We start from the raw sequence: 130,322 nt of genomic DNA on the forward strand, positions 1-130,322 counted from the left end.
TAATCTTTATCTATTTTGTGAATCATATACAAATCACAATTTGGTTAAGAATTCATAACAGATTCTAGTTAGACTTAACAATTGTGATGAAAATTATGCATTTGACCGTATTTCACAAAATATTCGTCACTTTTCTTTGAAATAAAATTCTGCTTCATCGACTAGTTAATCTTTACATTTAACACCATATTATGAAGTTTTGTACTATAAGCAGAACTAAACAGCATTTTAGACAGTTTTATTACATTATTGTCAGCACTCAATATTCGTTATTACTGGCCCAGCCTAGTTAATAACTTTTTGACAAAAGGCTGTGATAGAGATTAATTCTGAAACAGAACAATGATTTCATATACTGCAAGACCCCACAAAATGTGAAATTTACAGTTCATATTATTTTCATAGTTATAAGACAAAAACAGAGCCAATAAAGGTTTAAGAAAAAAGTAAACAGACAAAACTTGAAATAACTTATTTATTCATCATGAGAGAAATGCTATACAAGTTTTAATACTAGGAATGTGGGTGTCAAATTCACAACAAACATCACATTAGGGAAAAAAAATGGTACTTTGGTATTTAATTAACAAAAGTAATATACAATTTAACCAAACATTTATTATTGCAAAACTGTTATTGTTTTTTGCAATAAAATAAATATGGTTCATATGTTTTATTAATTTTATTAATTACAAGTTTAAGCAGACAAAGCTACAACTAATATGGATCTCTATATAAAAATACAATCATACGATAATCTCTCAGCCACCAATGTGACAAGGTTCATACTTATGTATCTATAGTTGGTTGTATGGTAAGCTCAAACCACTGCTCAGATATATAGTTTACAGTATTTACAACCATAACAACACCTCAACAAATTTTTCAAACAAATACACCAGTTATAAACAGGAAGTAATATTCAATCCTCACATCAAACTTTGGGGAATTTTAATAAACCAAAGGCAGTTGTTTTAATGTTTTTACCAGATCTAAAGAGAACAAAATTAATTTATTTTATTATGCCTCAGGGTACAAACTGAATTTAACACCATTGTTTAGAGTTACTGTAATAAGTTTAGAAAATCTAGTGAGAACTTCAATTTCTAAGAGTGATGAAAAAAAAAGAAAAAAAGGGGGAGGGTGAAAAGGTATTTTTAAATAATATACATTTTAATATCTTTACTAACAACTCCCATGAATGTAACACCTCACATTAGTACATATTTCAGAGTAGGATACACCAAGACTTTTATATTTTATTGTTAACAGTCCCTTATATTATGTTAATGTTATTACATTGCTTTGTTCACTCTTACCTAACCTTCCTAATATCTAACCTAGAGAACAACTAAGTATAGTTGTATATTTACAAACGTTTGAAGAAGACTGTACTAAAAATAAAAGTATTTGAAAAATATGTCAAAATGTTTCCAAATTCTTCAACCATTTTAGTTTTGCAATTCCATATTTAATACTAAGATGACTTGTTCAAGGAGAAAAACCAGCTAAAGATTATTTTATTCTGTAATAAAGGTGCTAAAAATGCACAGAGTTAAATGGAATGATGACTTTTATTCTAGATGAACAAACCATATTATTTTAATACTGATACTGTATCCACAAAAAAGGTTTTCAAGACACTGGACAGCTATTGGATGACTGGTGATTCAAGACTCACCATATGTAACTTAGTAAATTGTACAAGATATTTGTTTAATGAAATTTACCGAGTTTTAAAATGACAAAAATAAATCGTTCTGTTCTGCACAACAAACCACTATTTTGATTTAACCATGCTCAACTGGAAAAAAGGAACTGGCCAGTAGGAATAATAGTTAGTTCAAAACTTGCCAACAGAAGTGAGCAACAACTAAAAAACATTTCACGACTTTCGTTTTAACAAAAAGATGTTGCAACTTCACACCATTCCTACAATATTTTCAGCAACTGTTGTCTATGTCGGAAAGTTTTCACCTTATTATTGTATAAAAATATTAAAACTATTTTTTTTAGTTAAGTAAAAAGCTACACCACAGAAATGAAAACCCAATTTTTAGCATTATAAACCTGAGCCCTACCATTGACCTACTGAAAAGTATATTAATCCAATATTGAAACAGGGATATGGAATCTCAGTTATCAAACATTATTTTAAGCGAATGATAATGAAGTAAAAGCAATGGTATAATTAATTAGCCACTGTTCTGTTTTAGTGTATGAAAGTCCTAGAGCCTACAACACCTCATTCATAGTCAAGTAAAAAGGAAATTCCATAATTTTATCTTGCATCAAATACTTGAAGAAAATCAAAACAAATTACATTTAATGTTTATTAGAATGTAAATATTATTATACATTTTTAAATTAAAAACTGGAATTGCTAAGTACAATCAATCAAAATTGGTTGGTTCAAGTTTAAAAAAAAAAACCTCTAATACTTGAAAACTTTAAAGAAAATGAAAAATTTATAAAACTATGTTAAAATGGGGCTAAAATGGATTGGACTATTAACAAAATAAATTGATAATAAAATAATGCAAAAAAAACAAGAATAAAAACACAAGTCAATTAGGCACTACTGTAAACAAAGGAAAATATTAAGAAATACAAATTTCCAAAAATAAGTTGAAAAAAAAAAAGGAAAATCTATTTCTTCTTCATATTTTCTTTGAATGTTTACGTTTTTCTTTTTATTCCCCTTTTGGATGTTTAATATTTTGTCAGTTTAATTTGTTCACAACTCAAATCCCCCTTTTCACACTTTAGATAATCAGGAGAACCTATCTATGACATCTTAGTTGTCAAATTTATTATTCCTCTAAACCACATAGCTTCACTACTACATTAAATATGAATTTGTGTTATATATATTAACATTAAAGTTTTTACAATTTAATGGATGTTAAATTTAAAAAAAAATTACTAATTTGACAGTTCCAAACTCTTAAATGACAAGTGGAGTTCTATTGCGTTATATATCACCACAGTTTCTGAAAGAATAAGAAGTAGAAGATATTTTATGATCACACTATTTATCCTCTCTAAATGTATAGTAATGGTACAATATCAACAATTTCACAATAACTGTTCTCACCAATCTAAACTTTGAGACCACAACAGCTAGCTAAAGTTATCTACTGCTATTTGACAATCTTGTACTTCTGGTAAAACATATTTAATAATTGCATGTACAAATTTGTGACATTCTGATGTAACATCAAATCATGTCATACAGTTAAAGCCTGCATATTATAATCATTCTATTCGGTGCTGAAAAATATTCTTGATCAAACACAAACATTTAATGAAAGTTTAATTTTGGATTAAAGAAAAATGAAAATTCATAAACAGTAATGATAAAGACTTGATTCAAGGTACTATGAACAACAGAACTTGATGGTAACCCTTTTACTTACTCAAGAAGCTACCAATATTGTTTTAAATTCACAACCTAATTCTATAAATGCTGTTCAACTTTTACACTTGGGAGTGCCTTGTAATAGCCATACAAAAGCATACTAATAACATAAAAATAATAATAATTAACCACAATACAATCACATACAGGTACATCTATCTATATTTACAATTATAAAATTGCACTGCTAAAATTCTATGAGGCTTATCTCATCTATTATATTCTCAAAATACCTGGCAACTGAATATTGCAATGAAAAGAAACATCTTTCATAACAAAAAGGATGCCTCAAAATATAAAACTGATGAGTTATGATTCCTTCACTTGGTATGTACCATTTTCATAACTGGAACTGATTGAGAACAGACAGGTATACAGTTTTAATCACTCAACAAGTTTTCTTGCATTTATGGTATTATTTTCAGTCAGTTGGTTCAAGTATTTCATTTTTTGACAGAACTTTATCTTCTTTAAAAAATACATATAAAAATATTCATACATGTTTAATTATTGAGTTGTGAACTGTAATAAATACACCTTGAAAATGTCTTTTATCACTGACCAATCAGTTACTTGGATATACGGGTAAACGTAACTTCTCATAATATATATATGGTACACCCCACACAAGCGACATTACGCAAATTATTCCAAATAGGCTTAGAAAATCTCTTCTTTGAAAACCTTCATCAGTACAGAATAAATACATAACAACTTGAGCTCTTTAAATATGAAATAGTGAGCTTCGCAAATAAGTTAACTAATTTGAGATTATTTCATTATCTAATTCTCTGGGGGGGAAAAAAAAGGGTCCTTTTTCAAATAACTGATTCATCAAGATAAATATATGTTAGGCATTCTAATAAAAGTTTCCTTGTAGATTACAAGTATCAAAAATACTTTTAATAAATATTCTTACAGGACAAAAACAAAGAGTTCAGGTTTACACAACTAATTCAGATTTAAGAACAGACAAAAAAACAAGACCTGTATGTAATTTCATTTCCTCATGTAAGAATTGTTTAAGTTCCACTTTTTTTTTTTATTAAGGTATTTTCCAAGAATCAAGTTATTAGAAACATCCTTCTACAATACAGAAATTTAAAGTACTGAATTTTGAAACTGCACTCTGTTTGAATCTTCACATGTGTAATACAAATAGTACTTCACATCAATATTATAAGTGAGAAAATATTATAAATAAACTATGAAAAAATAAATTCTAATTGTATAATAACAAACTAACAGAAACTAACAACTTTCTTAAATCTGCTTCAAACTTACAAGAATAAAAAAAAAACTTTAATATTTTTTTTCCTGAAATATATATTTAGAATGGTACTAATGTTAGTATATTAAATTTTTTGGTCATTATATTAAACTCATAGTTCAAAACAAAAAGTACAAAATATGCTACAGCAGTTCAGTATATTAACCAATAGTTTCTGAACTGTCTGTGCACAAATGTGATAATATTTGCATCTGTAAAATAAAAAAAGAGTCAACACTAAGACATAGACTACTCCATGTTTATCTGATGATATGTATTTGGTAAATCAACAAATACATTAAAATTGTAAATGAATTTCATAAGCATGGTTAAAGTAACCAGTAAAATAGATGTCAAAGCTCAGGAAATGTAGATCTTTCAAGAAACGAGTGATTTAGCAATAACACAAAATCCACGTGGCATACAAGAAAATAACACAGGAGATTAATACACAAAAATGATTCCTTCCTGCATACAAGTTAGAAATATAATATACGAAAAGAAATATGTAAATAAAAAAGAATGACAAATTATAACAACAATAACTAAATATATTTATACTTGTAGTATGAAACAGGGTGTAAACAAGACAAACATAATACAACCCCTTCAACAATAAGTACCTGATGATGCAGTTCTATCAAAAGTTTTAATAAAAACTCCATACTGGTAACTGACATGTAAAAAAAATCTTAACATTATTTCAGCCCTCAAACTGGTAATTCTGTTATACAGTTGCAGTGTGCATAAATAAAAAACAGTTCCAATAAAACTGTAAAAATTCTTGAAAATATGTACAAAGTGTGACACTAAAATAGTTTACAATTCTTGTTTTATGAACCATCCAAATTATATGTTCATTGATTTAAAAAACATTCACAAAAAAACTCAACACATAGGTGGAAATTTATTCTTACTGAAAAAAACTGACATTAAAGTTCAGATATTTTTCACATAGATGCAACTACACCAGCATTTTGAAACTTCCAAAACCTGCTAAAATTAGTGCTTTTAAAAATTCATCATCGGTTCACACCAAGGCAATATTTTGTCATTATAATTAAAATATAAAGCAAGTTGATAAAAATGAAACATTTTACTTCAGTCACTGAAATACCACGTTTAAGCTCTACAGTGATGTCATCTAGCTTATAAAACACATTTTCAGAAACTTAATTTTTTTTGAGAGGGTTTTCATTTAGTTGATTTTCTATACTAAAGCAATTGTACAGCTAACCCTTTTATAAGATTAAACAGTCAACACATTTTTAAATGAAAACTTTATATAATTCACAACAATTGTTTGGAAGTTTGATACAAGACATTAAAATAAAGTACAAGTAATCGCTGTCAGCTTGTTAACAGGGCCAGTCAAAGGCAAAAGAAATGTAACATAATTTAAAGACAAGGGACATGACATGACAAAACTATACTTTAAAATAAACTCAAAGCTAGTCCTAATCATTTCAACTATTTATCAAGCTTTCCTTTAAATTAACGGCATCCAACAAGTTTGAATGCAAACCATTCCAAAAACCATCTACCCTGTTACAAAAATAAAGTTGTCTTGGCTGAAGATGACTCCCACCCTACCAACGTTTTTATTTGTGCCCCACAGTCCTACCATTTTTATCATTAAATACGAAAAAAGATGATGTATCAACACTATCAATTTTGTTAACAATCCGAAACACCTCAATCAGAGTCCATCAAACTCTTCCTTTTTAAGAGAAAGTAATTTCAGAGATTGTAGCCTGTTCTTGTATGATAACTATTACTTTCCAGGTATCATTTTAGTAGTCCTGCTTTGAACCTTCTTGCACAATTCAAATCTCTTCCAAAGTAAGAAGTCCAAAAGTAAATACAATACTTCAAATGTGGCCTAGCCAGTGACCTATACAATGAAATTATAATGCACTTAGACTTGTATTCAACATTATTGTAGATACAGACTAAAATATTGTTTCATACAACATTAGCAATAGCACACTGCTTGGATGGCTTAAGAGACATTAACCAGAGATCTGAGATATGTGGGTCATAAAAGAATCTTTGGGGCCCAAGAAACATCCTGGGATGCTTAGAAACTTGGTTTGTTTCATCCCACTAGAAATGTATTTATATAAAAACCTAAATAAGGATTTGGATAAGAATTTTAGTCACAAGAAGAATTAATGGGTTGAGTAGGTTAGAAGATGGTGAATGAGAGTACATAGTGAACAGGGTATGTGAGAGAGAAGGAAGCTGTCAAATGTCAAGAATCAACTGAGAGAGCCGAGAAAGAAAGGCCAGCAGACGTGAAGGTGGTAAACACACATAGAAGTTTACATCATGTGGTGATTATGTCTGTCAAGGCTGTGATGAGTGCAAGTCAGTAGAAAGAAAGATAGGTAAACAAAGTATGACGGTGTTAGAAATTAACAGATTTATATTTTAAAAAGAACTTAAAATTTTTGGATTTGAGAAAATTAGAAGATAAGTGATTAAATTAATAAAATAATCAAACAGTTATTTTTGGGGGTAGGGTGCAAGGACCAAGGCCAAAAGCCCAAGTAAACTTTAACATGGGAAGAAATCAGAGAAAACCCACTTTCACGTTCAAGCACTAAATATTCTACTTGACCAGTGGCCGAGTTAAAATGCTGAAAATAAAACATTAATGCAATAAGTCATCTAAGAAATAAGTTATTAATGGTAGGAGATGAAACTAGTATGAGGATAGATAAAATTAATTACAGTTTAAGGCATGCTGAGAATGTTCTTGGGTGAAGTATACATGAGCCATAAGGAGGATGTTGCAGCAGTTTTGGAAAATTCCATATTTTTTTTGTTTCTTGGGTGTGATTTTTGATAATATTTAGTAGCTAATTTAAAAACCCTATTTTTCAGAGTTGGTACATCAGTTCGTCTCTCAAGATACTCATGCAGGGTGTAGCGTAGTAAGCTGAATTAAACATACTACAAGATAAAGAGCTCAGCCTTATTTAATTGGAGGTCTAATGTAAGCTTTGTATATTATAATGAATGCTCTGTTGTGGTGTCCTTTGTTCACACCTCCAATGCTAGTGAAAATGATATGTAAATAGTTTGTCAACACGATTTGTTTTGTTAAAAGTGGGGCCTAAAAACATGATAGCATTTGTAAAGGCAATAAGAGTATCATAAAGTTGGAGTTGAAACACAGGAATTTTCTTAAGACGTTTTGCCAATGTTTCAATGAAAAGCAACAGTTTAAGATTTTATGGGGTTCAGCATGATTCTCCATTTGTTACACCAGCAAATAATGCAATTGAGTCTTGGACTTTTGCAGCTGCATGCACAGGCCTTGTGATGTGCTCCAGACAGCTATTTGTCAGCATAGTTGAGACACAGAAGTGTAGGAAAGAAAAAGGTTTATCTTTAACAAATAAGTATATGTTATAAGAGAATTAAAATGAAGCCTTGGGAATGCCATCATTAAGTTTAAAGGAGCTACAAGCAGAATTGTTAATTTTAATGGAAGTAGATAAATTGTACAGAACACTTGAAACAAGTTACTTTCCAATAATAATATGTATTACTTATGCATTGTGTCAGATAACAATGAATGCTCATTTGAGGACTAAAAAGGATGAAAATTGTAATGTTTTTGGTTAAACCCCTTAATAATGATTCACTGAAGCAAAGAAATGATCGATGACCTGTCTGGATTTGGAACTGGCATTTCAAGCATTGCTGATTATATTTTTAGATTCTAAAAAGTGTAGCAGTCTGTTTAGAAATGATTTTTTCCATTCATTTTGTCAATGACATTGACAATATTAACCAGAAGATAGTTACTGGGTGGGCATGAATCAGCAAGATTTTTTTTAAGGGTTTCCAAATCTCATGGTAATATCCTGCCATAAAAAATACATTATATACTGATATTAAAGTGAATCAGGATTTTTTGTTTTAGAATTGTTTTGATGATAACACTGTTTAAGCCATCTTTGCCAGTAGCTCTGCATTTGAGTACTCAAGTGCTAAGCTTGGTTTTGGTTATTGAGATCAGGCATGTGTAACAGTTGTTACTGTAAAAGTGTGTTAAGCTAGTGGTAGTAATGTATTCTCATGTGGTCTTGTGCCCTATGGTAAATTCTTTCTCATAAAAGCGAGCAAAAAGGTTAGATTTGTCTTTATCATTGTATACTATAGAGTTGTTATAATGTATGAAATTTATAAAGCTAGAGGGTCTTATGCTGCACACGTTTTTGAATTTGTTTTTTCCAAAATAGGGCTGGATTTGGGGATCATCTATTGAGTTACAGAGCACTACTTACAGAGCCATTTTAAAGGTGGAACCTATCAGCTACTATATTTTCAATTTCTGAACTTGTTTACTTTGGTAAGCTCACACTAATTGTGTGGATGTTTTGATGATAACACTGTTTAAGCCATCTTTGCCAGTAGCTCTGCATTTGAGTACTCAAGTGCTAAGCTTGGTTTTGGTTATTGAGATCAGGCATGTGTAACAGTTGTTACTGTAAAAGTGTGTTAAGCTAGTGGTAGTAATGTATTCTCATGTGGTCTTGTGCCCTATGGTAAATTCTTTCTCATAAAAGCGAGCAAAAAGGTTAGATTTGTCTTTATCATTGTATACTATAGAGTTGTTATAATGTATGAAATTTATAAAGCTAGAGGGTCTTATGCTGCACACGTTTTTGAATTTGTTTTTTCCAAAATAGGGCTGGATTTGGGGATCATCTATTGAGTTACAGAGCACTACTTACAGAGCCATTTTAAAGGTGGAACCTATCAGCTACTATATTTTCAATTTCTGAACTTGTTTACTTTGGTAAGCTCACACTAATTGTGTGGATGTTTACGAGCTTCATGTAAACCACACTGCTGTTTGGCTACTGACCAGTGAACAACTCATACATCACAAAACTCTCATCATTTGAATCAAATAATCTGTTGAAAAGATGCAAATTGAGTCCTCCCATAATGTCCTCAAATTAGATACTAACCATTAACTATTCTGCAGTTATATCTTACATTAATAAATGTTAGTAATATGCAAGTTCAAGCTACTCTTATTGGTTTTTTTGCTAATTTTAATATAGGTATAACTAACAATATAGTTGAATGCAATAATACATTGTTCCTGTTTTCATCAAGCAGCTAAGCCTGTTTTCTTGAAACAACTTTCAGTCTTTAATTTATAATGTAAACTGTGTTAACAGTTTTAAAGACTGAAGGAAGTTGTCAAATGCATCAAGATTCAAGTTACTCAGAGCTCAAAATAATAAAAATGAATGCTTGAACTAAGAGAACATTTGAAGACTTTACAGTGATCACTGTTAAAATATTTTTACACTAACACTAATACAGAAAATACAAACGTTTACAGTGTCAAAGAGATAAATACTTGATTCAGTCAAAATACATCTTTCAATGCTGTGTATAAAAGGGAATTACAAATACTGCTCCAAATAATTTTTAATATCTCATCACAGATATAATACTATAATTAGTTTTGAAACTGCAATAAAGGTACAAGATTTAAAATTTTGTTGTAAATAAAAGTTTTTGAAGTGAAATATGATGCCAATGTAACTGAATGCATTTGGGGGATGTAATTTCTCCATGAATAACATGAAATAAAGTTAAGTTCTGATCAAAGTAAGTTAACTAAAAATTAACCCAGTAATAAAAATATCTAATTAAACATTATGGCATTACATGTAATGATTCAATGGCATTGTTTTATCAGATGGGTATTGTTATCATGTCAATCTGGAGTTTGCAAGAGGAAGGGAAGAATGCACTTCCTTAAAAACTGCTTTCACTATTAAAATAGCTAAGACTGGCCCTGTTAGCTAAGCCACAAAGCTAACAAGGTGTACCATTAAAACATATTTGATCAGCCAAACATTTCTGTATAATAACATGCTTATAGATCCAAAACCAAACATGGATCCAAAAGGTAATTTGTATTAACATGTAAATAACTAGATTACTACATGAAATTACTAACCTCAGTGTTTAAACAACTGTTGCTCTTCTTACAACAGTCATAGCTTTTTCTTTGCACAATAAGATAATTTATGGGTGCTTATGAACATGAGAGAGAAATCTTGATTGCAAAACTTACCAAAACAAATTTAACAATCTCCCTGACTTACACTTGCAACAATCACGTCAGGCACTACTTAATGTTAGTTTACATTACACTATACAATAGTTCCTCTCTGTACTGTATATTATAGCAGTTTGAATCACGACAAGAGAACACAAGTTAGTAAAGACAGGTATCATTTACCTTCCTGTTTGTTACTACTACCAGAAGACTATCACCATACTGTGGTCTCTGTGTTACCCTGAGAGTCAGGACAGACAGTTGCTACTGTGATGTCAGATACACTCTCAGTCTCTGATGCAGAGGAGGAACTATGAGACAGGGCTGGTGAGCTGTACACATCTGTGATTGGTGGAAGGGGGCTCTAAGGAAAGAAGGAGAATCAGAGTTTCTTGTTAATCAATTTTTTATTCTAAGTTTTCAATTCAATCACACACACACGTTAACTTGGAGGTTCTGTTTAAATATCCCTTTGTCAAAATGATTTAATATAGCAATACAAACTCATATAAACTAATTAAAAGTAAAGCTAACTAGACAGGAATACAAATTAGCTGAAAGATGTCACAAAACTGGCGATAACAGAACTTATTATAAAAAAATGTAAAGAAATTGAGAGTCCTTTAATGTTTTAGGAATTTTTAAAGCAGTGTTTTTAATGCTTATATATGTTTTCACTTGTAATTCTCCGCCATCATATTTACATGTTATAGCAGTGCAACTCTTATAAACCTACAAAATATCAAAATTTCAAGCTTGACGTTACCACACTTTATACAGTACTTTCGTCAGATTTTAAAAGTTTTGTGTGAATCATAAATCATATTACTATTTTTGCATAACATTTTGTAAGAGAATTACATCCAAAGTATAATATCAACTTTTGAGTTTTTTTGTGAGAAGATAATATTCAAATCTTACTATCTCGTCAATTACCAGAATCACAGAGCAATTAAGCAAAACACTGTACACATTGGTATAAAAAAATCAACTAAAAATAGTATAGTTATTTCATACTCTTAAATTTAAATAAACAATAACTAACATGTCGAAGTTTTGGCAGTTGTATTTTCTCTCTAAAAGTTATGGAGGCAGAGCCTGTTCCACATATACTGTGGTGCTGAATAGTATCTGGAGTTACTGTGTGGTTGCCTTCCTTCTCCTGATCCATGTGATGAGGGATGTCTGGGTTGGAGGTGCTGGACAGGAGGTCATTAGTTGTACAGTGGCTACTTGAGTATTCACTAGTGTTCTCCTCCTCAGAGATGTTGCCTTCAGAACTAAGAGTTGACACAGACTGCCTGCTACTTTGTGTACGTATTCCAACTATCCTGTGAAAGAAATCATATTTATTTTCACAAACAGAGCTACCAATATTCTCTACAAACCATCTTGGATAGTTTCACTATATAAAGAATTTAAAAAAAAAAGCCATGAGATATCATAAACAGCAATTATATTAGTAAGCAAAATTCTGAAAAACTAAAGTAATTGTAAGCCTGATTAATTTAACACAGAACTACCTGTACAGGAAGTTAACTTGGCACAGGATTACCAACATGGTAAGCTAATTTGACAGTCTACAACTGTTTCATGGTACTGATTATCTATCCATACATAGTAAAAAAAATATTATTCACCTAACAAATATTTAAACTTAATGTAAAACTGTGTGGAAGCTCTATTCATCTGCATTGGCGAGCAATTATTTATGGATAGATTTTCACAAGTAAGTTTAAATCTGGTCAATCATCAAAAATGAGCCAAGTTCAATCTCCTGTAGACTTAACTAAAAACTAGGCATTATTTACGTTAACTAATTAACATATATAAAGTTTTATACACTTGGGTCTATAAAACTTTATAGACATTTTGAAATTTAGTATAGTTACTGGAGATGTTAACTTGCATATTTTTCAAAACATATAAACCAGTTCTTAAAACTATATATCTGATTATAGATTAGTCAAGAAGTTTCTTTTTATTTCGTTAGTAAGACTTAATTTTTGTATAATATTATACTATTCTTTTCTACCAATATACTGTTCAAATTATTAAGTATTTTATTTAGTAGTTCCTATGGGAAGAAAAAAAAATTTGATAATTTAATAGCTATGATACCATTACATCAACATTTGAAGGATTAACTAAATACTATACCATCAATAAAAGAAACTTTTTAATCATTGATTAACATTAAATCTATGATGCAAGAAAACAGATGCTTGTGGAAAAACCAAAATTAATCCTACTCAAATATATTTACAAGTTACTGTTTCCAACAAAACATTTTGAACAAAATTTCATTAAAAACTAATGAAGTGAACCTTTGATTTCTAAGAACACAATCATCACTATCATCAACTCCCCCTTCCTCTTCTGAACTTGTGTCATCATGTACCTGTAAAGAAAATAAAGAACTGAGTAATCTTGATGGTATAAATAAAAGTTCAGAGACACTGACATCTATATATTTAAGACAACAGTTTCCCTTACAACAGCTGCACGAGTGGCTGAAACATTGTTATAAAGTTTAAAAAATTCCCCCAAAAGCTAAACATCTGTATTTTTATCTAAAGTGTACAGGAAATTCGTTATCTTTACAATAAATTAAATGTATAACCACATATTTATTCTAAGACAGTACACAAATTTCATCTATGTGAATATGTGATATTGTACACTTAAAACAATATGATCATCTTTATTCATGTAAAATATTGCACTTTTATAACACACAAAGAGCAGAAATAAAAACTTAAGTCTGCACAGAGAATCAAGTTTAGTAAACAGGTATGTTACGATAAGACTAACGAGTATACAATAAGCACAGTTTAAAACTCGAAAAATTCCTAAAACTCAAATTGAGTGTGACCAAAATCTAAGTGTTTCTAGATATTTGCAACATTGACACCTATTGTTAAAATTTGAACAAATCTTAAAGATGACCTTGAAATAAATGTTTTTAACCTCTTTCATGAGAAGTTACCCAACAATCATAAATTATGATACACTATGAAATAAATTAGTTAAAAGGTATTCAAGCAATTAGTACTAAAGTATTGTCTTTTAAACTGAAATTTATAATAAGTACCTATATTATAACAATATTCTATCTGTTTCAAAAATGTGATTTTACTCAAGTTTTGTTCCATCCACAGTATCCTTTAAATTTTAGAGAAATATGGTGTTTAAGTTGCATATTTCCCTCTAATAATTAATTCACTGGATAATTAATATATATCCTTAGTTCATTAAAGCAATAACTTGATTAGTGCACTGAAATCTATTTCACAATCTTTTTGAAAATGAATGGAATGACCCTAAATAAATCTGGCCAGTTTTACTTATTACTATAATATTTTAAGACCAGTAAAAATTCTGTTTTACCAAAACTTCCCAATTCACATATTTTATATTATTAAATAATGCTATTCTAAGCCCAAATCAAAGGGTTCCCAAATTTTCAATTACAAAACCCTATGAGAAAATATTTTCATTTATTTTAAATACCGCCTTGTCTTGAACAATCAATTATTACACATTCACGAATCCAAGGTTTGAAACTTATAATGTAGCAAGTACTGTTAGTAATTCTTAATCTTATCTATGCTGATTTATTCAGTATATCAAGAGAAAACTTTAAAAGCATCCCAATTAAATGACAGTATCAATTTTGTTTTGAAACTGGATCTAAATATATTTAATATTTCACAACTCTGCAATTCAAATTTGAGCCATAAGCCTGTTTATTAGATTTTTATATGTTAAAACAATATTTGAAAGGTCTTCGTCAAGACATTTTCATCAACTGCATAAATAATAAAAGTAAAATACATTCAAGTACTAATAAATCAAATTAAAAACAAAACCAGAAATAAACACACATATTTAAGTTCAGAAAAATATGGAAAACTGTTAAGTCACAGGAAAACAAGAGTTTTGTAATAGTAACCAGTACACATAAGTTATACAAAGACAAAAGTTAACACGGAATTTAAAACTAATGCACCCCTAGTGATAAATACTCCTAAAAATTATGTTGAACACACAAGAATTTAAAAGAATGTTCATAACACTTATAAAAGATATTGTAATAAACACTCAATACTGTACAAAACAACACTGACACATATCACAGAAAAAAATACATTTTTAATCTCACTAGTCAGATAAAGAAATAGTTTCTGCTTAATTCCTTTGTCAAACAATCAATTTTTCAACCTTAACCACTAATATTATACAGTACACAAGTACAGTAAATCACAATATCATACAGTACACAAAAGGAGTATTATGTTTTTCTAATGAATAATTACCAATTTCAAACATTTCTTGAAAAAAACAAGATTTTAGTATAAACATCTAATGTTTTTGAAATGTTTGTGTCTGAAAATATAAATACATGCGGGTTCAGGCTGATTAAAAATATATAGGTTTTATAAATAATCTTTAAAGGAAAAAAAAAGCATTACTTTAAAAATATAGGTTTTAACAGGACTAACATTATTACCAATAGCACAAAGTAGGTGTCTTAACTCTGAACAAAAAGCCTGTACAGAGTTCTTAGAAATATTGGCTAAAAATTAAAAGTTGGAGATCTAAACCACACAATACTTTACATTTAATATTAATGCTACAACTGAAGAGCAGCTTCCAATTTATATATAATTCTATAAATGTATTTAACCCAAGCACTAGATTTAGGCCTAGATCTAAAATAAATCATAACATGTCCATACAACCTTGATTTGATATTTAGATTCACAAACACCACCATCCAAATCTAGATCTATCTATGCTCTAGGATAGGCTACTAAGCTCTAGGTCTCAGCCATAAGACAACTCGTACAAGCCCAATGTAGGAAAGCACTCAGACAAGAAGTTTGATGTGAAAATAATGAAAATTTGTTGTAAATGCCCATTGTATTTGAACAAAAAAAACTAACTTTGCAAAAATATACACTTACAAGTTTGTTTTGGTACTCACAGACCTTTTTGGTACCTATAACAAAACAAAATACTCACCCAGGTGGTGCTTCAAAGAAAAAGTGTCTAATTACCTTGTAAATAAGAAACTGATTGAATTACAAAGGCTCAAAGGATGATATCAACTAACTTTTATAAGTACAGATCATGTTTGTTTTGGCTATTCAGAAGTATGTTTGTTGATGTAGTTTTGTGCAACTTTGTACAAAGGTATTCCAGGGGTATCTAGGCTAACTGTTCCTCATTTTGAAGTGATACACTAAAGGGAAGAATGCAACAAGACAGCACCACCCACTGCCAACTCTTAGACTACTCTTTATCAATGAATAATTAAACTGAACTTTGCATCATAAAGCTCATTAGCTGAAACGGCAAGCATTTTCAGTAATGGGTTTCCTTCCTACAACCTGAAAGTTATGAGTCAAACACTAACAACCAGGCCATACATTGAACATAATTGATATAGAAATTATATTAGAGGTTCAAACTTGCAAATGATTTCACCAAAACTAACCCTTAATTTGACCCAAATGATAACCTACTGAACAAAATACAAAACATCATTTTAAACAGGTTATATTTTAACAGTTCATAAAGAAAATATACATTCTATAATTACAAATAAAACACCTAACTTTGCTTACAACCTTAAATAATTCATAGATGTCTAAATTAAAGAACAAATTACAAAATACAGATACCTAATTTAGGACATAACTCCACTGTGTGTGGACACATACATATAATTTGTTTTATTGTTATTGCTTAAAAAGGGAACACAGAAACAAGAGCATTACATACTTGAGAGTTTATATGAGGACCAAGAGACCACCTATGACCACTAGTAACAGGAGTGGGAACTGAAACAGCAGTGGGCGATTCATCACTATCACTGATTATTCGTTTTCGTCGTTGGCTTATCTTTGGACTTAGACCCTCCTGTACCAATGGAAATGAGGTGGTTGAGCCTCTTCCACTCGAATTGTTGGTTGTTCTAGGTTTATGTTCAGAACCAAGAGTATCTTCTCTTGTGTTCATATTACTATCATCATAATTTTCATGTGACCTTGAACATTTTTCAGAATTTTTTTGTGAGTCTGAGGGCTCTATAGAGTCTCCTTGCTCTTCAACTGAAGTTTCAACACTTCTGGAAAATTTTTTCACACATTTGGAACATTCAGTATCACTTAATGAAGAGTGACATTTCTTACAGAAGGCATTACAGTTGGTTTTATCACTATGACATTCAGATTCAATGTCATCATCTTCAACTGGCTGAGCTTGTAATACTAATGGTTTTGTTACATTAACATCAGGACTTGTCAAGTCAGTCTCACTTAGCAAATCCATTCCATCTGTCTGAACTTCACTATCTACCACACATGGTTGTTCTTTCCTTGGACTAGGCTTAGGAGAAGAATTATGACTCCCAGATCCTCCAAATTGGTATGTTCCTGAACCACCATAGCTGCCATTCGGCGATGACGAGCACGGTGAATCCGAGATTTTGCTGAAAAGTGACTGGATGGTGTGACAAAATTAGAAGCTACAGCACCTAGCTTCTGAGGACTTTCAGGGCTGTAAATAAAGTATATTCAGGTTATTAATTTATAATATTACTCCAAACACATGTAATCCAAAACTGTTGTCTACAAACTGCACCACTCACGTAAAGATTATCCTCAACTCTTAGTACCCAGTTATTTAAACTTTATCACATTTCTTAAAATTCACTCAATTATAAATTTTAAAAAGAATCACAACTTCACAATACTTTAAGGTTTAGTTACATTGGTATAGGCTTAGTATGAAAGTATCATCTCTATTATTTTATGTTTTCAATATTATTGCAATATTATTTTATGTTTATTTTATGCAATTCATGATGAAAAAGTTCTTAAATACAATGAACAATTTAGGTGCAATGAGTGATGGGCAAACAAAACTTGAAAGAATCATATTCAATAGCTAAATGCTTATAACATTAATTTGGTTGCAAAAAATGGTTAAAACTAAACAGAACATTTCTGATACTATGAAGTACTGTTTACAGAAGTTTATACTGAAGTTTCAGATTCTTTGTTAATCTTCAGTACAAGAAAGTAAGAGTTGAGGTGTTGGGTTAAGTACTAGATAACACTTCCAGAGTTTCCTTTATTAATGTTACCAGTGGCTTTCTAGTTGTATACTGTTTTACTGACTCCCCATTGTTTTTATTTTTCTAGCAACAAAATATGGTACATTGTTCCCCAACAATCTTGTTCCACTCCACTATCACAGAGAAACTTATTATTCTGCCAGTAAAGGGCTTCTCTTTAAAAAATGTTAACTTCCTCACACTGTGTTTTTACCCATATATACATACATCAGGTGAAAGTATTTCCATGCAGTTGCTTTGCTTTCTGTCTGAAGACTAACCAGACTGAAATTAATGCAGTACTATCTGCAACCTGATTTCAAATATTCTTTGCAACAACGTTTATTTACAGTTCATTGCTTTCAGTAATCCGGTGGAGAGGTTGCTTTATGGCATCTAGCTTTGTCCTTGTGCTGCTTATGAGTAGCTTGAATTTGAATTTTCTACCAGCTATCACATTATCTGTGATGTAGGAATAATCTATGGTTATGATGACAGTTGACTGTCCACAGTGGTTTTATACAGGTGATGAAGTGACTATTTCTGCATCACTCTCAATGGTCTTCTGTCTAAACAGATTTTCACAGATTCTAGTGGAACCAGATGTATTCTCCACATAGACAAATTATCTTACTGGTGACTGTGCAACACCTTTGTTCACCCATGACTGTCTTTTGAGGTGTCTCTTAGGAACACCCTCTGCTTGGTTGGTGTCTTTGGAATTGCCATCGAGCTGGAACGTCCCAACTGAAACGGGCAACAGTGAAAAATTTTCCTTATAAGCACAGTATTGTTGGTTATCTGCAGTACTAGTGATATAAAAACGTAGAAGGTTCTAATAATAAAAAATATTGGTTTTTCTAATGTTATTTCAAGAAAACTACATCTTTTGTATTTTGGAACCTTTCTGAAAAGCCAAAACCTGCAAGTACTGTAACTCATTCTCATCTTTAAGCAAAATTAATATGAATCAAATACTTCATAGTATATCCACTCATTAGTATTCTACATATGTCCAAATCATGCCAGAAGAGCAGAAACATAAAATAGAAATGCATTATTACCAAAATCAATATGAATTGTTAAGCCTATATAACTAAACTATGATTATCATTTGTGTGAATGATACAAAAAGACAGCATTTACTCTGAAAATATTTTGATTTATGAACTATAATTTGTGTAGGAGAAAAATTTTCTGGTTCTGTAACTTTAAATTGATGATAAACTATCCTCTAACTTACCATAAGACTGTCTCGTGTTTTTTGTTGTTTTCACATTTTGCACAAAGTTAATCAAGGGCTATCCATCCTAGCCACCCACAATTTAGAAGTGATAAACAAGAGGTAAAACAACTAGTCAACATTTCTCACTGCCAACTCTTGAGCTACCCTACTTGAACAGTGTAACCATGTTTGGTGATGGGAGATAAATCCACAACTTGAAGATTGCAAACTGAGCACCCTACACATCAGATCATGCTATATAGTTTGTATAAAACCTATATTTTAATTTTTAATATTTAAAATAATCATACTTATTTATACAAACCTGGTTTTTTCTGACTGTGACTTATAGCTTCGTTTCTTGCCAAGTCTTACATGGGCTTTCAGCAGTGGTCTTACTATATGCTTTTATGAGGCTTTAATCCCGAACACTGTTGTATAGCTTCTTCCTGCCTATAAGATAAAATAATGTCACTAATCAGCAAAATAAATTTTATTTGAAGAAATGAATAAGAATCTGAAGAAAAGTATATACAAGGAAACTTTTACAACCAGTAAAGACAAACAACTAAAGTTACAAACTTCAAATTTAGGTAACTTTATGGTTGATAGCACTGAACATGTAGAAATATAGTTATACAATACTTCAATTTTACATGCAACTAGTCCAATGGATACAAGTTTCACAACGTTTAATTCTTTAATCAAACAATCTAATCCATATTCAGTAATGTAAATTCCAATACTAGCTTGACCTTTAATAATTATTCTGAACAACTCTATATGTGTAGATTTGTAGGAAGTATTAAATGGAATTATTCATGGAGCAATATTTATTTTAGTGCTGTTATCTTATAATCTAATCATGTAGTCACTCTTCCACATACTATAAATTAGGCCTCACTTGACAACTTTTTTTTTTTTTTTTTAGTGATTTTCAATAAAATTTTGAATATACTATTGTCTTCAAACTATGTTAAGTTGTAGAAAACAGGAAAAAAATTCTGAGAGAATAAACTTTGTCACTCACCATAGGCTAATCTCCATAACTCCACAAATATAATTCTTCAAACAATATTTACTAATTATTACAATATAGTATTACAGCTTTAAAAATCACCAGTTGAATTGATAATGTGGAAATATAAAACTTCCAGTTTGACTTGTACATAAGTTTTCATGCAAAATCTTAAAATCTTTTTTCTATAAAATCAAATAAGGGAATTTAAAGACAGTGAAACAAAACTACTTCCAATCTTCCATAAACTATATACTAACGTTCAGATGATTTTAAGTTAAGCCCCCTTCTAAAATTACAGCTTTTGATTTCATCATATTAATATATAAACTGGTTGACTTACAAAACTTTTAAACATACTTAACATACATAGTTGTACTGTTGTGTACTGTTATTACTGTTGCACAGTAATAAAGGGCACCTAGTTGCTTTAGAAATGATTTAAGGCAACCTGTCTGAGAGAAGATGCCCAGAGAATAAGTGCTGCTTCATCTATCAACCAACTAGTCCAGAGAAGCAAGAAAGCTGTCTCTGTGAAGAACAGCCCATGTCATAAACATTACCACTGTCATATCCATCTGATCCATCATTAAGCAAATGGGGAAGTGAAACTTTTCTAGCAGGGCAATGCAAGACCACACTATTATGGCACAGCTTTAAGACAAACATTTGTGAAGTCTACATGAGCCTGTAGAACATCTGCAGGACTGGCTAACCTTTATTAGCTGTTTGTGGTTACACAGGAAGAGAGAGTACAAAATGTCCCACACCAATCTACTCAGAGTCTGATCAGGTCCTTGCATCAACAATGTATAGATTGTATTTATGCTTTAGGTGTTCACACCTGATACTAACCTTTGTTTGAAAGCGAGTAATAAAAACTTACCATGTTTCTTTGATCTGATGCTTTGTGAACATTTTTGATGACTTTGTTTCATATCTGTGTTTCAAATATGTGAATATATCCAATTAGACTCGAATGTTGCATTTCTTTTGTACATCAATATGTAACAAACTATTACAGACATGCACACAAAATGTACATACGATGGAACCTCTCTAAGTCTGCATTTCCATAAAATTGGACAATTTTCTGCACCCAATTTTTTAATTAAGTTTTCAACATATAAGAAAGGGACACCTTGGAATTCAAAAATCTCAGAAACATCAAGACACACTCACCCTTACCTACCCATATCTAGCAATTTATGAAATGAAACTTGTTAGTTTAAGATAGAAGATGTATTATACATGTAAGAGCAGAGTTATTTATGATATATATTTTATTACACCACCCATTTTATAATCAAAATTCCAGTTTGTTGTAGAAAGGTTAATCAACATGTCAACACATACATTAATGACGATTAGATAATGTATATGAAATCTGTGTACTAAATTTTTATATATGAAAGAAATAAAGTTTGTCCAGATGTTATACATTTTATACTAAATTGTGCCATTATTAGTACATTTGAAAAGGTGCTTGAAGACTTATTAAAACTTAAGAAAGATTATCTTATATTGCTACAATTAACAATAATTAGACAATCAGCAACATTTAGGCACTCAAGGGACATTTACACATTTATATTTCATTACAGGGAATACCCTCTATAAACTTGAAAACAAACTAAACTTTTGTTCAGTTTAGAACAGTAACATAGTATACACAAGTAAATAACAAGGAAAACTTTTCACGTGTAAAAGCCTTTAACTTTCATGCTATTACTAATAAAATAATGACATGAGATGACAAGTGAACACATGCTGGTACTGTATAAAGTCTAGGCTTACAGTTAAGCTCTTTAGTAGTCATGAGCCTATGCATAAAAAAATTAGAAGTATGAAATTCTTTCTACTATAATGTAATCATATAAAAAATGTCATTATAATTATTCTTTAACTGATTTCTCTCTCATACTATTTAAAGAAATACAGGTAATTTTCATTGCTAAGTAATTGTAAGTCTTTATAAATATTATATTTTCTGTAGAAGCAATAGATTTTTAGCACAGTTTGAAATACCAAAATAAAGATGGTTACAGATATGCACCATTAAATAAATAATCTTAAAAAAATGGCATTGTATTGAACTCCTAATGAAGCTTTCACAGTAGGGAAACAGATTTTAAATTCATTAAATTTAAATTAAGAGATAAATTAAACATTAATATAACCCATGTATTCGAGTTTACAAGAATTAAGTAATCCTACACAATACTTACTTCAAAAGTTCCCTTTCTCTCTGTTCTAGTTGCAATAAACAAGCTGCCAACTCCATATACAGGTTATTGGCACGTTCTAATTTACGTTCATAATGCTCACGAATGTCTTGAGCATGTCGTAATTCATCTCTTCTTCTTCGCACCAGATCTTTCTCCACAATAGAAACATGATTTCCTTCTTGCTTTATTTCATTCATGTACTGCTTTATCTCTTCCTTCCAAGAAGCCTGATCATAAAAAACATAAGTCTTACTCGTAAAACCTTTTACAAAATGTGCAAATGAGTAATCCCCGTTTCATCCTAACCTCCCTTTACATCAAAACACTTTTAGCTAATGGCAAACTGGGTACTTTTGGGAAGAAAGTTTTTCTAACTTACAGTTGTAAGAGAAATATTATTATAGTATAATGTATCTACATATATTAGTGAATCCTTTATATTAAATACTTTTCTAATTATCCTTTTCTAGCATAAAAGAATAGCCTAGCAGTGGTTAATAAAGGATTCTTATAAATTTAGCTGGATAACTTAAAACTAAGTGAAGTGATATAACAACATTCTCATTTAATTTCAGCCTAAGTATGAAATTATGTTCATTCTGCATGATATTTTTTTAATTAAAATCTAAACATACAATTATAATACTCAGGAAAGATGGCAAAGTGTTTACATCATCTTTGGAAAAGGAAGCATAACTTAATGGTCAAGACAAGAACATTCTGAAAAATATTTAAATGACTTTTCATGTGTAACAAAATAATCCTTAAATGAAAGAGATTAGCCTGTGATTGTAAACTTGCTTACACAAAACTATATCATCATTCAAGAAATTCAATATTTAACTAGAAAGTTATTTCTATTACTATTTGACAGAGCTGTCGCTACATGCTTAAAAGATTTGGGGCTCGGACCCATAGGCATGTGAATTTTCAGCATGATATTGGTTATGGTGTTCTACTCTGATTTATCAAGAAACTAACTGGAGATTTGTAACATTTTCAAACAGAACCAGAGCATGGGCTCCATGTGCCAGTACCTAGTGACTCCTAAGTTATTACAGGAAGAAAACTTCATGAGGTAAGCAGGCTTGACATGTTCCACTTGACCAGTATGGAACAGAAACCCACGTTTTATTCTTTTCCAAAAACCAATTCACTAAATTTCTGCTTTAGCAACATGGCTGACAGTGATTTAAGATGTTGCTGACTGAGTTTTCTAATAAGAGTTTTGAAACAGTTTCAAAACATTACTTATTTTGGTCAATTCAATTAAAATTGTACTTCCTAATTAAATACAATAATCTGAACCAGAATCAACAAAATTTTGGTTACACTACTACTTGAGATTGCATTAAGTGTATTTTCCAATATTACAGGTACAATCTGTCATTCATTTCTAATACTAGAATAAAGAGAACCTGTGGAACCAACAGAGATCCACACCAATGAAACGTTTGGAACTTCTTGTCAAGTGGACTGGACTGTTCAACTAAACAAGTAGAACTTTGTTCCATGGAGGTACAATTTAATCAAAGAAAATGGTCTAGATTTCTTTATGCTCACAAAATTTAAGATTTCTTGAAGTGAAATAAAAATATTTCAAAGCATTACTTACCTCTGAAATACTGAAATCTTTTCTTATTGAGCTTGCCTTAGTATATCAACAAACTATGAGACTCAAATGTTCTAAATGTCCTTTAAACAATGCAAAGCAAGTGTTACTTAATATTTCACTTTCTCATCTTTTGAACACCTTATTACACATGTATTAGTTCTTAAATAAGCTCTGATTTCCAATCATAATTTTGATTTTACTGAAAGTTTCAGCCACCATGAAACCCCAGTTATAGATAAGAAAGTACTGCAGATGTAAATACTTTTTGAAATTCATTTTAAGTTAACAAATATAAAATTCAGAAAGTCTTGCATCTGGAATACCAAAAGCCAAAATATTAACATTTAAAAGGAGATGAGAACTGGTAAACACGAACAAAATGGAAAATACTAAAATTACAAGATAAGATGATAATCTAGACTACACAAAAGGTAGCTAAATCAGAGTACAATTCACAACCAGAAAAATTATTCAGGGAACTGGAGTAAAGAAAGAATAAGTGGAGCCAATCAGTCGTATAAGAAGATTGGACCTAAATAACACTCAGGTATTTTCTCAATAGAGCATCTCTTTTGCCCATGATGCCCTGTAATAAATGCAGAGACTTCAGTATGAAAGTACTAATGATATATATCGCACTTATATTGGATAAGAACAACTCTCACCATTATGGAGTGTCTTATTTATTTGTTCAACATTCACCATTATAGTAGCCTGGGTTCTATAATATGAAGAAATGTCTTGTTTGGTTGAAGCTCATTTCTTAAGAAGTATGATTTATTGTTGATGCAATGATATGACCAAATGACGACCTCAGTGATGTTCATGTTAATCCCAAAGATTCTCAGTAGAGCTAACCGTGTTGATCAGTTTTTTTTCAAATAAGTTTTGAGAATCATCTTGAATGAATAATTTTGTCATGGTAGAAATGCATCATTTTTTGTTCAGATGTAAAAACTGTGCTGTCTGGATATGTTCTAAATATTGTATCTTCTCATAAAGAATTAAAGAACCCAATCTCTGCAAAGAGGATGTTACCCACATCAGTACCATGTCACTGACAATAGTAATACAAACATGGTTAAATACCTTATATGATTTTCTATATATTTTTACTATTTATACAGGAAAGTATAAAAAGCAGTTCATTAATCACATCAACACAGAATGGTCATTCATTCCTAAACGTTTGTGCTCTAAGCACTTCTGAATTTGTTTGGTATTCGAGAAAAGTGTATTTTGGTCTGGTTATCAGTAGCTTCCACAGTGGTAGGTTTTAAGACCAGCTCAGTCACATATCACTAGTGGATGTAGTCCAAGGACTGTAGCCCATCATTATCTGCATGAAAAAATTCCAGTGATTCACACATTGGGTAAATTAGTGAGTTCACAGTAAGAATCAAAGATCCAAGCAATCCTAAGGAGGAGTCAAACAACTTTATCAAAGTGTAACAGAAACATCAAAGGATAAATAAAAAGATTTAAAAATTTGATGATCCCCATTCAAATTTGGAAAAGAGACATTTAGAAAGAAAAGGTAATCCCATTTCTAATATCTGTAGTGTCATGCAAAGTGCACATGATGATGAGAAAGATACCCTCTGAAGCATCATCAGCCACAAGATAGCACCCTTTGTATGCTTCTAAAACACACACACACACACCCTCAAGCTTCAGTATAAAAAGTCAAATTTTGTTTAGAACAAACACTGAGAAAAATATCATACACAAGTTTCCCAGTTGGACAAATCCAGACAAACAGTCTAACATAAGGAGAGGCAATGATTTATTTTTACATAATCAAACAACTGCTCAACCTCAGTCATCTCCTAGAATCCAGTACAGAGGTGTTGGTTTGCCCAAGATAAAAGCAAAGGTTAAAGAACATATAAGTGCCTTGACTGTATGGATCCCTATAAAAATAGATTTTGCATTTTATTACCTTTCTTGCTTTGTATTGTTTTGAAAAACAAAAATATTTGCAATCCCAAAAATCCTGGAAATGGGTAATAACAAGTGTTGGAAAAATGTATAACAACTCCCAAGAAACACAAATGGCAAACAGAATCCTCAAATTGAAAGTACAATGATGTGATGATGATAAATATTAAAAATAATTCAGATTCATGTCCTTTTCATCTTGTAAGATGCCATCCACTAAAGGATAGAGAGAGAGAGATGAAAATAACCAAGTGAAGAATCTGAGGAGATGTAACCTTATATTCCTGCTTAAGATGGTTGGGAGCATAACGATAAACAAGATGAATTTGCTGCAAAAACTAATTTGTTAATGTGGATAGAGAAAATTTTGTAAAGCATGAGTCATTATAAGGTATAAACAATGATACTGGTTTCCTAAAAAAAAGATTCTGTTATTGAAATGTTAAAACAAAGAGTCCAGAAGAGGAATCAGAGTTAGTCAGAGAAGGTATCACGATAAGAGAAAACAGAAGTGCCACCTCCCACAGCCCATATATGATGACTTTGTTGGAATACAAGCATAAAGCCCTTCTGGATAAAAGTAAGATCCTCTGATAATTACACAACAAGTTACGTGACAGGTAAGTGAAGAATTATGGGTAAGTAATTTGTGCACTGGAAATTATAAATGACATTTGGAAATTTTGAATCATATGTTTTGTTGGTAGCAAAAGAACAAACTCAGTAAGAGTGGCTTTCAGTATTTCAAAAGACTTCCTGATTTGAGTTGCATTCTGAGCCAATATTTTGAGACCTTTTATAACTTTCAACCACTCTGTAAGATAACATAACTAACACAGTTCTGACTGAGGTAAATTTCACTATTTTAACAGCCACATTTTTACTAATGCTAGCAGTTTCATTAAATAAAACATTTTTTTTGTTTATCTGACCTGTGTTTTGAAGTATTTTTCCTTTGGTGTACTTAGGATTTCTACTGCTGCTATGTCAAGATGCATCAAGATGTGTCGAAATGATGGTCGATTTCTAGGCTTGGCACTCCTGTAACACATTCGTATTTGTTATAATGTTTCTAGTATTTCTGTTAATTCTTACATAGCGCTGTTGTATATTTGTTAAAATGTTTCAAGTATTTCTATTAATCCTTACTTAGATATGTTAGAAAAAATGTTTAACTCTCAAGGTATAAAGCACAAAAAACATGTTTTTTTCACAAAGTAAAATATTTTATGCCAAATGCACCCTATTGCTGAAATTGGTTTTCTCAAATATCTCTACTTACCAACACTGTTTCATGAGCAGTTTAAATCCTTCTGGACATGTTTTAGGAATGGGAAGATGAAGACTGTTGTTACCCACACCCCAGATGATAGCCGAAGAATCAACATCTTTATATGGAGTTTCACACGTCAGTAATTCCCATAAGACCACACCAAAAGACCTGAAGAACCACAGAGTTAATTATTTTCAACAAAGATTCTGTTTCCAATATTTAACTTGGTACATATATATAGAAATGATTTCATTTATAATCATGATTGGGTCTGATCTTTGTTTCCTATTAGGGTGTTAAATGCCAAATTTTATAATCAATTAGTAATACCTTACCAACCACTTGAAAATAATAAGTTTACAATGAGATTACACTTTAATATAATAATTTTCCAGCTTTAACATAGATTTAATATTTCTTTCAAATTTCTATACGAGCAGAACATACTTATGAGTGTAAAATAACTTAAGATGAGTATATTACGCAAATTTTGTTGCTAAGATTACTAAATGGACTGAAATCCTCCCTGAATACAAAAATAAAATGTCATTGAAGTTGATCTTATTTCATAAGAATGAAGTTCAAGTCTCATGCTGCTTATGGAATGGCTTCTCCCATCATTTGTCATGATTATACAATATTGTTGAATACCGTAATTATCACGGTAACAAAATTTTGGAAAGGATGGCAAGATCATTTTAGACAATACATTTTAACAAACTTTCTATAGATCCTCAATATTACATAATTTATAGCCTAAAAAGACCATAATGAGGCAGACCAAAAGTGCAATATTTCATTAATACCCTATAAGAAGCCATAACAGGTATGTGACCAAATGGTATTACCATGATATCAGTTTTTTTGTGCAATTTTTATGGGGAAAAGAAAACAGCAGCTGATTTTCAAATGTGGATTAAAGCTTATGAACTTTTGGTCTGTGTGCATACATCATATTTAAATAAGTGTTTATTATTTTGTTAAAGAGCGAGGAGATAAAGGCATTGCTGCAGATTGTCTTGTGGTGTGGCCTTGAACCTGTTGTTTCCAACTTCCTGGAAGATCAGTGAGGACTTTTTTCTCCATAAAGTGTTCTTTAGTGTCACGATAACCTAAAAATCTTATTATACATATATCCTTCCTTATAAAAGGTTGTAACACATTCCTTCAGTAATTAGTGTACTTGTGGTAGCATTGCATTGTTCAACAGTTGGGAATTCAGCACGAATCCAAATATAAGGTTTTAACAAATAATCTAAAAGACCAGTGCATTTATATGCTGTGAAAAGCCACTATATTAGCATATATAAATTACTAATATAAGACATAAAAAACTTATGTTCGAGATTCGAGTTCTGGTAAAAATTATTGTAAATACCAAACAATAAATGTTTCGAGGTTTAATGTATGTGTAACACAGAGATTAACTTGAAGATGACCTAAGAAGGTCAAAACATTGTTCTCTACTTTATTTTAACAAAAGTTTTAATACCTATACTAGCCATCTTGAGATACATTGTTACTTCAAATGGGTTTCTCGTCACCACAAACTACAAGCACTATTTTAACAATTTTCTTACCAAGTCAATTCCACTCATTATACAAGCTTAACATAATCCATTGCTAAAGGTAAAACCCACACAGATTTTAGAGAGACCAATATTTTCAATATTATCATTACATCAGAAACAGTTTGTGTTAATAAATCTTTTAATTTTTATGTTTAATAAGTCAGGATGATATTAAATTACATACCAACTAAACATAAGAAAAATGAATTAACCTATCCAATCAAATATTAATATAATTTTTTTTTTTTGTAAAGAGTAGTGCCTAGTACATTTTTATTACATTATATATACTATACACTGAAATGAATAATTTTTCAACATCTTAATTTGCTATAATTTTTTTAAAATTAAATTACTGAATGCATATAGATTACCTAAATATTTTTTATGCTAATAGTCATGTAAAAACTTTCAAATTCTTAATATCCATCACTCATAAGTTCATAACCTATATTTTACTTAACTAAAAAAATAATAATACTTACCATATGTCCACCTTTTCTGAACAGGGTTCATTTCGAATAATTTCTGGAGCCATCCAAGCTACTGTACCAGCAAATGACATTCTTGTGCTGATTTCATTCCACTGTCTACATGTTCCAAAATCTGAGATCTTCAGTGTACCATTAAGACTAATAAGAACACTATGAAATAGAATATTCAATATTACTCTCTCGCACATTCAGTTCTCATTCAAAACATTATCCCAGTTTTATTTTTTAAGAGAGAGTAAAAACATCACTTGACCTACACACAAATTTTATGTAATATAAATAGGTTAAAATTAATTTGCATTTTATAAGGAAAATGATACAAAAAAACTAATGTTTTACCTCAAAATGTGGATTTTGTTTAATTCTTCTCTTTTTAAGAAAGAATATTAAACACTGGTATATTATAGACGAATTATTTTCTCAGTTTGATCAAAATCTAGATTTCTATTAATCATCTATTCACCAAATTCAAGGAAAAACACTACTGACCTTTCAACAGTTTTAAAATGCTCTTTATGTTTTTATCTGTACCCCAAATAACTTTAAAATCAATTTAGTAATCAAAAGAAATTCAGACTTGCAAATATATCAGTTATATGTACTAGAAGGGTTAGATTGATTTACTTATTTTGGTGATTTTGGTTTTTCAATACCCAGAAAACAACTTTTTGTTGAAAAAAGAGAGCACATTTTGGTTCTCAAATCAACAGCTATCACAGAGAACTATAAAAGCTTTTAACTTAATAATAAAAATGGATATTTCCTAGAAAATATTTAACATTTCTAATTTTCTGAGGTTTCCATAGTTTTGAAATCAATTCTTTTCTCATTAGAAATGTTATGTTGAAAAATCAAAATACAATTGTTTGAGAAAGCTTTCTATATCTGTTTCTAACTGCTTTGACACATGTAGAAATAAGTTACTATTCAGCATAGTTTAATTTTAAAACTCTATATAAGATACAATAATATTAAAATATAATTTAAAATGACCACAAGAGGAAATATAATTATAGCTAAGTAATCACTTACTTTGGGGACTTCAGATCTCGATGAATGATTCTGTGTAAATGGAGATAATTCATTCCAGAAGCAATCTCCTTACCCCAATCAACCACTGTTGTAGGTGGAACCTCTTGGCCATTCCTCAATGCATCATAAAGCTGCCCATATGGACAGTACTCCATTATAATACAGAAACATGGAGCCTGTGTGCAAACTCCTCTGAAATTGTGGAAAAATAAGTATTTAAACAATGCAATGTTTTTAAAATATAGTAAAACCATATGCATTGAAATGTCTTTTTTTTTTAATTGATTAAACTGTATATATTTTACTTTATTATCTTAAAAACTACAGACATACAAATTAAATAACTTAATAACTGGTAATCAGTTTGTCAGTCATAAAAACTGGCTCAAAGTAATCAGTCAATCACTTTCAACAATAATTCATAAATTTACAACACTTCAACAACTGGAATATGAAAGAGAAATATTATGTAATTTTAGTTTGTATTTACTGTTTCTGAAGTCAGTCTTCTTAAAACTGAATAAAAACATTTTCTACACCTTTCAAGAATAACCACCAAAGTAGTTTAGAATTTCATGAACCATACCCATCCAAAAATATTTTAAATAAGCTAAATTTATCAATCAACTGTAAAATATGAGGTTGACACTAACTCTGTACTTCATAAGATATTGAACTGCCATACCAAAAGTAACTCAACAGTATCATTAATACATACACTTTGAAAACGTTCACATGATGAAACACTGATAAAAATTTCTGATCTTTATGAACCTATCATAAAAGACAAACCTGTGATTTCTACTTCAAGTGGATGCTTTTTACCAGATTTTATGTAACAAATGTTTTATCACATGGTTAGAAGATATGAAATATTTCTAATCACATATTAAGTATACATTTATTATTCCTTTTACACATCTTTACAAAAGTTTAAAATCTACTTTTGATCATGAAAGAAAAAAAAAAGACTTTCTTCTGCAGTTTTGAATATTTCAACAAAGTAAATCTTTCAATGTTAGGCTAAACCAGCTTTAAATGCAGATGACACCTAATAAAAAAATTATAAGAACTACAAAGTTTTAATTTTATTTAATGTTGATTTTTCTTTCCAAAGAATTGTAAGTTATTATAAAGTTACTTACTAACAAGTATTAAAAGTTTAATCCTTTAGCTCAACTGTGAAAGTGCTAGCCTCATATGTAACGTCTTGATTGAAATCTACAGCAAAAACTATACATATATATTCATGAGTTGGAAAAAATAAATTTACCATACTTACACCAGTGGCCAACCCATAACCTTGAAATTAGGCTCATGCATAGGCCTTGTTTATCGGAAAGGAAAAGTGCAATGGTTTGAGTTATTAGAAACGTGAGCTAATATCAAATACCAGAGTGATAACCATTTAAGTCAGCTGGTAGCACTTGTCTGGCATGTGACAGGTCTCAGGTTCAAACCCAATGCAAAGACATACAAGTACCATGATCAAATTAAACCACCACACCAGCATTGTGTTAAGAAGTTGGTTTGCTGAATCTTGCATCAACTCGTGTAAATGTCTTACAGTATACTAAATAATGCTTAGTATCAAAATTTAAATGAAATATTTTTCACAGATACCATTGTATTTGTATATTTGCACAAATAATACAACTGACAATGAATCTAACTCGCATTTCAGCACTGTATGACCAGCTTGAATACAAACAATCTTTCTTAAATATTTAAATCTGGCAAACCTTCTTATACTTCTCTCAAAATATACAAATTTATCTCATGTTTGAAACTACAGATGTTACATTTTCTTTCTAAAATATAAAATAACTTGGTTTATCAAAGTTACAATAATTAAAATCTGTGTTCTATCAATCTTCCGATAACTTGCCAAGTTATGCAAGTGGTTAGTCTCCATTGAATTTCATTTCAATTATTCAATTTCTGCCTTTAATCACATTAGAATTCTTTCACATGTTGAAGAACATTTCAAACTTAACTGGTCTAGAAACATGAATTTGCTTCTAAGTCAGACTTCATTTCAGTGAGAGCCCTGAATCAGTAAAACTTTAGTTTTTGTATAAATACTTAGTCTTATAAGTTCACTGTTCTTTATTCTGGTTACATAAAGCTGCATTTCTAGAATTTATTTTAGCTTTTCTTTTTCCAAATATTTCACTTTCTTTTCAGATCTGATTTTAAAGAGAATTTTGGAAAAGCACATGAATAAGTAATTTAATCACTCATAACTATGTTTGGTCATAAAAAAACTTAATAGTAATAAAAGGTTAACATTAACCAGTCTCCAGAGAAAAATAATGATTTAACATCCAAACTAAATATCAGTATTGTCCAATTTTAGTCCACGCTTCTTTCAGTGTCACTTAAGACAACTAGTAAATGTTTCACATACCTTTATTCTCTAAACAATATTTGAATGATTCTGTAAAGTACTTTTTGTATAACTTAAACAAAAAACAGTTGTTTATGGATGAAAAGTGCTTTTCCTTAATATCTCAAATTCAATGTGTAGCTAAGCTAGAAAAAACAACAGTAACTGTCATCACTTAATCCTTAAATTATTGTATTGTTTTACGAGGGCTGTTCAAAAAATATGCAGACTGTTTGAATTGCGCGACTCCAGTTGGTTCCAGGGGGTATCCGCTTGGTATCGCTAGGTTTGCACAGATCAGCTGATTACGACGCCATTTCCCGATTGTAGATATCTTCATTTGTGTATTAGCTACGTGGTTTTAAGTGAAGTGCGATTTTCTTGTTTGGCAGATTTCAGAATGAATGACCTGAAGGAGCAACGACTTGCTGTGAAATTTTGTGTTAAACTTGGAAAATCTGCGACTGAAACTTTTGCTATGCTTAACACGGCTTACGGTGATGTTGCTATGAAGCGTACGGCATGTTTCAAGTGGCATGAACATTTTAAGGATGGTTGACAGTCCATTGAAGATAATGAGCATCCTGGACGTCCTTCCACGTCAACTGACGACCCACACGCCGACAAAATCAACACCCTGGTGCGGGCAAATCGACATCTGACTGTCAGGGAGCTTGCTGAAGAGTGTGGGATATCAGTTGGATCTTGTTACGAGATTTTGACCGAAAAATTGAAGATGCACCACGTTGCTGTGAAATTTGTGCCTCAGAACTCATGAGATTTTGGCCAAACACTCGATCACTGTTCTTCCCCCCCCCCTACTCACCTGACCTTGCTCCTTGCGATTTTTTCTTGTTCCCCAAACTCAAAAGACCCTTGAAAGGAAGAAGATTTGAGACGATTCCCGAGATTAAGGCAAATGCGATGAAGGAGCTGGAGGACATTACAAAAGAAGCGTACCAGGACTGTTTCAACAAGTGGAAACACCGTTGGGATAAGTGTGTGCATTGGGGAAGAGAGTACTTTGAAGGGGTCCCAGACCTGTAACTTCTAAATAAAGTACATTTTGTTTTATGACGTCAGTCCGCGTATTTTTTGAACAGATCTCGTATAGTGTTAACTACCAGTACTGAATAAATGAGTTTTTTGCTTGTCTCAACATGCAGTATAAAGAAACGATAAAAAAATTTAGTGAAATTACTCATTTTTATGGTAAATATGTAAGTGGACACAAGTAATAATTAGCAGAATTAATTGTAGTATTAATGGTGGTTTTGTGCATACTTTGTTACTTGAAACATTATAACCAAGACATTCTTAAACCTACAAGTAATTTTGTGACATAGTTTAGGAAAATGTCCTCACAAAATCTATAGGATCATACAGACTTCACCAGAAATTCTGAGGTTAACTCACCCTTTTCTACTTTACAGATAAGTAGTATTAATATGAGAGTTTATTATTATTATTATTATTATTATTATTATATTAGTAACTTTAAAATTAAATAGTTTCTTAGTTATTTTGGACTGTACATCTCCACATTTTTTTAACATAACAATTAATGCTTCTGTAACATTAATTTTAAAGAGAACATCTTAAAACAATTAGACAAAAAATAATCTTCAAAGCGTAAAAAAGTTTGTTTCCTTTTTGAATTTCACACAAAGCTACACAAGGGCAATTTGCATTAGCCATCCCTAATTTAGCAGTGTAAGACTAGAAGAAAGTCAACTAGTTATTGCTATCTCCCACCAAATTTTGGGCTATTCTTTTACCAACAGATTTTGAGATTGACCATCACTTTCTAATGCCTCCATGGCTGAAAGGGTGAGCATGTTTTGTGTAATGGCTATTCAAACTTGTAACCTTCAGATTAAGAGTTAAGCACCCTAAACATCTGGCCATGCCAGGCCTGCATAAGAGAGACATGCATACATTTTGATATAGTAATATCAGGATTATGTTATAGTTATTTGCTAAATTTTTAATACTGTGATAAATACAAACACACATACTAACAATTATTCTGAGTATTATTTTGAATCTTAAATTATTTCTATACAAAGTTCAAAGTGACAGCTCAAAACAAATGTAACAGTAAACTTACTTGATTGATACAACATTGGGATGATTCAATTTTCTGAGATGTTTGATATCAGTTTCAGATTTGTCACGCACTTTCTTTACAGCAACCATTTCATTATTCAAATGACCCTTAAAAACTGCACCCTGAGCTCCACTACCCAACCACTGCAAGTCTCTGATATTTTCAAATGGAATTTCCCATTCATCTGTTTAAACAAATTAAAAAACCTTTAATACATTAAAAAACTTCACCTGGAATTTCATTTTTCTAATTAATTATCTTCCCAATTCGTACCTGATTATTATTTTTACGAAGACAAATAATACCGTTAAACTTTAAACAAATTCTGTTTGTCTCTCCATTCAAATCATCTACACAATAGATGAAATAAATAAATGAAATGTTCAGCTGCATGATTGTAGTCTTTATTTGTGGAGTAAAAATATTTAAAATTTTCATCTCATAAGACTTAAAATTTCAAACAAAACTACAAATCTGTGGTATTTGTGCATAACTGTTTTTTTTTTTTTTTTACTTCTAGTTTGTTTGTTTTGTTTTTGTGAATTTCATGCAAAGCTACACGAGGGCTATCTGCGCTAGCCATTCCTAATTTAGCAGTGTAAGACTAGAGGGAAGAGAACTAGTCATCACCACCCAATACTAACTCTTGGGCTACTCTTTTACCAAAGAAAAGTGGGATTTATCATCACATTATAATGCCCCCACAACTGAAAGAATGGGCATTTTTGGTGCAACATTAAACTGAACTCGCTACCCTCAGATTACGAGTCAAGTGCCTTGACTATCCAACCAAGACTTCTAGTTTAAAGTGTTAGAAAACAATGAATTGTAAAGTTACAGTACTAATGGTTTTCTTAAGCTGATGATGAATAATTATTAAATTATTATTAATTAATTACACTTTTAAAAGTCATTGGTGTTAGATCTATTATATTTTTTCACAAAACATTCTTTATTTAGTCCCCCAAGGGCTTTTCTTGTTTTTGGAAATCACTAAGGGACTGAATAAAGAATGTTGTGTTAAAAATATAATAGACTTAACCCTAACATCTTTTGACAAGTATAATTAATTATTTGAAATTGGTGGTGTCAAAATTGCCACCTTAACCACATCTTTCTCCCTTTTTTCATGTTTATATACTGAAATAGTGATAGATAAAAAAAATGGAGTAATTTCTCACCTCTACTTTCACTGTTACCAGATTTTCCAAGAATACTCCAAACTGGTTTCAAACATCCTAGTAGACCCTCAAACCATCCAGATGATCGACTACTTCTATCATGAAAATCAATACCACCATCTTTTCCTTGTGACTGTGACTGATCCCCTCCAGAATTTGTTAAACTATAGTAACTAGGAGATCTAGGGGGGCCTGTTGTAACTGCTGGGGGTTGTAATGTTCCTTGAGGGGATTTAGAATGTTGAATCTCCATACTCAGTTGGTTAAGTTCTTCTTGGATACAGAGCATTCTGCATGACAAAAAAGCTTATACAGTTAATACCAAAAAAGTTTTTCAAACAAACCTGACAGAGAAAGGCTTTTAGGAAAACAACCTGTTTTTTTTTTGTTTTTTTTACATTACAATCCCACTACAGTTTTCATTTCGTAAATTAACAATGGGTTGATTTATCAAACAAAATAATGTTTATCAGCTTTATTTTGTCTTGGTGTTATAATACAATTACTCCAAGTGGTTAATGCTGGCAAGGTGGAATATATTTTAGAATCTGTAAGTAATCAGCAATGTTTGCTAAAGTGTCTAAACCTTTGGCTTGCACAGTTTCCTTAAGTCAATTTTATCCTGCCAAAAAAAGATTATTTAACATAATTTCATGAAATACTAAAGAGGATTTCATAAACCACAGTTTCTGCTTTAAAATTTAAACTCAGAAATAATACTAATAAGAGAATATGTAATGCAACAAATTACAAAAGAAATCAAACATTTGTAGCAGATTTGGGTTATATATCATTGTAATAAAATGATTAAGAGTGTCTTCGATAAATTAATCAGCTGAGTTTCTGTATGTAGTCAAGAAGATACGACAGGCAGTTTATATTTAATGTAATATACAGTAATTTCCTAAGCATTACTTTCATGCAGCTGTGGATATCTGTATAACTTACAGAATAATTCTTATCAGAAGCAAACAAAAACCTAATGGGCTAATTTTTTATTAATTTCATTTTTGAAAATTATATTTAAAATCGATCAAACTTCTAAGTTGTAAATCGAATTCTCATAGCATCTTTATTTTCTACAGTAGACAGAAGGTTATTTTTGTTACTAAACATATTATGTTATTTCCTATGAGAACATTTCCTGTGCAAGAATAACATTTGATGAATTAAGCTTCTTGTGATGGAGTAAGATGCTTCAAATATTTCAAGAGTTCAATCTGTAATACTTAATATATCCAACAGAGCACATAACAACAGACATATCATATTTTAACAGTACACTTATTAATTCATTCTTTTATTCTCTGACACTGTAGCTGAAGCATATAACAAGTTATGCATCTAGCACACTAAACCCACTAGCATTAATAAAGTCTGTCATAATGAAAAAATATTTGGCTCAATTTTATGAATATTTTACTTCAGTATGAAAATAAGGAAGTTATTACAAAGCAATGAGGCAGAGAAGGAAACAGTTGAATGTCATCAACTGTGTACAAAAATGAAAGTTAGTACATGTGACAATCAGGTATAGAAGCAAGGTTGATGTACTGCTGGAGTAAACCAGAATTGTACTTCAGTACTTAAAACTGGAGCAAATTTCTCACACTTCAAAATTTAAATCATGTATGTATAAAATGATTCATTCATCTTAGATCCATATTTAAGTGATTTTCACAACCAAACTTTCAGTGTTAGAAAACATTGATTGATTATGATCTTTAATGTCCTCTGACAAAGTGCTATCACACACACATACACACAGTCATGCCTCTCTCTTTATCTAGGAGCTGTTATCAGGCACTCTGCGATAACTCCAGCTCAAAGGCAGGTGTTGGACTATTAAAATGGGATAAAATTTGTCATATGTCACATGATTATTAAGACACACAAGCACTGTATTAAAAACTTAATAAAATAAATCTCAGAATTATACCGTGCATTTAAAATACACACTTTTAAAAGGCTTATTATCTATATAATACAACAAAGGGTTTTTTCTCAGTTATTTGTATTGGCAAAACAGGAGGAATGGAAAAATTTGTAGAAGCCAAAGTTTTTAATAGAACAGTGTAGTTAAAAACATACTAAATTGATAAGATATGCATTTTGAAAACTTGTTTTAACATTAGTGAATTTTATATCTCTAGTTATTGATGATCTTATTTGTTACTGACACTTAATTTAAAGGAAGCTGAGTTGCACGTTTTTTCTCAGTAATATACACCTATTTAATTTAATACTAATCAAAGTACTCTGAAATAATTATTGTCATACATATTCTCTTTCTTTTAAAGAGGAATCACAAAAATGAATATGAAATCTTTTCCCTGATGATGACATCACATGTGTGCAAAATTCTGGCAAGGTTATGACACTAAGATTTAGCAGAACAACACTGTACAGCAGGAAAGAAAAGGAATTCATTCTAGTGTGTTGAACATTACACCATGCATGACATTAAATGTTAACAAGTTCATTAACAGGTAATGTAACAAAACCTTGTCAAATGAACACTGCAAAGACACAGCATTAAAATCACATCAGATCAAATATAGTAGCAGCATCTATGTAATAAAGAATATAAGATAAATCACATCTCTGGTGATGACAGTTATTTTGTAATGTATGACTAGTGTTTCTTTTCACAAGGACAGAAAGAACTGTAAGTTACAGTTAATAACTAAGCTAATATATAAAACTTTTAGAGTATTAGAATGATCAGGCATAAATATATTTTATTTTTAGTAAATAAATAAAACATACCCTTTATCAAAACAATCCTCCTTGTCAGTACTGTTAGTAAAAAAAACAACAAAAAATTGGTAACAATTAGTAACACAACTACTAATAAATATTTCTCGAAAACAATTAGATTAAGCTTATGTTATTAATATGAAAAACAATTCTAAGAATCTATCTGTGATTACCTAACATTAACTGACAGCAAACAAAAATATGTAAACAGGTCACAGATAATACATAAAAACATTAGATAAGAAAGAAGGCCAGAGTTACAACCACTTCTGTAGAAAGTGGTTCTCCTTGACTTGTTTAACTCTGATTGCAATACATGCCTTGGTTCCTCTAACAGTGCACAGCAACTGTTTAATCACTATTGCCCAATTTCAAGAATACCTTACATTTAATAAACTGTAATAAATGTATATCCAACTATGGCTTATCAACTCTTTAAAATGTTTTGAAAGAAAGAGAAAGATCATCAACTTGAAATTAATTTTGTTGAAACCCAAAGCTATTTGTATTACACAAACTGTTGTTGTCTAAACATTGAATTAAAATTGTAATCATAATCCAAAAAGCTTCATTAAAGGAGAATGAATAAGCACTCTTACAGTGTGTACAAACGAGGAAAACAGCTAATACACAAAGATGTTGTTTTTCAGGATAAACTTTAAAAATTTGTATTAATGAAAATCCCACTTTTTTTACCTGCTGTAATCTCATACTCTACCTTGTTCCAAAGTCCTCCCTATCTGTACTACTGAACATAATACCCAGTGAAGCCGGAGATGAGCGACTCCCACCAATATCTTCATTAGATGGAGATTCAGTCTTCACTGAACCCACCATGCTAGAGACTGGTGTATGCATCTTGAGTATTTTTAGGGTCTCTTAAAACTCCTACTACATTGCTGGGAGAACTAGACAAGAAAAGAAAAAACGGTTAGTAATTCTATAAGTTTTTCTATTTATAGAGATGAAAGGTGTTGGAGTTGAAATAAAGGTTGGAAATTACAAAGTATCAACCAGTATGCAAGTAATTTCTTTGCTCAACCTAGTTCTATTGGTAATAATTGCAAATCCTCAGCCACAAACACCAGTAAATAACAAACTTTCTTGTGTGTTTAACAAATAAAATTTAAAAATAATGTTATAGCCTTTAATAGTCTTTAGCTACGTTAAACTTTACTAACGTGGTACGATTTTATACATCGTTATATCACAAACTTCCAAGCTTACTCTCCTCAACAAGTTGTTTTCAAGTCTTCTCACCTTATCACGCTGTAAAGAATCTGCAGATTATATCGTATTCTTCACGCAAAATAACGAGTACAAACAAACTTTCTTAAACAGCCCCTTTTGCTTACTAGCTCTTCGTAACTTAATGCACAAACATTAACAAGACAAACGAATCGTTTTTAGAAGACTCACTATTTCGGCCAGTTGAATAATTGGTAAACAAACGGTAAGCCGATTTAGTAAAGATATTGTACAGAAAAGGTTATAAACAACTCGTTTGAAAGGGCACTTTGTTGTATGTCCAATAAACGCCCGTATGGACCCTTCAAAATGTAGCAAATGTTAAGCATAGCAATGTTTTCATTACAACGTAACCGCAGGCAGTGTCAACTTGTCATCAAAATGCCACAATGCAGAATTTATGGCGGACGACATACGACAGCCTTAGCTGTATTTCTTTCAATAGGCTTAACTCCCACAGCTGCTTTCCACTTTGAAGGTAACGCTCGTCCGCATTTCCGAGAAAAATCGATACCTTTCTCTCTTCTAGCGAGGGTTATTACGTTACATCCACAATACCCAATGGCAACTACGTCCAAACGTAGTTTAACGTGATAAGTGTACGAACACAACCGAGTCAGTGATTCCAAATGTTAGTCTTCCTCAGCTCGACCAACACAGAACACAAAGATCTACGTAGAGATACTTGTTTAACGAAACGGATTACTACTGTTGTTTGTACTGGAACAGCTGAATAAAGTAAACAAGGTGTATCGCTGTAGACATAGGTGTGTGAGAGAAAGAGAAAGCGTTTCTGTAAAAAACATACAAGTAGAACACAGTACTTGTAGTAATGCAGCAAAATATACGAGCCAAAGTTTATGTATTTCAAATTCCCGTCGTTTTTTTGGTGTTTTTTTAAAGAAATACTTCACAAGGACACTTATATTTTCTTTCGGCAGTTTCACTAAATAAAGAAAATAAAGTTAAGTTATCTTAGGAAACAAAGTTAGGGCTTGTAGCCAATCGCTGTTCTGCAAAACTAAAACTTCTAGATTGCTACATAAACATGCGAAGGTTTATTTCATTATAGTGTAATATGTCGCTTGGACCATTATGGAAACACACATGACGTCCGCTTTCAAAATTAGTTTGTTTTTTTAAACTAAATTAAAGGTCACAGAAAAAGTAGTAGCGTTTCCCGTGGCTCAACCACCCCACGGGAAAACACAGTTTAACTCTTTCAATTTGTTAGCGTTGGATATTTACCACGTGCTCTTTTGAGTTTTTTCTTTCACATCTTTTAGTAGGTAATATAAGCTGTATTGATTGATCATATCTATATTCGATATACATCGCTTCCAAAGCGCATGCTATTGGTTAGACAAAAATTGCGATACCGTAATGAGGTTCACCATTAAAACATAAAAGATTAACCGTGGCATGTGGTGTGTTTTCTTATGGCAAAGCCACATAGGGCTATCTGCTGAGTCCATCGATGGGAATCGAACCCACGATTTTAGCGTTGTAAAACCATAGGCTTACCGCTGTACCAGCAGGGGACTAACCGTAGCGTACAGCAGAGTATATACATATGTTACGTACATCACAAATATAGTCAGTTTCGTGAAACGTTACGCACAAACGGAAATAAAGTTACGTATAATATAACAACAACAAAACTGACTTAGTATACATGACAATAAACAAACTTTTTCACTGCGAAAACAAAAGGAAAGTAGAAAATAACGCTCTAGAACAAATTATCTGATAGTCAATTCTAAAACTGCTTTTATATGGCACCATTTTCTCTGCTAACACGTGTAGATAAACTGGAAGGTTTCAAAGCTAAGTGGTTCGATGTTACTCAGCAAAACGGTTTTTAACTAAAAAATAATATATAGAATTAGAATTATTGTTTAAGGGGTCAGTGGATTTCAATACACAGTTTTCTGTCCAACTTAGACGCTGATGAAAGTCTAAAGTTCAACTGGATTTTCATCTTCTTTTATGCTTCTATAAACTGTGGGAAAATTGTTTTCTCGATACACGAAATGTATTAAATGTGTTCAAAAGATAACAGTTTACTATCTGAATTACGACACATAAATAACATCCGTCTAATGCGAACTCGTCCTGTTACAGTGCTATTTTGTTATTATTTGAAATTACTGGAGAATAGACATGAATAATGCTAATGCAAAATTCTATTTCTTAAGTAGAATATTCTATACTAAATTGTCAGGAATTAAACACACTATCATTGGTATTTTAAAATTACAGAATAAATATGTAAATTAACTGTATACTATAGTTGAGCGACTGTTAGTACAACTCAAATGCTCAATAATTAATATTTTTAAAGTATATTATATGAATTGACAAGTTTTTCTCGTCACTGGGGACGGGTACTTTTGTTTCTCATACATAGTTACTAACTAAGAAATTTCCACAATTTCTGAACATGCAAGTACGTGAGATTACATATATGTAGAAAGTTCATCGACCACAAATGCATGCCTTCAAGTGTATACTTGCTCAGGTGTCGAACGTCTTGTTTTTTCACTCTTTTCAGTACACATAAAATCAAAATCTAACTTAATCATTTGTTTAATTAAAGGTTTTCCGGCGTGTAAACACTGCCGTTTTGAAGTGTTACAATTTGTATAAAGTTGTTACATGACAATTTAGGTTATTAAATTTGCTCTGATATTTTTGTGACATCGCTGATGGCAAGTTCATTATTTTGGTGGAAATTTGAAAACACTTTACGCGCATTTACCTTCTGCTACAAATATTCAGATTTCAAAACATTATTTGTTTAAGAAAACTGATCGCAAACGCTTGACAATCGGTTTTCCAAAGCGAAAGTAGTTCGACTTCAGTTAAAACTTTGAGTCGATACCAAATATGAAATGTACAGTAACAGATCATTGTACGTGCATCGGTATTTCATCACAAGGTCAGAAAAATATATTAGTAATGGTGATGATTTTAAACTGATCTGGTTCGTTTAAATAGTACATATTTCTGCATACGAATTTAACAATACTGCCTCTTAAGTGTTAAGGGTTACAAGAGCGTTATGACAAGACACACAAAGAAGTCGAAACCTGCGCTTTGTAGAACTCTCACGAGCTCTGAAATAGACGACACAAGCTTCTGTTATTCCATACCGAGTAGTGTTTATTTCTAGATTCGGAAAACATTAAGATTACACTTTCGACTCATCATAAAACAAAGAAACCTTAGAAGAAAAGGGCGCTGTAATAATTATTTACGGTTACACTTGTTGGAACACTAATGTGTAGGACTTGCATAAAGGCACACTGGTGTACTGACTCGCATAAACACTGTATGATTAACATACAAGCAATTTCAATCGCTATTTTCCTCCAAGTTCTGAATCTTAAACGTTTCACGAATTATCGAAATTAATTTCTGAAGAGCATGATATGCTACAAACTAATAACACACATTTGTGTCATTAATAAAATACCAATAAATCAATAATGCTAGGATTACCTTTTTTTTTCTATGATGGTAACACGATTTAAAATGAATGCTAGTACTTTGGTCAAATTTTAGACGTCATCATCGAATTTTATAAGATAATGAAAAAAAGGAATGTATCAAAACAAGAAGGAACTTTTTATTTGTATTCAATCTTTACCGTCATTACGAAGAAGAGCAATTATTTTTCTATATCAAAAACTTTAAATAAATATGGACGAACAGCACTAGCATATCTTGGCAACACGGGAAAACCCAGCTAAGTCACGTGATAATTGACGTATCACTCGATCAATACAATTTTCAGCCTCTACACGTCAAACCTTCCAAAAAACATCCCAAAGAAATATCGATAGTAACGCAAAAACTCGCAAGTAAACATTAATTTCAAAAAATACCATTGAAATTATTCAATCAACGGACGATATTCAATCTTTCTAACAAACTGTTTTGAACTTAGCATGATACAGGTAAAAGATTCTTAAATTAAGTCCAACTTCACCCCAACTATTCAAAAGAATACACTGTGTGAAAGTAAGTGCTACACTAGCGATGTGACATAACACAGTTAAAAGTTCAATAATAATATATATTTGATAAAGACCGTTAAGTATGCTGTAAAACATATGAAACTAAGCCATGGAATTTCGGCTCGTATTCTGTTGCTGAATTAATGCAGTCTGAAATCGAAACGAGAGCCAATCAGTTCCGGTAGAAATATGGTTGTTGGCAACTTCCAATCTATGTTAACATATGACTAGAAACTGAGCTTTATAAATCTACCATTATAAGGCGTTATGAATTGCTACATTTTCCCATAAGCTAAAGAGTTATTACGAATATTGAGAAACTAAAGTTCACAATGAACTTAATAATCTTTAGAACATGACCACAGATAGCGCAGCTATAAACAGTAGAGAACATTCTGGATATTGCGTGGTAAAAGTTGAAAAAAAATTCCACAAATTCGTAGTTTATCAAAGAGAATAAGGCTGTTTCTATTACTTACTGAAAAATTTTCCCAGCATTTTAACTACGTTTGTTACAGAAACTAATACAGAAAGAACATGAAATAAAAGTAGTGTTTACCGGAACCAGAAAGCCTCAAAATAATCAATTACATATGATCTTTCAAAAGTAATATGATGTCATCCAACATTTAATGAAGTTTCTATATCTATTTTTGTTTGAGCTATTACAGCATTCGACTACTTTAATATATTTTTTATTTTGACCTGGTCAATATGGGGGTAAAACAGGAGTGTACCCAGCATCATAGAGTGGGGGGGATCTTTTTCCAGGAAAAATGTGGACCCTTTCTTTGAACCAAAGAGAAAATAATTTATGATTTACAAAAAAGTTTAGCGTTTGTGTAAAAAACCAAAACAGAGTAAATCTATTACACTTTTTATGATATTGAGCCCTTCCCAGACTACGCCTCTCGGGTAATGATGGGGGCTCTCAGTTTTCTACAAATCCTACATACATTAAGTTCATTATGACGCGTAACTAGAACTTTTTTTTTTATCAACACGCGTATTTTATGAAGATTATGTAACCACATTACATTATTTCATTAAATGTACCATTTCAAAAATAATAACTTAAATTATTTTATAAAAAGTATAATTCACTCATTCACCGTAAAAGTTGTATAAAAATATCCATTATTGCCAAGTACGACTGTTTCATATGCTGGTAATTAATGTTGTTGTTTTTTTATAAATTTCGCGCAAAGCTACTCGAGGGTTATCTGCGCTAGCCGTCCCTAATTTAGCAGTGTAAGACTAGAGGGAAGGCAGATAGTCATCACCACCCATCGCCAACTCTTTTACCAACGAAGAGTGGGATTGACTATAACATTATAACGCCTCCACGGCTAAAGGGTGAGCACGTTTGATACGACGGGGATTCGAACCCGCGACCCTTAGATTACGAGTCAAACGTTCTAACCCACCTGGCCATGCCAGGTAATTAATGACAAATGTTTTAAACTTTGGCTCAATTAAGTTCCAACTGATAAATGCCTGCGTCTTTGAATTAGGTTATTAGTGCGCGTTACACTTCAGTAACAACTACGTGATCTGGCCATTTCTTTCTGACAGGAAAACAAAACAAAAGAATGAAAATAGGAATCAGAATCACGGACCTGAACCACACCTTTCTGCGCACATTATCTGCTTGGTCATCATGGTGAACAGGAAACAACTGTCCAGTGATTTAAAAAACCGAATTATTGTAAAATACAAGTCTCGTGTGTCTCTTTCCGGTATTGCTACATGTGCCGAACATAATGGGCCGAAATCTACTGTTCAAAGCATAATTGCCAAGTTTAAGCTTACAGGATCAACTGCTAACCTCCCTCGTTCCGGACGCTTCACCAAAATTCCAGAGAGAACCAAGATGGAGGTTCTCAGAGAAGTTAGTAGGAACCCTCGTTTAACACGTAGTGACATACAGAAACTGGTAAGGGAAACTGGGGTTGAAGTAAGCACCTCAACAGTTACGAACATGTTACGCTCTTCTGGGTTCAAAGCATGCCGTCCTCGTGGAACTCCATATTTAAAGCCTGTTCATTTAGGAGCACGATTGAGGTATGCAAGAAAGCATGTAGATAAACCCTTTACCTATTGGAAGAGTATTCTTTGGTCAGACGAGACTAAAATCGAGCTTTTCGGTCACAATGATGTTCGCTATATTTTCTGTAAGAAGGGAAAACGAAATTTTCCAAAGAACACCGTCCCTACAGTTAAACATGGGGGTGGCTCTATCATGCTATGGGATTCCTTCAGCTCTTCTGGTGTAGGCAGCCATCAGCCTGAAAAAAGAAGAGTACGTTGATATATTAGGCACTTATATCAAGAATGATACTTGGAACTTGCGGCTTGGGCGTCGTTGGATCTTCCAGCACGAAAATGACCCTAAGCACACATCGAAATATGTGCAATCCTGGTTGCAGAGGAACCATATAAGCGTTCTGGAGTAGCTATCACAGTCACCCGATCTCAACCCAATTGAAAACGTTTGGCATGAGTTAAAGACCATAGTTCATCAGCGTCATCCGAAAAACTTCCAAGAGTTGGAGGCCTTCTGTAAAGAAGAATGGAAGAAAATACCAGTCGAGTACCGTCAAACGATCATGGAGGACTATGAGGAGACATTGCGCCAAGTAATTCACCTGAAAGGCTACACAACTGACCATTCAAGTAGACGCACGAACACTTTCTGCCCCTCCTATGTTTGGTTATTTGTTTATAAACAGTTTATTTGTCGTTTAATTTACATAAAAAATATGTAAATGTGTTAGTATAATATTTATAATATCTATACTTTCATCATCCTAATCGTGATACTTTTTAAGTTATGAGGAAAAAACTACTCACGACGCAGGGGTACGAACACTTTCTGTCGTAACTGTAACGTAGCACTGACTGTTCTTCAACGTTATTACGAACTGAATTTCTGACCCTTCGATCCGTACTAACAGAAGCGATCCTTACCAAACCACCATGCTTTGCAAACCTGTACTATACAAATGTACAGTGAAAGTTATAGTATAAACACTGCTAGCCTAAATCTTATAAACGTTACGTTTCTCTAACTCTTAAATTCGTATAGAAGTTGCCGTACTATATCGCCATTGAAGATTTCTTTTGAGCAACCTTTATCCATGATTGCTTAACTTCAACAGAATTGCTATAGTAAATGCATCCATAACGTTTGTATTTCGTGCAAATATCATTCTTCCAACTGTTGAGATTGGGATAAACACAACTCCCAAACGCTCGCTCTACCAGTGTCTAGTATTGATTAGTTTAGCACTGAAAACAGGTTTTCTGTCGGTAAATTACTTTGCAAAAGGCAATGAACTTTCACCAAAATTTTGACATAAACGAGAACAATTCGCTTCCAAGGGAAGATTTATTTGCAAGTGGTGAACCAACGAATCTAAAATTTTATTCTTCCGAGCTCTAATAACAGGTTATCGTTGAAAAGCAGTTTTCAGTTATTTTTTTGTCGTTTGCCGGATGCTGAGATAACTAAAAAAGGTCACTGGCTTAGTTTATTTGGAATTTCGCACAAAAGTACACAAGGGCCATCTGCGCTAGTCATCTCTAAATTAGCAGTGGAAGACTAGAAGAAAGGCAGCTAGTCATCACCACCCACCGTCAACTCTTGGGCTACTCTTTTAATAACGAATAGTGCGATTGACTATCACATTATAACGCTCCCACGGCTTAAAAGGCAAGCATGTTTGGTGGTACGGGATTCAAACCCGTGATATTCAAACTGCGAGTCCAGTACCCTAACCACCTCGCTATGCCAGGCCAAAAAGTCAAATATCTATTTTTTTAACCAAATGCTACACAACAGGCTATCCGCCCTCTGTTCACTAAGGGGTGAATCGAACTCCAGATTCTAGCTTTGTCGTCCGCAAACTTAGCTTAGCGTTGACCCACTGAGGACCATATTGGTTCATGAAAACAGGTAACTTCATTTTGATTCAATACTTTTATCTATTTCCAAAGGAAAAAAAGAAAAGAAAAGAAAGCAGATTTTCATTCCAGTGTGCTATAAAGAGAAAGAAAGAAAGCAGAGGCAAATCTGTGATAATTACATTCAAAAATATAACAGCGAATTTACCAAACTCATGAAATTAAAGAGTTTTAATGATTCTTTACAATAATCTATCTCACGACACTATATGTACCTAATTAGTCTGGTATATTAGATTAACCTGCTTTGATCACAAGTTACTGATAATACATAAACCAGTATTTGACAAAACATTGTGTGATCGATTGTGACCGAAGCGACGGGCGGGTTCGTCAACTTACAGAACTTACGACTGCACCATTGCAGTGGCGGCGGTTTGAGTGTGCTAACAAGGTCATCGTACAGTAATGTGGGTCAAGGCAAAAATGTCATGTTCAAACTATCATGCTTAGTTGGTGATAACGAAGTTAACCGCTGCGGTTGTTGTTTATTTGCTTTCTCTCAGAACACCGAAGGAATCGGTGTTTAATACAGGAAATAAAACCTTTTGTACATGGTTATGCTGTGAGGACCTTTTCTGAGACGGCGAAGCATAATTATAATTAATTATACTTGCCATACGACATTAATACTAGACCTACTATATAATAAAAGGTTGTGTTAACAGTATTTTTAACTAGTCCCTTTGATATTTTCAATAATTAGAAATGTGCAAAATAACAGTACACTTGCAACATGTAACAGTACACTTGCAACAATCATGTTCTTCATATCCATTACCGTCATCACCTGTGCAGTCTTACAAAATACAACAGGCCTATTATTAATGCCTTTTGTACGATTACTTTATAAGCTTAAAACACACAGGAAAAATGTTGTCTATTAAGCGTATAATATATATTACGTTTATATTTAATCTCTAAACACTGGAAGTTCAATCTTACTCCCCATATATATATATATACATTTTACTTTTCTGCATGTCAGTCATGTGAACAACATAGGCAAGAAGAACGCCACTGAAATATGTTTTGTGAACAATAAAAAAATAACTTACCCACGTGTACCTTTAGAGAAATACTGGCGTGCTTCTTACATAAGTTGCATATACCAGTTTTTAGATATATGCAGGTTTTTTTTTTCTCAGAACTCTACATCACAAAAAAAACAACGAAGTGCATTCTTTCTACATCATAAAGCGAAACGAAGTAACTAATGAAAGCTTCTGTGCTTCACAATTGTTTTCCTCAAACCCATTACCTCCAATCGGAATCGCAAAAATGTATGAACTTGCACGATCAGAGACTGAAGCACGTGCGAAACTGCCCAATCAAAGTCAAGAGTGGGATCCAGATCACGAGCGTTTGGACTGTGATGACTCATTCTACTCTGGAATGCTGCTGAAAACAAGCCTTCACGTGTGACGCACGCGAGGCGAGAAGCCACATACACATATTAAAAAATAAACCAAATGCATGTGGTGTCGATTTCATATATGATTTTCGCGAAGAAAAGGTTTTATACAAAAATCTTACATCTGTGATAACAGGCAGAAACGCTAAAATATATATATGCTGACAACAAATTGGTATAAAACGGGCATATTTTGTTCACAGTTAATCAGGTATAACTCACAAATAGAGTACACAGCAAAATTATTTAAAACATTTGTTTCAGAGGTTTTTTAATTAATCACAAAGCTACACAATGGGCTATACGCACTGTACACACCATGAATATCCAAACCCGGATTTTAGGGTTTTAAGACTTTCCACTGGTCCATACGAAAGTCGGTGAATATATTATTTTTAATAAAAGAGAAAGCAACACATTTGACGTGTTTTAATTTCTACCATAACAAAGTTATGAAAAAAATCATCCCAAGCTCAAAGGTGGGTCAGAGTAAATTCTACGAACTTAAAGTGCAAAATTTCGGGGTTCGATTCCCCGCGATAAACAACGTGTGGCTTTGCACTATAAGAACAAAAACTTCACAACGTAACAGGAGATGGCTTACAATTAAAAATTATTTTTCTAAACACTTAAATACAAACGAGTTTCACAATGTAAAATCCTTTAATCCCCCTACAAGAAAAGTTATCAAATAACTCATTTAACGCCAGTTAAAATTTGCTCTTGGTAATATCTGTAACGGATTTACCGTTATACGTTTATTTTAATACCTACATGTGTTTCAGTTTGATGCTTTTGACATATGTTATCTACATTTGTGGAAGATTCAACAATTGTTGAGTAAGAATCAACAATATTTATTCTACGAAAACTAGCGTGTTTTCGAACATTGTTGAAAGTTTGAGAATCTCGCGTGATTGGTATACAAACCAACGCTCCAAGAGACAATCATTATTATTGTTTGTCAGCTACAGACAGTATACTATAAGCCTCGGAAGTTATAGTTGTGATTAACGCTTATTAATTGGAAAACTACAGAATCTAAGCATGAACATTTATAGATTTTGAACATTACAAATGGTTAAACATCAGTGAATGATTTCGAACGTTATTATTTCTGTGCGAACATTAAATACCTTCACCAGAAAAGTCGGCTTGGCAAGAAAAAGTAACGTTAGCTTCGACGAAGCGTAACAACATCAACTTGAAATTAATAAGCTCGTCGCGGACTTTGATCGTCGATAAAATATTCAGTTCTGTACCGGATATAACATTCAGTGTTCTCTATAAATTTGTAAAACTGTTGTATACAAATTATTACGTGTAATAACATTTATTTCAAATTGTAATGTTTATATATTGAAATATATTTGTGTTTAGAAAGAAAATTGTATCAATCTTGTAGAAAAATATAAATGTAATACATATTGACACTTATCTACTTTTTTAAATTCCCGGATATTCGAAATAGTAACATAATAAATCGGAGACTCGTCCGATATAAATTATAATACGTAACGTACCCCTCTGGGAACTGTTCGGTTTACCCATTATCCATAACTCATTTAAATTCGTATGTGTATAACCTCAAAATCTTGTTGCATATAAATCTATTTGAGACTGTAACCATGACAGCTTCAAAGTCCTGTTGTCAGGATATCAACAGTATATTATACGTATTCTAGAGTATTCACGTGACTGCGAGCCAAAGCCTTGTGCAGTCATATAGGTACGAGTAAGTTCACTACAGAAATAGGTTTGTACTATATAGGACAACTACCTGAATAGGACGGTGAGTAATCAGTAACTCCCCCCCCACACACACACACACATGGACCCTACTGAGTTAAGAACAAGATCCCGTTGTTACAGGTCGTTTTGTCATCAGGTGTTTCACCCTAGCAGGTTATGGAACCTGTACCTAAGAATTTAATTTGCATCTATTTTGTACCACAAGGTTTGGTTTGTTTTGAATTTTGCGCGAAGCTACACGAGAGCTATCTGCGCTAGCCGTCCCTAATTTTACAGTGTAAGACTAGAGGGAAGGCAGCTAGTCATCACCACCCACCGCCAACTATTGGGCTATTCTTTTACCAACGAATAGTGGGATTGACCGACACATTTTAACGCCCCGACAACTGAAAGGGCGAGCATGTCTTGTGTAACGGAATTCGAACTCGCAACCCTCAGATTACGAGTCAAGTGCCTTATCCACCAGGTCATATACTACAAGACTACCTACTATTTAAAGTCGTAACTTTAAAGTTAAAACTTAATATCAGATTGTCGGGTTTTCATCAAAGAGTTTAAGGCAGAAGCTTAAATCAAATTTAATCACCTAAATTACGATTAAAAGTTTAGTAACTGTTTGGTGACTGTCCAATCTGGGCTTAGTCTTAAGGATTAGAAGCCTAGCTTAAGTAAGCTACTGAACTTTTACTACCAACTTAGGCAGTCGAAATTTGTTTACAATTTAAAGTCGTTGTCGAACACATCAAGCAAGTCGTGGTCGTAAACCTCCAATTACTTAATAACGGTGACTCTCGCATATCAAATTACATAAAAATATATACACTTACTGAGAAAACACAATTTCTCTTTCTGTACTTTCGTCTCATGACTGCCATGCCACAATAGATACTATACAAATTGCATACTACACAATATACACTGGTTCAGTAACTAAATAACACTGAAACATCACATCTTATAGATGTCGAATAACTTAATATGGTGCACACGTTTCAAAAGCGTGACACTAACAATATTTCACTAAATATTAATCACAGAGAAAGTCGGTTAAGTGCTTTTCCCCGCTAAAATATTGTCTACGTTTCACGGAAAATCCCTTCATGGTTTCGGTAATTTCTTGCCTAAATTAGAAAACGTCATCCGGTTTCTGATTTTAGTTTGTTTGTTTTTTTACTATTTTTTTTCACTTGTTCACATTTCATCAATAACGGTTATGGTTCCCAATACTATACTAAAGTAATACAGTGACTTACTATATTGCCGACACAACCTAAGTCAGTATGGCGTTCCGTTCTAGATTCCATCTTTACTGATAGGTTTATATACGCCTGACGTTAAAAAGAGAAATGAATGAACTCCATGTTCGTCTTTCAGTGGCATCGTTGTTTTTATAATGTAAACTATCTATGTGATAGTATTAAACCATGTACTTTTTTAATGAAAACAACAATAGTTGAATTACATTTTTCATATAAGTAACAAATTTCGTCTCCTTTGGTTTATGAATAATCAAACGTGTACTCATACCGTTAACTCAATATTTCCTCAATTTGAATGTTATTTCAACTTTCTGGACACGGGCAGCTCACACTGCGCATGTCACGATTTTTTTTTAAAGTTAAATTCAAAATTTAATTGAACTACTGTAGTATCAATGTGTATCAATAAAGAACATCAAAACACAATTAATATATTAAATGTTGATTACGGTTTCTTCACGCTAGTTTGCTCTGAATGACCCATTTTAGGTACTATTACTAACCCTAGCTGATGTCTTGTATTTAACATAAATTACAGGTTTATAGAACACGAGTCGTTAAGACAAGTTTAATGTTCACAGCCTTCAGTCTTGTTGCTTGATGGAGATAAAACCAGAAAGTGTAACTCCTATCACGTCCTGTGTTTTACAAGATCTCAGTAAATATCGGTGTTTAACAAACTCATAATTAAACAGACTCGTGTTCTACCTGACTGAACCTTCCACCCACAAATCCAGAAAATATATAGATAATGAGTGTCTTCATAACATTATTTTTTACGCTCCTAAACCCAGACAATATGGATACCACGCACCTTTCCTGCGACTCCCAGTTTGGGAACCTCTGACTTACAACCTTAACCTTTATTTTGGACGGGGAAAGGAGAATTTTAATAATATAATTTTATTTAAATCAGTGATTATCACAAAAATGGAGTTATTCATTTTTCTGAACTTAAATTATATTTGTCGGTTGTTTTGTTTTTCCTTATAAATATTGTTTGATATTTTCCACCTGATTGGTACGCGCCAAATAGTCAGGTCAGAGAACCCTCAGATTCAAGCCGTCTTTTCTAATTTAGAACGGACTATCTAACATACAACCATACAACCGCACGTATTACGCGGTTACTCTTAAACAGCAATACTGAATATCACACTAACGCCACGCCCCAAATCTGAAAGTGCGAGGCACGCTCAGTGGTACATTGCAGTTGAAACCTTCAGATCAGAAGTGTGGCACACTAATCAACTAGCCACGCCCGATACTTCCACTTAAATCATTTGAGAAGATACAAGTCGGTAAACATGAACTTCGAACCAATTATCTGTATTAGTGAAACTAATACACAAGTTTTACATCTCTCACACTGGAACTAATTTGGAGCTAAAAATCATAATATTCAAACTTCGAAACACTAGTTACATTTACATTACTAGCAATATCCTTACTAGTTTGTACTAAAATGCTATCCCCGTTACACCAAACACGTTCGCCCTTTCAACCGTGGGGTCGTTATAATGTTACAATCAATCCCACTATTCGTTGGTAAAAGAGTAGCCCAACAGTTGGCGGTGGGTGGTGATGACTACCTGCCTTCCCTCTAGTCTTACACTGTTAAATTAGAGACGGCTAACGCAGATAGCCCTCGTGTAGCTTTGCGCGAAATTCAAACCAAGCCAAACCAAATTAAAATACGATGAAATATAGCGATTAAATATGATAATACTGTAATTCTACGCTCTTTTGTTTTAGTATAAACCAAGCTCACTAAATAAAATAATATGTACAGTTTTACTCGATAAGCCAAACAAACAAGACGTTAGTCTTATAATTACTTTTTTAGACTGCATTTTCAAACCAGATACTTTCTCCAATTTCAAACCGAAAATGGTGTACAAGATATTCTCCTCCGAGTACAGTAATGATGCTAGTGTTTATTCATAGGACATCTGTGAAGAAAATATCATACGTTTCGTGACAAAACATTAAATGAAATAAGAAAAATAGTTTATCGTTTGAGAAACAACTCACAATTATTTTACACTACTAAAGGATATGGAATAAAACAAACACCGAACTTTAATAAATACATTTTGGGCTTCATTAAACACAACATTAAAACAGTTTGCAAATCAATTAGATTACTAAGTAAAACAACAGAACAAGAAAATCGTGAATAGCCTGAAAAAGTGAAGATGTGTAATTTTCTTACTTGAATGGATACATTCCTTGAACTTTATTAAAGGATAGTATTAAAACAATTTGTCTAAAAATCGATTATAACTAATCCTAAGTTAAGTGGATATGACACTATTTTGTTCGCGGACCACCAAATTTCTGTATATATATATTTTATATCGGCAAACTACAAAAAAATTGTCCTACATTTATGAAACCTTTCCACAGACTCTGAAGGGAACCCGCAAACCATTGCTGTACATTACATTGCAACCACTACATATTACAAATAGCGTGTGTATAATAGCTTCACTATATTCGTTACCTAACGTGCACATTATATGACCGTTTTGTAATAAGTTTTCATGTTATCCATCTGTCTACAAAATTAAGTTTGTGACAATTTGGAACCTTCCCTCTATATACAACATCAACCAGGTAGCGTCATAAAGACTGGAAAACACAGATGAAACAGGCTTAGCGGCGTCAAGGTTTCCCTCAAAATAACAAAAACCATAATTCCACCTGCGTCGAATATGTGGCAGGTAGGTTCCAGACTGGCGGTAAAGTTCCATTACACGGTTGCCAGTGACGCTATCATGCGAAGAAACACTGTAAATGACCACATTTCTTCTCTCGAAACTTCAAAAACATTATTTATTTGCAAATACGCACTGAATGACAAGTTTGTCTAGAAAACAATTTTGGTATATAATTTTAAGGTCAAACTCGGTAAACGCAAACTTTCTGTAACAATTTATTTGGTTTAAAAGACCAAAAAAAAAACATTTCTTATGTGTTAAACTATCTTAGGCGAGGCCTATGATATAATAAAAACTAGTAACTAATGACGTTTCTACTGCATATTTTAGTAATAGTTTTTACTGTAATAACCTCTCAGAAACAAACTATTTGAAAGTGTAGTTTAGAAGCCACCTGTCGTTGATTAAGAGGTTGAACATCACGCAATGACTCGCACGAGAAAGAATTCATATTCCGGCTCACAAACCGTGCGCGTTCATGTGTATAGGGGATAACTATTTATATATTATCACCATAAACCACTTTTTCTTTACGTCTCCACGATAAAATTGGAATGTGGTTATCATAAAGGGCATTGGTTTTTATAAAGATCCGTAAGTTACCATATCAACATGGCTGTATGAACATCGTTTTGGTTATACTGCTTCAATACCTAAAATTAAAATAGTTAAGTATAAAAACAATGCCGTTTGAGACATTTCCTTTCTATACTTAAGTTAAAATAATTCAAATAATTCGAAGTCCTGGAACTTAAGAATATACTATACGTGAATAATAAATAGCCAAAGTGACACGTGATATAAGTCGCGTTCGGGAACAAAATCACGTTTAACAATCTGTTGAGAGTACTGTTAATACAGTTTAAAATAAGGAATACTGTATATTTTTAAATGTCTATTCTCAACACCATCGAAGAATAATTTGTAACTGACTTTTCCTTCCTATGTAATTTTGTTCTTAAATAAAGACAGTTAATACAGCGTAAATTAATATTCTTTAATTATTAAACACTAAAACTTCATCAAAACGACTCCCAGTTTCATTTTCATGAGAAATACCAATGATTTGCTTGTTTTAAATTTCGTGCAAAGCTATATTTGCGCCAGCCATCCCTGATGTAGCAGGAAAAGCAGCTAGTCATCACCACCCACCGAACTTATAATTTAAGGCCGATGTGAAAGTCTTCAAGAAGTAATAGCATCAAAATCATATTTCTTATTTACACTGGTTATTCGATGTTAAGAATTAATATACAAGAGAATTAAGAAAAAAGAAGCACAACAATAATAAATAAAAACAATTACCTCTCTACAGTCGGTATTTTGAAACAAGGAGAGCGCCACGCATTTTCTTATAAGCGTACTGGCGAACGTGTTCCAACAGGACTTCATAATTTGAGGTAGAAGAACCTGTTTTTACCAATGCCGAAGTCCTCTTGAATGAGTGAAATCGTACGTATATTGCATGTATTTTGTTCCAAGTACGGCGGCTGCTTCTCTCGTTGCTTTTGAAAAGCTATGCACGCAGGTAAAGCTCAACATTCACATTTGAAAGGACGGGAGAATAAATAACTTTATTACAAAATGTTATTTCGTAAGCAGGATATTCTACATGAATTGTTAGGAATTAAACACACTATCAGTCACATTTCAAAACGTGACATGACTTAAAGAATAAAAACGTAGATTTACTGTTGCTATAGTTGAGCGAATGTTAGTAAGACTGAAATGCTCAACAATTAATTTTCGCTGTGGGTGGTATAAGTAAACTCAGCTTTAATTCTGAATGAATCCAAGAGTCCAATACAATTACCTTTTTAAAATCCTAGAAATAATTTATATTAATAAATTAACTGTAACTTTTCCCGTCACTAGGGTACTTTTGCTTTTCATTTATAACTCATTATCTCAAAAGAGGGCCGAAAGCTGCTTGGAGGGGTCACTTTTTTAACCACTCGCACTGTATAATAGTGTGTTGTCTGTCAGTCATTCAGTACACACTAAAATTATATTAAATAATGGACGCTTAACATTGCATTTTGTCATTACGTCAATAAAATGTGCACATGCCACAAATAACGTGAATAATTTTGCTTAATTTTGGTTTTATTTACTCTTGAAACAGAACACTTTCGGGGACCCTTTGGACGTACATCTAATCTTTATTATGGTACTGCAACTCTACTCTGGCGGACCATTTGTAATTCCTTATTTAGCAATTCAAATTTCTTATAAGATGAAGCAAAATTATCCAATAGGTAGATGTAAGTAAAATCATTATTTGAAAAACTAACAACCATATCACAATAACAATAATCACTGCTGTTTAATTATATAGTTTCTCCAAGCCTTAAAATGTAACATATTTGTAAAAACAATCCAGATTTATAAAAATGTACTTATGAACTGGAAAATACGGCTTATTAATAACTTTTCATAAAGAATTAAGCCTTTAAAAACTGTTTTATTTTTATGTGAAAACAATATACATTACAGTTTATGGTAAATTTGAATAAGCTTTCGAAATGAGATTCGATTCTTTTTTCGTTGTCATCGATATTACTTACAGTGCCTCGGTAGTAAAAAAATAATACTCATATCTGAAAAATATATTTTTAAATATATAACAATAACGTTTCATTTTATAACTATTTATCACTTTGTGTCTTTTTATATCAAAGTCTTGGGGTCAATGAACTAACAGTTGTTTCTAAAAGTAAGATGTAAATATGCACTTTAGCGAAAGTACGTCAACGAAAGATGACGCAGCGTAGTCCTGAAACCAAATTATTAAAGTGCATTACCTCCATAGGAACTTTTCGCTGTAAAAGTTACTTATACATTTGATAAAATTATTTCAAGCTACAGAATATAATGTTATATAACATAAAGTTCATAATAAATGTTCCCATTCTTCGATACTGAAATCCTAGTTATCAATTACTAACGAGTAAATGGAAAAAATATGCTTTGTATTACAAATATAACTCCCGTAATAATTCTATTTCATATAAAAAAGATACTTTATATATTAATGCAAACATTATAATAATTAGTTACTTAGGAGGTATTCTAACATTCTAATTCCCATTTATTACAGACCCCACACTAATATTTTTGCGGTTGACTTTTATTACAATACTATTACTACCACTCCTAACTACGTACTACTACTACTAGGCGATATACGATAGTATATTATTATAACTACAGAGTACTAGTGCTGGTAGTAACTGTGTTACGTTACTAAATACTTGTGAAATACATTTGTCAATAGTTAATTATCCAATAAAGGCAAATTTCGCCACATTTTTACTTAAAATATCTCTGTTTTAAGTACATCATTTTAATAACTTTTGAATATCTGATTTTTGCTTCTTAGTTTCAACTTGAATTTTCAAGTTCTACTTTATCCGTGCTAGCTTTTTCATACAATATCAGTTAACACTAACGGAACCGCAACTCCGCTTGTTATCTACTGTACTGATTGTTTACTATTTAAGAAATCTCTCACTAATTTAGAAAATTATAACATTACAAACACAGAAACCATCAAAATGTTTATTCTCTATCGTAAGATATGTTTTACTCACTCATTACTTTAGGAAAATGTCCCCCTGCCATGCATGTGTACGAGAAAACACAAGTGTCCAACCCTATTCACAACACGAGACGTTCGATAACAGCTTCATACACGTATCAATGTCCACATTAAAAGGTCTCAAGCTTATCGTCAACAAAATTTTATACTTAAAATACAAATATTGAAAGTGTACTAAAAGATAACATACTGTAAAAACCTTCTAACAAATAAAAGAACTAATAGTTCAGAATCTTCAACCTGCTACCTCCATTGCTGCAATATCTAGTAATATCGCGCGATTGTGACGTACTGTTACGTCAATCACCGCAACGTTTTAAACAGTTGTGGTACTAGATGGCAGCACAATCAACTCGCTTCAAGACAAGAATTGTTGTTTTAGCGCAAAGCCGCCAGAACGAACTATCTGCACCCTGTACGCGGGATTTTAGCTTCGTAAATCTGTAAAACTATCATTAACCATTCGGGAGACTTTTCAGCAAAGTATGTTTTTGTCTGTATAAAATGGTTACTTTTTAAATTAGTAAAGCAATGCATGAAAAATGTATTTTTAATTTTATGATTATAACATAATATTCTGAAACATAGAAGTAAAATTATGCTACATCAAATGATAGAGAACTCTATTTTTTCCCTTCCAGGCTGTGTAAAAGCTAAAAATGTGTGTGTATGTTGTATTAGCCACATCGGGATATCTGCTGAGCCCACCGAGGGGAATCGAACCTCTGATTTTAGCGTTGTAAATCCGTAGACATACCGCTGTATTAGCGGGAGGCAGCTAAAAATAAATAAATAAAAAATCCTTTACTCCTGTAATTAATCTTCTATCAGAATACTTCTTTTTACATGAATTAAAGCAGGAAAATCAACTCATCAGAGAAATGTGTAAATAATTGTCCGCAATTAGAAATAAACTGAATATTCAAGAATATGAGCTAAAATTTAAAATGAGACCATGTTGAGTTAAAAATTCAGTTGTATATATTCGGTACTAGCAGGCCTAACGGGAGATTGTAAAAGGTTTCAGATTATTTATTTATTTTTTTTTTATTTTTTACAAAAACGATCTGATCAAGTGGTAACAACTAGTTTAATAAGCAAAGTTTATTATCGCTATTTTTATTCTGATTAGCACGCGCAAATGGTTATAGCACATTTGAAAATATATATATATATTGAATTCAAATGAATTTACTCTTTAAAATAATTTAAGTGCTTCTGGTAAAAACTGTTTTCCCTAATATTTTACGTTACTAAATGAGTTCACTGTTTGCTTTACATTAAGAGATAACACAGGGGAAGAACCGACTAAACAGTAGGATGGAAGGACGAAATAACAAGTAATAAATAGATAAAACTGCAAAAATTAAATAAGATATAGGGTTTTTTGTTGTTTTTTTCATTTCACGCAAAGCTACACGAAGGCTATTTGCACTAGCCGTCCCTAATTTTGCAGTGTAAGACTAGAAGCAATGCAGCTAGTCATCACCACCCACCGCCAACTCTTGGGCTACTCTTTTACCAACGAATAGTGGGATTGATCGTGACTTTATAACGCCCCCAAGGCTGAAAGGACGAGCATGTTTGGTGGAACGAGGATTCGAACCCGCGACCCTCAGATTACGAGTCGAACGCCTTAACCCACCTGGTCATGGCGGGCCCTAAGATGTAAGGACAGCAATGCTAAAAGTACAGAAACAAGGTAGGGTTGAATACACAAACCATACAAAACTCACTACAGAGTAGCCAACTATTTCCAAGAATAACTTTTATCAGGAACTAAATGTTGAATTTCTGCTACTTGCATGAATTGATATTTAACTAAAAGGATTTAAGCTGAATAATGTTATACAGTCTTACAGTAGCTAATAACCATAAGCTGACTCAGTGCTTAGTGGCTATCATATAGGGATTTTTGTATGTTTTTGTGTATTCATCCTTACCTACTTTCTACACTTTTGGTATTGCCATCTCTACATCACACTTAATTTTTTGCAAATTTGTTTATTACTTATTCCTCTACCCCATTAACAATGAAATTGAAGTAGGTTGACACATGAACATTTGTTTTAATTTCATATTTCAATGGTAATGTGTATTTTCATATCACATCAGTTTTGCTAGTTTCTCTAATTTCGTAATACATTGAGGCTAGCGAAATTGAAACAGTTCCTTTAGGATGGTACCAGTACATGATAACGTTGGATCAAAGTTATGGGGATATTTACAGAATCCATGCGTTCCAATTTTCCCCAACTTACTCCATGTGCACCCAACTGTTTCCACCACATGCTCGGGTCATGTTGAAAAATGGTGAGGACATAATACAGATCCCAGGCCATGAAGTATGATATAACGCATACACACACAGCTGCAAGGCTCGGTCTTACTAAGCATTTGAAGAAAAGTAGACCATTATATAATGTATTGTTTTAATAATTAACAAACTAACATTTTTAAACTCTGACATCAATAACATATCCACAGATCTCTCAGTTTTATAAATACTTAACCTTCTTGACAACTTGAATATTAATTTATATTACCCTTTATTTTTCCTGAAATTATTTTGGCAGATATCAGGTGCAATGAAAAGTCACAAACGGTTGTTATATAAGAACAATTTGTGTTGTCATCTAGCAAACAGCAGTGAACTTGTTATTTAAAAAACATGGAAAAAGTATGTGCTTATTAACTGAACTGCTGTTAACCAGTACTTTCCCCTTTTATTATTTCTTCACAAAATACGTGTGGTAGAAGAACAAAATAATATTACTCTTTGTTTGTTTGTTTTGAATTTCGCACAAAGCTACTCGAGGACTATCTGTGCTAGCCGTCCCTAATTTAGCAGTGTAAGACTAGCGGGAAGGCAGCTAGTCATCACCACCCACCGCCAACTCTTGAGCTACTCTTTTACCAACGAATAGTATGATTGACCGTCACATTATAACGCCCCCACGGCTGAAAGGACGAGCATGTTTGGCGCGAAGGGGATGCAAACCCGCGACCCTCAGATTACGAGTCGCACGCCTTAACACGCTTGGCCATGCCGGGCCCGCAAAGTGTTTAGTGTGACTGGGATTCGAACTCGCAACCATCAGATCACGAGTCGATCGCCTTAACCACCTGGCCATACCGAACAATATTACTCTTATAAAAGCTAGGAAACACTCGATAAAGACAAATAGACTTTCAAATAACGCTATAAATCAACTTTAGCCTTTATTTGTAAGCATTGTAGAGTAATAGATTGAATGTGGCAGCTTTTTTTTTTCTTGGTCCATCATTACATACCAAGCACTAACATGATTAGTGATATAGAATTTTCATTAATAATAGGCCCAACATGGCCAAGTAGGTTAAGGCGTTCGACTCGTAATTTGAGGGTCGAGGGTACGAATCCCCGTCGCACCAAACATGCTCGCCCTTTCAGTCGTGGGGGCGTTATAATTTGACGGTCAATCCCATTATTCACTGGTAAAAGAGCAGCCCAAGAGTTGGCGGTGATGACTAGCTGCCTTCCCTCTAGTCTTACACTACTAAATTAGGAACGGCTAGCGCAGATAGTCCTCGTGTAGCTTTGCGCGAAGTTCCAAAAAACAAAAACAAACAATCATTAATAATATATGTTTTAGATTTATACATTTGTTCAGTGCACTTTGCTTCAAACTCGCAGGTTTACCTCACAATTATACATTTACAAATCCATCTCTTTAAAAAAAAGAGCTAAAACCAGTGTTTTACTTTGATACAAATAAATGTTTTTGAATAAAACAAAGACTGAGTTGTAGCTCTGCCATTTGACTGATGCAACTGGTCATACTACCCTGGAAAATAAATCTCAATACAAATAAAAATGGGGAGGGGTCAGTTTTATTTTTTCTTGGAAACGGGTTGTGTAAGAGTAGCCTTGAAAGATCATATGCACAGACATCAAGTCGGATATAATATGCTTTTAAAAAAGTAAGTTACTAGTTACTGAGCTCATCAAGGTACCCAGAGTGATTAAGTTTATTTTAAAAGGTGTTAAATACATGCAGCTCTAAAAGTCAGTGTTTTGTTTCTGTTTTAAGACACGTAGTGTGAATTTTAAAAATCATTTTCTCTCTGCTATATATATGTTTACAAATATGCTCTTGCCCTCATGGCACAGCGGCATGTCTGTAGACTAAAACAGCTAAAACCCGCGTTTCGATACTCGTGGTGAGTAGAACAGACTGTCCATTGTGTAGTTTTGTGCTTAATTTCAAAGAAACAAATAAGCTTCAATAATAACCTAATAGCCTTCTCACAAACAAAAAAACATTGTGTATTAGGTTTTCACATTATTACTTGTAGATAGAAACATAACCCACCAATTTGTTCATAAATAACAGCGTAGATTTAATACATAAATAAGTACATTCCTAATGGTGAAATTACGACAATTTAATAAAAGAAGTTGTAAAAGCTCATCTTGTCACTATTATTTTTATTACAGTTCACTCGGAGATCTTTACTGTTGGATTATACTATTGCCCTTTCTACCTGACATTCAGCAATTGAAAACACGCAAGTTTGTTTCTGTTTTTGAATTTCGCGCAAAGCTACACGAGTGCTATCCGCGTTAGCTGTCACTCATTTAGCAGTGTAAGAGTAGATAAAAGGCAGCTAGCTAGCCATCACCACCCATCGCCAACTCTTGGGCTACTCTTTTACCAACGTATAGTGGGATGGACTGTAACATCATAACTCCCCCACAGCTTAAAGAGCGAGCATGTTTGGTGTGACGGGGATGTGAACCCGCGACCTTCAATTCAGATTACGAGTCGACGGCCCTTACAACCTGGCCTCAATATTTTGGGTACATGCAAAGAGAACTTTGTAAAATGTTAGTCGAGATTTTGGAGACATAAAAATTAGTTACTTCCAAGACTGTAAGAAAAAGTAGACATTTATTAATTCTTTTACATATTGTTTAGATATATTCATGCCAATTAAGTCATTAAGTTATCACCGGTAACTACTAAAAATTTAATTTAACAATAAGACATGGACAGGTAGCTCTTGTGTAATTTGAGTTTTAATTTTGGTAGCCACTCAAATGTTGCCTTGGGGTTTGTTCGTTTTTTAACAGAAAGTTATATCTTGCATTTTATTAAAATCCAAAGGTACATTTCAGTTTGAGCACAAGAAGTAGACACCATTGAGTAAATTTTCATCAGTCTTCGAGGTCCCATAAATCTATTTATATCGAGAGTTATCCGAGAATACAACCATTCAGGTGTTGTTACGTCACAAACGGGCTGAACTATAAATATTCTATTTGACGTCATATCCTGTCATTCATATGGTTAAGAGTGCAAAACGAACAGTTATGTCGCTTCGCAATATATAGATTACAGAATCTTAACGTTTCTTTCGTTCATTACATAAAGCAACATAATTAACTCCAGAAAGCGATAGGGGTGTCATATTATTGCTGGAAACCTTTAAGTATAGCCAGTAAAGATTTGTTACAATTATCATCTTTAGTCCTACTGTGTTTTAATATCACTCTAACTAATAATAAATAAGGTGTTACATACCACTAAACTATGTTTTATTTACTCACAATAACTAGGGTATGGAAATGTTAATTCAAATTGTTCAAAAACCTGCGATTAGAAGTAGGACAATTATAAATAACAACTGCAAACAAAACCCATGTAATCGATAGTGTCATGAAACTCTTAAATTACGAAAGTGCATTCTTGCTAAACAATCCAACAGTTCAACAACCATCTATAGTAGAGGAATCTTGTATTAAAGTTTATGTTACGCTAAACAACCGTTTAAAACGGATACTGCGCTAAACCTAATTGTAATTGTGTGAAGAAAACGTCATTTATTTCAACTTACAATAAAATCTTCCAACATTTCTCGGAACAATAAATACTCCATATAAATATATCGACTTATAAACAATTAAAATAAATATAATTTGAAACAAAATAAAGAATTGTTTTTTGTTTGTTTGTTTTGGAATTTCGCACAAAGCTACTCGAGGGCTATCTGTGCTAGCCGTCCCTAATTTAGCAGTGTAAGACTAGAGAGAAGGCAGCTAGTCATCACCACCCACTGCCAACTCTTGGGCTACTCTTTTACCAACGAATAGTGGGATTGACCGTCACATTATAACACCCCACGGCTGGGAGGGCGAGCATGTTTGGCGCGAAACCGCAACCCTCAGATTACGAAGCGCACGCCTTAACGCGCTAAGCTATGCCAGGCCCTCATTATTCTAGTAGAAACAGCTATTATTAAATTTCATAACATAATAATCTACTTGCATATAGTAATCACAAACATAAATATTTTTATCTAGCATGCTGTTTCACCAAAAGTTTATTTTGCAAGCAAAAAGAAAAATTTAAGACGAAAATTTCCAAGATAATTTTATTTTCAAATTACGAACTTGGAAAGTTGTTATTAAAAACATTGTTTTTACGGACTTGCTTTTAAGAAAATCCGGGGTTTACATCCCAGAGATGAACAAAGCGCGAATAGACTACTGTATAACTTGTTGCTGAAGCAGGCCCGGCATGGCAAGGTGGTTAAGGCACTTGACTCGAATCCCCGTCCCACCAAACATGCTCACCTTTCAGGCGTGGGGGAGTTCTAGTGTTATGGTGTCATATTTACAGTATGGTATGTATTGGTAGTATTGCACCTTATTAGAACCTCGAAAAATATACATAAATCAATAAGATAGAGAAAGAAACAATAATGATATATAAGCTGTGTAATCTGGTGTAGGTGTTTTTATAACCTTTTGATCGTTTACGTCTGATTCTATCCCAGAAACTTGAGTAAGGGTTAATATAGGTTAATTTTTATAGACTTGGTAGCTGTATCCTGCTGGTACAGCGGTAAGTCTTCAGAATTACAACTCTAAAATCAGCGGTTCGATTGCCCTCGGTGGACTCAGCAGATGTGGCTTTGCTAAAAGAAGATACACACATATTCTTGGTACTCAAGCTTTCCTTTATCCAAAACTTTTCTTCTTGGATTGTTTTTGTAGTAGGTAGCTCTATGTTGTACATACGCACCAATTTTATTAAAACGATGAACGATTAAGTGTTATTATAACTACAATTCAATCAGAGTTATACAATATTAGAAATAATTACGGAATCATGTGAATTCTCTGGTAAACTAAGACTTCGCGAATTTTTTCACAATAAACTCCGTCCGACTGAAAAATCAACACACACAGAATTTCAAAGAAAAGTTTTTATGGACGCCTCCACTGAACAGAAAGCCAAGTTTTCCAAGTTATATTAATGCAGTAGGAAGTAACATAATACATACCTTAAAATATTTCAAGTAATGTCATGATAGTATTAACAAAAATGAAAGAACTGCTCTGAACAATCGAACAACAATGACATAATAAAGTCAGTAGACAAGGGCTATTGTTATTCTTAACAAAGATGATTATATCACAGAAAATAACCGGCAAACCCAGAATAATCATTTATACCAAAAAAAAAAAAAAAAATAACCGCCTTACATGATCCTATAACTCAGTTTATTAAGATCGTAACTGATACACTTAAAAAACTTCTCCAAAACAATAAAACTAGCAAAGAAATCTTTCAGTGTTTGGTACACAAGTAAGATTTTTCTGGTAGATTCTATGTTTTATCAAAAAATGCACAAACCAAACAATACTGGCCAACACATAATTTCTAACGTACACATGGCTACTGAAAGAATTGTCTGCCTTTGCTGACCAACACATAAGTTGTATTTCCTGTACCCTCCCTTCTTACATAGTAGATACTACACTCTTTATTAATACCATAGAAGATATTGATACTAACAGATAGTTACCATCTAACAGTCTTCTTTGCACAACGGATGTTTTTGGTTTGGTTTGTTATGAATTTCGCCCAAACCTACATGAGGGCTATCTGAGTTAGCTGTCCCTAATTTAGCAGTGTAAATGGAAGAGAGTTAGTCATCACCACCCACCGCCAATTTTTGAGGTACTCTTTTACCAACGAGTAGTGGAATTGACCGTGACTTAGGATGAACATGTTTGGTGCTACGGAGATTCAAACCAGTGTAATTACGAGTCGAGTGCCTTAACGTGCGATAGTTTTTTTTTCTCTCTTTTTTGTTTTAATTTCGCCCAAAGCTACACGAGGGCTATCTACGCTAGCCGTCCCTTATTTAGTAGTGTAAGACTATAGGGAAGGCAGCTAGTCACCACTGCCCACCGCCAACTTTTGGGCTACTCTTTTACCAACGAATAGTGGAATCGACCGTCACATTATAACGCCCTCACGGCTGAAAGGGCGAGCATGTTTGGTGTGACGGCGATTCGAACCCGCAACACTCGGATTACGAATCGAGTGCATTAACCACTTGGCCATGCCAGGCCCAACGATAGAATACCTTACAACAGTACAAATCGAGACTTGAGAGAAATGTGGTTATTCCACGACAAAACGCTTTATTTCTGAACTTCTAAAAAGTTTAAATACATAGAGAAAAAGTAAATAATTGTCAACAAATTTTTTGTCACCGTTCTAACTGTCAAAATATTTCTACTTCCATAAATGTTTCTAAATGACCAAAGTGATGTAGAAATCATAACTGTGATGATTTATTAAACAAACATAAAACATATAAGGAAACAATACTAACACGTAACTGTTTTCATGTTCTAAAACACAAAGCTACATAAGAAGCTCCTTGTGCTCTGCCCCCTGCAAATATCGAAACTCAATTTTTAGTGCTATAAACCCACTGAGCCACTGGAATGCTAATATGTAATATTCAATATATATATTTCCTGTATGGTTTAGGATAATTTACACTGTTGTATAAAGTAAGGTGAATATATTCATGTATACGTTACTATACGTCTGGTATCATTACAAGAATTAACTTACCCCTTTTGTTCGGATATTGTGTAATGTGGTTCCTTACGTCAGAACAAACATAGCTGCCGTAATCACAAAAATCGAACACGCTATACAGCTAATTTTTCTCATTTAAATACTTTTATTCATGAAGAATTGTGGGAAGACTATCGTACATTTCATGGATAATAAAACACTTTTTAGATACATTTTTATAGCATCACAATAGTATTTTTTAAGATGGAGAAATTCCATTTTGTAAAAAAATAATTTTGATATTAAAAAAAACTCTAAATCAAGAATATGCAGATAAAACTGGTTTATACAAATTATTTTCAATAGATCAATACAAATCAAAGATTTCCCAGACAAATAAATCTTTATGGTCAGCTTAATACATATACATCATGCTAAAATAATCCTTCCTTCAAGCCAACACTTGTAGAAGTTTTTATTACTTGGAAAAAGTGTGTGTATATATATATATATATAATTTTATACATCATATTAATAAAGAAGTACTATTTTCAAATAACAGGTTTTAAATAATGATAAGGTAAATTGTTCCACAATGGAACACAACATTTTGCAGATTTATATTATAAAAATTATATTTAAGCTAGCTTCACAACAATGTACAATGCTTATATCCAAACACTGGTTAAACTTAATACTATATTTCAAAAGATTTTGTACCATTGAATGATTATCTAAGACGACTTCTAAATACAGGGGATCTTATCCAGGCAGTGGATCATAGTTTGTGCTCATTTTCATCGGTAATGGATTGAACAATCAGGAAATTGAAATGTGTCGTGCCAGTATTTTAGTTGTGTTCATCAGATATGACTCTAGGTGTTCATTATTCCATAAAACACATTCATTATTAAAAGGTAAACATTATTGCTAAATATTATGCACACTTACAAATATTTTCAAGAGTGAAATTATGCTCTGCAATGAACAGCATCTTGTATATGATGTAGAATTATAAGTGCTATATTACCACCGGTAAGTGACTTTTTGGGTAGAAAGTCAACTACATTTTGAAGGTATTTTAGTATAAGAATATGCCATCAAAATGCTTAAATTATAAAGATACAGCAAGATATTTTTACTTAAAGATAACAACTGAACTATTTTTAGTTTAAAACAATTTTCTTTAAACATAATTCATCACCTAAATATAAAACAGAATTAATGTTTAAAGATACATTGCATGATAAAAAAATGGAAAGTCTTGCATTCTACATGCAAAATATATTTAAAACACACTGCAATTTGAATTTCAAACCCCTTATGCTGATAAACAATAAATTCAAAAAGAATGTAAAAAAAACTATGGTAAGTGTAACTAGAAAGATAAGGGAAATATAACCATATATTAAGGTTAATTTCACCTTACTATCTAGACTTACCATCTACTGTAAAAATCAATTGTTATCCTACAAAAAGTACATTGTTGTATAAAAAACTTGAGTTATAAAATGAATGAGTAAAAAGTGTCTTCATACACAATTTACTTCTTTAGTAGTTTCTTTCATTTATCTGGGTGAAGATTTTAATGAGGCAAATACCACTGGGGTTTTATTTCAAAGGCACAAAACAATATAAATGAAAAGTGAAAAACAGCTTACTCCACAGGAAATTCTTAATAAATCATTTAAAATTAGTCTGAAACAAAATTTTCATAATTTTTATCTCAACTTTCTTATCTACACAGCTTCTATATCACTCAAAGTTACATTCAACTACAAGGCTAAAACTGAATTTAATCTTGAAATGCCAACAAATATAAACCAAAGTCTTTTAGGTAATTTGAGCTACTTATCAAGATATTTATTTCACTTGAACATTTTGATTCTTCCAGCAGGAAAACAGATATCCAAGTAAACAATTTGCTGTGGAGTAACAAATTTTGATTCTTCCAGCAGGAAAACAGATATCCAAGTAAACAATTTGCTGTGGAGTAACAAATTTTTCTCTTTTAATTGTATCTTGTACTTCAACTTAAAAAAATAACAATTAAAAATCTAATTATGAGATGACTCTAGGATATTTTCTAATCATATTCAATTTAAAGTGAATTCATTCCATGAATTTATTTAAAGAGTATTCCTTAATGCTTAAAATTTATTGCAAAGAAATAAAACCATGCTATTCTGAAAGATCCCGTCCTATGATGGTTGGTCAAAGTACAGTGCTAATAGAATTGAGAGCTTAAATACCCACAAAACTGAATCTACAAATCAAGTCTGCATAGATACCATCACTATTGAGAATCAAATATGTTAATGGCTAGTAATAAACCAAGAACTATATATACAGTTACATACCTTGAATATATTATAGTGGTTATTAAGAGATATGGTTATTGCCTACAATGATTCATTTCCAAGATGTCTTGTTCTTACAGCATTATAACTTGTTAAAGAATTTCAGTACGTGACACTCCCCAAAATCCACCTATTTACTAAACACAGACAATCTGAATTTTCACATTTTATAGCTGGTTAGGACCTTCACTGTTTTACATGTATAATATATATGAGTAGAAAATTTGAATGTTGCAAATTTTTCTAACAGAATATGTTGACATTTTCATACAACAAACAGTACAACATGAAAAAGTCAAGTAGTGTAAATGGTTCTAGGACCTAATTGTAATAAATAAATTTTCAAGTATGTATAAACTTATGGCTACAGGGTCTATATTTACTTCCGCTGATGAAACACCTGACTACATTACACATGGGGTAAGACCTCAATAGGTAAAGTACGGAATGTGGTTTAGAATATAATAGTATTCTAAGCACATAGACAGTACCTACATAGGTTGCATATTTGGTACATAGAATGTAAGTGTATATATGTGTATAATGCACCTTGTATAAAACAAAATGTTTATGATTTGTAAAGCAACAGAATGTTACACAGATCTTTCTTATTCCTTTTACAACATATTCACAATGTTCTCAAGCTACATATAGACATACTTTATTGTTTAATATTAAATGGGACCTTAGTTAATTATAAAAAAATATTTAGCATAATAAACTGTATTTCAAGTCAACTTTTGAAAGCTTTTTACAAAATAAAAAAGCAATTAATTAATTTTCCCATGAACAATAGTACAGTCATCAAGAAATAAAGCAGTGGAGTGTAAGATGTGAACAGTTTTTTTACTACATTATTACTCAACCTCAAACACTGAGCTGCCCAAGTAAATTCTGTACAAAAATTTTAAAATTTTGTTGTGAATTTTGAGAAGGAAATAGTTTTTTATCACTAGCATGTTTGAACTTGTAACTCTCATTGCCATGCTAAGGTCCTGTACTTATTAATGTATTTGAACACGCCTGTATTACTGGTACGCTTTAAGTAGTATTAGGTTTCATACCCATTGATAACAGTATGCATATTATAAATATCAGAATACAGACAAGATTCAAACACATATTTATATATAATACTTTTTATACATATGAATCAAATGTGTGAACAAACTATAAATATATATATATTCTACCTTCTATAACAAATTCCCATTCTTAGCTTCCAGCCAAGAAGTTTCTTTTTGGCAACCACACATTGTACAAAAAAATCTGTTATGTTGATATAAAAGACCCCAAACAAGCTTTATAGCCTTTATCCACAATATAGCTGTAACACCAGTTTTACTTGTCTTAAAGCTATTTCACCCTTCCACCTTCTTGTGCACACCAGTGTCATCTTTATCAAGTTAGTTTCTGGGTTTTGTTTTTCAGATATGGGATTCTGAACTTTGTACAGTATACTATACTATAGATATCATGCAGTGTTTTGTTGAAGTCTTGAGGATATGACGAAGTTTGTGTTAATAATCACAGTAATGTGAAAAAGACAAAAAGAAATGGGTAAAGAATTTATATCTCACCAGTGATCAAATATTAAAGTAAAAAATTACAGCTGTGTCCTTTAATACAAAAAATTTCATCAGTTTTGTATTGCTAGTTTCTTTCATAATAAACTTAAACAACAGCTAACAATTAACAACTTTCCAACTTCTCTTGTTGGAATTCTTATTTCAATTAAACTGTCATTATAAGACACTTCAATCTGTATATGCAATATACATATATCAAATCTAAGATACAAAAATTACTTGGATTGTCCCAACATTTACTTAGAAAAACTACTAATTTACATGGTAAAATAAGACAGTAACAATGATGATATATAACAATTGAAATGAATGCATATTCAGTATGTTATTTAAAAACCCATGTTAACAATGCCCACTGACTTCAAGCTGCCAATTCAACTTGTTTACAATTAGTATAGGCCAAAAAAACAAACGTTAGACATTGTTTACTGATACTAAAAAAAAGATATGTGTTCATACTGAATAACAACAACTTGATGCATAAAAAACAGTTAACAGGTCTGAAAACTTAACTCTATTAATAAACCCCAAAAACCAGTTGTTTTATACTAAGTGTCTACTATTCATATACATTTAATTATAAAATTATTATCTGATTCATCATTTTCAATAAGAGATATAATTATGATATAAACAGTAGCCTACAGCATGGCTGCTATTTATTATCAGGCATAGAAAATAACAATCATGGTATTAATCCATCTTAGCACACAGTGATTATAAAACGTGTGGACCCAACACACAATTACCACACTTACCTTAAGAAGAATTGGCACATGTACAGGACCAAGTTAACAAAGTAAGTTTCTCTACAAAATAATGTGATACTGTGATTCTATCATGACCAAAACTATTTTCCTTAACCTGAAAAAAGTTGCCAAAAGCACCATTAGATGGCACTGGCAGCCAAAGGCAACTATAAGACACGAAAGCATCAACTTCACTGATTCACCAGTAATGCTAAGAAGGCTGATTTGTATTGTTTAAGAGTGACTGGGGGGAAGGCACATTGGGAGGCAATATGTGTGGGCCATTAATGGAGTGTGAAGGCAGAGGATGGATGGCTGCATGATTGGAGTTTTGAAGCAAAGAATACACACTGTCTTTCTTACTAAGTTTTTCAAAGAAGGGGATAAGATCTCGTAATTCTGTATCTGTACTGTCCTCAAACCAAGATGCTACCGATACCTAGAATAAAAACAAGTTGTGTAGATAAAAACACAAAAAAAAACAAGTTGTGTAGATATAAACACAAAAAAAACAAGTTGTGTAGATATAAACAAGTTGTGTAGATATAAACAAAAAAACAAGTTGTGTAGATATAAACACAAAAAAAAACAAGTTGTGTAGATATAAACACAAAAAAAACAAGTTGTGTAGATATAAACACAAAAAAAACAAGTTGTGTAGATATAAACACAAAAAAAACAAGTTGTGTAGATATAAACACAAAAAAAACAAGTTGTGTAGATATAAACACAAAAAAAACAAGTTGTGTAGATATAAACACAAAAAAAACAAGTTGTGTAGATATAAACACAAAACAAGTTGTGTAGATATAAACACAAAAAAAACAAGTTGTGTAGATATAAACACAAAAAAAACAAGTTGTGTAGATATAAACACAAAAAAAACAACTTCAAATCACTAGTTCAAACTTAAAAACAAGTTGTGTAGATATAAAAAAAAACAACTTCAAATCACTAGTTCAAACTTAAAAAAATTCATATCTAACTAATATGTACATAATAAATTTTTATCTTTTTTAGAGAATGTTGGAATGCTTCTTGTCTATACTTGATTGTTGAAGAAAGCGTTAGTCAGCCTCTTCATATTATTAAACTGGCATTTTGTTGAGCTTAAGATTTATAATAACAGCAAGACACATCAAGATCAAAATAATACAAGAAAAATTGCAAACAATTCATTTCACAGTGATCTTTGTACACTTGATAAGGCATAACAATTAAAAAGTACATTGTTACAATGTTAGCAAAACCCTCACCATCATATCACAACTTCTTCCTAAAGAATAATAACAATGATAAAAGATGAGAGAACTTTCTTGCACACACACACACACACACACACAAAAGGATGAAAAAAACTTTAATTTGTAACCTTTCTTAGGAAATCAAATACACATTTATAACATAGCTGAATGTGTATGAAACATAACCAAAACATGAGCAATCACTTTCTAAATTTGATGAATGTGAGAAATTTTTCAGTGAAGCAAGATAAATTAGAATAACTCAAAATGACATCATGACAACATAGTTTGATACATATGAAACAATTTTTTCACACATTTTAAAATTAAAACAAACACACAAAAATAATCCAGCCTTTCTAATTTGATATTATAAATTTCTGTAACTAATATATACTTTTTGATATTTCAGCATACTGATAAAAAATAAACTTTTTTTTCCCCCAAGTACGCCTTTTGTTCACAACTTTCTCGAATAGACAGATACAATATAAATATATAAAAAATTAAAATATAATTCATATTCTATTTAAGGTTACTTTTGCATTACAATGTCATCAACTGTGTGGATCAGAAATCGATTCTGCAAAATCTATTATTAAAAATTTAAACATGACGGCAAATAATCGAATTATTTAACAAAAATTAAAATCTCTTCCTTGCTTCCTTTTTTTTTTAATATTTAAAGGCAGAAACACACATCTAATTGGGCTTAATAATTGAAACAGAATGAAAATAAGTTAGGTTCAGTACTTTGTTTCTTAAAGCATGCACACCTTATGTCAAACATTCAGACTACACTCTGACTTGACTTTATCTGTTTTTCACTGATAGAAATCACAAATACAGGTACTGACTAGCCAATTTTCTATCTTCTCCCATTCTTTTGTATTGGAGAATAGGATTGCAGCTATGTAAACTGCTCATTAACCATTTGTTTATTAACAAAATCTAGAATCCTAGATTATATACATTTATTCTAATAATAGAATACTCAGTAATATAACATTGTTACTTTACTTCTTTAAAATGTGAAATAAATGTTGATATTTTTAATTTACTTCCAATTTTTTACTTAGGTATCCTCCCAGCACGTGAGAGCCAGATGAAATGCAACTGCTAGTTGGACAGTTCTGGCATAGAACAAATGTTATAATTTTCCTGTATTGAAAAGGTATTTCTACTCACAAGATTGACTTTTCTCATTTGGAGTTGTCTTCTTTGTTTGCACTTTTTCTTTATGCATGCCACAAGCCTTATGCTCTTCCCTTGTTGGAATTAGTATATTCCAACATGTCTCTCATGTAAATCATCATGCATCATCTATTACTCAATAGTAGTATAGCATGGTCACATGACTCCCTCTACACTCTGCTACCAAACCTTCACTTTGAAACTTGGCAGAAGATGTGAGTGCTGAAGAAGTGGGGAGGAAGATGGAAAATATGAGAGCAGGTAAGTCACTGTCTCAAATATATTTTCAGTATAGAAACTTATTATTTCTAACATGGCTCTTACCTCATCTCACAAGTTTAGTTAGAATCCCACAGTGAGAAGGAAGAAGGACTAGTGCAAAGGAATAACAGAAGCATCCTCAAAAGCATCCAAAGAATATCCCTGATGATGAAGAAAACAGAACCAAAGATCAGGACAAGGGAGTTGAACCACTTCTGAGTCAGGTATATGCTTTACCAGTGTGTATAATTCATAAAACATAAGAATAGAAACTGTGAGGTGTAGAGTGGCCAGGGAACATTGGACCATACTTGGCAAGTGAACTACATTCAAAACCTTCATGCAGAGTACCAAAATTCACATGAGGATAGGATGAGGACTATACTGTCCTTACCTCAAACCCAAGAATTGAGGATTAAGACCCACACCCATTATTGGGTATGACACAAGGATTGTCACCACTTCAGCAATCCTGGAATTATCATCTGGCATCAAGAGAATGGAACCAACCTGCCAGCAGATCAACAGCAGAAGACTGTTTCCCTGTGTTCGTACACTTCCATGGAAGATGGATGTATGGAAATAACGACTCTATGTGTATAGCCAAATCTTCTTCCCAAGGACCAAAGAAAAGCCAGTTATGAAGATAAAGGATGGGGAGACTGTAATATAGAATGAGGGGGTGGGGAAAAGGGTTTGAGGTTGCTGAAGAAGGGATAGAGGTTAAAGGCAACAATAGCTAGAGCCTGTGGATTTGGTACAGGTGACCAAAAGAGGGGCAACTCAGTATTTAGGTCTGTGGCAAATGCATCCCATTAGGAAGAACCCCACTGAAGGCAAAAATGAACAGATCTAATGACCATTCCATGGGATAGATTTAGTGTGGGCATGAAAGATGATCTGCAACTAGATCAAAAGCAGCTGGCACATGATGTGATAAGACAAGAAGTTGTAGTGCCTAATGAATTGTCAGAAGTTTGAGAATATTGATATACAAACAGCCTGAAAGAAAATAGGAAGAGATGGGAGGTAAGGAAAGGATCTGGATAACAAACCCTTCTGAAAGAACCCCATCATCCATTTATTGTTTACAAAGGGAAGCCAGTGCAAAAGAAACTCCAACAGATGAGCTCCCACAAGGTAGTCACCAACAATGGTGGCAATGAGTGGTACATAGTTGAGAAATTAGACAAAAAGAAACACCCCAATTTAGAGAACAGTAAGAGTTGTAAGAATGAAGGTCAGAAAACAGCAATAGGTGGCATTTGAGGGCTCTGCCTGGGATAAACAGGCTACAAAAGTCATAAAGGTTGACTGCTGGCAAGCTGAAGTCATCTATGGTTCGATACTGTTAGGGACAGTATCAAGGATATGAAGCCTGAAAGAGAAGCAAGAAGCCCCTGTGAAATAAAGAAAGTAAAATGACTCAAACCAAAACTAAGCCTTTACCTATAAGGTCTCTATAACAAAAAGTAACTAATACCAGAGTTGAGGATGAAATATGAGCTGAAATTAAGGGTACCGACAGAAAATCCCTTAGGATGTCCAAGGGGAGCCACTGAGAACAGTGAGTATGTGTAATGTTATTTTTAAATTCAAGATCTGCCCTCCACAGAGATAAAAATAAACTGAACTGTTGATTGAAAAACAGATAGTTCACATGATGGGAAGAAAAGAGCAAACTGAACAAAAGTCCTTGTGGGGCATAAAATTATAATCTCTTCCTGGAAATGTGAGGTGAATGGGACAGTAAGAACCCAAATAACAAGGGAGGAAGGAAAATCCAAAAGTGAGGGAAGAGCATTCATGTAATAAGGGAGGCCATGGAGAAGATGAAATAGGTAATGGGAATAAAACATCACAAATCCAAGAAGAACAAGTAAGGTTTAGGATACTCCCCAGGTTAGGAATGAGAGTGATTGGCAAACTCTGGAGAAAGAGAAAGAAGATCAAAGTCCTCTTCAACCAGCAAATGTTCAGCAGTTTCACAAGAAATTAAGGCAAAGTTTAGACCAGATAACATTTGATCTCCCAACACACAAAAGCAGATAGATCCGTCATTGAGTCACCTGCATCTGAGGCCTGCAAAAAACACCGGTTACTGGTGTAAACTCTAAAGTGGTATGGTTAACTTCATAATTCATTGCACAAAAAGGTTCCACAAAACTCGAGTGCAAATATAAAGCAACCTAGTTGAACTGATAATATGAAAAAGGAATCTGATTGACAAAATCAAATGAGGTTGAAAAAATAACTATTTCATGAGAAAGACAAAGTTTAACATGAAGAAATAAACGAAACTACACACCTGCCACACAAAAAGTGAAGATTCGGTAAAGGAGTGAAGGGAATCACATGCATCACAAATGCATGCTATGCTACTATTGTTTAACAGATGATATATGATGATTTGCATGAGAGACATGTTGGGTGTGTGTTTTCTTATGGCAAAGCCGCATTGGGCCATCGGCTGAGCCCACTGAGCGGAGAGAGAGAGACATGTTGGAATATACTAATTTCAACAAGAGGGGAGGTAGAAGGCTTATTGCATGCATATAGAAATATTTCACATATAGAAGGCAGCACTAAATGAGAATAGCTAATCTTGTGAATGGAGGTAACTACTGTATCACAAATCCACTGTTCAGTATAATACACTTTTTTTTAAGATTTATTAATGAGGAAGAAACTGTGTTCTCAAAATTTTTGTTGAAGATACATAGCATAATAACAGAATCAAAATTTCAAAAAGAACCTGACAGGTAAAAAGGCAGTGGAGGTGATTCACTAATAAAAACAAAACTTAGTAATAACATTGCACTACCTTCTGAACAAATAGCTGGAAGTTAAAGTGGTCATATTACATTTGTCAAGAACTAAACCTCTATTTTCAACAATGAACACATGAATATATCTAAATATTACCTACAAAAATTATATTGTAATTATCATTAGCTTGTGGATTTGCAGTTATATATTTCAGTTTATGTTTGATTGTCTTTGTGACATTTTCTCCATATTAAGTAAAAAAAATATCAAAATAAAATATCATGAAGTTGTATATTGCTTAGGGTCCCAACTGTTCATAAAATCAAAGGTTATTTTAACAGCAAGTAATGCATAAAATTTTAACAAAATTTTTCAAATTGTTAGCTTTAATCTTACCAGAGTTTGCAAAAAATTTAAAAGGACTAATTAGAACACTTTCACATATTTTGATCTGACTTCCAGGTGACATGACAGACTGATGTATTTCTGGAAAGAATTGTGCATATTTTTTAAAACCACTTGATGGATTTGGATCAGCAACCACCATGTGCTCTAATAGTTTCATGAGCACTACATGATGTGCAATGGGGAGCTAAATTTAGATGATTCATTGATTAAAAACAGTTGTGAAAACTATGTAATAACTTTATACTTACAGCATTGTCAGGATGGAAGGAGTAAGAAGCTGGAGAATTATCAACTATAACAACCCTATGAAGATCTCGACCTAATCTTCCAAGGTCCTGGAAAACAAACACAGAAATAATAAGATTCACTGTACCAGCCAATTAATTTATCAATCAGTGTAAGCCTTTATAAAACAAGTAAAAAATGGGAACAGAATCTATTTGAGATTTTATTTGATCAGAGCCCACTGCTTGTATTTAAGAGCTCAGATTACATATATTTAGATCTCTACCCCACTTTCTCCAACTTGAGTGGCATTTTTTGCTTTATTTAACAATGGAGGGTTATTTATGTGTAAACAAATGAAAACAATACAGTTGTTTATAGTTTTACTCAAATTGCTGATTTCAATAAGAAGGTTGGGTTTCCATTATGAAAAAACTATTTCACAATATTTTAATTGTTATAGTCACTTGTTACTTTTCCTTCCTCACTGAAAACTTGAAAAAAATGTAGGCCAATTAATCTATCCATTTCATCATTTATCAGTCACTTTACAATTTTAGTTGTTTTAGCCAACTGCTTTATTTCAAAGCTACTCCAAGATATCCTGTTCCTCACTTTCTCTACAATACTGCACATCTCCTTAGAAGAGCATCTGAATAAAACATTTTTTTTTCCTCTTGAAACTATTAGTAAGAAATGCCTGTATTCTACAACTTTATTAGAAGTGACAACATTTCATTTATGAAATAGTAGTAGTTTAAAATATGACATGTCCAAAAGACACTAAAACAAGTTCAATTACTGAATCTATTAAATTCCAAAATGATACTAAATATTATGCATTTTTCTAAAATTTGGTCAAATGTTCACTCAAAATAGACATAAATTAAAGATAAGAAAAATTGGGATAAATTCTCTACTTAAAATTATACCTAGAATTTTAATACAAGTTGATAACTTTTACTGTCATTTCATTCAGTTAGCTTCTGGCAAGGCAGAGGATAAACTCAATTATATACAACCAAGTGAATGAGGGCAATTTTAGTTTACATAACCAAATGTTAGCTTTACTGCTTTGAAAGACTTACTGTGTGTCATTCAGACATATTATGATTTTTCTACCTCTTGTTTTAATGTAAAATTTTCTTGTTTATTCTGTGCACATGCAATTTTTTAGATAACATGTGGTCAAAAAAGTTAAGTTGATTTTATTCTGGCTTCCTCAGCTCTTGTCAGTCTCTTGTAGATAACACCTGATTTGCGCATGAGAGGTATGGCTGTAAAACTGCACCTTTTATATGAAATTTTATACTACTATCCTACAACGGTAGGTCAAAAAAATCTCAAGATTACAACCTCGATTATGTTTGAAAGGAAATGAATAGTCACACAGGTATCACTTGTTTAACAAAGTGTCTAACATCCAATGCAAGTACACGTAGTTTGTTCACAATTGAATAAAAATTGTGTTTACTTTGTATCACACTTTATGTCCAGTCTATTTATTTCTTAGCACAGATTCAGTACTACTACTGGCAGATCTTCCCACTATGTGCAGAACTGCTTAATGTACTGTAATGGGAAATCAGTCAACTTTAAAATACTATACAGGTATTTAAACTTTCTAAAAATTAAGTGACAGTAGGATATGTATTTTGCACAACTCATTGATATCAGGTTCTGAACTTTATAAAATCAACTGAAAGAAGTCAATCTGAGTGATGTTTATCTCAGTAAATACTGCAATGTTTATGCCCCTAAATAAAAAGTTAAAGTAATATACCAAACATTAAGTTTTTTTTAATCAGTGAGATATCTAATGCAAAATTAAAAAAATTGTATAAATTGTATTTTAATGTTATTTGAGAACAAATTATTATTCTATCCCTATGCAAAAATTCTGTTTACTCTTGAACAAATCATATATTTGAGCAACAAAAATGAAGATTCAATGCCTTGATTCAAGATAAGTTTTTTCTGTATCTATGCTTATTAAATGAATATAGGATGATATTCTAAAATTTCAGTAAAGTAACAGCAGAGATGAAATATATATTAGTGTATCTAGATTACAGAAAAAAGTAAAATAAACTATTTCTTTGCATATTTTAATCATATACATTATTCACTTTTTAAATAACTAAGTGAAATATTCACCAAATATCTATTTTTTTTTTTAGCACAAATCACATAATACTTGTTTGATTGTGCAAACCTGTACAGTAAGCAACCCTTGTTGTGCCATCAGACAGACTGAACTTTAATTTTTAGTGTTGTAAAATCTCAGGCTTAGTACTAAACCACTAGGGGGCAATAGCACAAATAGTGTTATGCAATATACAAAAATAAAACAATTCAGTATCATAAGCTTAATGTTCAGCTCATTGTTTAATAAAGTTAGATAATAATAACACTGATTGAAAAATTAGAACAGTTACAATCATTCCTATAAAGCTCAGTATCTTATTATGGCTTTTTGGGGATACATAATAAAGTGGTCTTACTTGAAATAACACCAATTTCACATTTTACTTAAAAATATGTAACATCAGCCAGCTCTTTTTTCAAAACATCTTATCTTTAAATCTGTGATTGATCAACAAAAGCATAGAGCCTTAATGGCCAGTTTGATGTAATCTCTCTCTTCACAGAAGTCCCAACTACAATCCTGTACCCATTTACACTCTTGTCCCTAAGATATGTGTCCCAGCAATGGTCAGTTGCAAATTCTCTTTGTTAATCTGAAGATGATCTAAGAGGGTTGTTACATTGTTCTGTACTTTATTTTAATTAAAGTTTTAATACCATACCAGCTGTCTTGAGAATACATGTTTATTTCAAGTGGTTTCTTGTCATCACAAAACTATCAGTCACTAGATAACCTTTAGTAATCTGTTATCATTTTCATAAGAGTCAAAAGTTTTCACATGACTGAAATATTTTTAAGAAAATCCAGCATTTAAAAGTGCTGAATGAAGAATATTTTATAGATTATTTCTTTTGTTGTATGTGAAGAACCAAAACACACATATACTAACAAAAAAAAAAACACACACAAAAAAACCCTATTTATTCCAAAAATTTATAATTTAGCTAACTATACTTACAGTTACTACAATAATGTATTTTATATTTTTAACACAAGTTTAATAGAAATATCTTACCTTTACATAGTTATTTCTATGGAAGACACATGATTCTCGGAACAACCTTGCTCGGAAAACTCCCCACCTGTCTAGCAGGTCTGCTACAGGGTCAGCATACTATAGAAAAACAGGTTTTCTTAAAATTTACTTTAAATATACAGGTAGAGAAATAACAACAAAAGAACTTTCAAAAATGTGCACAAAAATAATGTTCTGGTGCCAAACATGTTATACATTAGTTTTACCTTAACTTTATAGGTGATTAAAAAAACAAATAATTATTTCCTTAGTTGAAAGTATCTGGCCATTAGAATATATATATACATAAATATTGACTTCAACTCCAATCACAAACTATTTATAAAATTTGTGAATTTAAGATCCACAGATACATTTTCTGTTTTAATATAATTTAATAAAGATTTTTTTGTTGTTTGTGTGTTGGATGTCATAAAAAACTATAATATGACTATCTGCAATAGCCATCCATAATTTTGGAAGATAGACTAAATGGAAGGAAACTAGTCAAAAGCACCCACCGTTAACTGGTAGGCTACTCTTATCAGATTAAATATTTGGATTTGATGGTAACTTTCACAATTCAACCCATAACCCCCAAAGTGAAGAACACAACTATTTATTAGCAGTGACAGGATGTGAACCACAAAACTTCAACTCCACAGTCCAGCACACAACCAATAAAAGAAACTTCTTGTTACACTTTAAAATATGTACATTTACAAACTGAGTAATGTTTAAAAGAAAAAAAAATCAGAAAACTGAATTTTTCTTTTTGTCCAAATTGAGTTATATCTGAAGGTTATAAACAAAAAAGTAATTATTATTTCTTACTTTAATTAAACATTAATTTTTTTTACCAAATGAGACTTGCCAACAATGAATTTTCAGAATCAATCAGAAATTTAATGATTTGATGGATTCATATTTTAATAGCCAATAGATTACAGATAGTAAAATGTAAGTATATTAAATTATACTTTTAACCAAAATGTTATTAACAATGTCTTATTATTTCCTTAAAGACACCTGATGTGTAGAAAAATATACTTCTGATATTGTAATATGATACTTTAAGCTGGAAGGTTTATACTTTTTACTATATTTAGAAATAAGTAATTCAAATACAGTGTAACATACTGAAAGAATAACATGTTTACCAGTGTAAAAAAACCTTTGATAAAAAGTCATGCTAGTATGAAAAGACAACAACAAAACACTTAAATCTAGGAAATACAAATACATAAATCAACTTATTTCAAAGTCTCACTCTCTTTATTCTCGAGATATAATGCAAAATAAAATATCTACACTATTCTTTCCTTTTTAAACCTATTCATAATACTATGTTAAATACACAATTTACAAAGCTAAAAACATGCAAGGTGTGTGAAAAAATCCAATTCCCAAGATCTTTGGAATCCTGAAATCTTACTTTTGCAAGGCTGGCAGTGAATAAGACACATTCATAGAGCTCCCCCATCTTTCGTAAGAACTCATCTACGTACGGCCTTTTTAACACATAAACCTGCAACAAGAATTTGTTGTTACATAACAAATATTATGAATGGAATTATAGTCACGTACACAAATAAACAGTTTATTACTAATGAATTGTGCACATTACTTGAAGTTATTTCTTTACAGAGATTTAGTAACTTTGGTGCCCCACACTGATTTCATACAACAATCATCCATAAAATATGGTGTACAGTGAAAAATGAAGAATCTAGAGAAAGTTTCCTTAAAAATCAAATTATAGTGTGCATAGAGTTTGATATGCTTAATTTTTGGACTTTTATAGAATAACCAAGATTTAATATTAGGTTTACTTTACTACTCCATAAACATTTAGTTTAAAATATTAAAACAATATTTTCTGGGGCTCAATTCTAAATTTCAGGTTCCAGAAGGGTTGTATAGGTGTTGTTAAGTAATTTTGTCTGTGTTGTTTTTACAATTTTAATGCATAAATATCTGGTAAAAAATATAAAAGATGATATGAAGGTAGAAAGACTGAAAATAAGTATAACAGCTTACTTGATGAACAGTGCCATCAATTTCAACAGGAACTACAAAGTCTGCATTACTGATGGGCTGGAAAAAATAGGGCAACTTACCATACAAGTTACAAATGATCTTTACCACAACACTTTAAATATTAAGGCTGAATTCAGTAGGCTTACATAGTTTGATTCAGAGCTTTAAAACTGTTTTAGTTTCTCATATGCCTACCAATACTTTAACTAAAAACAGGTATAGGTTTTCGATAAGCACATGACATTTTGAAGAGAACTGTGAATCTTAACTACTGAAGCTTGAACATTTGCTAATCAGAATAAAAACACAAATAGAGGGTATGTGATAAGAAAATCATGTGAATATCCATTTACTGTTAATATTCTTGTTATTAAAAAATTCATTTTGTTACTTTATATATAAAAGTACTTTGAAATCCTAATTATGATAGCTGATAAAATTACAATTTTGGATACCCCAACTTGGTGATGTGATGTAGTCAATTTGACCAATTGCATAAATTTTTACTGCAAGAGTTTAATAAGCCCAGTGAGCATAAGAATAATAAATTTTAAATATAAATCTTCCAAACAGATAAACCAACAGGTCATGGTCAGCTTAGTTAGTTAGCAGCATGGGTAATGAAAAATTTCCTCCATAAAGAAAATCATTTTTATAAGTGTGGGAGATAAGTCAGCTAATTGGGTAGAAGAGTGACTGGATGCAAGAAAGTAGAGGGATGTTATAAATGGAGTTCAGTCAAACTTGATTCATATCACAAGCAAGGTACCTCAAAGCTCAGTCTTAGGACCTTTGCTCTTTTGGATTTATGTTAATGACAAAAATTAAAGAATGGTCAACAAGCTACTTAAATTTGCTGATGATATTATTAAGGTCTTGGATGTTGCTGGCTGTGAGGAGAATACCACTGCTTCATAAAGTGGTTTATATCATTTACTGAGTTGAGTAGATAAACGGAAAAGAAGAATAAAAGCTTTCTTTGAAATTCATTTAATAAAAGTTCCTCCCCTATTTGCAATGACATGAACTAGCATGTAAAACTGAAGTGTATGTAAAGGGAGTAACACTCAAGTAAAACACTGTTGATGATAATATTCAATAAATTAAAATTAATTTACACATTTCATAATCAAAATTTTGGTGATTTACTGAAAAGAAAATATCCTTCTCAACTTTATACTTAAATCTTCAGTCTTGACTAAATATTTCAAAGCATATTGAGATTTCACAATGTCAGAAAAATAGGGAATAATCCCTGAAGTAAAAAGGTCCACCTTTCGAAAATACTCAGATTGTAGGGTGATTATAGCTGTTTCACTTTGCAGAAGGCAAAGAAATTTGTCGGAGTATAATGCACCTATAAAGTAATAGAAGGTTAGGTTTCATAACACATGATGACCAACACAGGCATTTAAACCATTAAATTTAGAAAATACATATATAATAGTTATATATTTTCTTTTCACTGACAAAACAAAACATGGGACTGAAACCTAGAATTATCAGTGGATATATAATGGTTTTTCCATACCAATTCCTACAAATAATTGTTATTGTCATAGGAATATAAGCTGTGTGGAAGGGATAATCAGTGATGATGAGGAAACCCACTTGTAGGGAAAAATATATATGTAAAAACAGCTGGTTTGGGTTGAGAATTTTTTTTTAAGTAGAGGACGAACAATGTTTCAACCTTTTTTGATGACCATTGTTCGCTCCTCTATATAAAATTTTTCTCAACCCAAACCAGCCATTTTTTACATATACATGTGGAAGGGAGTTTGGTGATTACTGTGCTTGCTTTGCAACTTGAGGGTTATAAGTTCAATGCCCTGCCACCAAACATGCTCATCCTTCATGGTTGCTGTATATGCTGGACACATGGGTGTAAACAGTCTTGGCTTACAAAACTATCAGCTGACCCAAAATTAGTTGTGACTAAGGTTATTACAGAGAAAAGTATCAGTGATATGTGGAGAAAACTAAGTAAACTGTGGATCATATATACACATACAACAAAATGTAACTGGCAATAGTCTATAACTAACAAGCCTACAAGCTTGAAGCTTGTAAAATTTCATGTCATACTTAATATGATAATACTCACCACCGATTATTAGATACCACCAACTTATATACTAACAACAAACATCAACTTTTTAACTCCTGTTCATTGTTTCAGTAACACATCAGAGCATAAAAATAAAACAATGCATGACAAAACTAAGTCAGTGTGCAATAAAACTACATACTGAAAACAATCATGCTCAAATTAATCCTTTCTTATAGTTTCAATAAAATATGAAATCATGAAATAAAACACGAAATCATACAATAAAACAGTGCATGATGAAACTACCAGTCAGAGTAAAATAAATCTGTGTAAGGATATAGACATTTTCAATTTAAGAATGCTTAATAAAAACAGTACTTGAAACATAATGATATAAGTATTGACCGGTCACCTAGCTAAACTAGTTGTTTCAAGTTGAGAACCAAGTCAACAAAAACTTGCTACATAACATGCTTTATGAGTCATCATAACTAAGCAGACGAGGCAGTTTCTTGCCTGGTTTCCTTAACACAACTGCACTGACACGTCTACTACCAATGAATAAAGAGAGAAGATCATTTGGAAGTGTTTTCAACTGCTGTTTGCTTGCTTGTTCATTATGTTAAAGTGTCATAAGTTTTATTTCCCATTTTTTTGTCATGAATTAACTTATAAATCTTCAAATGTTAACCAGAAAAATTAAATATATGCAATTAAAGCTAAAGAGGAGATCTCAAATAATGACAACATATATCTGATCAAAAACTCTAGAAAATAACTACTAATTTTATAAACTATAAAAATACTACCTGCACAATCTCAATATATTTTAAGACATTTTCAGACATGGGATGCATGATTATGTTCTGTAAACTGAATGGGTGCGGCTTCCCAGAAAAGTTAAGAACCACTGCTTTAAGTTAATCTGGTTTAATAAAAAAGAACTTACCTTAAAAGAGCTGTGGACAAGAGTTTCATCCAGATCAATAACCATGCATATTTTATGCATGTCCTGAGGCTTCACAGGAGACAGCAAGTACTTGCCTTGGACCAGTAACTACACAAACATGTTACATTCCATTAATATCATATTTAACACAATGAATAAAGTATTACATGGAAGAACACTAGTGCAATAAAATATTTGTTGGTACTTGTGTGAAAATTTTTCTGAAATGAACTGTTATACCATGTGCAATGAATATAATTACCAAGTCATTTGCACATCTTGAGAGGTTGCACTATTAGGTATGCAATGAAATACAATTACTATGATCAGTGGTTTGTAAAGTCTAGCAAAAAGTGGTATTGTACTGGGAATAAAATTTATTTCAGTAAAAAAAAACATTCATAACTATTAATAGTGATCTGCTGCTGTTATTTTACAGAGTTTGCAATACAGTATTTCAAAATATTAACCTAAATGAGCAGGTTGCACAAGAGCATAACAAAACTACAGGAACATAAACAGTAATCAGGCTTCATAAGACAAATCTTTCCGATTATATCTTTACTGTCAATCAATACTGGAAAGGTGGGAAGTTCAAGTTTATAACATGGATTTTGGAATTAATCTTGAAACTACACAATGGGTTATCCATGCTCTGCCCACCATGGGTATCAAAACCTGATTTTTAGCAGTTTGAGTCCACAGACATACCTCTATGCCACTGGGGGATCAAGCCCCCCACTGAGAAATCATAAAAAAATAAAATGACTTATCTTCATAAGAAACAATGTACTCCCTTTCTGTAACTTAATCATGAATGAAATAAACTTTGGTTAGAAACTTTAATAATTTGCACTAGAAAATAATGAGCTCTTTTAGATATTTTAAGATGAACAAGAATGTCACAACTGGATGATACACCTTAGTGACAAGTGTAGAAATCATTCTTAAAACATGTAGAAATTGGCCACCATGAAAAATCATACAATCAAAGAAGATTTCTTGACACAGACATTATTAAGACGTAATGTAAATCCGAATGACCACTATTTGAATTAGTAAGTTAGAAGAAAGATACATTACTGAGACTTTAAACTTAACTTTTTACAAGTTTTAAAACATTTATAATTCTTTTAATATTTCCAGCTACAAAAAATAACAAAATTACCTTAGGGGAACATTGGCCATTTTCTTCAGAATGTGTTGATGGATTTGTTTGCCTTGGATTACGGCTAAAACAGCACAGTAAAGTGTCAAAAAACCCTTTATGTCGGGGCTTTTTAACAACAGGAAAAGCTAAAAAAATTATATCTTTGTTAAATTGGTTAAAGAATAACACTCTCATGTCCATACACTTATATATATATAAAAGACCACCAGTAAAAGACATACATATATACTTTAGAATTCTAAAATTATGTACCTTTATTTTACAGGGTAAAATAATTTTCCAGAGCTAAGTGTACAACAACATTCTAATATATTATAACAATATAATATTTTCTCTAATTAAAGAGGGAAACACTTTCATCAAAATACCAGTTTTGGTATTCACAATTTATCTTTTGTTTCAGTAGAGCCACACCAGCTCTAGCTTTGTTTAAAATCTCTCTTTTGCTCAATAGGAATTCTTGTGACATTAAAAATAAAATGTTATTTTTATCTTCTACTGCTTAAAAAAAAGAAGAAAAGACCATAAAAAACTGTTAAATAAAAATATCTACAGACCCCACCCACTATGTGGAAAAAGGAAACCAGTATACAAAATTAAAGCAGTAAAAAATCTGACCTTGTGTAAAAATTACGACATGATGAGATGAATTAATTATAGTTAAACCCAGACAAATGGAGAAAGATAAAACATTTTCCAGAATCCAACAGTTACTTACACTTTTCTTTAGCTCCTGCTTAATTTATTGGAAATATGTTACAAGAACAAAGGATTTCTGTCTTGCAACTTAGCTTGAAAAGTATTTTGTTCAGGCTGACAAAATATAAAAACAACTGTAAAACTTCAGCTTGGCTTATCTTAATCCCCTCTCTTTCCAACAAACAAACAATCAGCTAGAATTATGACTTTTTTAGGCTTAAAGAAACAAGAGCAGTCTTTGCACAAACATCACACCGAAGTGCCCACATCAGCAATTTTTCTAAAGTCAAAATAAAAAGTATATACACAAAGAGGCTGCTGTCAGCATATATTTAATATGTAGAAAACGCTTAGTAACTAGCCTAAAGATATTAATGCCCAAAACAAAAAATAATATACTTATACTAGTAATTTTTATTTGAGAGTGGTAATGTCATTCTTTAACTTATACCCTTTTATCAAGAATAATTAATTACATCAACAGTTTAAACAGCCTTTACCTTTAATTTGTAAACCCAAAATGATTCTCCATGATTACTTGAATACATGTTATCACTAGTACATTCTTTCACACACTGCCTTGTTTTGGATCAAATTAACAAATATTAGAAACAGTCTGATTAATTTAATGATGTAAAGATTTTAAAATGTGTATGTGTGTGTGTGTGTGTGTGTGTGTGTATGTATATACATAGAGAGAGAGAGAGAGAGGAGAGAGAGACACACAAACACCTTCTTTTATGTTGAAGATAAGAAAATCTAACCAATACATGGAACAACTGAACTACCAACAAATAACTGTTTTTAATACATTTAAATCACCTGTTTCCCAATGTCTTACATATTGTAAAATCACTAGTTTATAAAACCCACTTCTGAGAAAACTGTTATAAAATACCTCAAAAACATTTCATTAAATAATTTAAATTTTTATATAAAATGATATAATAATTTTGGTTGGTTATTAACTGCAAAATCTATACATGCATTTTATATGTAAGAGTAAAAATATAGATGGAAAAATACAACTGTACTCCTATACATCAAACTTGTTTTCTTGAGTACTATAAATATCTACTCATGGCAGAGTGATCTGTTTACATCATAATGAGTGATAAACCAAACACATCAATAAATAATCTTCCTAAAGAGATAAACAGGCTTAATTAAAATAAGTCTGATGTTTATTTGTCCAGATTTTATTATAAATTATAATATAAGACAGAAGAAATATTTTTTACCCTTCAATTTTAGTTACTTTTGTGGTAAAAATAAATTTTTCTTAAAGAATTTTGTCCCATCTCTAATATTTTTATATTTAACCAATATAATATCCAATATTTGATCTTTATACACATACACACTTCTAATTAACATTACTTTTCAATAGATCAAACCATCTGCTTAGATTAAAAATTAAAATCAACCTAATATTGAGTACAGCTAATTAAATATACTTTTTGTACCTTTTTAATTATAAAGATCAGAATAATGTTTCTAAAGTTTCTGTCATATACTTTGCTTAAACTCTTGTTTAAATAATCTATTTGCTATATTTCATAATAAAATGGTACATTCTATGTACAAAAGAAGTGAATTTAAGACAGTAGTTATGATGACAAGATGGTAAAATAAGGTCCTTTTGAAGTTTGTCCTTAAAAACACAAATATGAAAATGATAAAAAGAACAGAGAAAAAATTAAACATAACATTATAAATACATGTAATAAAGAGGAAAGCTAACTTCATTAATGTGTTCAACAAAGAGCTTACGGTTATAAACTATCAATCAACCTCAACACTGAACCAGCTGCAGTGTTGATAGGAGGTGTGGCATGTCATGCCATCAAATGACACAAGGTACAAGTTCCATGAGATAACAGTGTGAAGATAAGCAAAGGGGTAAAAAACTTCTCATATAGATGCACTTTCTAAATAGATATGCATATAAAAGGTATATAGTCACTTATGATATTTATAGCTATTTGGTTAAACTGCTTATTACTTGTAAGATTGGCAAAGATTTTATTAATCCTTCATCAATTAGAATGGAAATTTCACTGATTGCACTCACAGCTATCAAATCAGAGAAAACAACAACAAACACATGAAATGGTAAATCACAGGTAAAGCTTTACAACAGAAATTTATAACTTTCCCATAATTGTTTTCTCTCTCCAATGTTTTCAATGACAAACAACAACACTAAGTATGTTACACAAGGAATTTGGCAACTTGAAAAAACTTTTCTTTTATTCCTAAATCTTTCAAATGTACAGCAAGTTCTCAAAGTATTTTTAAATATCCAAAAAAACATAAACATAACAGACATTTTAAACACTTAAAATATTTACACACTTAAACACATAAAACCATAAAGTTGTATAAACATAATTTATATTATAATGAAACAATTCATTCAAAATTATTAGATTTAGTTGTACTGACTTACATCTGTTTTTAAGTTCACATTCTAAGAAGGTATTTTGTTTTTAAGGCTGTACTTCCATTTGTTATGCATGTTTTGTGCACTAAAATAGCTACTATCCATTCATACATAAACATACTACAGTGGTATCATTGCAGGATTTTATTTGGTCATTGATGTTGAATGGAGTATTCAAATGGTAAAGTAAAGTATTTCTATAGATATGATATGGTTGTGTCCCTTCCTTTACAGGTATATATAAGATGGTACAGCTTTAAGAGTACCTAGTTATTTTCCAAAACAGTTACCTTGTAGAAATAAATCATTCAGATTTTGAAAAATATCTAAGGCAGAGGTTCTCAATGGGGTCCAAGGGAGAAATTGGGGAGAGTTATGTACCTTCACAAACTTCCCCTTGGATGCAACATGCAGGTATAGTCCTCTGTCCTTGAAGAACACTTCAGACATTTGCTACCATCTGGTGACAGCCAGGTCAACTACACTCAGCTAATGCCTCCCTCACGTCTGGTGTGCCAAAAGGTAAACACTCCTGTGTTTTCTTGTTATTTTTTTATATTTTATGCCACTTTTGGTATTTTGTACCATACATACGTATTCAGTATCAAGTGATCTATAAGATATAATGTCATTATCCTGTCACGACATAAAAACCTGCTAAATTGCTAAAATATAAGTTTTCTGACAGTGTATTTTTTACTGCTGTAGTGGAAGAATATTTTGGTAAACGTAAGATTGTGGATATGCATACCAATATTTTTCATGGTTGTAGGTGATTTTTTGGATATTAATGTAGCTGCTGATATTCATACATGTCTCATATCCACATACAGCAAGTTGTGGGCCACTGAATTGTGTCTGGCTGTGATACGTGATCACCTGTTTGGTGAGGAGAATATTGTGAATTTCTCCTGTTTTATTATATTTATATTTTTTTTGTTTTTTCATATTTGTATGTAAAATATCTATTTTTCTCTGTTATTTCCAACTAACTTTGTTTTCTGTTTTACCAGATTTGTATCCAAAATGTCAAAACAGACATTTTCTGAGGGGCTGGCGTCTGCAAACGCCAACAACAAAGTCCACCAATATTCAGCTGACTATTTAAATTTTTGTTTTATTCATGATGCTACTGATTGTTATGCTGCATTTCCCTCTATAATGATTCTATGAGGCCAGAAAAACTGGTAGGACACTTCAAAAACATACATCCAGAATATGTACAGAAGCCCCTTGAGTACTTCAAAGGCTTAAATGAACAGAGGTCGAAGAGAAAACAGAAGTTGCTTGATGAAATATTCTAAACAGAAACTAGTTTGAATGAACATAGGCTCCAAGCTAGTTATGAGCTCAGTTTTATTATCGCTAAGAACTCTCGACCTCACACTGACGATGAAGAGTTGCTGAAACCAGCCTCTGAGGTACACCTCTGGACAATACAAAAAACTAAAGAACCGAATGGGAACTTGCCAACTCAACCCTCAACAATAATACTGTTTGCTGCTGCATCGATGAAACTGCAGGTAATGTTGAGACACAATTAATCCTCTAGACGACCAAATTTTCACTGGCCCTTGATGAAACAACCATCCATGGCAAAAACTAGTAACAAAATATGACATTCCAGTTAATACCAAATTTATTCAAAAACCAGGCACAAAACTGAAGTCTATACTATGTAAAAACTACACTGACAAACACCACACCAACATTATTTACAAAATACAATGTGATAACTGCCACGACTTCTATATTGGAGAAACAAGTAGAAAAATGGAAACCAGATTCAAAGAACATAAAAAGTTACCTTCACACGTTTTCGAACACTGCAAGTCAAATAAACACAACATAACCACAGAAAACACTCAAATACTAAATAAAGAAACAAACATAAACAAATGCAAAATTAAAGAAGCCTTACTTATACAACAACTTAAACCCAAAATAAACCAATATAAAGGAACGCCTTTATACCTATATTAATATAATAAAATAAATAAAATTATATATTTAAACATCTAATACCGCCCTCTACATTCCAACACTCAGTTACACAACCCCTTTGAAACATGTGGTCAGCTTCCGGTCAGTTACCTCTTTCTTTGTGAACCTGACGATGACCGAAGAAGGTCGAAACGTTGTTCGCTCTTCTATGTAAAATATTTTCTCAACCCAAACGAGCCGTTTTTGCATATAAACTAAACTTTTCAAAGCCCCAGATCTTGAAGAACAATCTGCTCCAATTCACACATCTCAGCAAACATGCATCATTGGATGATGTCTTCCAAATCATCTCTGAACATCTTTCCAACCTGCATGTTGAGTTGAACAATTCATTTACTGATCTCCAACAATTGACCTTTTCCCTCTTGGGTTACTCAGTCATTTCTTTTTAACTTAAAATAATGAGTGTCTAGCTATGTACTCTGATCAGATTGAAAAGTTGATGAACTTACAAAATGATGACAGCTAAAACCGATCCATGCCTCAAAAAGTCAGATGATGTGGCTGAATCCCCAAGTCAGTATCAAATATAACAAATTAATTACCGATTCCCAGTATATACTTGATTGAAATGTACATTCAGTGCTGTTACAAATATTTTGATGAAAAATAAGGATATATCACCATTTGTAAGCATGGCAATCTTTAAGCAAAATGTACTTGTTTTTTTACTCAATTTTCTCATTTAGTTTCTCAGCACGAGGATCAAGGCTCTTATTAAAGTTGTACAAGTCGAATGGAAATCTGATATTAAGTTACAATTCTGAAATCAAAGTCGTTTTTTTTCCTTCTTCATTTTTTGTCAAATAATCACCTTTAATTATTCATTAATTAAATGTTTTCTTTAGTAGAAATAAAAGTTCCTTCTTACTTCCTTTCCTTTTTGGTCAAATAATTCATTTGTTCCTTTTTGAATTTCACTCAAAGCTACACAAGAGTTACCTGTGCTAGCCATCCCTAATTTAGCAGTGTAAGACTAGAGGGAAGGTAGCTAGTCATCACCACCCACTGCCAACTCCTGGACTACTCTTTTACCAACAAATAGTGGGATTGACTGTTACATTATAATGCCCCATGGCTAAAAGGGCAAGCATGTTTGGTGTGATGAAGATTCAAACCCATGACCATCAGATTATGAGTCAAGCAGGCTATGCCAGGTCTGGTCAAATAATCAGCTTTACTTAATTATTAGACAATAATTGTTTTATTTTGTAGACTGAATTTCATTAATTACTATTACAAAAATAAAGTATAATGATGCAATTAATTTATTATTTCATGATAACTGAAGGATAGGAAAGATTTGGAAGAACCTGAGATCGCTGAGGGAAGAATGTGATGAAAGATGCTGAGAAACACTGATCTTGGGAAAGCTACCCTCCCTATCCTGTGGGGGGAAAAACTCCTGCATTATGCACACACATCTTTCATTTTTGTTTTCTTGGGTATGATTCAAGTTATTATTGATATAAGGATGATAAAAATTCTTTGATATCAAAAGGATATATAAATTCACTTTACTAAGTACACGTACCAAGTGATAAGGTATCAACTAAATACAGATAAACTTTATGTTAAACAAACATGCTAACAGTGTCTTTTTTGGCAAGTTGCCAATTCTATAACATATACAAGATATATTTTAAAATTGAACACTACCATCAATACTTCTAATAAACAGCTGATGCTTTTAAGGTAAATATAGTAATTCATTATGTTTTTAATAATATTTTGAGCTCTGTTCATGAAAGAGCATTGTTTGTGTTATTAATGGATTGATCTTTAGAAAGTTCATTAATCACTATTACTTCTTGACTATGGAATATTCAAATCTTTCCAGAGAGTGGATGTACATAAATATATCTTTTATAAGTAATTTACAATATGTATCTGTCAAATATTACCTGAAGTATACAATCCACAGTAGTCTGAACACGGGCATAAACTTGCGTTCCAAGGAAGTAAACACATAAAACGGATAATGTCAAGGTCTTATCTACATTAATAAGTTTTATTATACAAAAAAAAGTTTAAAAAACACTTTAGAAATAGCTTTTACATTTTTCTTAGGAAATTATTACTTTAAATATTTTTGGAAAAATAAAAAAATACTGCAAGGGCACTGACAAATAAGCCATAGAGGAAAGAGGGGCTAGAATAAAACAAAATAAAACAGAAATTAACAATGGCTACCACCTTTGTTAGCTGTTTGCTTATAAAGGAAGGCTGGTGAGCTAAAACTGGTTCTTAACCTTTCTCCAACTGAGGACCAGTTAGTTCCAATCCAAAACTTGCATGTAAAGCCTCATACTATATTGACATATTCCTGTATCTATATCTTAAGACACACATTTGTGTTTTCAAGTAGCTTGTGAACTCAACTGGCTGAAATCTCCCTATGGAGTGGCACCCATTCATGGAAAGGCAGTTTGGAACCACTTCCAGGTCTAAACTACTTACAACATTACAAAGTACTCTATCAAAAATATATAAATTTAGATCTTAGGAAGGGAAAAAAAGAACAATATCACTGCTTTTAACCTTCATCTGCATATTACTAACACTTTGATGTTTGTTATACTAGAGTAAATTATAAGCTTTAAATCCAAAAATTCATTACTTTATCTTTGATTTTATATACTCCAGCAGAATTTTTGGTAATTTTCCAGGAAGTCAGGCCCACACCAAACAATTCTAATAGCTTGAAGTTAATTTTCCTTAAAGAAAGGCTCATAATTGGTCATAATACCACTAACAAACCCAATATAACATGTTGGAGGAAAATGAATAACCCTTTTTTTTTTCTTCATGACATCATTTAAATAACCATTTAGAGACGACAATATTCTCAAATTATACACGCGGTATTCCTTGAACTAAAAACAAGTAGGCTAAACAAGAGTAAATAAAATGTTGAACAATAAACCAAGGAAGTTGAAACTTTAGATTATTAATTTTTTGTTAGCATTTCAAATCGGTAGAGTGTAAACGATCACACTATATGTTGGAACGACTTTTTCTATAGAAATCTCACTTTCTCTAACTACACATTTCACACCACAGAACACAGACAATGAGTAACAGCATTAGAAAGCTGGTTTATAAAACGTCGTTCAATGTAATGACGATAAAATATAGATAGATTTCATCTTTTAGATAACTAAGTTTATCCAAGATGACGTTCGTGTAGTAACTGCTCTCCAAGTGGTTTTATAAGTTTCTCCAAAACACAACAATTCCATTTATAACGTAATGACCTTGCTTCTATCGTTTATGCCAATACCAAACCCCCTTCCTTTCTCAAAAGCCAGCGGGTTACCGCATGTTGACAAGAGAAAACCACGTGACTAACCACCTCTCTATCTCCATGTTGTATCACGCATTCCTAAAAACTAGAGAAGTCGTGAATAAAACCGGTCGGAACAGCATCCAAGATATGTTGTTTGACTCAAGAAAAGGTCTTTCTTCCGTGCTAAGCGGGCTCACAACCATTCCTTGCAATTTTATTTTCCAAAAACAAAAGGGGGGGGGCAATGATACTGACCCTTGTCTTAAAATATAAATTTATAGTGCGAATCAAGACAGTTATAAGTTCTAAATCATCCATGCTCATTTCTTAACAATGTGATCAACAAGTCTCCCGCTGTTACAGCGGTAAGTCTTCGGATTTACAACGCTAAAATTAGGGGTTCGATTCCCATCGATAGACTCAGCAGACAGCCCCATGTGGCATTGCTATAAGAAAACACACACACGGTCAGTAAATCGCACAACAAAAGCTTCTGAAATGAACTTCAAAACACCATTAAGCAAAGAAAATACATTGAAACATCCTAACAACATTTCCAATTATTGCACTTACACCTGACCCTATATAACAATTAAAATATACCAGTGTTATTATTATGTTTACTCGCAAAAGAGGTTATGCTTTTCCAGTTTTGTTTTGTGGATATGTGAATAAGGAGACATGTTACTTACATCAGGAAATATAAATTTATGTTCATAACTTCGATAATAAGTAAAAGACTTCCGAAGCTTTGCCAGATCTTCTGTATTCTGAAAATTTCCAAAGCACTGTTCTAGAGCATAAATAAGCTAGTAAATATATTTTTGGGTACGTAGCGCCAATCTATCATAAGTTGCATTAATAATAATAAAAAAATAAACCTCGATTATCGCAAACTTACGTCACGATTCCAATAAACCAAGATTTACCAAAAGTTCAAAACACAAATCTGCAAACTTAACTCTGTCAATTGGCACTGAGCCATCTTCGTGGGCGTGTTCAGCTAAGTCACAGTTGTATTAGTACATTACATAAACCAGCTCTGTGCTTAAATGAGGACTAGAGCAACAGCCGAATTTTAGCAACGTTTTCAAGTTGCTAAAATAATATGTTTACTCAACCACAGAATTAAAGTCGACATTATTCAATGTAATTTATTAAATATAAATGATTTATTAAACGTTATAACAGTTATTACAAAAGTTAAAAAACCAAAACAACTACTTTGGATTACTTAATCTTTCGTTTCACTAATAACTCACGCACACGCAATTTTGGAAATGTCTAATGTATTATTAGGATTGCTTATCAGATGCTTCTTACCAATTCACTGGGCAAGATGGAACTTTTATTTTTTTTTTTTTTTGCATTTACTAAGTCTAGTATTTCAAAACCTTATTCAAGGTTGTTTCTGTTATAACCGTATTTATTAGCTGTTACAGACTGCAAGGCATTTAAACAAACAGGAACCTGGTAAATGCGTGTTGAATTTCATGCAAAACTTTACGAGAGCCATCTGTGCTAGCCCTTCCTTAATTTAGGAAGTTACAAACTGAAGAGAAAGCAACTACTCTGCAACACCGCCAACTCGTGAATTACTTTCATCATATAGTGGGATACTCATATAATGTACACAAGTCCCCAAAGTGTTTTTGGAGGTAATGGCACGCGAACCATGAAACCATGGATACACAATCCAGCACGCTAGTCACTGGGCCTAACCCTGTAAAACACAGAGTTAACAACGCTCCATAAAATCGAGCTAGATATGCTAATACAGTGACAATTACTACAGGTACGAGCTATGGGTTAGGAGAAACATGTATGCTACCTGCATATTTGTTTCCCGGCGAATTCCGCCCGAATAAACATAAGTCTAGATGGATGTATGCCACTACTCCTTTCCGAGAAAGATATCTACTGAAAGGGCTAAAAGATGCAGCTTCTAATAATACACTTCAAACGGAAAAGAGAGATACAGGAATGATGTCCATCTATCGAGAATAATAAAAATGCTGAATCAAAAGATACAATACTTCAAAAAAGAAATCAAAAAGAGATCCTTACATGTACTCCATGGAAGCGGGAAAATTCGCACAACAGAAGAAAATTTAAGGCCATAACAGGTTCTGAAACCACGTTCCAGGCAGGTCCGAAACAACGATTTCAGTTACCAAACAAAACTTCTGATTGAAAAAAAAAAGCCATTCCGATAAAGCTGGGCATAGCTCCTGGAATAGTTAACTTGATAAATATGAAATTTAATACGATGAAACTAGCAATGCAGCAATACACTGACCTACATCCGGATGAATTTTATATGATGTCTTTCATTTGTTTAAATGTAGTATTGGCAACCGATGTCTATGTGCGGTGGTGTAGTCTAATACCGATTTCCCCGACCTTCGCAACTGTTCGTTAGAATGACAACTGTACTATGGGACAATAATGCGTACTCACAGCAATGACACTGAACACTACGGATGTTGTTCTATGGGTGGAAAATCGCAATTACAAAGAACGCCTAAACGTAGCACGTAATATCCTTTACATGAACATTCGGTATTTTCATAAGGTTCAGGATTGAAAACGTCACTAGTTTAAATATAAGTTTCATTTTCCCGTACAACTTTGATACATTTATGTAATTTGATGATTTACCTGTTAACGAAGTGTGCGTTAAATGTGAAATCAAAACCTGTTTAACATTTTATAAATTCGAAGAAATTAATAAAATAACTTATGTGAAAGAAAACTCAACAAAATAAGAGTGAAATATTAATAAATGAAAAATGATTTTGATATAAAACGTGTTGTGTGAATAATATAGCAATAACAAAAACACGAAAACAGAGGATATAGTAAGTTTTTATGTGAACCCTATAAGCACATAACATAAACTTGTTTTTTTTTCCTTTTGTTCTGTTCATTCAATATTTTTTCTTCTGTTGGACTGTTTCCCACAGTGAAACTAGTGCAGAACAAGAAATGGAGGCAGTTTTATCCCTTCAACAACTTTTTCTTCAAGTTACCTAAAGGCAAAAAGTCGTACATTGCGTTTTAGTTACTGCAGGTGTTTTGACATTAAAAATCAGTGTTAGAACCTTGTTAATCTGACAGTGCTATGTAATGGAGCCAATAAAAAACCCTGCATTTTAAACGATTACATCTTAAAAACTACCTTTTCTAGGATATCAGCATTGAATAAGAATCAGGCTAAGAATCAAAGGTGTAATTAACAAACATGTTTCATATCGTGTTATACTACATATTTGAATGTGTTTTTGTCACAGACTACCATTGATTTTGTTCCTCTTTTCTATCTCTCTTTCAATAATGAGAGATTGATTACTTGAGTACATTTTTGAGATTAATGAATGCTGTCCAGAAAAGATAGATGCTTCATGGAGTAACCTTATTTAGGGATAGGTTTCATATGATTGGTTTTTGGTTTTAAATGATGGAAAATAGAGACAGCATAGCGTCTGTAAGTCTTTAAAGTCTGTGGACCTATAATGCTAGAATACGATACCAGGAGGGCAGAGCACAGATAGCCCAATATGTAGCTTTGTGCTTAACAATAACCAAATAAACAAACAGTTTTTCTGAACATCCTTTCAACATCAAAAACTTTGTTAAATAAAACGTAATATTCTCTATTTGCCTCTGGTAAAATTAAGTTCTAGAAGTTGTTTTTAATCACTTAAATACAAATTTTATTTTTATAATCACGCTGTAACACATGCAAACATATAATTTATAGCCACATCGTATTCCAGCTTCAAAGAACAAAACTCGATACAAACACTAAGTAGTTTTGTTTTGTTTTATTTTTACAATATTTTGTTATCAAATACAATGATTAAAACATAATGTTCATCCGTATGTCTCGGCTCCATGTTGTTTTTAAATATACTTTACTGTACGCACATCTTGAATAGTTTACTTACAGTATTCTCGGGAACGGATCCAGGGTGGAGGTGGGAAAAGGGTCGTAAACCCTTTCCAATAGACTACCAGACGAAGGTATCCTTAACCCTAATAAAGCGTTTTATTTGAAAGATTTCGTGGCCTGATGGAAGAACCCTACCTCTGGAAACATCCTGAATACGCCACTGATTATGCTCAATATTCCTAACGGTTTCTCTACCGTAGGTTTTTCTGAGTCAATAAGTAAATAAATCAATAGCGATGAACAAAGGAGCAACCAAATTCTTCCTCTGTAAGAGAAAGATCTAAAATTTCTGTTTTAAATAAAGGATTTCCCGTGTAAACAAATGAACTCATCGGGCATGCAAAACCCTTTAGGGATGTACGACTAACCAGAAGGTACAGCGGTAGCTGGAATGGGGACACGACTCCCACTGTAGTAGATTGTAAAGCCTCAACCATTGTAAGAAATTATGAATCACAGAGAGCCTAACATGGACCTATGCTTCAGAAAGTTTTTCTTTTTTATTTCTGTAGCAACATGGAGGAGGCCCAAAACACCATTTTTAAAACAATAAATCCTAATATTTGAGATAGAAACTCACGTTAGCCCGCATATTTTGTCACACCTTTCACTCTCTTTTTTTTCTCCATTACGGATTTCAAATTAAACGTGTGTAAAGGCTGCATTTGAAGCCCATAATGGAAAAATATGAAAAGGTTTTTTTTCATTTAATTTCTACTCACAAATGTTTTCGACAATAGTTTGCATGAAAAGCTTTGAACACAGATGAATATTTAAGTTGCCAACAGAACTGTTGGTTAAATACCATATAAACACACAAATATATTCCAACATTCAGTGTTCGAGCCTAGAGGGGAAAAAATAAAAGAATAATGTCGTTCCTACTATTAAAATAAATACCCCCTCCCGCAACCAACCACTGGCAAAGAAAGTTGTTAGTTTGCTCTCAATGTTTGTTTTATGCAAAGTTATCATTAAATCGTAATTGTTACTTAATTACCGATTGATCAACGAGATAGTTAAATTCACGAAATATGTATATACATCAACAAGTTTGGTTCGTTTGTTTTAAAGCAAAAATCATATTTGGACTATTTGCTGTGTCCGCCTCGGGAAATCGAACCCCTGATTAAAACATTGCAAGTTCGTGAGCTTACCACTGTCCCACCAGGGAACAGATAGCATAATGTAACTTTATTTCGTTATATTATTATATTGTTAAGGGGGTTACAATTCGAACATTGTCGATAGCTGTGTAGGGTGACCAAGTGCCCAGAATTTTCTGGATTCGCACGGAAATATTGTCAACAGCCCGGAGAACAAATTGAAAATCCAGTATTTTACGACCATTTCTATTTAGTTATATGTATCTCACGTGTAAAAGTAAGAGTGACATTTGGTGCGCTCTTATAAAACAAAACAAAAAAGTTTCTTTTCAATGGAGTCGAGAAAGAAACACTGTACGAGCTGGTTGTATTTTTTGTGGACTTTTGTACTGTTACATAAAACCTGCTTGGAAACTTTTAACAATGTTCATCTCCTACTTTAAATATCCGTTATTTAAGAGTAGACAAAAATTAAAGCTTACAAACGTATCCTGTTTTGTTCGGAAATCAAGGTTAACTAATCCTGTACATACAGACAGCATCAAACGTCTGGAGTTTATTAATAACCTGGATGCACAAACGCAACACCGGAAATCCTATAACTGAGTTCGATAACCTCGAAGGGCCTCCAACAAACCAATCGTCATGTGAGCACCCTTCCCCCTTTTCCCATTACATTCAATACATGATCTTAGTAACAATCGTCGATGGATCTTCCGTTAATTAAATATTGGTTTATTATTCACGAACAAACCAACTTTAAAAACAATACATAATAATTTTAAAAAATGGAAAATCAGTTTCTGAGAAAAGGTAATTTTTATTTAGAGGATTTTACCAAAGTTAACGCCATACATGAAATAGAAATACGGGAGAAAAGGATCATTTTCACATGGAGGATTTTACCAAAGTTAACGCCACACAAGACTGAAATACGAACATTCTGAGTGAATGAGAAGTCTCTGTTGTGAAAATCGACTTCTTTTATTTCTACTAAATATTCACAAACAGCGAGGCGTTTTGGTTGTTTCAGAATTCGCACAAAAGGCTATATATATATACAGACTAACCATCCCTAATGTTGAACTGATATACAAAAGGAAAGGCCGATGGTCATCGTCACCCACCGCCAGATGTTGGACTGCTTTAACCAACAGTGGGATATCGCCGTCACATTCGAGCATGCTAATCACTAACCCACACATAGACCTGGTTGAATGTAACAGGAAATGTACGACATTGACGCTGTTCACAGTTAAACTGAAAATGATCTCAGCTAGACAAACAAAAAAATGTCAAACGAATGCTAACTGGCTGTATGTTGTACGATTCTTCAATAGAATATTCTTAATAATCAACATTAACTAAGTAAATGACTCATCCTAGCAAGAAAACACTATATGCACCATACCACCAGCTTTAGAGGTTTGTACACTATACACGTGTCATTTCAGTTCTGCAGAAGGTTAGATAGTATACAGCGTGTTAGATAATTAATTCCATGTCATGTATCAGACAAATCAACTCAGGCAGCACAGTTTGGGTGTCAGATGATGCTAAGAGCCTAATTAAAAAAAAAAAAAAAAAAGCCCACGCAGATTCTCTGAGTAACATTAAACTCTGCGATTTTTAAATTTTTTATCCGAGTAGATTTCATTGTAATCCATATAAAACGAACATACAGTCTGCGTAGAAGTTACTTAAACAATACCGGAAATATTGCCAATATTTGTATTTTATTAAAAATAACAATACTAGAAAATCAAAGTTGATTACAAGGTATTTTAGAATGGATGCGTAGAGCTATATCAATGTTGTGCGAAGAAACAATTAAAATCCGGTTGTAGAAGTAATAACGCTGTTTCTATTTTATGGATTTTAGTCCTTTTAGTGGACCTGGGAGGGTCAGGTACAATCTTGACCTTTTCCTTCCTAAATCCACTGAAATGTTCGTTTTGAATTTCACGTAAAGCTACGTGAGGGCTATCTGCGCTAGCCGTTCCTAATTTAGCAGTGTAAGACTAGAGGAAGGCAGCCAGCCATCACCACCCACAGCAAACTCTTTCACCAACGAACAGTGGTATTGACCCCTACAAATTATAACGCCCCCACAGCTGAAAGGGCGTACATATTTAATGTTTTTATACTAGAAACCTATTAAAAAATAAAAACATATTCCCTGATTTCGAATAAATTTATCACTTTACAAAATTCGAACTTCAACTGTTTTGTGACAGTTTTATCTTTAAAAAAAAAGTTTCATTGAGAATCCAGTAATTAAACCTGATCTATAAAACCCCCTGAATCGTCATGACAACTGACCTACAAAATCTACAAAGGTGTGTGTGTGTGTGTGTATTGGCCAAACACTCAGATCTATTAATTTTCATATGCGGCATAACGGCTCATAGAACGCCCCTGAGTTTTTTGTTTCTTTGATTTTCCATGAACAAACTTTTCGCTCATAGCTCCGTCATCTTTTGACCGATTTGAAATCTAATTACAGTTTTGGACTCAGCCGGTCAAACCTTTTCGATCGATGATTTTGACCAAACTCACGGTCTCTTAGATTAATTTACTCTAATTTTGCCTAAAAATTTAAATTTGAAAGTACTAAAAATGAAACGACTATACGCGCGCCCAACACTTGGTATTGTTGGCACAAAAATATAGCTAATAAAAAAAATGGGAGGTCTCATACATTAATTTACTCTCATTCTGCCGAAACGAATTTCTGGTGCCGCAGCTATTGAAGATTGCTTTTTGTTCCCTGTAAAATTAAATAAACCCTGAGGAAAACATAAAAAAAATGGTAGTTTTGATCAAGTGAACAGATTATATGTACAAAACGAACAAACGATAATGATGTCACTAGCTAAGGCAATAGAAAGATGTGTCGAACGCGAGTGAATGCGATTATAAGCAGATTTTGTATTAATCCCTATAATTTAATTCTGTATTTACAATCTCAATAACTAAACCTAATCCCTTTTGAAATAAATGCGCAGATACTAACGTAGCAGCTTTTCTTCTACTGGCTCTTGGAATATTATGGTCAAAACTGTAAGAACTTATTCCTACCAACCTTATACTGGGTGGGTCAAGTCCATGACCCCTACTCTAGCCTCTCGGGAGCCCCACAAGCCACAGTTAAGCCTCTGATTAAATCATAATATACATACTTTCACATGTCTTTTTTTTTCTACTTTAAAGCTGACAAAACCAGTTCTCCGGTGGGCCAGCGGTAAGTTTACGAACTTATATCGCAAGAATCTAAGGTTCGATTCTCCAGTGTTAGGTTGCTCATTGTGTAGTTATGCGCTAAGAACACCAACATCTGATTAACTTATACATATCAACTCCAAAATACAGTTTCCATAGCTAAAACTCTTAATGCATATGTTTGTTTTTTGATCTATTGAAATAATATTCCGTTCCGCATATGATTCAAACATTGTCCTTATTCCTGATGAAAACATACATCGCTTGTCGAAAGAGCTAATGTTTTTTAAATGTTACTTTGGTAATTAATGTGACCTGTACTTGGTCCTAGGATGGAAGTATACCACTTTTAAAGTATCTTCGAAACATTCACGATGTGCGTGCGTTTTCTTTGTCACAATTTATAAGAAAATCTATTTAAGATTTGTATTACCGTTTCACCTGTATACCCCGGAATATGCAAGTTTGATCACCAAAATTTGAAAATTACTTCCGTTACGCACTGAAGAGCTAACCCGATTATACATGATTAACCATAAAAGACTTCTGATTCTACACGTTCAATCCCTGAAGTCGTTAGAGACTTTTGATTGCACATGTATCACCTAAGATTCCTGATCGCACGTGTTTAATCACAGAAGGTTCTCGACAACTGACATTCAGTAAAGACTAAGTTTTTGTCTTGCTAATATAATATTTTCATCACCCTTCCATTTGCAACTTTGAAAACGCAATATTTTTTTGACTAACAAAACGTATTCTGGGCTCGCGAAACGTATCGCAGCTTTTGGACATGCATTCAAAAGTTGCACCATTTATCTCATATGAAAACATATTCTCATGGACTGTTCTGTTTTTAAGGGAAAAAATCATATTATTAGTGTCATAGAAAGTAACTTGAGCCTTTGAAAACAAAAACAAACCCTATTTAAAATAAAAAAAACATACATAATAACGGACAATGGATTCACTCACGACAGGTGCTCCAGTATATTACCAGACTCCACTCCATTTCTTATTGCTTTTTAAAGCATTGTAATTATTTAAGTTTACCCTGTAAACGATCGTTTGGTATATTATTCACGAAAATTCTAGGCCAGAAGTTCAATCAGAAGCGACACATAACTTTTTATAAATAATTTTAATATTAATTTTAGCATTTCAAGTTACATATCTACTTCTAAAAATGCGTGGATATTGTGACCTCATCCCCAAGACTTTCGTCATGCACATGGCTCTACATTGACAGGGATATCTTTATTTTTTGGCCCAAATGTTAGTGTTCTTCCCGAAATCGTTGTTTAAGCACAAAGCTACACAACAGGCTACCAGTGTCTTGCTCGCCACAGGTATCAAACTTCAATTTTTGGTAACTTTTGTTAAGGTAGAGAAATAACAACTACTAACCAGTTTGTTTTCATGTGTGTCCTAATTTTGAAGCAAAAACTATACGATTGGTACTAAATAGGATATAACAAAGACATCTCAGACCAATTCAATTATTATTTGTTTAAGGTTAGTAATTACAAATTAAACTATTTTCGTAGTAAAACAACTGTGTAGTCACATATAACTATGTGAATTTTATATCATATATATATATATGTTTTCTTCTAACAAACAAAAACAAACCCAACAAGAATCAAAAACGTTGCACAAATCAAAAGAATCCTCAGGATACAGGGTATAATGTGGGATATAAAATATACACTAGGTGACTGACTGTGGAAGTAGGACTCATATTGTATACACCGTCTATCAGTTTTAGCCTCCGATCGCCAGTCTCACATGAAGACATTTAATAATTAAATATTTTTAAAAAATAAAATGTTGATTAGAATTTTAGGCATTTTTCTTACTTAACTTTGTCACCAAACGTGTATTTATATACTCTTTTCCTTAAACCACAGCTGTGTCTTCGTCTCCTGAATATATATTTTTTATTCCAAATGGAGCCTCTAGCCTATTTTTAAACATTATAACTCCCCCTGACGTCTAAAATGAAAAGAAGGTTCCTGAAACACCTGAATGGTGGAATTGATCCAAATAAAGTGCGATAAATATTGACATCTCAATATAAAAACATCTTACCTGTTGGTTTGTGTTAAAATAGTTTTATCAAGTCACATTAGTTATTTGTGTGTTATATCTGGATTAATTTAACATTACACATCTTCCAAAATGATATAATCAAAAACTGATGCTTTCAATTAAAGAATTTTGTTTAATGTTACACACACACATACATTTATATTTGTGTCTTTCTTTAAAACTCTTCACACCAACTGGTAAAAACAAATTGACACAAATGTAAATATATATGAATCGGTTAAAACTGATAAGAACCAATTGGAATCCATGGAAAACCAGTTAGAATTTTTGCGAGTTTCGGACCATGATATACATATTGACAGGTAGTCAAACAATGAGTTATAAGTATAAGGAAGAGTTTTATTGGTAACAGAACATTCTACATATTTCAACAGATCATTGATCTATCTTTTCCATATATCCATGCATTTATGTGATATTTTAATTTTGTTTAATAATTTATATTACACATTGCTGTATTTGACATGGTCTATAACAGCCTCTCTAGCAATTATCGCATTGTTTCACACGCACTGTAATTTTTGTTCAGTTCTAGCTTGTGTATAGTTGTAACATTCTATGTAAGTACACCTGTCGTATATCGGGTTAATAAATGGTCGAAAGACAAGTTCTAACCTTGTTCAAGCTGGCTTTGATTCAAATACGTACTGTATAGCAAGAATGAGTAAGAAGCCATTGCATTTAAGCCTTTTAAAACTTTGATATACAAAGTTCAGAGCGAGAGAGGCAGACTAAACTACCCAAATAAAACAAGTGCAATGAGTTGACCCAGTGAGGAAAACGTTACGGTTACTCTACGAGAGAACAATGATTTTATTTCGCTCTAATACATTTAAGAAGAACGGTGTATTAATTTGGGCATATTCACTGATAAGTGGATCTTTAGTTTTGATCTGTGTCGACAGCTTACTTTGATCAAAAGTTAAAAATTTCTTAATCTTATCGAGTTGCAGTCAAACGTGTGTATCTATACATGTTCCTACCGTGACCTTCAAGGCACAACTCTTTCTCTTCTTAACATAACTGTAGTTGTTTATCTAATCACAGATATCCAGCAAATAACTTACATGTACAGTATATATAACCATTATATTCTCGGATCTTCTTTTTGACAAGTTGAAGCTAAAAAAACACGTACGTACGTATCCATATATATATACATACACACAAATGTATAGTGCATCACTGATTTTGTAATATTTATTTCAGTATTATTACTTTTTGCATGTGTATCAAACACAACTAATGATATTATAACGAGATTACAAAAACAACATAGCCTATAATACTAACCCAGAAACAATCAGTGCGTGACGTCTCTTTTCACCACTCGATTAATGGTCTACTTACGTTAAATGACTTAACAGGTGTCAACACCTGAATTCTTTGTAACTGAACAAGCTATGACATACAAAACTCTCTTTTATAAAAGTGAAAACAGACACGTGAAAATGCACATTTATGGTTGACATCCACTCTTAATTAAGTTCTTTCCTCGTTAACTTATTTAACTTTACAATCTGAGTACATATATAACTTCTGATCAAAGCAAACTACATACTTAAAAAGAGAAACTCAAACTGTCCGTCAGTATAGCTAATTGAGTATACTTTACGTTTCCGCCAACAAAGATTATAATGAACTCTTCCATAAGGTTATTTTTCTTACTGTTAACAATATTATTCTTAAGAAAAAGTTAAAGAAAGGACAACATACGGTTTTTGTGGCACAAAGAAAGACGCCTTACAAGCTATAAATAATCATGAAATTAATTTCAAAATCACGCAACATCTTGTACGTAATTATCTGCAGCAAAGAAACAAAAAAAAAAGATACACTTACAAACAACCTATGGCTACTGTGAGTGTTATGCTACACTGTTTTTTTGACGTATTAAACACACAAACATATACGTATATTCGACTTGTTTACAACTTTTACGTTTACAACAAACGGAAAGCGTTAAGTCAGGTGCTGACTGCACAGCGTATATATATATATATAAAATTCGGTTAAAATTTCACTTGTAAGCCTCTTTCAGTAATGTTACGTCAAAGGTATTTTGAAAGTAATATATTGTTTAGCATACTGAGTGTAATTTACAAAGAAAAACGTCTGAACTTTCATTTTTGTCTTGCCTGTAAGCAAAGCATTTATCAATTTAAAAAATTCTGCTCAAAGTTAACAGCTGTATTTGCTACGAAACGACGATCTCTTGAGAACACAATGTTTCGTATCTTGTTACTCACTTATCAACAAAGCCCAGCTTCGAAAACAAATACAGTCAACAGCTAAATAGATGGAATAAATTATAAAATATTGACATCGATGGTGTAAGGAGTAATTTACGGTTTATAAAGATACTGGCCAACGCGAGCTCCTAAAGAAGCGAACAAAGGAATCTAATGGGAAATTTAGAAGTCTCAGAACAAACCACAAATCTGGGAATTTTTTAAATAGTTTCTTTATGCATTATTTTCCTCTTGAAAACATTTTGTTTACTCATTTTTGTTTCAAAGCTACGGAAAATTTATCCAATGACAATATGTTTTAGCGAGTTTAACAAGCAATGGTAAACTATTCTACTGGCTCAAATTATCTATTAAACATCAATGTTTATTATGTTTTTCGTATTCAAACAGTTTACACAAATAAAGTAATGATTGTGGACAAGAACATACTTAAAAAATAAGAAAGGTAACAGTGACGGTTTGTTGTGCCTTAATGATTTAGAACCAGAAGCTGTGTGTACTGTAACGACATAATCAAAAGAAATGTTTATATATCAATCAAGTTGAAACTGACTGGATATGTACAATGAAAATACCTTATTAAGAATAAAATATAAAATTTGGAAATTCTAAAACAAAATGATTTTTTCCCCTCCCGAAACTATCCCACAATACCTGTCCCCCCCCCCCAATCAGTTTGAAAAGAGTAAAGTCTTTGTTTCTAATAAACAATTTCTTCTCGGTATTCGGCATTTAAAACCCGTGTGGTATTCCGATTTCAGTATTTCTAGAGGGCAGGACAAGGAACCTTTAACAAGCCAAGTTTACTTTCCAGCTGTCAATAGTTTGCTTTTTTTTTTTTTTATAACAATTGAACTACTACACAGTATCGGAACCTTGTACTAGATCAGACACCATGAATCAGACAAAGTCTTTTCTAATTTAGAACTACTGTCTGGAGAAAAGGCAACCAGTACGAGGTATCCCCCGCCTACATGGCTACTCTGAACGGATTAGGTAGACTAAATGTTACTTTTTTATTATAAGTCTATATGTGAAATTGCGGCAATTGTTCGATTTAACAACATGTAAAGGACTCTACCCTTGGACCTTCTGTTACACACTTTGATAGACCAATCCCAAAGCCTCAAATCTCGCTCCAACTAACAACAAATGTCAGTAGCTATTTAGTTCAGTCGCTAGATTTGCATGTTACAAACAAAGAGGAAGAGGTGGTAGTGATATTTACAATGTTAAGTATCGCCCAAACCCGAAGTAAGAGTCAAGTTGGTTATTGCAAGTCAAACAAGAAGGATTTAATAAATAAAAATTCAATAATTTATTTAAATGTGTAATTACTTACAACGTTTGTTCTTCTTTCTCTATTCTTATGCACAATTTTCTTTTTCTTAATCGGACCGTTAATACAAATTACTGAAATATGATACCTAAGTGAGTAACCTTGTTTTCCTAAATAATAACTAACAAGCTTTCCCACTCAATCTGCGTCAGTTACCATTTTCAAAATGAGACTGTGGAACTGAACGCTTGTTCGATGAAATGTCATAACATTATTCACATACCTAACTTAATTTAGGTTACTAAATGGTGAAGGAAAATAGACGCGAAACACTACATACATTATTACACACTTAACCTCTATAACAGATATAATGGTATTTCTTTGATTTGCTAACCCAAACGGTTGTGATAACTCAGTAATGAGCCTTGAGGAATTCGAACTGCAGTCCATAGCAGAGGGTACGTCCAATCAAAGAATGCATTAGGTCTCTACGTCACAGTCTTTTCAATTTCAGCATTGATGAAAAAAAAGAAAAAGAAATATTCAAGAGATACGCACAAACGCTAGTTCATCTCAAGTGGTTTTGGTTTTTTTTCTGTTTTGGAATTTCGCGCAAGGCTACACGAGAGTTATCTGCGCTATTCATCCCTAATTTAGCAGTTTAAGACTAGAGGGAAGGCAGCTAGTCATCACCACCAACCGCTAACTCTTGGGATACTCTTGTACCAACGAATAGTGGGATTCACCGTAACATTATAAGGCCCCTACGGCTAAAAGAGCGAGCATGTTTAGTGCGATGGGGATTCGAACCCGCGACCCTCGGATTACAAGTCGACCGCCTTGACCCACCTGGTCATGCGAGTCATATATAATGTAGTAAAAGTTTCAAACAATACTGGAAATCATGTACACTGATTTAATATTACTAAAACAGTAAAAGATAAAACTGAATTCATAAAAAGAAAAAAAAATGACATTTTTCGTTCGAATGAGTCATTTTTTTTTGTTTTATACTAATAACACTATGTTTCTTCACAGCTACATCGGTACGCGTACACATGCGCTATATCAGACGAGATAAACACAGTGAACGTTCCACGTGAATTTCAACACATCGCCTAAAAACCTTCATTTAAATAGGTATTTGTTTATGTTCTGTTCAAAAACAGTTCCGTTTTTTTTAATCGCAAAACAACCATTGCAAATGGTTTTTACATGTGTACGTAAGTGTGCATAATGTCTGGGCGATGATGAAAAAAAAGTTTTTTTGGGGGATATGGGTACACTGTATAAGGATAGCAGAGTATTTTCAATATGCCACTATTCACAGTGTGCGGTGTTTATTTCCTTCTGTTGGTTATAAAATGTTTGTGCTGAACAAAACCAAAATAACTGATTTTTCGGAAGCAAAACAACTTGGAGGGTGATTCATCCAAACAATGTTACGTTAAGTGATTACATTACATAACATGCATTAAAAATTATTTAAAGATGGCTCTAACCAGAAAGAAGATTACACCGCAAAGGCTGCCAACAGAACACAACAACACGGTCTTCACCCTTCTGAGTATAAAATGTTACTCAAAATTATAAAAAAACCCAACAAAAACACAATTTACAAACAGTATAAACATACATTATTTTTTAATCATTACAGGTTGGAGAAAAGGCTATATATGTACTTACTATTGATGTTTGTTTTCTTATAGCAAAGCCACAGCGGGCTATCTGCTGAGCCCACCGAGGGGAATCGAACCACTGATTTTAGCGTTACCGCTGTACTATCGGGGGGGCGCTTACTATTAATATAGCACATCATATGTTTTCTCCAACTTTGCGAACAAATTGATGTTTTAATGAGTTCTAAGTGCAAATCTTTCAAATTGATCCATAAAAACAACTCAGTAACTTCACTCTATAAGATGTTTAGATTCTTACTTTATCTGATGTAAAAACAGTGACAGTTTCTGTGAGCTGTTTCTCAGTAGTTGCAAGTCAAAAGCATTAACTCTAACGAGACCATAACCGATTATTTAGATGTAGCCAAATTAGAAAGTTCTAAACAGCCTGCAACAGTGTCTTGGAGAACTTTAGAACCACAAACTGTAATAATATATCTACAGTTTTGAAACAGTAGTCTGCATTAAAATGTCTAGTAGGACTTTAAAACATCAGTTTCCTCACAATGTCTAAGAGTTTTAGAACAACAAGCAACAAAGTGTCTAAGGGAGGTTTATAAACCATCTGTAATGCAATATTTGGAAATGCTTTAATACATGTCTAGGAGGGCTTACTAGCAATTCAAACACAATGTCTAGGAGGGCTTACTTGCAATTCAAACATAATGTCTAGGAGGGCTTACTAGCAATTCAAACACAATGTCTAGGAGGGCTTACTAGCAATTCAAACACAATGTCTAGGAAAGCTTACTTGCAATTCAAACATAATGTCTAGGAGGGCTTACTAGCAATTCAAACACAATGTCTAGGAGGGCTTACTAGCAATTCAAACACAATGTCTAGGAGGGGCAATTCAAACACAATGTCTAGGAGGGCTTACTAGCAATTCAAACACAATGTCTAGGAGGGCTTACTAGCAATTCAAACACAATGTCTAGGAGGTCTTACTAGCAATTCAAACACAATGTCTAGGAGGTCTTACTAGCAATTCAAACACAATGTCTAGGAGGGTCTTACAATGCAATTCAAACACAATGTCTAGGAGGGCTTACTAGCAATTCAAACACAATGTCTAGGAGGGCTTACTAGCAATTCAAACACAATGTCTAGGAGGGCTTACTAACAATTCAAACACAATGTCTAGGAGGGCTTACTAACAATTCAAACACAATGTCTAGGAGGTCTTACTAGCAATTCAAACACAATGTGTAGGAGGGCTTACTAGCAATTCAAACACAATGTCTAGGAGGGCTTACTAGCAATTCAAACACAATGTCTAGGAGGGCTTACTAACAATTCAAACACAATGTCTAGGAGGGCTTACTAGCAATTCAAACACAATGTCTAGGAGGGCTTACTAACCATTCAAACACAATGTCTAGGAGGGCTTACTAACAATTCAAACACAATGTCTAGGAGAGGAGGGCTTACTAATAATTCAAACACAATGTTTAGAGCAGCTTTAGTTAATTCAGCAACAGTAAAATGTGTAGAAGAGTTTTAGAAACACAACCTGCAAACAATGTGTAGGAAAGCTTCAAAACAATAACCTAGAACAATATGTCCTGTCCAAAACATAATCCTCAGGAAGCTGATTATGTTTACATATTATTATTATACACTCAGTAAATAGTTACATACTCCAGATTTAATACAATGTAAATATTATGTGTAAAAATGTCTCGTATAATGAGAAACAAAAGCCATCCTTTCCCATCATAAAGCTTAGCTACAACTGGATACAGGAGTAAGTACTTTCATGATGTTCTAAAAACACACAGGTCCAAGAAACCTTGATAAAAATGAAAAACTGTATAACCTGAGCAAACTGGGAGAAAAAGAAAGGTCCACCTTTCAAAATCACTCGAGTTATTGGGTTTTTATTTAATTTTTATCATGTTTATGTCATGGAATCAAACCTTAGGATTACATTTAAAACATAATATTTTAAACATTTATCAACCTGTTACATTACAACACACATGCATGAAATGTTCAACTGATACAACAAATATTGTTTAAACGGTTATGTCATGTGCAGTACTTTAAATATTTTATGTACAAAGATAACTTAGATGTTACAAAATAGTATCAACCCACTGCTGTTTTTTTTTGTGGGGGGGATAGGTTCTGGGCAATTGTTCTTTTCTAATAATGAGTTTTCACTTAACTTACAAGGAGTAACAAAGAACCATTTGATATTTCTACTTTTTTATTACAATTGCCATCCTACTCCAACTATACATAGAAACCCATTTTTTTTATATCTGATTCTGATCTCTAAATGACTCATCTAATTTCCCTGATTGTTGCAGGTTCAATGACACCTGAAGGTACACCATAAGCTAAACACAATCTGTTGTTATGCACATGAGTACCCAAGTATTTCTGCTGCTACCTAGGAACTGTTCAAGGTTTCAATAACATGGAGTGAACTTTAACCTTCTCTGACAGTGTCAAGGTCAAGTGCATCAGAGGTAAAAAAATGTTTTTACATGCTCATTTTGATAACTATTTTTGGCCTTATGTGTGTATTTGTATTTATCATTACAGTGGAACACAGCTTTAGATGGAATAAGCCTCCTGAGTCAATAATTGATTACCTTATCAAGTAAGTGTATTTAAGATTTATCCAAAAAACATTTGCAGTGACCTTCAACTGCTTCTTGAAAGAACATTTCTTAGGAATGTTCAGATAACAATTAATACAAAAAAAGTAAACATTTTACACTCACTGAGTACATTATTGAAAGAACTAATGTAAGTTCTTTATTTGAACAAAAAAAATATTTTGCTTCATTAAGGTCATCACTTTATATAAGTCTTAAGTTATCAATAGTTTGTTAAGGTAACAAGAAAATAACCTAGAATTTTGGAAACACCAATTAAATAAATTAGGTGATTAGCCACTTAAATCTTTTATTCCCAGACAGAGAAGAAAACCTGATGATGGTAAAACTAGAAATGTAGTTGCTAATTGTGTTAGCTGTTACCTATATAACACAAAATTGTCTACTCTAAATGGTGAACTTAAAGCTAAATAATCATTAAGAAAAGATCATAACAGTAGTATTATATGTATATGCAAACTGCTTTAACCTCTAGAATGTCACATTCATAACATACAATCATGGTGATAGTGATTGAGTAAATCAACATATTTCTACTTCTGGTACATCAGTAAGAATTTAGTTCATAAAGTTATATGTATCACAGTCTACAATACAGATGAAGCTGGAAACTGCTTACAGTGAAGAATAATCAGGGTGTACACACTTTTATCTTTATTTCAAAATTAATTAATACTCAAATTCACTAAGTATCAAAATTCCTGATTTCATTTTAATAATTTATACATTTCAACTTGGTCTAAACTAAACAGTTAACAACTTTAACTATTTATAATTTTTTGCATTTCAATAACTTCTCTAGACTCAATAATTCTAAATTAAAACATCTCTTTCGTTTCAAATGTAACCTGCGATAAATGTTTTTCCTGTAAAAAAAGTTCGACGACCAAAGCCTACAGCGCGTGCATGTGTTTTGACTGTCTTAAGCTGAGGTAAAGGTCATTCGTGTTATTGCAAGATCCATTACATTTACAACTTGTACAAAACATTTATGAATCTTAACACAACTTAACATAATTAAAGTAACAGTAGCAACACGACACAAACGACTCGTCTTCATTAGCAATAACGTCACTAACAAAAATACATGACAGTTAATACTTTCGTACTACTAACAGTTTTGCTCGCTTCTAGTACTAGTATTACTAGTACTCGGCATTTTTCTCTGAAGACAGTGAGTGTACTGTGTTTACATATATTACATAAACCACAAACTCTGGGATAAATGAAACAGATCACTTAGTCTACTATAATAAAATGGAAAAGAAAGAAAGAAAACTAGCTATTACAATGTATAATAAAAAACACAACGACAGTTAACCAACATTTACAAATATGAATGTCCCAATCATATAATACCCGCCATTTTAACAAAACACTTAACTACAAAACTTACTGACCTCTTTCGGGAGGAAAACTTGTCAGTTGTTCCTCATCTCGGCTAACTTGAGTAATAATGGACGTACTGTCCATTATTCCCGCATTAGTCTTTTACAGTTTCAGCAGTCACTGCGATTACTTTGATTAGTTAATTTGTTTGTGAATATTAAAACTTTCAAATTTAGAACTAAACTATAGTAGCAAATTTCTTCGTCAGTATACGTTCTTACTTTTAGGCGCATGCGCAATTGACCGTTAAGCGAGAATTTGTAAAGCTGATTTAGGTTGCCATCTGTTGGTGTTAATTTAAACCTGCTGAAGGGTACATGTAAAGTTTATTGCTATTTAGATAAATTAAAAAAAAAGATTTTTTTCAACCGAATGTGTTTTAAAACCTCATATAATTGGTCACAAATATAAATATCAGTTATAATAACTAAAGGATTGTACTTATTATATACAGATAAAAGTCGTTGCCTTCTGTTTAATACTCAGAATATCAAGACATAAAAAAGGAAATATCAAACACTCTTAGAATTAGAATGAATTATCTGAGGCAAAATAATTAAAAGTTAAAGTATGACTGTTGAAAATCACAGTTTATTGTAAGTTTCAGTGATGAAGAGAAAACCCACTTGTAGAGAAAAATATATATGTAAAACCATAGAAAACATCCAAATACTAAATAAAAAAACAAACATAAACAAACGCAAAATTAAAGAAGCCTTACTTATGCAACAACTCGAGCCCAAAATAAACCAATACAAAGGAACACCTTTATATCTATATTAATAAATATAATCAAACATCTAAGCACGCCCTTTACATTTCTACACTCAGTTACACAACCCCCTTCAAACATGTGGTCAGCTATCGTTCAGTTACCTCTTTCTTTCTTTGTGAACCTGACAATGACCGAAGAAAGTCGAAACGTTGTTCGTTCCTCTGTATAAAATTTTCTTAACCCAAACCAACCGTTTTTACATATATATTATGTAGAGTTTATTTCTTTTACAATTTGCTTGAGTTTTAATACTAATGTATGCTTTAATGTTAATTGATACGGCAGGTTTGATTAAACTTTTATTTTCTGAGAAAAGTTTTAAATCAAATTAGTAGAAATAAACGTTAAGTAAAAATAAGATAACAAAAAAATCGCAGTATTGTCCAAAGGCTATAAAATGCAAATATAATATCCTGTATTATCTTTTTTTTATATAAACAATCAATATAATGTTGTTATATTGTAAGGAATACGTAAGTCTTTAGTTTATAATAGTGTGTAATACAGTAACCAAGAAACTAAAAATATAAAGTAACATGGCTTGACTCTGTACAAAATGTGCACACATCGATATATATTTTTGGTTATATGTTTGTCCACACTAGATTTTTCTTGAACACTTTTAACACAATATGGTGATATCATATGTCTTCGCGATCGTAAACATTTTGTTTTGCATAGAAATGTAATAATGATAATGTTTGCTTTAAACAGATCGAAATTTAAAGCATTTCTTACGTAGGTCAAAAAATGTTATTAGCACGCAGTTACACCTTTATGAAAGTTATAAAATTGAAAAATAATTAAATTTGTGCAGCAAAATTAAGAAACAAAATGTTATGAATAATGAAAATTATTTAATTATCTAAGAAAAATGTGAAGAAGCAAAAACATACTGTAAAAATAATTGCAGCATAGAGAAAAACAAATAAACTACGCTTTGTATTATATATATATGCATCCAACAGAATGCGTAAATCGCACAAACAAACTTGGTTTGTTTTGAATTTTGCACAAAGCTATTCCAGGGCTATCTGCGCTAGCCGTTCCTAATTTAGCACTGTAAGACTAGAGGGAAAGCAGCTAGCCACCACCACCCACCGCCAACTTTTGGGCTACTTTTTTACCAACGAATAGTGGGATTGACAGCCACTTTATAACGCCCCCACGGTTGAAAGGGCGAGTATGTTTTGTGTGACGGGGATTGGAACCCGCCACCCTCGGATAACGACCAACAAACTTATTCTAAACCAAAAAAATGTGTGTGTGTGTTTTTCTCATAGCAAAGCTACATCGGGCTATTTGCTGAGTCTACTTAAAACCTAAGAATAAATTTCAACCTGACAGTACTTGTAGTTGTGTAATGATTATAATCAGTCATTATTTATTTCGACATCTAAATATGAAATTTCCCATAATACATTAACACTGTATATTGGGTGTAATTATGTAGCAAATGATCAAGATATTACGTCGAGTAGTATGAAGTACATGTCGTTCATTGAACTTTCTCTCTCTCTCTATCTCTACATATATATATATATACATATATTTTGTAATAACGTAAACGCCCTCCAACAGACACATAAATAAATGTATATAATTTAAAAGCAGGAATTTTGTGGGACTTCCCAACATCATTTTACTGTTAAGTGGGTCAAATGCGTGACGTAAGATGCTTGTAAACTTCAACACTATTTTGATCACTATAGCGAAAAGAAAGAAGCTGCTTACCATAAAGAAGCTGCTTACCATAAAGAAGCTGCTTACCATAAAGAAGCTGCTTACCATAAAGAAGCTGCTTACCCGAAATTAGTGCCACATTTACTTGTTTTTCACTTTCTTCAGTTTCAAATGTCAAAATATAAAAATAAATTACCGATAAAAAGTGAAATATCGAGGGTTTTGAAGTTAAGCACAAAGGTACATAACGGGCAATAAAACCCGATTTCTAGCGTCATATGTCTGAAAACATACCGCTGTACTAAGGGGAAAGGGGTCGAAAACTCAAGGAGTCTACAACAGTACAAGCTGCAGCTAAGGAAAATGGCTTCAGAATGTTTAAAACTGAAACACTAAGTTTTTATACTATATATAACATATCATTCTGTATAGACTTCTACCTAGCATCATGCCTAGTTCACGAATTATGGTTCAAGAATTCATGTAGTTTATGTAAGGATAAACAGCACATAAGAATTTATGTAGTTTACATGAAGATGGTCAGCACATAAGAATTGATGTAGTTTACATGAAGATGGTCAGCACGTAAGAATTGATGTAGTTTACATGAAGATGGTCAGCACATAAGAATTTATGTACTTTATATAAGGATAATCAGCACATAAGAATTCATGTAGTTTACATGAAGATGGTCAGCACATAAGAATTGATGTAGTTTACATGAAGATGGTCAGCACGTAAGAATTGATGTAGTTTACATGAAGATGGTCAGCACATAAGAATTTATGTACTTTATATAAGGATAATCAGCACATAAGAATTCATGTAGCTTAGATGAGGATAATCTGCACATAAACTTATTTCAGCTCAATAGATCTTAGCGCTTTCTCTTCACTGAATCTGTTAGTTTGTTCCAGTTTCATTTTAATGATGTATTTAATTTTATCATCAAATTATAATAAAGTGTTTCACACTCACTAATTTGGAGCGTCATAATGTACACCGATAAACAGGTAATTGTAATTATTTATACAGAATACCAAGAGCTGACTGATTGGTTTATTTAGCAGTTTATAAATATATGTATTTAAAGTGGGAAGGAAACAAAGGACACAAACTGAAGTAAAGTTTATTTTAAATGTGTTAAAATATTATCATTTCCGATTTATTGTGGAAAGAATGTCTGATTTCTTGTAGCAAAGCCACATCGGGCTATCTGCTGAGTTCACCGAGGGGAATCGAACCCCTGATTTTGGCGTTGTGAATCCATATACTTATTATAGTGATTCACCCCATTCAAAAATAATTAAAACATGTTATAGTAGCTTCATTTTTTCTCCTTAGTTCCTGTGGTAAGTAACAAAAATATGTTAAATTATTATCCCTTTCCTGTGATTAGTAACAAGTTAAATTATTATCCCTTTCCTGTGATTAGTAACATAAAGAACAAAATAGTTATAATTAACGATAAGAAGCTCTGTAAAACAGCAGGGGATGAATAAACATCACTTGTAATAACAGATAAGGAATTTTATAAGATGGCAGAAGAATAAGTAAACAGCAGATGTAACTAAAGGTAAGAAATGCTACAAAATGGCGGAAAGATAAGTAAACACCAGATATAAATACATATAAGAAACTCTATAAAATTACAAGGAATATTAGCAAATGTATAATATTTAAATACATGCAGAATTTTATGTGTTTCTCATTTATTGAAAAAGTAATAAAATACCGATAGCCTTAAGAGCTGAAGAATTGGATGTAAGTTGTTGTTAAAGTACCCGACTGTGGAAGTAAACTTGTACATAACGTCTAACTAAATATACCTCGAAACTTCGTATTAAATTATTAGTTAGTTGATGTAGTTGATAGATATCCAAACCCAATCAATTCATTCTACCGTGGCGTTGTTGTAGCTACGATAGCTAAAAGTTAAAACCATTAAATTTAGTAAAGTTAAAATGAAGATGGGTTGAGGCAGCATATAATCACTGAATCAGAACACAGCAAAATAACTAAGTGGACATAAGGAGTGTAATATCAGTTAGTGAAGCTGGGAAAACACAAAGTAAAAACGGTCTATCATACTTCTTTAGGTGTAGTCAATTTAAAGTATGAATGTTCTAGCTGTAAATAGTCGAAAATAGCCTCCCCAAATATTCTACTAGGGTATCAAAAAGATGACGAAACAATCGTATTAATTAAGGTTAATTGTAAACATATGTCAGACTTATAAGTATTTTTATGGCTCATGTGATATGACGATTATTATATGAAGATACAAGAATAAGTCACCTCGATGATTTTTTAAGAAAGGAGGAATTCATTCCAAAGAACAGTGCTTTACATTATCTCTAATAAGCTCTTCTAAAAGTCAAAGAACGGTGCTTCAAACCGCATCTACTTTTTTCCTTCAAAAGTAAAAGAACAGTGATTTACATTACCTCAACTAATCTACTCTAAATGTCAAAAAAACAGTGTTTTACATTACCTATACTAAGCGCTTCCTAAAGTCAAAGAACGGTGCTTTACATTACATCTACTAATGTCCTCAAAAAGTCAAAGAAAAGTGCTTTAAACTATCTCTACTAATCTTCTTTAAAATTCATACAACGGTACTTTCCACTATCTCTACTAATCTCCAATAAAATTTAGAAAACAACGTTTTAAACTACCTCTACTAATCACTTCTAAAAGTTAAATAACAGTGTTTTAAACTGCCTCTACTAATCTCCTCTAAAGGTCAAACAACACTGCTTTATATTACCTCAACTAATTTCCTCTAAAAATTAAAAGAACTGTGCTTTACGCTACCTCTACTTATCTTCTCTAAAAGTAAAAAGGAGTGTTTTACACTAATCAGTGATGTCGAGAAACCCACTTGTTGAGAAATTTATATGCAAAAACGGCTCGTTTGGGTTGAGAAAATATTTTACATAGAAGAGCGAACAACGTTTCGACCTTCTTCGGTCATCGTCAGGTTCACTATGTAAAATATTTTCTCAACCTAAACGAGCCGTTTTTGCATATAAAAGTGTTTTACACTACTTCTTGTAATCTCATTTAAAAGTCAAAGAAAGGTGCTTTACACTACCTCTACTAATCTCCTCTAAATGTTGGAAAACAACGCTCTACTAATCTCCTCTAAAAGACAAAGAACAGTTATTTAGAGTACCACTAATAATTTCCTCTGAAAGTCAACGAACGGTGCTTTACAATACCTCTTCTTATCTTCTTATCTTAAAAGTCAAAGAAAACTGCTTTACACTACCTCTACGAAGCTCTTCGTAAAGCCCAAGAACAGTGCTATACACTGCCGGTACTAATCTACTTTAAAAATAAAAGAACTGTCTTCCATACGACCTCTAGTAATCTCCTCTAAAGGTCAAAGATCAGTGTTTTGCACTACCTCTACTATGCTCTTCTAGAAGCCAAAGAAAGGTGCTTTACACTACCTCAACTAATCGCCTATAAAATCCAGAAAACTACGTTTTACACTACCTCTACTAATCTCCTCTAAAAGTCAAAAACAGTGCTATACACTATCTGTGCTAATATCTTCTAAAAGTTAAAGAACAGTGATTTACATTATCTCTACTAATCTCCTCTGAGTCAAAGAACAGTGTTGTTGTACACTATCTCTACCAAACTCCTCTCAAAGTAAAAAAAAGTGATATACACTACCTCTACTAATCACCTCTAAAAGTCAGAAAACAACTCTTTACACTACTTCAACTAATCTTCTCTAAAAGTCAAAGAACGATGCTTTACACTACCTCTACTAATTTCTTCTAAAAGGCAAAAATGAGTGCTATAAATTACCTCTTCTAATCTAATTTAAGAGCCAAATAACAGTTTCACTCTACCTCTACTAATCTCTCATAAAAGTCAAAGAACAGTGTTTTACACTACCTCTTCTATGCTCTTCTAAAACTTAAAGAACTGTGCTTTACGTTACCTTATCTTATCTTTTCTAAAAGTGAAAAGGAGTGCTTTACACTTCTTTTACTAATTTCATTTAAAAGTCAAAGAACGGTGTTTACACTACCTCTACTAATCCTCTAAAATTAAGAAAACAACGTTTTACATTACCTCTACTAATCTTCCCTAAAAGCCAAATAACAGTTTTGCATTATTTCTACTAAACGCTTCTAAAAGTTAAAGAACATTGTTTTATACTACCTTTACTAATCACCTCTAAAAGTCAAAGAATAATTTTTACTTTACTGCTACAAACGTCCTCTAAAAGACAAAGAACAGTGTTTTACACTACCTCAAATAAGCTCTTCTAAAAGTCAAGAAACGGTGCTTTACACTTCTCTTACTAATCTCCTTTAAGAGTCAAAGAACAGAGCTTTACACTTCCACTACTAAACTCCTCTAAAGGACAAAGCACGGTGCTTTACACTGCCTGTACTAAACTCCTATAAATGTCAAAGAGCAGTGTTTTACAGTACATCTACTAATCACCTCTAAAAGTCAAAGAACGGTACCATACACTACCTCTATTAATCTCTTCTAAAAGTCAAAGAACAGAGTTTTACACAACCTCTTCTAATCTCCATTAAAAGTCAAAAAACAATGTTTTAAACTACCTCTACTAAACTACTCTAAAACTCAAAACACAGTGTTTTACACTACCTTTACTTATCTCCTCTAAAAGAGAAAAAACAGTGTTTTACACTACCTCAATTAAGCTCTTCTAGAACTTCACACCACCACTACTTATCTCCTCTAAGAGTGAAACAACAGAGCTTTAGAGTAGAACTACTAATCTACTACTAAGTCAAAGAAGGTGCTTTACACTGTCAGTACTAACCTCCACTAAAAGTCAAAGAACAGTGTTTTACACTACCCACAACTAAGCACCTCCTAAAGTTAAAGAATAGTGATTTATACTGTCTCTACTAATCTCCTCTAAAATTAAGAAAACAACGTTTTACACTGGCTCTACTAATCTCCTTTAAAACTCAAAGAACGGAGCTTTACACTACCTCTACTAATCACTTCTAAAAATCAAAGAACAGTGCTTTACACTACCTCTACTAATCTCCTCTAAAAGTCAAAGAACAGTGTTTTACACTACTTCTACTAATCTCCTCTAAATGTTATGAACAGTGTTTTATATTACTTCTACTAATCTCCTCTAAAAGTCAAAGAACAGTGATTTACACTACCTCTACTAATCTCCTCTATGTTAAAGAACAGTGTTTTACACTTCCTCTACTAATCTCCTTTAAGTTAAAGAACAATGTTTATTACTACGTCTACTAATCTCCTCTAAGTCAAAGAATAGTGTCTTACGCTACCTCTACTAATCTCCTCTAAAGGTTATGAAGAGTGTTTTATGCTACCTCTACTAATCTCCTCTTAATGTCAAAGAGCAGTGCTTCATACTACATCTACTAAGCTGATCTAGAAGTCAAAGAGCAGTGCTTTATACTACATCTACTAAGCTGATCTAGAAGTCAAAGAGCAGTGCTTCATACTACCTCTACTAATCTCCTTTAAAAGTCAAAGAACAGTGATTTACACCACCTCTACTCATCCCTTTTAAAAATCAAATAATAGTGCTTTAGACTACGTCTACTAATCTCTTCTAAAATCAAAGAACAGTGTTTTATACTATCTCTATTAATCTCCACTAGAAGTCAAAGAACGCTGCTGTACTCTGCCTCTACTAATGTCCTCTAAAAGTAAAAAAACAGTGTTTTACACTACCTCTACTAATCTCTTCTAATAGTCAATGAACGTTTTTTACACTACCTCTACTAATCTTCTCCAAAGTTCAAAGAAGAGTGCTCTACAGTATTTCTACTAATCTTGTTTATATATGAAAGAACAACTTTTTATGGTAACTTTAATAATCTCCTTAACGACTCTAGTTTTTGTATTTTCCATGAGTATAGTTTCGTTTAACTTCTAATTTGTGTAATACATTTATTGGGCTAAATAAGTGTTGCTTTATAGATGTATTCTGGTACGTGTAGCTGAACACAGTTCTTATGGATGAAAAAAGTTGGAAAGCAAGAGACCTTGTTCTTGTCATAAGAAGGGCAATCACCCAAGCTATGAGCGAGTCCTGCAGAATGCTTGAGGGGGTTACTTATATACAAATATGGGACAGACTGTGGTTACGTTAAGTGTTGTTTCAATAGATACCTGTTTTCGTTTGGTCAACTTATTTCCTTTAGTACCAAGATCTTGTATGAGATCTGACGTGTACCTCGTAGAGGGAGATGAAAGCTCCGTGCTTTCTCAAGAACCAATTTTCATTTCCCAATAAACAAGAGTATTTGTTACCCGGATGTTAACTACCCACCAGATATGTTATTAGTTAGAGAAAGAATGTGAAAACATTGAAGTGACATTTCTTATTGTCTCGAAGTAAATGTTTAATTTTTTTTTAAATCGTAAATTCTTTGACATTTGCCATGTTTTCATTACACGATCTTCTGAAATAAGTCCACACGAAGGTATATAAGATAGAATGTTAATTATGTATTAAATTACTGAAATGTATATAGTCTCATAATTCTGGGTTAAATTAGTGTTGCCGTTTTAGCCTATACGTACACAATAAACTGAGTAACTGGGTATGTCTGTCAGTAATTTTAAATTCACTGGCTATTGATCAGCTCTCACTGCCAATTCTAGGATTAATATTTTCCAATCAATAACGGGAGTTGATTGTTAATCTTGTAACACATCCAAGGTCCCAAAGACGCCAGAGACTGTTTCTGTGGGAACAAAATATGACCCCTCAATCTTCGATTAATTATTAACTATTCTGAATTAAACACAAAGCTACACGATGATTTATTTGTGCTCTGTCCCCTACGGGTATTGAAATTCGTTTTCTAGCTGTGTGAGTCTGCAGACATGCCGTTGTTCCAATGGGGAGCACCAGTCGTTGGATTTAGAGTCCGGGGAAGCTGACCAATATGCCAGAATCTTAACGAATGTATCCAGAAAAAATACTTTTTTACAGTCCTCCAGTTTTTTATTCTTTATTATTGTTATTATCATGATAGAGTTTTTATTCTTAAAAATCAATAACAAAAGAATAGTTTACTTCGTATATGTTGTGAAATTATCAATAATATCTATAATTACTTTGACCGAATGTCATTTACATTTAAAGAAATCCTCTTTGTATTGGTCTAATTATAATAGTTGAATATAATATTATATCCAATCATTATTTTATGGAATGATATTAATACAATGCGTTGAAGATGTGAAAGATACTTAAGCGACACAATATAAAATGTGCTCTGTGACACAGATATGCAGCGTTATTACTGTATGTTTTTCCTCTCCCTTGTCGAGGGGTAAAGATCAACCAACGCCTTATGTAGTTTCCATGGTAACATTTGTTTGAAATTGTTATTTTTATTTTTAGTTGTCGAGGAGTAAATATTAACATATTGTATGTTTTCCATGGTAACATTTGTTTGAAATTGTTATTTTTATTATTAGTTGTCGAGGAGTAAATATTAACATATTGTATGTTTTCCATAGTAAAATTAGTTTGAGATTGTTATTTGTTCCTACAAATCGTCGAGAAGTACTTATTAATATCTTAAGTGGTTTCTATGGTAACATTGGTTTAAATGCAGCACACGTTAAGAACTAGATAAACGTTGATCCTGGAATAAAACTGTTACAGTTAATTCAACCGAGTTGTGTAACGAAAGCATTGTCGAGCTTTGTAAAAATCAAACTTTCAACATGGGAGAGATATCATAATAGGCTTCAATTTTAACTCCTAAGTTATCATATTTGTGGAAAATTTCACCCTTAATTTGTGAGTTTTGTTTTCCTGATTTGTCCCATTTATATCCCATTTGCATAAGAATAACATTAATTCATAAGAATACAGGTTTCCTTAAAAAACCTGGATAATCTTTCTTCTTTTTTATAAGTCAGTGGTAACACATTTGAGAAAACAAGTTCTAAACAAGCCCATCTTAGCCGATCCACAGTGACACAGCGGAATTTCTGTGGAGTTACAACGCTAGAAATCTGGTTTCGATATCCGTGGTGGGCAGAGCACAGATAGCCCATTGCGTAGCTTTGTGCTTAACTTCAACCAGCTTTCTAAACCTGAATATCTCATCCCTAGAACCGTTGTTTTTCTACCCTCTCCCCTTTTGTGATAAAAATTTTCTTAGCTTTGTGCTACTGCTTCTACTATTAATATTACATATTCGGTTACTAAAACGCTGGAATCCTGGATTTGATTCCTGTGGCGGGCGAAATGCAAATATTTCATTTTGCAGCTTTGCACTAAAACAAACAAACAGTTGTTGAAGATGTAGCTATTTCACTATTAATTCAAGTTACCAATATTTTATTCTCGAGTGATTATTCTTGTATGAATATATAACAAATTTGTTGTAAACTTTAATAATAGTTTTAGTAAGCACAAACCCGAACAGTTTCTGACCAGATGGTGTATGTCTGATATTGATGAAATTGATCACGCGTGTATTTTCAACCATCTCTTTCGTCGTCGTGACTTTTCAAGTATTTTAAGAACATCAACGTTATCATGGACTTTTTTTACGATAATATTAAATGGTATATATGTATGTGATGCCTTCACTTATGGATGAACAAGTCTTTATTGTGTGGTCTGTTAGTACTTCAATGTATTTATAATACTTTATTTTGATTTTCAACAACGTGGATGCTTAGTAAATAACTGAAATACGATTATTTAGAAAGGATGATGATTTCACAATATAAATATATTGATGGTCTATCTCAATCAATGATTGTTATGAATATAGATGGTCTTTCCCAAATTGGTCGACAAACATATATATATATAGACGGTTCGTACCAATTACTGATTATTAAATCTATGTAAATTATCTGTTTCAATCATTCATTTACATATGTATATTGATGATCCGTTCCAATAATTGACTTTGTATACACACACTGCTGGCCAAAATCTTAAGGCCAATGAACATAAAGAAAAAATATGCATTTTGCGCTGTTAGACTCAACAACATATTTGAGTAGAGCTTCGAAAGATGAAAATAAGAAAAGGGGAAATAAAAATTAAAAACTTTTTTAGTATTTAATAGGTAAAATATGAACACTATGAAATTAGCCTAAATACTAGCTGGTCAAAAGTTTAAGACCATACCAAAAAGAAGTCCTAAACAGAGTAGGAAATGCACAACAAGAGGTCTCAGTAGTGAGTTGCACGGCCGTCATTGCGAATAACTTCAAACATTCGCCTTGTTATGGTCGATATAAGCGTTTGCTTTTTGACGCCCCTGTATAACCTGAAGCTCCATTGTTTCATGGAAGGAAAAAGCACCCTAGTTTATGATGGAATCTCCTCCACTGTGTCATGTAGAAAATGTCTCCGGTGGGATATCTTTATCGTGCCAGTAACGTTGGAAGCCATCTGAACCATCCAGGTTAAATTTATTCTCATCAGAAGACGTTTACGGTTTTTAAAGCCTTTCGCTCGTAGATGCTGTCTTATTGTTCTTGAGCTGCATTCTGCGTCCGTTAGGGCCTTAATCTGGTTCGACGATCGGCTGGTGTCTTGCTGGACAACCCGTCGAATCCTCCTGCTCAACGCTGGCGAAATTTTCTTGGGCCGACCACTTTAAATTCTCGCTCTGTATTACTCAGGGTCTTTTAAGAAATTTGCAACAGCAGTTTTACTACGCCCAATCTCACCAGCGATGGCACGTTGAGAGAGACCTTGCTTTTGCAGCTCGACAATTCTGCCACGTTCAAACTCTGTCAACTTTTTAGCCTTTCCCATGTTTTTACCCAATGTAACACAGGAGATGTCAATGGGAGACGTTGGCAACGCTAATGCTTGAACAAAAATGACTAAATTTCGTTACGTGTTTACCGATTAACGCTTCGTTTCAGTATGGTTTTAAACTTTTGACCAGTTAGTATTTAGGCTAATTTCATAGTGTTCACATTTTCCTATTAAATGCGAAAAAGGTTTTTATTTTTATTTTTCCTTTTCTTATTTTCATTTTCATCTTTCGAAGCTCTACTCAAATAAGTGGTTGAGTCTAACAACGCAAAATGCATATTTTTTCATCATGTTTATTAGCCTTAAGATTTTGGTCAGCAGTGTATATATAAACATAGACGATCTGTTCCAGTCAGTGAATGGCACAAATATAGAGATGATTCGACACAGTCAGTAATCGTCATAAATATAGATGATTCGTTTCAATGAGTGAATGACTTAACTAGATGATCCGTTCAAATCACAACCTTCTCTGATGATCCGTTTCATTCAGTAAATAACATAAATACATGATCCGTTCCAGTCACAACCTTTTATGATGATCTGTTCTAATCAGTGAATGACATAAATAGATAATTTGTTCCAATGAGTGAATGACATAAATAGATGATATGTTCGAGTCACAACCTTTACTGATGATCCGTTCCGTTCAATGAATACATCAATAGATAATCATTTCCAGTCACAAGTTTTTCTGATGATCCGTCCCATTCAATGAATGGCATAAATAAATGATCTGTTTCGGTCACAACCTTTTCTGATGATCTGTTCCAATGAGTGAATGCCATAAATAGAAGATCCGTTCCAATGAGTGAATGCCATGAATAGATGATCCATTCCACCCATAACCTTTTTTGGAAGTTAAATGCATTCAGAGTATACAGTATACTAATAACTTTCTCCTATACTTTATTTGTTTAGTTCGTGGTAACACATTCAAACAATTAAAGCTCTGATAATGTAACCTATTTAAAGGAATACTGATGCGGAAAGTTTAATTCACAGACCGTCTTTTGACTTTCTACTTATGAATGAAGACCTGGCATGGCTAGGTAGTTGAGGTACTCAACTCGTAATCTGAGGATCGCGGGTTCGAATCTCAGTCGCATCAAACATGTTCGCCCTTTTAGTCATGAGAGCATTATACTGTGACGGTCAATCCCACTATTCGTTGGTAAAAGAGTAGCCCATGAGTTGGCGGTAAGTAGCGATAACTAGTGCCTTCCCTCTAGTCCCTGATAAATTAGGGATGGGTAGCGCAGATAGCCCTCGAGTAACTTTGCGCAAAATACAAAAACAAACAAACTGATGAACGAGGTTTCTTCAGGGACGTTGGTAAGAAAAAGGTGTGGAATTATTTTTCAAGTGAATGTAAACAATCGTATGAATAACAATACAATAACAATACAAGGCTTAGTAATTAATATTTTTTATCAATTTCTGTTATTTCCTGCAAATTATTCATGTCATGTGCGCGTGCGTTTGTTTCTTTCTATTCAATTTTTTGTTATACTTGTTGATTAGATTGTTACACAAAGTTTATTTTATGTTTTAAAATATGCCTTGCCTAATTATTTCTACCCTAATGTTAATTATTTCTGAAATACATTTGATTGTTTGAAGTTAAGCACAAAACTTCACAATGAACTCTATGCTTTGCTCATCACGTGTGTTGAAATCCAGTTTTTAACGTTAAAAGGCCCTCAGATATCCCACTTTTCCACTGGGGAGCTTGAAATACATTCTTTTTGAGGATGTAAATTTGTTTGTTTATTTTACCTAGATGTAGTCCTCCCTGGTAATCTTCAGATCTATAACGTTAATTTCCAGGGTTCAATTCCCCACATTTTTCTCAGGTATTTCAGAATGTTGTCAAACCTACAATCATAATTTTTTTTAAAATTGATTATCCAAACGCTTCCGAAAGGGTCATCTTCCGTAAGTGTTCGGATTATCGGATTTGTCACTAATCTGTTCGTACCCCACGTTTGGTCTAAGTATTATAATCAGACTTGCACTAGCTTCAATCGAAAAAATCAAATATTAATAGTGCATACGTTATTTTCTCTCTGATGACTGTCATGTAATTCTAAAACAATAATATACACGATGAAATTATTGTAATTGTTATAATGATAAAAAGATCTATAACCTTATAAAAATATTTATTAACTACTCGATGTTTCGGCTTCTAGCCTTTACC

The 130,322-nt window shown here is 32.5% G+C and overlaps 2 protein-coding genes across 2 annotated transcripts; both read right to left on the minus strand.

The window, feature by feature from the left end:
* Nucleotides 1-461: 461 nt before the first annotated feature.
* On the minus strand, nucleotides 462-59,023 carry LOC143228326 (uncharacterized). The gene is made up of 15 exons (XM_076459596.1): nucleotides 58,735-59,023; nucleotides 39,476-39,665; nucleotides 38,767-38,796; nucleotides 35,998-36,287; nucleotides 34,817-35,000; nucleotides 30,318-30,509; nucleotides 29,277-29,435; nucleotides 27,230-27,388; nucleotides 26,880-26,988; nucleotides 22,392-22,618; nucleotides 19,557-19,598; nucleotides 16,585-17,251; nucleotides 13,122-13,195; nucleotides 11,840-12,125; nucleotides 462-11,158 (listed from the first exon to the last, which is right to left on the minus strand). Exons 2-15 carry the CDS (start codon nucleotides 39,613-39,615, stop codon nucleotides 11,009-11,011), a joined length of 2,709 nt encoding a protein of 902 aa, XP_076315711.1. The 5' UTR covers nucleotides 39,616-39,665; nucleotides 58,735-59,023; the 3' UTR covers nucleotides 462-11,008.
* Nucleotides 59,024-67,758: 8,735 nt separating this feature from the next.
* Nucleotides 67,759-116,070, minus strand: LOC143229012 (carboxy-terminal domain RNA polymerase II polypeptide A small phosphatase 1-like). Its single transcript, XM_076460628.1, has 8 exons — nucleotides 115,865-116,070; nucleotides 87,786-87,913; nucleotides 86,618-86,725; nucleotides 83,616-83,672; nucleotides 83,011-83,103; nucleotides 81,576-81,674; nucleotides 78,435-78,521; nucleotides 67,759-72,749 (listed from the first exon to the last, which is right to left on the minus strand). The coding sequence occupies exons 1-8, from the start codon at nucleotides 115,935-115,937 to the stop codon at nucleotides 72,522-72,524; spliced, it is 873 nt and encodes a 290-aa protein (XP_076316743.1). The 5' UTR covers nucleotides 115,938-116,070; the 3' UTR covers nucleotides 67,759-72,521.
* Nucleotides 116,071-130,322: the final 14,252 nt, after the last annotated feature.

The sequence above is a fragment of the Tachypleus tridentatus genome, chromosome 10 (genome assembly GCF_004210375.1).
Source record: "Tachypleus tridentatus isolate NWPU-2018 chromosome 10, ASM421037v1, whole genome shotgun sequence".
Lineage (NCBI taxonomy): Eukaryota > Metazoa > Arthropoda > Merostomata > Xiphosura > Limulidae > Tachypleus > Tachypleus tridentatus.

Bases quoted from the DNA above. Each gene is read 5' to 3' on its own strand.
- LOC143229012 (XM_076460628.1), bottom strand. From the start codon at position 115,937: ATGGACAGTACGTCCATTATTACTCAAGTTAGCCGAGATGAGGAACAA. The intron at 86,726-87,785 runs GTAATTTTGTTA...ATGTTTGTGTAG, and splicing joins ATGGCCAATGTTCCCCTAAG to TTACTGGTCCAAGGCAAGTA. The intron at 81,675-83,010 runs GTAAGATTTCAG...GTTTTTCTATAG, and splicing joins TCACTGCCAGCCTTGCAAAA to TATGCTGACCCTGTAGCAGA.
- LOC143228326 (XM_076459596.1), bottom strand. From the start codon at position 39,615: ATGCATACACCAGTCTCTAGCATGGTGGGTTCAGTGAAGACTGAATCT. The intron at 19,599-22,391 runs GTAAGTATTGTG...TTTATCTTATAG, and splicing joins AGAGAAAGGGAACTTTTGAA to GCAGGAAGAAGCTATACAAC. The intron at 13,196-16,584 runs GTATGTAATGCT...TTTTCTTTACAG, and splicing joins GTCCTCATATAAACTCTCAA to GTACATGATGACACAAGTTC.